The sequence below is a fragment of the Erpetoichthys calabaricus genome, chromosome 1 (assembly GCF_900747795.2).
Source record: "Erpetoichthys calabaricus chromosome 1, fErpCal1.3, whole genome shotgun sequence".
In the NCBI taxonomy this organism is placed as follows: Eukaryota; Metazoa; Chordata; class Cladistia; order Polypteriformes; family Polypteridae; genus Erpetoichthys; species Erpetoichthys calabaricus.
In genome coordinates this window covers 218,886,833-219,031,011 of record NC_041394.2, presented here as the reverse complement: position 1 = coordinate 219,031,011, position 144,179 = coordinate 218,886,833, and the positions used below count along the sequence as shown (strand labels likewise).

General features: G+C 37.9%; 1 protein-coding gene and 1 pseudogene across 5 annotated transcripts in view; both read left to right on the top strand.

Moving 5' to 3' along the window:
* The window catches only part of LOC114659417 (peroxisomal succinyl-coenzyme A thioesterase-like), a 190,792-nt gene extending 155,783 nt beyond the window's left edge, over positions 1 to 35,009 (top strand). For 2 of the 5 annotated variants that reach the window (XM_051923877.1, XM_051923866.1), the window contains exons 8-11: positions 10,550 to 10,643; positions 15,273 to 15,353; positions 24,461 to 24,602; positions 32,407 to 35,007. In XM_051923877.1, the coding sequence (XP_051779837.1) occupies positions 10,550 to 10,643; positions 15,273 to 15,353; positions 24,461 to 24,602; positions 32,407 to 32,531 (442 nt within the window). In that variant the 3' untranslated portion in view covers positions 32,532 to 35,007. Of the gene's footprint in view, positions 1 to 10,549; positions 10,644 to 15,272; positions 15,354 to 24,460; positions 24,603 to 32,406 lie in introns of all 5 variants that reach the window. The other 3 variants (XM_051923888.1, XM_051923860.1, XM_028811914.2) reach the window with 3 other exon arrangements.
* A 17,633-nt stretch (positions 35,010 to 52,642) lies between these two features.
* Positions 52,643 to 99,087, top strand: LOC114659404 (bile acid-CoA:amino acid N-acyltransferase-like; annotated as a pseudogene).
* The last annotated feature ends 45,092 nt before the right edge of the window (positions 99,088 to 144,179 follow it).

Sequence of the window (144,179 nt, the reverse complement as noted above, 5' to 3'; positions counted from 1 at the left end):
TTCGTACGGTCTGGAACGGATTAACTGTATTTACATACAATCCTATGGGGCAAATTGGTTCGGTTCACGACCAACTCGGTTTATGACCAGAGTTTTGGAACGAATTATGGTGGTGAACCGAGGTTCCACTGTATAAGGAAACTTAAAGATCATTTTAAACTCAATTTTTGCAGCTTGGTGGAAAGCATTAAGCAAGCTCTGAACTCAATCTCCTCTCTATGGGGCAGAATTAATATTGTTAAAATTAATATTCTTCCTAAAAACTGACTTTATTGTAAACTATTTTACATGGAAAGAAATAGGGACACATATTGAATGGACAGCACTGCATGGGTAACATTGAACTCATTGACTTCCAACTTTACTATTGATTTGCGAATATTCATAATTTGAGAGACAATGCTAGGAAGTAGAAGGAACTCTGAATGCATCTGCTTGGTTGGTTCTGGAAAGATAATCCATATGAACTCTTTCTTTATATGTCTTGCTCTGTGCTCATGGTCATCAATATTTACTGTCTGTTTACCAGCAATCAGATTGTGCTACACTTAGTCTAAGCATGGACCCAGTGTAGAAAACAATTTATGGCAGAAGCTCTATTCTATGCTGGTCCATCAAAGGTTAATTTTGTATTTCAGCCCTGTCTTAATTGTACTGTTGCAGAGGTGTAAGATAATTAAGCCCAAACGTGTGACCTCACTGAAACCTTAGCTGCAGTTCGTTACTGAATTTGCAATCAACACTGGTTGACCGGTAAAAACTGTTAATGATGATTTATACAAATATATACACCCAAGCCACTCAAAAAGTTGACAGAATTAACAGTTACATGTATAGATACATTTGACTATGTATGTGTGGTTTCTGTAAGCAAATTGCAAAGTATTCACATTTAGCAATCACTATAATTATAATAATAACAATGATAATGTAGTAATATCAAGTATCACAGTACAGTATAATGTACTCCAGCAGATATAATAATAAGTATGATAAGGCAAATCAGTAAAGATGTTACATCACAAGGAGGTTACTGTCACTTTTAAACAGATATTAAAAAAACAATAACAAAATCTACTTACAAAACATTGGAATGCATATAATATTATTTGAGTGTCACCACTATTTGAGGAACAATATTAATCTCCAAAAATGAAGTAACAATGGTCAAATGTGACAAAGTTATTAGTGCGCTAAACATAACAGTATATGAAGTCAATTAACATTTTAATCATATGTAAAGTGGTTACTACCTAAAATAATAAACACATGCAATGATATTATTATAAAAAATATCATTCCAAAAAATGACAGTATTATATTAAAATAAATGCCATTTCCAACTGCTCATAGACACAAAATAATTTGAGTTTTGATTTGAAAGCGTAGGGTCCTGGAGACTAGGAAAGTTGAAAGAAGAAAATCCAGGAACACTTTAGAAACAAAGTAAGAGTAAATCCAGCCAAAGAGAAGTCAAATTAAACAAGAAAGGTTTATAAGCCAGCCAGCAAGGTACTGCAAAAGATTCACTAACTCTCTGGAAAAAGTATTGAACAGAATTTGTCAGGGTCATATTTCTAAAAGGGGAGGAGCTAATTATAAATAGGTTGTGGCCTGTGGTGGACTCTAACAGTGATAGAACAAGATACGATCAGTAGACAAGTTGTAGACCTTCTGAACATATGCAGCATTTCATTTATGGAAGTCATTAGACAAAGCGTATTGAGCATGGGAAAAGTATTATATAAATAAAATGTTGTTACATATTATCTCAGCCTTCAGAGATCTTTAGATTGAAAACATGTTTGCACATTTTCATCACTTCTGTTATAACAACGGAATTACATCTCGATTTTTACAGTATTTTTCTATTTTCAGGTCACAATGTTTGTTTAAACAAATCTGTGTAATTTCATTAATTCTCCATCAATATTTACACCAGAAAATATTTTAGTTGTTAATGTGAATATCAGTGGAATTTGTAGACTTTATCAATTATTATAGCAATGCTCTTGGTTGATGCCTGTAAAAGACAACTCTTTTAACATGTCAGGCAGGAAGTGGAATTTGATAATTAATAACTCTGAAGATATTGGCATATCTATTACATAGTGCTGAATTCGCATTCATCCCAAATCCTGGTGTTTGGAGTAATATCGAGTATAATCAGACTAACTTGCATCAGACTCAGTCTGATACACCCTGAATTGTAAAAAAAAAAAAAAAGTAGATAAATATTAAAATAAATGCCCAAAAAAAGCAAAGGCAAACAGCTAAGAACACTTAAAAGAAAAAATACCACTTGTTTTACATTCTATGCAATGAAAAAAAAACAGTAAATTTCCCCCAATCAATTGTTCACCCTTTTTCTCCTAAAGAGTAAAAATATTAACTTTAGCTTCTAATGTAACACTGACAAGATGGCAAGATGTCTCCCATAAGATAAGAATAAATATTGTAATTAAAAAAATCTTTTTAAAATGTAAGGCCACAACCAAATTGAACAGTTGCTGTACATCACTACCTGTATCTGTCATTACACACAACATCTAATACAGACTAAATCATAAAATGCATTTTTAGTACTCCTTTTACAAAACAAAGTTGGAGCCCCATCTAAGACTTGATGATCTCTGATGTATTTCCACCTGCTTCCTCACTGCCCAATTTGCACATAGATCAGCAGGACCTCATCTGTTTTGGAGCTACATTACACTAAGCTTGGACTCCTTATACTGTTTGCTGGATTTCAGATTTTGCTGGCTTTGAATTTTAACTGTATTTTCCTACACTGATTGTATTTTTCTTTTAAATTCTGGCTTGCTTTATTATACACAGGCACTTATTTGTAAGAGATGCTTACTTATGTACTACAGAGTTTTGATCTGACTGCCCCAGGAGAAAAAGTTTGTCTTGTAAACCTTGAGATTACCCAATGACAGTGATCTGATGTTTTCTTGTTTATAGTAGCGACTCCAGTTTGCCATTTCTTTTTCCAGATAGTATTTTTTTCTGAAATTAATATGGTTAAAATTTTGTAATTCAGGCCTAAGACAATTAGAACTTGTAATTTCTGGTTAAATATTTTTTTTCTGCTAGTAGCCGGAAAGAGCAAAGGCTAAGTTTAATTTTTGTGGAATATCAAAAGCTCCAATGATAATGGAGATAAATTCTTTCAGCAGATAAAAGGATCTTCATTTAATGGTAAGATGTTCTACCTCCAGAGAGCAATGTTTTCAAAGTACAGTAGCTTGTAATCTAAGCACTATATATGGTTAACCTCTACTTGTAAGTATAAGTGAATAAGTAGCTGATCAGCTTGATGAAGTGAGAAATCTGCACTGCTGTACTCAAGCCATGTTTCATTTAGCAGAGACCTGTCAGTGTAATCTACCCTTGATTGTAATAGCAAAGTAGTTCATCTACCTTATTTGGTTTAAAAAAAAAAAAAAAGGCTATTCAAGGGAAAATAATTGTCAGTGGTTAGTACTGCCATCTTCTGTTTGCCATGTGAGACTGCTATCTATGCTAGCTTATATCCTCCTCCACAAGGAGTGATTACTACACAGAGTTACATATCTTACTCACATCAATAAAGTCAGTTTATTGTATTTTTTACTCATGTATCTTTATTTGCTAGTTAACCCAACATTTAATAGACTATGCACATGGTTTCCTAATGACTGGTGTAAGGGTCCATATTTAATTTATATTTAAACCTACAATTGTATGCCAATTCAGATCTTCCTCATAGTGTCAGACTCTTGCTGATATTGTCACCTGAGGATGTCAGATATCATGACTAGAAATCACAGGGCATGACAAATTACATGACAACTTTTTAGCACAGATTCACATTTCTAAAATATCTCAAGTTTGTTCCTTTTTCTGACAGCCAATGCCTGACAGAGCTGTCACTGTATAAATACTTTACAAGAGTAAGAGAGTTCAGCCCTTTTTTCTTCCAATGTGTCATGGTGTGTAAAATACAAGACATTAGACAAAAGAGCCTCTCTTCTGTTTGTGAGGTGCAATATACCCGCATTCCTTATCGCTTGTACCTGCAACCCCAAATCAGAAAAAAATTCATTTCCGCTGTCCCAAATTGTTTTGGAATGTGTTGCAGGCCTGATGTGCAGGAATTGATGTATTTTAACAAATGAAATGAAGTTGACCAGAGATAACGGGAAACATCTTGGGTTGTAAATATTATGCTTTTGGGTGAGCACTAATTGCTTGTCAGCTCTCACATACACACAAGCTTGCCACCACAACTTAAGACAAAAGCATATATATTATGTTAAACCTTTGTTGCTACTTCCACTTATCTATTAATACACTTAGAGACCTTTAGGGATATACAGTTCATAATTGCAATGGACTATAACTGTAGTCTTAGACCATAAGACTTTACCAAGGTATGACTGTCACTGTAGCATATTTCTTACACCCTTGATTGACCTACCTGAGAAAAGAACTTTTTTTCCTGGCAGTGCAAATAGAACAATGCTTAAAAGTTGGAAAGCAGGCTTAATAATAAATTTTTAATTATAAATATTATAGTTAGTGCCATAAACCAAAAGCAAACTACAGATGTCGCTTCATACCATATCAAGTTGGATCTTGTGTAATTCTGGTAGATGATGAAAATCAGAAACATTCAATATGCATATATTAATTCCATGTGGCCTATAATCTAAGGCTACATCCACACTGCTATGTTTTTGTTTAAAAATGGCTTTTTTAAATGAAAGCAATCTCCATACTAGAGTTTTTACATAATTTATCAACATATTCCCACACTAAAACAGATTTAAATGGATTTGGAATGTATATATCGGGTGGAAAAATCCTTAAAGGAATTGTGTATTGAAAAATTCAGAGCCATGTGAAAATCAGATTACCTTGCGCTTTATGTGATTTTAAGACTGTCAACCTGTGCAAGACTCTGACAAGTGTTTTCACAGCTTAGAAAAAAGACAGAAATTCTTAAAGGAGCCACAGCAAATTGCCCTTGTGTCATGTTAATTTGCTGATTACATTTGAAAGCAACAGTCTTCAGAAATGGCGGTGGTTGTCTTATTGAATAAAAACACCACAAATGTTCAAGTGACACTAAAATCATCAGCTGTCTTCATTTATGAGACGATCAGTTATAAACAGTCCACAGCAATTGATGAACATCTTGTACCAAACATCATTTGTAAAACTAGCACATTAGAGGAAAAAATATATGTGTGGGTGTGTGCGCATATGTCTATATCTTCACTTTACTGAATTATATATGCTTTCATGTCTTTCTATGACATGTATTCTTGTTAGCCTAGCTACATTCTATACCCATGCACATCTTTAAGCTCCTTGTTATTAATTTTGTTATGGAAAGTGTCCCTCATTGCTGAATGGATCAAGTTTAACACTAGAATTACCAGAGCCTACGAAAAAACTCGTATATCCGGCCCACCTTAAATCGCTTCTTAAATCCGTTCACACCTCTCCACCAGCATCCTTTGTCCTCTAAATGTGCTGATAAAAGATAAAAGACAAGCTGCCAGCAACCGGCTATTCCATCCCCCCACCGACTTAGAACGTGAGCGAACTTTTCCCAGCTCACGCCTTGATTGTTTACCTGGGAGTGAAGTGCAGTTTTTCATACAACTTTTTCATATTTTAGTAATAAATGTTACAAAATGTAGTAGGCATAAACTATAGAATATGTAAAGCCCGAGTTCCAAAGATCAAATAAACACTTTCACAAAAGCTTCAAGAGTGATTCAACAGCTTCTGTGGCGTAGCGCGCTAAGGTTTGCCTCTTAGCGCAGAGCAGCTTTTCCTTGCCTCACAGACCTGAGTTCGATTCCCCGCTGGGGATGAAGTGTTGCTTTTTTTTCTTTTCTTTTAAACCTCAAACGGACATAAAATTTATACATTGGTATGCACTGTCAGTTACTGAGATCGTTATATTTTCATAAGATCGGGGGAGGGGTGAGGTTAGAGCGCCTGAGCTTATTCAGTGCAGCAGGGACAACGCACATGTTGATCTTTGTTGATCTTTTTTTCTTTCAGTACACGTGGCTTCCCCGATCTTATTGGGGAGGGGTGATGTTAGAGGCCTGAGCTTATTCAGTGCAGCAGGGACAACGTACATGTTGATCTTTTTTTCTTTCAGTACACGTGGCTTCCCTGTTTATTTATATATCTAGTGACTTCTCTGCCTGTCTGTCTCTCTATTACGCAGTGCTCTGTCTGTCTGTATGTTATGGATCTTAAAAATAAGTTATAAGGACAGTTGTTCCTGTTAATTGCAGTCTCAATTGTTAAAAAATATTTTAAAAGGAGCATCCCACATGAAAATATAACGATCTCAGTAACTGACAGGGCATACCAATGTATAAATTTTATGTCCGTTTGAGGTTTAAAAGAAAAGAAAAAAAAGCAACACTTCATCCCCAGCGGGGAATTGAACTCTGGTCTTTGAGGCAAGGAAAAGCTGCTCTGCGCTAAGAGGCAAACCTTAGCGCGCTACGCCACAGAAGCTGTTGAATCATTCTTGAAGCTTTTGTGAAAGTGTTTATTTGATCTTTGGAACTCGGGCTTTACATATTCTATAGTTTATGCCTACTACATTTTGTAACATTTATTACTAAAATATGAAAAAGTTTCTGTTTTAACAATGTGTTTACACAGATTACTTTAGAAACGGAACATGCATTTCATGCGTGTCTTCCAAATAACGATCTATCATTTCCACTGTAAAACTGCACTTCACTCCCAGGTAAACAATCAAGGCGTGAGCTGGGAAAAGTTCGCTCACGTTCTAAGTCGGTGGGGGGATGGAATAGCCGGCTGCTGGCAGCTTGTCTTTTATCAGCACATTTAGAGGACAAAGGATGCTGGCGGAGAGGTGTGAACGGATTTAAGAAGCGATTTAAGGTGGGCCGGATATACGAGTTTTTTCGTAGGCTCTGGTAATTCTAGTGTTAAATAATAAATGTCAATAAATAATATCAACTGTCTACTGATTTATTTATAATCTTATTTTCATGGGCTTTGAGTTTTTCACCACAAGGGTAACGTCACTGACCATGGGATTTATCGCAAAACTGTAGCAACTAGTACAATACATAAAATAGATACATATGGGTAAGCGGCACAACAAATGCCCCAGAAAGCAACTGTTCCAGTTCTATGTCTGCTATGTTAGAATATGTTTTTCTTCCATGAGGAGTGACCATTCAGGGAATGAGTCATTTTAATAAGCTGGATCCAATCAGAGAGGAGGCCTGAAATAAGCATGAAACAACTAGAGCATGATTAGAGTATTGTTTTCAGAAATCTGTATTTTCCCTCGTCCACATTACACAGCTAATGGTGCATTTTCAGAGGTATCTGCTTTGAAGGGCATTTTCAAAAGTCTTTGTTTTTATGTATTTTCATTTCCGAGTGTGGACAAAAAGTGAAAACATTGACTAATATTTGCATTTTTTAATAAAAATCTAGTAGTGCGGACAGGGCTTTAATAGTTTCATATCTGTTCATCTCTTTCTGCTTACTGCTTTCTGTAAGCAGATTCTTATCTGTTTTCTAGTGAACTTTTTGTGTGAGTCTCTCATTGTGTTTCTCTCCCCTGCCTACTTTTCAGCTGAAGTTTTAGTGTTATCACTGAGGCTCATAGAACCTTACTTTTAATTCCCCATACTTTCTTCCTGAATGAGAAAGTTGTACTCATTTTACCCCACATCCAGAGGCTCATAAAATCTAAAGTGACTCATCTCCAATATTTTGGGTTCATAATACTAAATCTATGTTGTAGGACAAAGTGGGTATTTCCAATTCTGCTAGGCTTTTAGTTGTACACAAGGCCTATTAAAATGGCAGATTTAACAGGGTTGAATAAAATCCAGCGGATCAGTCCTGTACTTCGTCTGATAACAAAGATGTAAATCAGAATTGAACTGACATTTCTGCATACTCCTTAAGACCAGAAGGTGCCAAATGGACACACACATTCAAACAAAGATTTGTAATTCAATGAGTAGCAACTGTCATGGACAAAATAAAAGTCCTATAAGCAGTGTGGTCGAAATTTAACATCATATTAAAGAAAGAAATGTCCTCTAACAGGACAATTCAGTAATCAGGCAGGAGAAAAGCTGTTCATTGTATTTTTTAATTACTCCTCAGCAAAATGCCTCAGAGGGAGCATTCTTCAAAAGCACTCCTTTACAGCATGGTCAGAGAAATAAAGGATAGAGATTCATTTTATAAACTGTTGAATTTACGTACAGTGTCAATCAATGCATACATTTTACTCTGGTTGGTTCATTGGTTTACACCCAAATGATTTATATAAAATTAAAATCTAGAAATCTAAAACTACGAGTTATTATTCTGTACTTACTGTGTAATACAAAGTAACGCTATAGTTAATTACTCAGTTATCATTGTTATTCCACAGTTTATATAATTACAATGTAACAATTTATCACTGATCCAAAAACAAGTGTACTAACAATATTTTCAAAATTTAATAAAACATCAGGGTATATAACTACAACTATGTAACAGATATTCCATGGTTTTGGGCAATTGTAATGGAGAATTGCATGTGATAACTGCATAGGTTTTCGATGATATTTCAAGATCTGTTTTAAATGGTGAAAACACCTTTGCAAAATGGTTAACGCTTTTACCTCACAGATCCATTATCCTGAGATGGAATTATGTCTGAAGATATGTGTGTAAAATTTGTACGTTCTACCCATCTCTCCCTATGTCTTCTTCATGGGTTTTTCTGCCACATCCCAGGGACATGTAGGTTGGGTTACGTGGCCATATGTATGAGAGCGTGACTGCTGGTATGTTTGTCAGTGGGCCTTGCAATGGGATGGCTCCCCATCCTGGGCTGCTTCCTGCCTTGTGCCCAGTGATGCTTGGAATGGCTCTGCGGCTCTCTGTACCTTGATTGAATGATGCAAGTTTGGCAGTATTATGTTAGGGTTGGGTATAATAATAGCCCAAAAATTCAACAATAAATAGTGTAACACAACTACAAGAATGTGACAAGTGCTTGTTTAAGCAAAACATGTCAAGGAGGTGCCCCTCTAGGTTTTCAGAAAAAGCGTTAACCATTTTGCAAAGGTGTTTTCACCATTTAATAAAGATCTTGAAATATCATTGAAAACCTATTTAGTTATCGCTGCAATTCTCCATTACAATTGCCCAGACCATGGAACATCTGTTATATAGTTGTAGTTACATACCCCAATTTTTTAATTACATTTTGAAAGTACAGATACAATGTAACCATGTAAGTACACTTGTTTTTGGATCAGTGATAAATTGTTACATTGTAATTGTATTAACTGTAGAATAACAATGACAACTGAGTAATTAACTATAACGTTACTTTGAATTACACAGTAAGTACAGAGTAATAACTCGTAGTTACACTGTACTCATACAGGTAATTACATAGTAGTTACTGTGTAATTATGGACACAATGTAAAGTGTTACCAAAGTCTATTATATTCTGGTTCTTCTTATACCTTTTGAGATGAGCCGCTACCCTTGAAATTTCTGTGCATATAACAACTGTCCATTCTAGTTTATAGGACATCTGCTGATTTCTTAGTCATCCTTCAGTACATTTTGTATATTACATCAACCTTTCTTCTGGTACATTCTTTATTTACTGACCATCTCAGTATTTTTCCTAAACCAATTCTTATATTTCAGTGTACATTTTGTTGTTCATGTGACCTTTATTTGGTTTCCCACATTTATTAACCCTTTATGATATTTCTTTAAGATGAATGCTATGTTACCCTAAAATTATTCTTCCACAGCAGACACTGGTTTTGTAACTTTAAGTGACTTGAATACAATTACCAAAGGTTACATCTTCCTTTTCAAACAAGTTGCATTCATCTCTTGTCTCTCTTGCTCACTCTGAAATCTCTTCTCTCTGAAACCAAAATGCTGATAGGCCTCTCTCTGTCTTTGGGGAGCTGAAAGCTGACAATCTATTCTCTTTGTGGACTTGAAAGCTGAAATCCACTCAGCCAGTGTAAGTGACATGACCGAGTGTTATTATTTGTACTCGGCAGTGTACAGAGTGAAGAGTAAAGGAGACAGGACTTTCCTTCTGGTGCTCCACTGTTGCTCACATCTGTATAAGAAACACTGTCCTTGAGTCTCACAAACTGCAGTCTGTCCGACAGATTGTCCATTATCCACAACAACACAGGCATATCTTTGAGTGTACCCAAACAAAATGAGTGTAATTTGTACAGTCCTTAAAATATTTAATTTCTCCTTTGTATGTTTTAATTTCTGATCATTTTTAATCTTGTTTACATTCAATAATTTTCAATGTCTATATTTGTTTTAAATGTAGTAAAAAAAAACAAAGGATATTTTTATTTTATTTTTACAGTTTTTAAATTTATTATTTTTAGCTACTTGTTTGTACAGCTGAAGTCTTAAAAACTGAGTATTTTATTTTTAGTATATGTGAAATTATAAATGATCCTATTATATTTGCAGAGAAGGTGGAAAAATAATGGTTGATGAAAATAATCACTTCATTTGGAAAGAACTTATTCTTCCAAGACTAGCTGATCCAAGTAAGAAAGTTAAAGTAAGTTATATTGTTTTTGTGGTTTCTTTTTTGTGACTGAAATGAGAAGGCAACCATTTCTATCAACAAATTATCATACTTTTCTTAAATCCCCATGAAAACCACATTATTCAGTGTTCCATAAAATATAGCAATAAAGAACAAAATCTGTTTGCTATATATCTAACCTTTGGCATGAAAAATTAAATGCTTAACTTAATTAAAATAATTTAATGCTTAGCATCAAAACTGATATTTTTTGTAAACCATAATTGTGTCAATATTACCATTATACTTTAAAAACAGAATGTTTAAAATGAAATATCTTGCCACTGATCTCTTTAAAAGTACTATATCTCAATTGCAACATATGTATGAGTTTAACAGAGCTGTAAGAGGTAGAGACAGAGAGGAGAGTAGAACTGGAGAAACAAAAAGAGCAAAACATGCAATTGGAAGGTGCAGGGATACAGTGAACAAGTGGCTATTAGTGGTGCACATGTTGAAAATGGCAAGTATTGGCCACTGACGGAGAGTTTTCTTACATCAAGAAAAATAACTCCCAAGAATTTGAGATAAAAGCTAAGCAAACAAGTCCCAAAACAGATATTCAAAGAATGCTCAAAACAGAGCAATATGGTCAAAAATCCAAAGACTCACAAAAGCTCAGAACTATACAAGGAAACACTCACCAAACTCCCAAGCACATTTAACTTGAACCAAAAGGACCTGTGAGAGACTAACTTTATAGACTGGCAGGTACATCCTAGTGGTGAATAGCAGGTGGCCCTGCCCCATGGAGGATCACCCGCAAAACACACGGTTCATAGCACAGACATAGAGAGCAAAGAACAAAAAGAAACATTGACATTAAACAGGAATTTAAAAAAATACATAAAATAAGGATATGAATTCCAGCTAAGGGAAGGAACTCTGGCTGAAATATAATGCTGACAGCAATAAGTAAGTAAAAACAATTACATGAGTAAGAAAGCTAAGTTCACACAACCACACCATGGATGTGTGCAAAATTGTGCTGTATGAATGACTGGCATTTTGCCTAGGTTTGTTTTATGCATTGTAGATGTTTAATGATGCGAAGGCTCTTAAATTATGTACAGTAACATGGTGCTAGATAAGACAGATACAGAAAATGAATGGATGGACGTTAAAAGCATCATATCACACTTTGTTATATGTTGGGTAATTTTAGGTTTCAACATATTGCTTGTTACATTAGCCGTCATTTTGTTTTAGCTGTTTTAAACAGACATTTAAGAAAATAAGGGAAAATGCAAGTATAGCAAAACCTCGATTATCTGTCTCTCAATTAACCGTCAGTCTCTGTTAAACATCAGGGCAAAAAAAAAAAAAAAAGCATTGCGCATGCCAGCATCTAACTATTACTACTGCCGCACGACACAACTCTCCCTTGTGCTAGCACGTAGTGTTCTTTGCCAGCACCACGTGTCATACCGCATTTTGAAAGTGTCGGTTATGTACCTTCAGTTTTAATAGTGTTTTGTAGCTTTTCTCTTTTTCTTATAAATAAACTACTATACATTCTTATGGTCGATAAACTTAGGCGTGTGGTGTTGGAATTGTCACAAAAAATTGAATTTAGTAAACTCGTACGAAATGGCAAAAGTGCTTCAAGTATTACTTCAATTTATGGAATAGGAAGAACAAGAGTGAATGATACAATGCGGGATGCCCACAAAATTGAAAAAATGTGTTGAAAATGGAAACCTCCGACGGCAATGTTCTTCTGCATTGTAATTTTGTTTTTAAATTTTGTTATGTTTTATTAATATATTGTGACGTGCATTGTGTGGGATCAGAAAGGGTGATGTAAGTGATGGGACTGGGTGAAGTCTTCTATTCTGTGAGAGGCGGACACACCTCTTAGGAGATGAGTGACAGGAGAAGTTAGGGGAGAAAGAAAGGTGCAGCGGAAGGAAGTTTTGAGTAGGGAGACAAGAGACAATTGGCAGGAGTGTTTGTGGTATAGAAAAAGACAGAACGTGAGTGGCTGGAGATAAATTGATTGGTAGGGAAAGCTTTCTTTTATTGTTTTGGATATGTACTCTGTAACCCAGATAACAGAATATAAGATTTGTTACGGTAGAAAGACTCCGAAGAATAAAGGAGAAAACTCCAGTACCTCTGAGTTGTATTTGCTTATTACGCTGGTCGTTACAATATTATATGTTAATTAATTTTGTTAATACTATATTATATTTTGTTAATATATATTTTTTGTAAATAAATACAACTATTCACTACACTAATCTACTGTATATCGTTTTTAAAGTAGCTGTTCTGTTGTCCGTCTTTTCTCTTATCTATCACAGCCTCAGTTCCAACCCCTGGCAGTATAATAAAATTATTATACTAAAAAGCATCTTTCTTTAGTAGGAAGAATTAACACTATGAAGATGAATATCCTCCCTAAGCTTCTGTTTCTATTTCAAAACATCCCCATATACATTAACAAATAATTTTTTAAGAAATTAGATTCAGTCATAACTTTATTTATTTGGAATTCGAAATATCCACGCATACAAAGGGTGACCCTACAATGACCTAAATCAGAAGGTGGCATGGCTGTGCCTAATTTTCAGTTTTATGACTGGGCAGCAAACATATCTATAAAAACCTGGACACTGACACAAATAGATGAATACATACTAGCTTGGGATGCAATAGAAATGTAAGCCTGCAGCACATCTTTTTAATCCTTGCTTTGTACACCAGTAAATACAAGGCATCGTCAATATCCTAACAATCCAGTTGTCCTCCATTCACTCAGAATATGGAACCGATATAGGAAACACTTCAAGTTAGAGAATTTTTTCTGTGGCACCTCTACATGATAACCACCTTTGTCTACCATCTCAAACTTGCACAGTTTTTAATGTTTGGAAAACGTATGGGATTAAATCATTTAGAGGTTTGTATATAAATAATGTCTTTGCATCCTATGAACAATTACACTCTAAATTTAGTTTTCCATCAACACAATTTTTCCACTATCTCCAAATCAGAAACTTTGCTAAACAAAATCTGCCCAATTTTTCTCACCTCTCATCTGTTTCTATTCCAGAAGAGATATTGATCAGTCTTGAAGAATCAGACAGCATTTCTATAATATATAAAACCATTTTAAAGTCTCTTCCTTTTTAACATGAGAATCCCTGAAGCCTACTAAAAAACACATAATCCTGGCCTACCTTAATTTCTTTCGCCCCTCTCCATTAGCGTGTTTTGTTTTGTAAATGTGTCAGTCAGCGCAAGCAGCCTGCTGCCCCACCCCCACTCCCCTTTTTAAAAGCTCAACTCAGCAAAATTTTCTCCTAGGTCAAGCCAAGGCTCCTTATGTGTGTGTGATGTGCCTGGTGTTGTATACGATAAATAATAAAGTATATCGCTATTTCAAATGCATGCATTTCATGTGTGTTCCATGTCCACAAAGATCTGGGTAAGTGTAGGATGAAAGGAAATGTGAAGCAAGAAATGCTAAATACATACGTAAAGCTGAAAATTTTTCCATGTTATACTAATAATGACGTGAAGTGGATAATGTGTGAAGACTTTAGTCCAAATATCAAATAAATGTGTGCTTTTATTCAAGAATTTAACCAAAGTAAAAAAAAAATCTAATTTCGTAGGCTTCAGGGATTCCAGTGTTAAAGATCTCAGAGTAAAATGGGAAAAGGATCTCTTACTCAACATTTCAGAAAAGGAGTGGAAGGTGCACAGAATTCATTCCAGCTCCATATCCACAAAGCATTCAATTATTCAACTTAACATTTTTTATCGAGCTAATCTATCTTGTTTAAAATTGTACAAAATGTTTCCAGGGCATGATCCAACCCGCAAACATTGCAATCAGGCTCAGCTTCACTAGGCCACATGTTTTGGGCGTATACCAAATTAACATCATTCTGGACGAAAATTTGTAAATGCCCATCAGACAGCCTTGGTGTCACAATCACTCCCAATCTGTTAATAGCTGTGTTTGGTGTAGTCCCAGATGGGCTTAAAGTGGAGAAATACAAAAAAATTGTAATTGCCTTTACTTCACTATTAGCATGTAGACTTATCTTGCTCAACTGGAAGAATCCTAACCCACCTCTGTTGAGTCAGTGGGTGACTGATGTTATATACTGTATTATTTGAAATTGAAAAAAATCAAATTCTCTCTTAGAGGATCTGTTCAAAACTTTTTTAAAGCCTGGCAGGATCTAATCAATAATATTTTAGAATAAGCACTACTCTCAGGAGTTTCACTCTTTCTCATTGGTGGGGGTTGAATTGAATTTAGTTTTGCTAAGTTTGACTTGATTGTATGGAATGTTATATGCTTTAAATAAATTCAATAAAAGTTTAAAAACAAAAAAAATCTGTTTACAAATAATTTTTACAATGCAAAATATTAATAAACAACATTTTATTGTAAATTATTTTTAATGTGTTTGTACTGCATTGGTATTTGTGTTGAATTTATACTTTGTGTTTGTAATGTGTTATACAATTATATATTTTGATCTAAAAGTAAAGAGCTAAAAAACAACACTGAACAGAACAGATGTATCATGCTTAACCCTGCTGGTACACAATTAATACATTTATTCTTTCTTTTTTAAGGTGGGAAACATAAAGTGTCCTCTTTTGTTGATTGCTGGCAATGATGATCAGAATTGGCCTACTGTTGATTCTGCTAGAGATGTAAGGATATATATATTTTTTTAACATATGTATGAATGTTGTGCTCATGTATTTGTTTTTCAGTGAAAATAGTATATAATTTACCAGTGAGTAATAGTTGTAACAATCCAGCCTTGATTATCTGAAATGCTGATTTTAGAAGAATTGTCCTACATTTCACAATAACAAACAAAGTTTGTTTAGTGACTTTGATACCATAAGTCACTTTACAAAAACAAATCTATAATACAATTGTTTTTCTGTTTTGTTTTTAATTGAAGCCTGGCAAGAAACTAACTTGTGCAGTGTCATAAATGAGCTAGTATTGGGGACTGAACTAATGACTTTGAAGTAAAAAAGTCCAGATCCTTAGGTAGGCTGCAGTGCCTGTCAGTGATACTCTGATTCAAGTGTTGAAATATATCCCTTGTAAACATGAGCTGTAATATAAAGATGTATGTGTTGTGATGAGTGGCCGGGTCCCATGCCCGGCTGGGATGCCCCTGCTGCTTATATTCCGGGGAAGCAACCATGGGCAGCTCAATACCTCCCCCGGGACGCTTGGTGGCAGCCTCCCCAGCGGTCGGTGATTCCCCAACCTCCCGCCGGGCTCCATGGGAGATGGAGCCATCCACAGCCTGGTTGGGACCCAGGGTGGCCGCTAGGGGGGGCTGTCTGGATTCAACAGCCGGGCTGGACGAGTCTTCAGCCCCACCCGGAAGTGCAATTGGGACCAGGTGGTCAGACACCTGGAACACTTCTGGGTGGGCTATAAAAGGGGCCAGCCACCAACACTCGAGAGCCAGAGTCGGGAGGAGGAGGACTAAGCTTTAGGAGGAGTGGTGGTAAAAGAGAGAAAACTGTGTTGTGGGCCTTTTGTGGTGTTTGGGACTATGTATTGCCTGTGGGTCACGGGAAAGACGTGCACCCACGGGTGAAGAAAAATAAAAGACTTTATTTGTTTTATACGTGCCTCTGTGTCCATCTGTGTCGGGTCAGGCGCCTATATAGCGCCTGTGTTACAGTGTGAATGCTTTACAATGCATTTTTAACTCTGACATAGAGCTTCTTTAACTTACCATTTTTGCCGTTGGAGGAGAATGCTAGTGGAAACTTAGAAACACAAATTGTTTTACCCTTATTGTCATAACTGAACATTAGAATAGTCTGTTTGAAGAACACAATAAGACATACCAAGCAAATAATGAGGATATGGACGTTTTCCTAATTAATTTGTTTGCCGTTTATTTTTTGTAGCTAACTTTCTTTTCATGTTTTATAGTTTTATGACCACAGTACAGTTAAAGTAAGTCTTCCTTTTCCAATTTTATCAGTTGTATACGTATAATAACAGAGTTAAGGGACACCAAAATTATTATTATATTTTTTTTATGAAGTTAATCATCATCAAAATCTGTCTCCTTGTTATAGCAACAAGAGTCTGTAATCTGTTCAGGCTTAATATAGATAATTTACCTTATAAATTTTAGCACCAAAGCCTCGATTTATCAAGCATCCTTAGCTCTCCTTGCCATAAATTGCCACTCATAATGATGTATTGTAGTTTTCTGGTACTAACGCTAAAGCTTCAAGACAAAGAATATTCATAGCAGTAGGATAATATTCAAATTAGGAGTAGAAGAAGTAGAAGGAAAGCATAATAAGGTAGGATACTACGTTAATCTGCACGTTCTAAGTTTGGTGCAAAATTCAATAAATAATTGGTTGTGACATACACAAATTATTGCTATTACAAATCTGCATATTCCCTATGGCCAAAATGTCACCAACACTTTCATTCTGAGTGACAGTGCATGGCTTCTTCTTGTAGATGGATCAATCATGTAACGACTCATAGCATTTTGAAAACATCCTTTAGTGGGATGTACGTGCCAGTCTCTGCTTGAAGACAATCTTCTTGAAGCTCCAAGTGAGTTAGAACAACTCACGAGCTGTCCTAAATTCTGGTCAAGTTAGAAGTTTCCTAAATTAGGAAAATTAATAAAATGTTTAAACACCTACTTCTAAAAGTTGGACTAAATTTTCTGAAAATTTTGAGCCAGTTAGAACCATTTTTCTACTCTGAGGTGCTTAATAAATTTGGGTCCAGATCTAAAGTTTTAGCCTTAGAATGAACAATTCATAGCAGAATGAATGAAAACTGCAGATAGAAGTTTCAGAAATGTGCTTACAATTATAAAATCAATTTTTGTTACTGTGTTTTAACTTACAATATTTTTTGGTAGTTCCTAATGTATCTTGGGGGGTTGTAACACCACTCCTATTATGTTAAAAAAAAAGATTTAGAACACTGCAAATTCTTTTTTTATTTTACAGTTAATATAATCTTAACCAACAAAAGAAGTAACGCTGTTGACACTTTTACAGCTCTTATGTGAGACGCCTCTATACCATTGTCCAAGTGACACTCGAGACTAATGCTAAGGAGGTTAAGGAACTATTAATTGCTGTTTTTTTTTTTTAACATTGATGCACTCACTTTTATGGATTATTTATTGAAGAAACTTTGTGACTGTATTGCACTTTGCTGGACACTTGATTGTTTAAATAAAACTGGACAATGCACTTCTTTCCAACAACCTTGTTTGTTATGTTTCCTTATTGTCCTATTTATCCTGATCATGATTATCGATGTCTGGGATCAAGAAGGGCCAAACGTGCGTCAAAGTGCAGTGCAAGATTTTACTCAATAAATAAATAATCTGATAAAATCCGTGACAGTCCATGAGTTAAAACCAAATAGATAATCCCAGGATAAAGCCAGAATAAAACCTAGTAATGGGGTCCTTGATGTTTCTCTACTAATCCTTGCAGAGCCCAGCACAACTCCCTCTCTGTCTCCCTGGCTCACCCATAGCTCACTCAGCCAGTGGATGCTTAGCCAAGCACCCCAATCAATCCAGGAGTAGCATGTGTTCGATCATGCCTGCACCCATTTAGAGCATGCATGCTCTGGGTTGTAATTACTTAAAACTGCATTTTGCCTCTTTCTTTCTTTCTTTCTTTCTTTCTTTCTTTCTTTCTTTCTTTCTTTCTTTCTTTCTTTCTTTCTTTCTTTCTTTCTTCTGGTCGGAGCCTTGCATGAGTGCTAGCATAGCTGCAGGTTTCAATTTCTCCTTTCCTTTTCTATCTTGAGTGTCCTGAGGGTGGCCAGCATGGCCTCCTCGGCAACTGCCAGTTCCCGCAGGGAAGATTTGAGTCACTTACTTGCTGACATGGTGTTAAGATTGCCCCTGACTTTTCATGCTTCCTAGAGGAATGTGTATTGGCGGTGGGTAAGGTAGTGGGCTGTGAACATATCCGATCTGCTTCATGGATGAGCAGCGCGATTGTCATGTTTTTAGACTCCACTGAGTTGGTAAACATGCTTGTGGAGCAGGGCATAGATAGATACTTTGCTATCCGTGATTCCCTTGTATCAGTTTTGCCACTGTCTACCCCAGCTAAAAGGATCACCTTATCAAATGTTTCTCCTTTTCCTTCTAATGTGTGTCTGGAAAAAGAACTAGGCAGGTATGGTCAAGTGGTGTCAAAAATTAGACAAATTCCATTGGGCTATAAAGATCCGTGTTTAAAGCATGTTTTTTCTTTTTGAAAACAAGTGCTGATGATACCTAGAGAGTTTAATAAAGAGCTTAATGTGGTAATAAGGTTTAGAGTGGACAGCTTTGAATATATCATTTTTGTTTTGTCAGAGCCCATGAAATGTTTTAAGTTTGGTAACCCCAGGCATGTTGCAAAAAGCTGTCCAGGGAGCAATGAAGAAGGTAATGGAGAGAGAAACGAAAGGTCAGAGGATGGCCCGGCACTATCTGCTACAGATGAAAAGGCCACAATGGAGGCAGCTGCACCTTCAGCCGGCATACCTGAGAAAGGTGGAGGGAGCACACAGGCTAAGGATCGGAAGGAAAGCCAGGGGGAAACTGATAAAAGTGAAAGCGTGGAAAAGCAAGAAAATGCTACCGGAGAAGTTTTGGTAACTAGTAATGAAATTGAAATAAGAAGTTCGGATGTGGAAGCTGGCTTGTCGGCAGTAGAGAACGTGTGGGATGAGATGGACATGGCGTCCACTGAGCAAGATGAGAGGTTTAAAGTTCCTACTGCATTAAAGAGAGTCAGACAAGAAGAGTCAGAGACTGATAGTGCTGGAGTCGGAAGACCTCTTAGCTCCAGAGAGCGGTGATGATGAAGGGGCTTTCACTAACTTGTCCCTTCAATTAGAGGTAAGTTAAGAAATGGGAGATGGGGAAGGGTACAGCTTCTCATGGATACGGTCTTTTTTAGCAGAAACAGGGCTGTTGTATTTCAAGATTTTTTTTCCTGATGTTGACCTCTTCATCAGTTCAGTAAAATCATTTTTGAAAAGGCGCACGGGAACCAATAAGTTTACACAGCAAGAGGGCTATCATCTAAAAGGTTTGGTTACAAAATTGGGGGATTCTTTAGCTAATAAGTACGCATGATGGAGCTGGCAGTCACTTCTCTTTCTCTCCAATTGTTTGTTGTCTGTTGTCTTCTGAGTGTTTCATTCTCTCCAACTAAAATGCATAGGCTTAGGACTGGGACGTTCAGTGTTAATGAGTGCAGGGATGAGGCAAAGAGGTGTGCGTTCCTGAGGGAGAAGCACCTGGCAGTGGCTTTTCTACAGGAGACACACAGTAATGACAGTTTCGAGTGTGAGTGGGTGATGACCTGGGGCAGCGATGTGTATTTTAGCCGTGGCACAAATTGGTGCGGTGGGCTGGCAATTCTCCTGGCTAAACAATTGAGTCCTGACTCTGTGTCAGTAACTGAGGTGGCAAAGGGCCATCTGCTAATAGTTAAAATGAAACTTGAAAATTGTTGGCTAGTTTTTATTAATGCATGTGCACCAACTGATGGAAAAGAGAGACTGAAATGCTTTGCCCTGTTGAACAACACATTATCACAATTAACTAGTGACGATCGTGTGATTCTAAGGGGCGAGCTTTAACTGTACATTAAATGATGAATTAGACAGGAACCATTTGGAGCCTCACCCATCGTCTACTCGGGCACTGCGCCTTCTGTGTGAACAGTACGAGCTGCAGGATGTGTGGAGGGTGATGAATGGGGGCACCAGACAGTATACGTGTGAGCAGGTGAGGGGTGGTTTTCTCTCTCTCTCTCTCTCTCTCTCTCTCTGAGCAGACTGGACAGGCTGTATACTTTTAAACATCATTTTAGTCTTCTTACTTCCTGTTTTTTAACCCCCCACAGCCATTTCTGATCACAGTTTAGTCATTTTGTGATTTTTGTATTGCCTAATTTACAGCATAAAAGCTGCCATTGGCATTTTAACACTCAACTTTTATATGACCTGCATTTTAAAAACAGTTTTATCTTTTTCTGGGCACATTGGAGGAGGCAAGTAGGAAATTTTACATCTGTGAGGCAATGGTGGGACATAGGAAAAGTGCAATTTTGTCAACTTTTCATAAATACATCAATGGTTCTTTCAGAGCAAGAGATTGCAGAGATCCAGTTTCTGCCTTTTCTGAAAATGGACTGGAACAGTTAAGGAGGAAGAAGGTGACTTTGCCTGATCTGTTGGATTATAAAGTCAAAGGAGCATTGGTCCGTTCCCGCTTTCACGCAGAAACAGAGTTGGATGCACCCACTAAATACTTTTTTGGACTGGAAACAGGGTCAGAGCCGAAAGATCCACTGTTTAAGATGACAAGAAGGCCAAGAACTGAGAGAAACAGGTCAAATTTGTTCAAGGGCAGTGAACTTTTATTCTGAGCTCTTCTCTAAAGAGTTGCCTAGGAAGTCTACAGTAAGTTCTCCTTTTTTTTATAGATTTGCCAAAAGTTCTTGGAGGAACTTCCATCTGAATTAAACAAAGATGTATCACTTCAGGAGATGACGGTTGCCATGGAGAGTTTAAATAAAGAGAAGGTTCCAGGAATTGATGGAATTCCAGTCACATTTTTTCAATCATTCTTGGATGTTTTGGGCCCTGACCTCTTGGCTGTGTTCCTGGAGAGTGCAGCCATGGGACTGATGGCCACGTGTTGTCGCAGAGCAGTGGTTACTCTCTTGCCCGTATATGGAGACTTGAGTGACATTTAGAACTGGAGGCCCGTGGCACTGCTCTGCACAGACTATAAAATCGTCTGTAAACCTCTAGCAATTAGACTGAGAGAAGTAATGGCCTCTCTGATTCATCCTGATCAGACCTATTGTGTACCCAATCGATCCATACATGACAATATCTTTTTAATCAGAGATATTTTACATATGTAGGCTTCTTGATCTGAAGGTTGGGCTCTTTCCTCTTGATCAGGAGAAAGCATTTGATAGGGTGGATCATGACTGTCTGTGGCAGGTTCTTGAGGCCTTTGGGTTTAAATCTGGGTTTGTTTCAATGGTAAAGATGCTCTACAATGACATTCAAACTGTTCTGAAGATCAATGGTGGTCTTAGTGCTCCATTTAGAGTAGGTTGGGGGATTAGACAGGGTAGTTCTTTTTCGGGTATGTTGTATTGAAGAGTAGTGGGAGGTTTGTCTGTTCCTGGGTGCCCCTTGCCATTTCGGACAGTGACATATGTAGATGACATCATGGTGCTCATTGATAGCCAAACAGATGTTGATGGCATGATGTCTGTTTTAGAGAACTTTCAGAGGGTGTTATCGGCAAGGATAAATTGGAAAAAGAGCATAGTAGTATTGATGAGGAAATGGAGTGAGATGCCACCTAAATTGCCTTTGGGACTCCAGTGGACAAAAAGAGGCCTGAAATATCTTGGTGTTTACTTTGGGGATGAGGCTTTTGAGAAAATGAACTGGGAAGGAGTGCTGAACAACTTGAAAAGTCGCTTGAGGGGTTGGAAATGGCTTTTTCTGCAGCTCTCATATAGAGGAAGGACTTTGATTATTAATAACTTAGCAGCCTCAACCATGAGGCATAAATTAATGTGTCTTGAACCCTCTCCTGAACTTTTATATAGTATTCAGAGAGAACTCCTGATTTTTTTCTGGAATGGAAGACATTGGCTAAAACAGTGTGTGCTCTATTTACCTGTTTCTGAAGGAGGACAAGGATTTGTTGATATTTGAAGCTGAAGAAATGCTTTCCAGCTGCAAACTTTGCAAAAACTGTTATATTATCCAACAGACTTGTCCTGGAGGCCACTTGTCTGTGTCTTGTTACAACAAGTAGAAAATCTAAATATTGACAAGGCACTTTTTTAATGGACAATAGACATTGAACAAAAGATCTGGTGATATGCAATGGCGTATGCTGCATGGCATCATCGCTGTTAATTCCCTTTGTCTCACTGCTTGATCCTTCAGTCATGGACAAATGTCCTTTCTGTGCAGAGAGAGAGAGAGACCGCTTTTCACTGTTTTCTTGTCTTAGACTTCAGCCTCTTTTAAATGTTCCTACCTCTGTTTTTAGTGTTCTTAACTTGCCTTTTAATGACTGTGTATTTATAGTATTAATGGAAATAAGTATAATCAAGATAAATGTGATTGGTAATTTCCTCATTGGACAGGCCAAGCTGGCCATTTATAAGTCCCGAAAGGAGAAAGTGAAGTTGAATAAACAATGTCATATGATCAAAACATTTCATGGACTGGTAAAAGTCAAGGTGTTTTTAGAATATAAATTCTACAGAATAACTGAAAATGTGAATTCTTTTGAGGAAAAATGGTGTGTTCATGTGGCAGTTTGTAAACTTGAAGATAATTAATTGTTTTTTCTTATTTCTCTATTATAATAAAAAAATCTTGGGAAGAGAGATGAGACGTGACTTTCTCGGAGAGACACTTTCATGTGCTGCGAGACGAGAATTTGTGCCAAGAGATTTAACCATGCCCAGAACTGGAAATAAAAGACAAAGTGTAGAAGACAAAGCAAAACGTCGTAAAGAATTCAAAAATGTTTGTGCGATACACGTGCAGAGCAGTTTAGAGATAATGGAAGTATGAAAATTCGAAAGTCTCAAAAAAATTATAGTAAAGATCGCATTGGCAAAAACAAACGGAAATTATTACTCAGTGAAATAACGGAACCGTGAATAGAGATCAAATATATTATTCGGATTTAAACTTTAAGTCGGGGACTTGTAGATCATCTAATTCGTATTGACTTCAGAGAAAAGTAGTGTTTCTTTCCATTGAAGAGGCGTATCCACAGTGGTGGGTCTGAGGCTAGGGATATGCCCTGGTAATCGGAAGGTTGCCGGTTCGAACACAGAGTTCAATCATTTCTCATTTGTGTGAATGCTATTGTCAGACAAATTTCATGTAGAGACAAAAAAATGATATTCACTCATGGGCAGTCATACATTCCGTGTTTGGAATTACATCGTCACAACACAATCAAAATTCAATGCGATATTGACAAAAAGGTAAAAGTGAAAAGAGATCGAACATATGGACATAGGTGATGTGACAGAAGTATGCAGAGGATGTCTCGGGTAGAAGAGAGACAAGGCAGTGAGACAAAAGGACAGCTGCTGTACAGGCTTTTAAATATTCGAAGCGCAGATCACGTGGCACAGCAGCAGCAGATCGAGCAAATAGGAGGTAAAAAAAGAAAAAAACTATTTGTTTCCCATTGTATCACCGTTTAAGAAGGGGATTCAGAGGAGCGACTGCGTCTCCTTGGGGTGCGTTCAGCCCCCCTCTTCACAAGGTGAGCGGCAGAGACATGAAGTGGCCAACACGTAGCATGGGGGGGGGGGGTTGATAAGCAAAGTGAGCAGGGGGGCGAAGTACCCTACTTTAACATATGAATTAAGTGTTGTTTTTTTGGGGTGAGTTGGGATTTTCTTTGTTTACTTTACTTTTATTATTGTTAATGACTTCTTGAATACTAATTAATAAAATTCTTTTTCTTTCTGTTTCTATACAACTCTGTATGTTTTGATAATAATTAAAGCTAATAAAAAATTTTAAATGATACTTGAAAAATATTTTTTCTTTATTTTCAGAATTATTTGGTGTTGAAAAAGAATACTTAACAGCAAAACCTGCAGACAATATGTTTGTCATTGGATCCCTTTGCTATGTTCAGCAGTGAAATACTAAACCTTTAAGGCACGGTTTTTCCCATAAGCATTTTTTTTACTTTCAGATGGAGAATATGATGAAGGCAGCTGGAAATGAACATCTGTTGACCACACTAATTTATCCTAAAACTGGGCATCTTATAGAACCTCCCTACAGTCCCCATACTCGTTTCAGCAATTTTATTTCTGCATTTAACCAAGAGAAAGGTAATGGTAAATATCATGCTAAAACTAGTTTATTAAATTGAAGTAAACTCTATGTAGTACTTCTGTTTCCACAGTATTCACATAGTACATCTTCTATTAATTTTTTTTTTATTACAATTAATATGTTTTTTGCAATGCTGCATTCAAACTTAGCAGTAGTAGAGTAGGTTTCTGCACCAAAGAAAGCTACTTTAGCTTAGTGGGCTTAGTAGCTAATTTTTGCAATTTGCTGAATAAAAAATAAACAAATTCTCCGTTTGTGTCTTTAGGGGTGGATAGGATGCCAGATCCCAAAACCCTAACCCCAAAAAATGCACTAGTTTTCTGAAATCTCAAAGGGTAAATTTTCCACAATTTTTTAAGGCTACAGTTAATGAAAATATATTAACAATAAATGAATTATGCAGTGATACAGTTATAGTGCTGCTGCCTCATACGAAGGAGACTGGAGGTTGCTCCTCAGTTGCTCTCTGCAATGACCTGGCATGTGGAGCAACATGGGTTTGCTCAAGTTTCCTCCCTCAAGTCCAAAGACTTTCAGGTTAGGTGAATTGGCAATGCTAAATTTTCCCCTGATTTTGTGCGTGTGTGAGTTCACCATGTAATGGGTTGGCTCCTGTATAGGGGTTGTTCCTGCTGTGCCTGTTGCTTGCTGGGATAGACTTCAGCTGTCTCCTGCCCTGGATAAGCGGGTTTAGCTGATGAATGAGTAAATAAAAACTATAATCCTAAAGCCACTCTCTCTTGCATGTTGCCTATCTTTAAAACAAATAAAGAAATATTCTGTACAATTTAATTTACAGATTGATTCCAATTTAGCCTGAGAGAGGTTATTTCAGCTTTTAAAAGAAGAAAATAATGTTCACGAAATATACATTTCTAATAGACAGCCATCTCCTGTCACAAAACAGATTCTCAGCGGTCAGCACAAGCGATATAAAGGGTAGTTCATGGTATTTAGGTACTTTTTATTTGTAATTACAAAGTTTTAAATGTGTTCATGCAAGTGAAACCCATTTCATATTGTAAATTTTTATTACAAGCAACTGACAATTTTTGACATGAGATGTGATGTAAATGTGTAGCAGTGCAGCTGAGACTAAAAAATGCATTTTGTATGGTTCATCTGCCCCCACCAGCTTAAAGTCAAACTCCACCCAATCGTAGCACAAACATATTGCTTTGATTTTAATGACAGTGTGCGTTTTGTTGTAGACATCATAAATACTGAACTCAAAATAGATACATATAGTATTTTAATGTATCAAATTAGAAAATTAATAATAATATTTCAGAGTTTTATATCAACTGGATAACATATTAAGACCGTTTTGATTTATCTTATCTTTGTATGAGGGTTGAGATAAAGTAGCTCCCTCTCTACTCACTTTGCACAGAAAAGCTGTAGGAAAAAAACATGGCGCATCACAGGTATAAAAGAATAACATCAGTTATCAAACCTGCTTCTGCAAAATTTTCTTTCAAATGATGTATTATCGTAGTCTTAAAAAAGTTATTTTTTAAGCATCTCCCAGTATTTCAGAACAACCTGAACTCTTACTCACAAATTCAAAACTTTATCTTTATATATAACTAGCAAAATATCCGCGCTTCACAGCGGAGAAGTAGTGTGTTAAAGAGGTTATGAAAAAAAAAAAGGAAACATTTTAAAAATAACGTAACATGATTGTCAATGTAATTGTGTTGTCATTGTTATGAGTGTTGCTGTCTTTTATATATATAATATACACACACACACACATAAACATATATATACATATACACATATATATATACATATCTACATATACACATATACACATCCACATAAACATATATATACATATACAAATTTACATATCTACATATATATATATATATAGACATACATATATACATACATACATTAACACATATATAAATATATATATATATATATATACTGTATATATATATATATATATATATATATATATATATACATACTGTATATATATATATATATATACATACTGTATATATATATATATATATATATACTGTATATATACATATGTACTTATTGGCTCCTGTATTTAGGATATAGCAGGTTGGATAATGGACGGATGGACATCTGTATGCATAGCCGTATTTGCCCGTTTTCGGTTTTTTTCTTTGTTCAGTAATATTTCAGTAAACCCGGAGCTTGTCAGTTCAAATCCTGGTACTGACACCACTGTGTGACCCTGAGGAAGTCACTTCACCTGCCTGTGCTGTAAAATCAAAAGTAATGTAACAAATTGTACCTCAGATGTTGTAAGTTGGTGGAATAAAGGCATAAGTAAAATAGATAAATATGTATTATACACATAGGAACTATTCATTTATTTTCAGTTAAGTCATCTGCAGCAAACTTTTATAAATGAGGGTTTCTGATTTTTAGATAGTGCAAACTGTTTCTTCTTCATTGACGTTTTCTCTTGGAGAGCTTTTTTCATTTCATTGAAAATGAAAGCAGCAGCTGCCAAAATATGTAGCTTTCTTATTAATTTTTCAACATTGTGTAAAATAAATGTATAAAGTAACATAAAAGGTTTAAATACTGGTTATTCTTTTACACTAAAATATTACTAAAGAGATACAAAAAAAGTAAAATGGATATGTTCTTTTTCTTTAAGGAGATTAAATATTACTGAAGAAAGAAAAAAAAAATTAAACAGCCAAATGGGGCTATGCATACGAACTTAAAAGGTTTAAATAAAACAGAAATATATATTTTATTTTTACTTGCTTAACTTGTGGAGGGTGTATCCTGTAGCAAAGCCCTAACTTTTTTCGTGAAAGCCCGTTTCAGTCAATAAGTGTTAAAAACAGGTGTAAAGATATTGAGAATAAGCTACGCAAACCCAGGAAGACATGGAATCGTTTAAATCAAGTATCATTACATCTTCCTTTCTTAAAGAGAAGTAAGGCAGTACTTATAAGCTTACATATTTATATATAGACATACATATATATATATATATATATATATATATATATATATATATATATATATATATATATCTGAAGCCGTGCAAGCACACTCTTGAGAATGCAACGTATAGTTGTACAGAAGAAAAGCAATCTTGCCTCAAATGAATGGCAACCTTTTGTAGGTCTATGAACTTAATTTAAACTTTAGGTTTACACGGTGCTTTCTTTCCGAAGTATCTGCACTCATGAATATGTCTGTATGTGTCAGCCAGTCAAATCCACGCGCTTCGCACCGGCGAAGTACCGCTTTTAAATTTTTATTAAGAAGAAAATAAAACGTTTTTAAATTGAGGGAAAATATACTAATAACAGTTTGCTAAGGATCTGTTTTTTTGTGAAGCTGCCTTTACTCGAGTGATCACTTCGACCTGACTTGGTGGCCAAGTATAAGCGTTACCTGGTAGGTAACCACCCATACAATCAGATTGTGAATCAGACTACGAATGCCGTGAATGTAATTACACACTCACTGCACTTGCTTACGGTAATCGAACCTCGGACGTCAGCGCTAGAGGGGCTTAGCAGCGGTGAAGTATTGCTTTTGAATTTTAATTAAGAACAAAAGAAAACCTCAGAGGTTCGATTCCCGTAAGGGAGTGAAGTGAGTGTCCGGTTACCTACCAGGTAACGCTTATGGTTGGACAGCAAGTGACGTAACATCAGCCACGGTGCCTTCAGTTGTGAGAAGCAGATCATAGAATGATTGAAAATAGTTTTGCATGTACCTTTTTAGTAAAAGGCGAGCTTTTAAGCCTGAGAAATCACCCCGTAAATGCACACATTTAATTGCACATGTGTTAATATGTATGGTTACACAGTATTAAAAGACAGTGAAGAACGTGATTCACCTTTGTTCCCGCGTTTGATAAAAGGCGAGCTTTTAAGCCTGAGAAATCACCCCGTAAATGCACACGTTTAATTGCACGTGTTAATATGTATGCTTACACAGTATTAAAAGACACTCAAAAATTAACATCATTTACCATCAGCCACGGTGCCTTCAGTTGTGAGAAGCAGATCATAGAATGATTGAAAATAGTTTTGCATTTACATTTTAGTAAAAGGCGAGCTTTTAAGCCTGAGAAATCACCCCGTAAATGCACACGCTTAATTGCACATGTGTTAATATGTATGGTTACACAGTATTAAAAGACAGTGAACAACGTCAGTTACCTTTGTTCCCGCGTTTGATAAAAGGCGAGCTTTTAAGCCTGAGAAATCACCCAGTAAATGCACACTTTTAATTGCACATGTGTTAATATGTATGCTTACACAGTATTAAAAGACAGTCAAAAATTAACGTCATTTACCTTCGTTCCCACGTTTGACTCGTGCTGTAAATCTCTTCCTTGTTTTTAGTTCACGTGATTACGTAGGAGGCGTGATGACGCGATACGTGACTCCGCCTCCTCCATTAGAGTATATGGACAAAAAATATGTTCCAGTTATGACCATTACGCGTAGAATTTCGAAATGAAACGTACCTAACTTTTGTAAGTAAGCTGTAAGGAATGAGCCTGCCAAATTTCAGCCTTCCACATACACGGGAAGTTCGAGAATTAGTGATGAGTGAGTCAGTCAGTCAGTCAGTCAGTGAGGGCTTTGCCTTTTATTAATATGTATAGATACGCTACCTTGGCTGTCTGTTTGTCTGTCCAGGATTTTCAATCACCTGTAGCTCGCAAACCGTTTGACCTGTTGACCTGAAATTTGATACACATATACTACGTGATGCCTACTATCCACTTTCGGGGTGATGATTGACTTCCAAGGTTATTCCTCTTTTTATTTTTAATTTTATTTTATTGTAGAATCAACTCTCGGCAGCAGCTAGAAGGGCGACCATGCGGTGTATGCATACAGGCGCCGTTCTCATCCCTACCACCTTCGCCGTCACTTCCCCTGCTTCTTCAAATCTTAAATCATTCTTGAGGCAGATTGCAGACTTAAGTGCCAGCTTAAGTAAAAAATTAAGGAAAAACGTACTAAGTACAGTGGAACCTCGGGTCACGACCGTAATTCGTTCCAAAACTGTGGTCGTAACCCGATTTGGTCGTGACCCAAAGTAATTTTCCCCCATAGGATTGTATGTAAATACAATTAAGCCGTTCTAGACCGTACAAACTGTATGTAAATATATATTTTTTAAAGATTTTTAAGCGCAAATATAGTTAACTAGCCATGTGCGCCCAACTACGTTGCGCGTGTTAAAGTTGTCTGTGAAGGGCTCCCTGTTTAAACGCGGCTGCCAGTAGTGAACTGGGCCCTTCGTCGCACAGCATTATGATTTTTTATAAGGGAAACAAAATTACAAAAGAAAACCCTTGGACATTGATTCGATAGGAACGGCCTACTCGGAATCACTATCCGAATAGTAATTATGTGGTGGTGTAGGAGCATTTGTGCTTCTCTCCGTTCACAGTCCATCTCGTTTTCACGACGCTGTCGTTTCCTCTCACGATCTCTTCTCAACCTTTCTCCAATCTTGCAGGTTGCTTTGTGGCAATCCAGAGTAAGGCAATATACACGGAGCAATGGTTATAAAAGGGGGACACATAGGTATCCAGGCTCTTTAAAGCATAAATAGGGATCACTTCACTGACATGTGAGCAAGCCACGGTACAACTGTGAGACGCTCAGCACTCGCCGGCTACAACGTAACAATAATAATTTCCAAAACGTGCTGTTACGTTGTCATTCATTTTACCCACTGTGTTTCTTTCATTCATATGTTACGTAGGCACATACCTTTTATCTTCGGCAATCTCATTCACTAACCATGCCTCAGAAGCTAACCAGCGTAACACTGTCCACCACCCCTTTCGTTATTCCGGCACATTGTTGACATCCGTGAGTAACAACAACGTACTAAACTGGAAGGTGGTCTACGCATGCGTGGAATTCGCGGACAAACAAAGATCAGGATCTAAATGAAGATTATATATAAAGATTAGTTAATTTAAAGCACAACAATTTGTTTAGTTTGAATGTCTGTGTTTTGAGGTGTGATTGGAGTACTACAGTCTTCAGTAGTATAAGCCTGGAGGAGATTTTTAATGCAATGCCTATGTTTTAGCTGTCTCTCTACTGCCATCTAGTGCTTCTTCTTCTAATTCATTCGCGGACAAACAAAGATCAAGATCCAAATGAAGATTATACTGTATATAGAGATTATACCATAGAATGCACAGCGTAATAGTAAACTAAATGTAAAAACATTGAATAACACTGAGAAAACCTTGAACAACAAAGAAAACTAACATTGCAAGAGTTTGCGCTATAGCGCTACGAACCGCTCGCTAAAAACCTTTTTTAATGAGTTAAGCACAGGGAAAAAATGAACAAATGAAAACCGTAATTTAATAAACAACCAAGAAAAGTAACATTGCAACAATGCACACTACGAACCGATCGCTGAAAACAAAAGTGAAGTGGAGGTTAAAATCCAATAGAAAAAACTCGTCATTAAATACGAGGTTAAAACAATGCTCGAATCAGTCTCTTTAAAAACAAGCCCGGTGCATTCTTTAACTGCCTTCTCGGCCTTATGTGGCCAGCTCTCTCTCACGCGCGTGTGCGTATCTCTCTCTCGCATCAGTCACAGCGCTGATCTTGTGAAAAGAATGGAGATAAATGACATCAACTCAAAGAGGGAAAGGCAAGTTCGTTGTATCACATGAAAGTCACTGAGCGAATAAAACTGAATTATGAAAAAAACAAGCGCTATCTTTTACAAGTAACCAAAATTTACACCAGGTGTTGTTACAGACTCAAATCAAATCTATGTTTTTATTATATTGTAGAAATAATAATAGCAGCTCACTACTCAAAACACAGAGCGTCCAGTCTCGAACCTGGGACCTTTGGGTTATAATGCAGCAGTTCTTACCTCTACACCATTCAAGAATATGTGTAAACTCCCTGTCAATTGACAGTTTTTAACTCATTGACAGCCACATGTAAATCAAATGCTTTTTTTTCTTTTGGTTATATTTTTGAATAAAAGCACAAGTGTTTATTTGATATTTGGACAAAAGTCTTCACACATTATACACTTTTCCTCATTATTAATATATCGTTATTTGGAATACATGCATTATCTACCCAATACAACTTCCGGCACCACACACGCAAATAAAATTAGCCTTGGCTTGAGCTGGGAGACCTTTTTGCCCACGAGCTGAGCTCCGTCAAGGTGGGCGATGGGACTGCTTGCTGCTTGTGCTGATCAACGCATTTACAAAACAAAAGACGCTGATGGTAGTGGTGTGAAGGGACTTAAGGTGGGCCGGGATTATGAGTTTTTTTGTAGGCTTCAGGAATTCTAGTGTTGCTGAACAGAATAAACATGGTTTATTCTCCAGAGCTCAGGATCCCGACCTTAGCTTAAAAAATGATGTTATAAACAGAATGATTTATAATGAATTAAGGATGACAGAGATGACTGGGATCACTTTGCTAAGATTTGGATTACCTTTGTCTGAATTTAGAGGCCTTAAATAACTGATATATTGAGTTTATCATTGATAAATAAGTGACCAAAGTATTTTAAATGTATAATATTTTTAACACAATCCTGTTTTTTTTTTTGTTTTTTTTTTTTTAAAAAAAGTAGAGATACAACCACCACCCCTGATTCAAACCCCACCCCCACTTTCCATTGTCTTTGCAAGTCTATGGAGATTTACCAATAATAATAGCTGATATATACTGTAGCTGTTAGGCTCTTGTAGTAATAAGAACAATGCTACATATTGTATAACCTGTTTGCTTTTCTTATTTCCTGTAGTTGTGGTGTTATGGGGAGGCCAACCAAAGGAGCATTCATTTGCACAGGAAGACTCTTGGGAGAAGATTTTACATTTTTTATACCATCATCTGTATAGTTCTAGTATTGGTTTATCTAAATTATGATCATTTTCAGAAGTAGTAACAAAGTCAAGCTAAAAACAAACATACATGTACCTATGCAGTTTCTACATAGCACTGAGCGAGATCTCAGTTTTTTTTTTTAATTGATTTTATTGAAATCACACATTTTTCCATACAAATAGATCAATTTTACAAAAATAGGATTGAAAACAAATCAACTCCCACCCCCTGAAACTTTTCTCTTTTTGCTTCTAGAAAAAGTTTTGTTGATTATGATAAACAGCTTTAAAATACATATATACTATCAGATTCACTGCATCATGTAGGAATTTGGAGAAACATACAATTACCTTTAATTGAATTTAGTGTACTTAAACTCTTAATGATGATGACATGTTGCCTTACTTCAATTGAGATAAAAATGTTTTGCTGCTGGTTTTTGTTTGTACTTGGAATCTGATGCTTCTACTTTCAGTATCCAAAAATAGTTGGGTAGCGGTAATGTGTTCCACTCACCCTCATACTGCATTTTCATCTTTGCAGTGTCCTGGTGAAATCTTCCGCCATGTTCATTACTGGCAAGTAATCCGAGAGTGAATACAGGAAAAGAATCTTTAGTGACAAGTTGCACTTCATTGTTTTGTATGCTTCAAGCATATTGTCAACCACTTGGGCATAATTTGGTGCTCTATAGTCGGGAAGAAAATTCTCAACATCATACTTGAATGTCTTGCTTTAGTTTTCTCTAGCCCCACTAGCATCTCTTCAACGTATTTGTCATTGATGACCTGTTTGATTTGTGGACCAACAAAAATTCCAGTTCATGTAAAAGATCTGTTTTGCTGTCAACCTACATAAAGAAATTTGTCAAATTCTTTTGGTGATCTAAATGACAGAAATTTTCATACCTGACAACAACAAACTCCAACCTTGTGGTTTTGAACCAAGTAGTTCTAGTTTTGTTTTTGACAAACTCAAGCCCTTGCCAGGTCATTTAATTCTGACTGTGTTATTAGTTGAAACTCACTATACAAAGGCTGGATCCCTGTCATTTTCCACATGCATTGTAACATCTTTGTGTATTGCATCTACTGTATGTAACATGTCTGTGGTGGCTTTGGTACTGACAAACTGCCATCATGCAGCAGTGGTCTTATGGCTGAAGGCAGATTGGGGTATTAATAGATTTCTAGCCAGAAATGTAATAGAATGCATAGCAGCTGTTGCAGCATTGCTGAGATATTTCTGCTGTAACACATTATTCTCTCAACAATAAATGCTAAGTATGCAGTGTGTGCTATGCCTGTAGAACATGTGCATGTGCATGCATGTAAACTGATATAAATGTAATGCAAAACATCTGTGCATGGGAGCTGCTTTTATAGCCTATCCTGACTAAGTACAGTATACACGGGTAGGCCTAAACCTAAGCATATCCATTGCATGTTTGGTGCAACTTGCACTGAGTGGATGTCCGGGAATGCCTGGGCTAAACAAAATAGTTTGCTTTGTGGGCAACATAATAGTAGATTTAAAATATGAGAGAAAATCACAAAAATGGGTGATTGTAATAATACAGTATGTGATAGGACAATTTAAAAGTGATTTTTGTGATCAGTAGGCCATAATCCATAAGATATATAAAAAACTGTTCAGGAAGCAGCATCTTCATTATCTAGTGTAGTTATAATTGAATCATAATTGTCTGCTTTGTTACTTTTTAATTGGAAATTGTCTCTGTAATAATTATACAATTTTTATGTGTCATAATCTGTGAACATAAATATTTTGAACAAAATATAACCCAGCTTTTTTCTTCTTTTTGTTTCTGAATAAGTACATTTTTCCTGAAGAGTCTTATACTGTTGATTAAATGCTTGCACTGTTACATTTTTAAACCTTTCAAGAGTATGTGTTAATTTTCATTTGGCTCTAATGTGATTCAGCTATGACCTACAACATGCTGCTGATCTGTGTAGCCTTTTGTTAAAGCCTGGAATGCTACAAGGGAGTGCATTTTTATTTAATGTGAAACAAGTGATTTTGTGAAGTAGTATACCATTTACAAATAACTGTTGATTCTTAAAATTAAAATAAAGTGAGAGATTACTATTTTGAAGATTTGCCAACCTTACCACCTACTGCAAATGTAATAAGTCATTCAGTTATGAGGGTCATTAAAGTACTAACTGCAGAAAGACAAAATCGCCATTCTCCGTTGAAATTATCTAAACATCCATCTGGCAATCCTGCACGTGTAGTACCCACAGGTTAAATAAAGTTTACATGTTTTACTATTTTATGCAATGTGTTACAAATGCAGTTTTAAATTGGTTCCCTAAGGCCTCCCTCAAATATACACTTATCTTAATGTTGTGTTCTAAAAGCTGTTTGAAAAGTTTGCGAAAAAGGATAATCCAATTAAATTTCAAATCTTATTTTAGATAAAAATGTCAAACTAAATGAGAAAATTCTGTTCAGCTCTTGCATGATTTATAGTTTTGTGGCCACCATGCTGGATCCTGTCATTGAAAATTGGTATTTATCCTCAAAGGAAGGCAGAGGATGTCTTTTAGGAGCTTTCTGCTGTGCATCATATCGAATGACAGAAATGGTGGTTTCTGTTACTGAGATTCCCTTTGTTGATTTTGTTGTAACATCTTATTGCAGATATTCTTACAACTGAGTCTTGCTTTTTAATCTTTTTGGATCATATGTATTACTTTCTTGAGATCCAAATCTGAACCTTCAAAGCTGTCTTACCAGAAAGAAAGAACCTGAAAGGCTGAAATACTCCAGTTAAGAGACATTTCCTTTATGAATAGTGAATACTGCTGTGTAGCAATAAGTAATACTGGATACTTGTGCTGTGTCTTTTTGGAATTGTTCAGTTATAGAATATTGTTGGGAAGATAAAATCATTTATTTTTTGTGATATAAATTTTCTAGCAAACTGAGGAAATCGTTAAAGTAAATTTGGCCAAATTACACCAGCAACACATACATTTTCTATTGTCTAAATCTGGTAATTAGGTTTGTGAGCTTGAGTATTGAAATAATGATTCAAGTAGAATATGAATTAGTTGATATGTATGTAAGCAAGTTAGATGTGAATAAATCAACAAGATAAATTGAGGGGCTCATTAAATCAAAGTTTTAAGGAGTGACAGTTTGCTGAATGTACATGGGAATTTTTAAAGAGAAAAATTAGATATGTGATATGGTCATGTAAATGAAATTAGTACAATCTTACTGATAAATGGCATATAAATTAAAGATTTTTTGAAAATAAACTAATAATTTACAGTACAACCAACCTCTAGAAAGACAAATTTCAACACATTAGGTTTTTTTGTAAGAGAAAAAAGTTTATGAATGAAATTAATATGGAGTACAAAAGTAATGGCCTCAATAATATGTTTTACATTAGACATAGCAGTCTTTCTTAAATATTGTAAGGCAGGTTGTCCCCTTGCACCAAATAGTTTAAATAAATTATGATGTTCTGAGTAGGTGATGCACCTCATTAAATACTTTTTTTTTTGTATTATTGGATACAATTTACTAAAGTTGTTTGCATTTATTTTGAACATCTAGGCCATTTATGTACAGTGGAACCTTGGTTCACGAACGTCTCAGTACATGTACAAATCGGTTTACGACCAAAAAGTTCGCCAAACTTTTGCCTCGGTTCACGACCACACACTCGGTATACGAACAAGCCAGTTTCCCTTTCGGTTTGTGCGCGGTGATGATTTCCGCACGTGTTGCATTGTTCTCGGTCAGACGTGCGTGCTTTCGCTGTGAACTCTTTGTGCTCTATTTAATTTCCCTTCCGGTTCATACACGCTGATTACTGTATTTAAGCACGTGTTCAGCCTCTCCCTGTTCATTGTTCTCAGTCAGACGTGTGTGCTTTACCTGTGAACTCTTTGTGCTCTACAGTATTTCGTGTGCTTTTGCAGTTAACCATGGCTTCTAAGCAAGTGAAGAGTGGTGAGAAGAAAGTTTTGCAGAAGATTGAAATCGAAGTAAAGAAAGAAATTATTGAAAAGTATGAGCGTGGTGTTCGTTACTGATCTTGCCGCCAATTACAAGAAGTCAAAATCTATGATTTCGACTATTCTTAAAGCAGCTGATGTTGCAAAAGGAGTTACAGTGTTAACCAGGCAGAGGCCTCAAGTGCTGGAAGAGGTGGAAAAACTGTTGCTAGTGTGGCTGAACAAGAAGCAAGTTGCAGGGGATAGCGTAAGCGAGGCGATCTGTGAACTGTTGCTGTCTCTGCCTACTACAAGTAGTAGAGATAAGTGAAGTCAAAGGTTTACATTTGGTTAATCTATTGCTTTATTGTTTCTAATAATAAAAAATACATCAGAGGTCAGTTGCAGTGCACCTGAGATAGTATCATACTAGCTGTGAATCAAGACCGGACTACAGAATACAGTACTAAGAGGAGGCAACCCTCTGCTCTATATGCTGTTGCAGTGAATGACAGAACAAAGTTTAACAAATACCAGCTGGTCTTGTAGTTATTGTGTGTTTCTCCTCAGTTTGCTCAGTTGCCCGTAAGGTGCTTTCGCCAGCTAATAGATTGCTGTGCACCACAACACAACTCTGCTTGGCACCATAAGCAAAATGGGACTTCCACCTGCAGCTAAAGTCACTTCAGTACACAAGCAATTCGCCACGCTAATGTTTAGATCTGGCCACGGGTTCCACCAGGGTTGAGCTCCCATGCTCATAGCCCATGGTCCCCCAAGAAACCAAGGGTTCTGACCTCTATTGGCCTGGAGGAGAAACTGTCCTGATAATATTCTTTCTCCCAATCCTTCCACACCTTGGGCGTCCTGGCCTGGTAAGGATTCCGGCCACTCGCCACAGTAGAATAATATTTACCTGGGTCAGAGATTTTCTAGATAAAACTAAGATAAAGGTCAGGGTGGGATCATTTTCAAAAGGTTATGATATAGAGAATGGGACTCCACAAGGGAATAGATATTGCATCCAGTTTAATATTATGATGATGGTGTATTATGGAAAAGAGGTAAAAACAACATATGGTGAAGAAAATACAAGCTGCCATTAATCATCATGGGGTCATCAGTGGGAGTTTCGATTTTCAATAGAAAAACTCGGGTAATTTGTTTTTCAAAAAGATACTGTGACGGGCAGCTTCAGCCATTACCCGGCTGGGATACCAACTGGATGGAAGGACTGGGGGAGAGAGCATCTCCAAGGCACTACCTCCCCTGGGACGCTAGAGGGCAACTCTCCTGGGCGGCTGTGACACCCCAGATTCCTGCAGGGCATGCTGAGACTTGGAGTTTGGTACAGTCCTGTTGGGTTCCATGAGGTATGCCAGGGGATGCTGCAGAGCCCTACAGTGGACTTCCACCTCACCTAGGAGTGATTCCAGGTAATACTGATGAGCCACCAGGAACAGAATTAAAGGAGCCGTCTGCCTTCATTCGAGAAGCCACAGTTGTGGATGAAACTAGAGAGAGAGAGGAAGGAAGGAAAAGACTGTGCTTTGTCTTGTGGATATGGTGTTCTTGAGGGGAACGAAGAAATTACTTCCCCACCTATAAATAAAGGTTAGCTGTGTGGCAATTTGTTTACTATCTGTGTTGGGGTCAGGGCAGCTGTACGCTCCCCAGTGGTCCACAATACATTATTCCTTTAGTAGATTTGAGGATGTATGGTGTATCGCTTAAACAAGAGTCAATGGTAAAATTCTTAGGAATGAGAACATAGACAAAAAATTAACATGGAAGGTAAGACATCCCTTTAATGTTCTCAGGTGTTTAATTGGGTGTGATTAGAGTGCAAATAGGAAGTGTCTTAAGCAGCTGTATATTGCAACTATTAGAACTATAATTGATTCTGAATGCATTTTATATGGGTTGGCATCACAGTAAGTATTAAAATGCCTTGGTAAAATTCAAACCCAGGTTTTGAGAATATGTGCCATAAAATCCTTTTCAATATCAGCAATATTAGTAGAAATGGATGAGATTCCTTTGTATTTACACAGAATACAATTGTCATTGGTCTATTAAATTAATATGAGGAGATGCAATGGCAGACATCTAGTATCAGCAACATTAAAAGACTTGGGAACACCACAGTAGTAAAATAGTCAGTTTTGGACAATTTGGAAGTGAATGGGGAAAAAATATTGGGGTTTTAAATATGAGCTTGGTTCCAAATGTACCTATTTTGGCTGTTTCACTGTGGTTTTTTGCTTTGTGCTGTGCTGGATTTAAGTATCCAGGAGAAAAGTTCAGCGACTGGTCATACAGGGGCTTCAGTGTATGTTCCCATGTTTCAAATTATCATTAGGAAAAAACTGACCAACAACTTGTTAGTATTTACCTCAGAGATGGTGGCAATAATTATTGCTTTGGGATGGGGAGAAGTGGTCTACACAGAGCATGTAATGATTTGTTCTTATTCAGTATTAGCACTATCAAGTTAAGTCAGTAAATTCCAAATGTAGGCCAAATATATTAATAAACATACAGCAACAGCTGTGGAAGCTAAAGATTCTGGGCATAACAGTTTATTTCCTATGGCTTACTGCTCATATAGGTATTCTGGGAAATGAGGTTGCTAATAACTTGGCTAAGCAGTCAGTCAGAATTTAAAATATAAAAGTAACAGTGTCCCTGCATTAAAGGAGAAGCAAAAGCCTTAATAAAAACATCCATTAAATCAATTTGGCAACAGAGCTGAGATAAAGATAAGAAATCTATGGGACAGGAATTTATTACAATAGAAAGTACTGTATATTAGGACAGTGTTGGCAATATAGTGTCTCAGAATGATTATTTGAATTTTTAGAGTGTTGCACTTTTTGATAGTATTTGATTTTTTTTTCCTCCATGGGAATGCACTCTAGCATATGGAAGAAAAAATTAATGCAGAGTGTTGTACCAAATTCACACTACCATCTGCAAAAGCATTCCCCTTTTGGAAGTTGTCTTGCTGTTGCCTCGTTAGTGCACTTGTCACTTTCATTTGCACCAAAGGAGGTGAAGTTGATTCACAATCACTAATGCTTGCTAATTGGGCAGATTGACATCCATCCATCCATCCATTATCCAACCCGCTATATCCTAACTACAGGGTTATGTGGGTCTGCTGGAGCCAATCCCACCCACCGCAGAGTGCACACACACACTAGGGACAATTTATGGTCGCCAATGCACCTAACCTTGGACTGTGGGAGGAAACCGGAGCACCCGGAGGAACCCCACGCATACATGGGGAGAACATGCAAACTCCACACAGGGAGCATTCGGGAAGCGAACCCGGGTCTCCTAACTGCGAGGCAGCAGCGCTACCCACTGCACCCCCGTGCTGCCCCTCAGATTGATATCCCTGAAACTTAATGAACTTGGCCTTTGACTGTGATGATTAAGTGTTTCCTTCCTTCCTGAATTTTCCTTCATTTATTTTTTGAGCAATGTACAGTATATGGATGTCACTCCCTGGAGGCTATAGAGGTCTTAATCTGGTAATGGTATACTTCAGTGTCTCAGCTACGTAGATCATCCAGAATTGTTAATACTTGTAATTCATTATGCACCCAACTTTTCTAGGTGTGGCAACGTGCCAAATTAATCCAACAGTCACCGTAAGCATATAAAATACCTAGTGAGAGGCTAGACAGCACTCATGAAGAATAAGAGCATTCCAGCACAGGATCGTCCACAGCTTAGATCACACTGAAAATGGCAAAATATATCTTACAGTATAAACTAGTCGAAGAGTTTCTTTGTTCCTCTGTTGCTCTGTTTTGGCTTGATAATGGTGGAGGTGGTGGAAAGGTATTTACAAGATCAGCTTGATGTAGTAATGGTTGGAGTGGTGGAGAGGTTTTCAAAAGTTCAAATCACTGAGTTAAAAATGAGAACCTTTTTATCAAACATAATCTTTATATTTTTATTTTATTAATTTTCATTGTAATCATTCCATACAAACAGATCAATTTATAACCCAACAAAATTGAAGACAAATCAAACCCCACCCCTGAGAAGGAGAGCTTAGCTAAAGGAAAATTGCTTAAGACTTTTTAATAAGGCAACATTAAATAAAGGAAAGGGAGAAGTAAATATATATGTAAATAAGAGATGGAGAAGGGAGTTAAATGCGGTAATAGTTATTTCTCTTATTCTAAAATAACATTGATTAAATCCTGCCAGGTTTTGAAAAAATCTTGTACACATCCTCTAACTGAGAATTAGATTTTTTCCAATTTCAAATAATATAAAACATTGGTTTCCCACTGACTTATAAGAGGAGAATTAGGATTCTTCCAATTTAACAAAATAAGTCTGCATGCCAAAAGTGTAGTGAATGCAATCACCGTTTGCTTGTCCTTCTCCAATTCAAGTCCATCTGGAAGAACACCGAACACAGCTGTTAATGGGTTAGGAGGGATTGTGATACCAAGGCTGTCTGAAAGGCACTTCAAAATTTTGTCCAAAATGATGTTAGTTTGGTGCAGCCCCAGAACATGTGACCCAGTGAGGCAGGAGCTTGGTTGCAGCGTTCACAGGTTGGATCTTGCCCTGGAAACATTTTGGACAGTTTTAAGCGAGACAGATGAGCTCGATATATAATTTTTAGTTGAATAATTCTATGCTTTGCGCATATAGAACTCGAGTGAATTCTCTGCTTTGCTAACTTCCACTCCTTTTCTGATATATTGATTAAGAGATCTTCTTCCCAATGTCCTCTTGGATCTTTGAAAGGTAGGGACTCTAATAAGATTTTATATATTGCGGAAACAGTGTTTAATTCCTCGAAATTGAGCAGTATTTTTTCCAACATTGTGGAGGGTGCAAGGTGGGGGAAATCGGGCAATTTCTGTTTAACAAAATTTCTAATTTGAAGATAGTAAAAGAAATGTGTAGCTGGGAGGTTGAATTTTGAACGTAATTGTTCAAAAGATGTAAATATGTTGTCTATATAAAGATCTCTGAGCATTTTAATCCCAAAACTTTTCCAGGTATTAAAAACTGGATATGTTTGCGAGGGTTGAAAGAGGTGGTTCTCTTGCAGAGGTGCCACTGATAAAAGATTTTCCATCTTAAAATGCTTTCTAATTTGGTTCCATATTCTGAGTGAGTAAAGCACAATTGGGTTATTAGTATATTTGCGATAACTTGCATTTATTGGAGAGCAGAGCAGGGAGTATAAAGAAGTACTACAGGATTTTACTTGTATTGCGGACCAAGCCTGTGTATGTTCATTTATTTGTGTCCAGGTTTTTATGGCTTGTATGTTTGCTGCCCAGTAATAAAACTGAAAATTAGGTAAAGCCATGCCACCTTCTGCCTGAGGTCTTTGTAGGGTCGCTCTTTGGATACGTGGGTGTTTTGAGTTCCAAATGAATGAGGTTATTGTTGAATCTAACTGTTTAAAAAATGATTTATTGATATATATTGGAATGTTTTGAAATATAAAGAGAAGTTTAGGAAGGATATTCATCTTAACAATGTTAATTCTTCCGGCTAGAGTGAGATGAAGGGTTGACCATCTATGCAAGTCTTGCTTAATTTTTTCCATACAGACGGCAAAATTTTGTTGATAAAGAGCTTTATGTTTACTTGTGATATTTACCCCTAGGTATTTAAACTGATCTGCTATGGTAAAAGGTAGGGTGTCTAATCTAATATTATATGCTTGTGAGTTCACTGGAGAGAGTATACTTTTATTCAGATTAATTCTAAGACCAGATATCTTTTGAAATTCTGTTAGTGCTGTTAAAACAGCAGGGACAGTGTTTTCTGGGTCTGATATATATAAGACCATATCATCTGCATATAGAGAAATTTTCTGTTCCAGTCCTTCTCTGACAATCCCCTTTATCTGATGAGAATTTCAGCAGTGAACCACCAGTGGTTCAATAGCGATTGCAAACAACAGTGGCGACAAGGGACATCCTTGTCTGGTACCACGTTCTAGTTTAAAGTAGTCTGTGCAAATGTTATTAATACAAACTGAAGCTTCTGGATTGGTATACAGTAGTTTGATCCATGCACAAATATTCGGGCCAAACCCAAATTTCTCCAATGCAGTGAAAAGGTAATTCCATTTAATCATATCAAATGCTTTTTCTGCATCTAATGATAGTAATATCTCTGGGGTGTTTGATTTTGCTGGTGATTATATAACATTAAACAAGCATCAGAGATTTGAAGATAGGTGTCGGCCTTTAATAAATCCAGTTTGATCCTGTGATATTACTGAGGGCAGCACTTTCTCCATTCTTCTAGCTATGATTTTTGAGAGTATCTTAACATCATTATTCAGGAGTGAAATTGGTCTGTATGATGCACATTGTAACAAGTCCTTATTTTGTTTAGGAAAGACGGTGATTAATGCTTGTCGAAATGTGTGAGGTAGTATTTGGTTGTCTCTAGCTTCTGTAAATGTTGCCAATAAGAGGGGAGCTAGCTGAGTGGAGAATTTCTTATAAAATTCTACGGGGTAACCATCAGGGCCTGATGATTTCCCGCTTTGTAGTGACTTTATAGCGTCTAGTAATTCTGTTAGCGTTAGAGGTTTATCCAGTTCCTCAGCGCTTAAAGCATCTATTTGTGGTATCTGTGATGTATCCAGAAATGCATTAGATTGTGTGTTGTCTTCTTTGGACTCAGTAGAATATAAAGACTTATAATAATCTCAAAATGTGTGCATTATATTTTTATGGTCAATAATTTCTTCTCCATTCTTGTTGGTGATTACTGGTATTGCATTGTGAACTTCTTGTTTGTGAATTTGTTGAGCTAAAAGCTTATTAGCTTTTTCTCCGTGTTCATAGTAATGCTGTCTAGACTTATAAATAAGTTGTTCAGTTTCTTTAGTTGTTAAGATGTTAAGTTCTGTATGCAGGGCCTGCCTTTTCCTGTGGAGAACTTCATTTGGACGCCTGGCTTGTTCTTCATCTATTCTAGTAATTTCACTTCTTAGCTCTGACACTTTCTTGGTTTCTAATTTATTTCTGTGGGAAAGATATGAAATAATCTATCCTCTTAAGAAGGCCTTTAGAGTTTCCCAGAGTGTTCCTGCAGAAACCTCTGTGGACGTGTTTGTCTCTAGGAAGAAGCTGATTTGTTTGGATATAAATTCTGTGCAGTTCTCGTCTGCCAATAAAAGAGGGTTAAGACGCCATCTACGAGGTGAGTGTGAGGGGCTTAATGATTTTAGCTCCAAGACTAGAGGGGCATGGTCAGAGATAACAATGGTGTCATATTTGCATGATTTAATTGTACGCAGGAAATTATTATCTATAAAAAAATAATCAATTCTTGAGTAGCTATAATGCACTGGTGAGTAGAAGGAATATGTTCTTGAGTTTGGGTTAAGAAACATCCAGGGGTCTGATAAGTTGTGATCATTTAAAAACTGTGTAATTATCTTTGCAGTATTAGATGTCGTCCCCCCTGTCACAGGAGTCCTATCTAAGAGTGGATTTAAAACACAATTAAAGTCCCCAGCCATTATAATTTTATGAGTGTTCACATTGGGAATGGATGCAAATAGATTTTGCATGAATTCCTTATCATCAACATTGGGTGCATAAACATTTATCAAAATCATTTTACTGTTATATAAGTTGCCCATGACCATCACATATCTCCCTTCAGGGTCCGATACTACATCTGATGCTACAAATGGAACTGTTCTATGTATGAGAATTCCCACCCCTCTAGTTTTCTTTATAAAGCTAGAATGGAACATTTGGCCAGTCCAGTCATTTTGTAGTCTGAACTGATCCTTGGTTAGTAAGTGGGTCTCCTGTAAAAATACTATTTTAGCGTTTAAGCCTGTTAGGTGAGAGCATACTTTCTTTCTCTTTAATTTGTGATTCAGGCCTTTAACATTCCAGCTCACAAAGTTAACTGTCCCATCATGGAGACATTGATTCTGAGTTTTTAATGTCATTTTATAGTTTTAATTGGTAATGTGGCAGTTTTAATCTTAGTTTCAAGATTCCCCATGAGTTATTGCATTTTAGCCTATTGCTGCATTGATATTTATAATTATAAGGATTACAAGAATAGATTAGATATAACCTGCTCTCCTTCTCTCTCCCCTTTATCCCCCCCCCCCCCCATTTTGCCTCCCCACATGAGGCTAGATCCCACTTCACGATGTCCCAGTCCTCTGACATACGAAGAGACAGAGCACGTCCAAAACAAAACAAACCCCACCCTGCAGCAGCGTTAGAGAATTAAAACAGAGATATCTTTTGCAGCTAAATTCTTAATACTATCTGCCGAAAATATTATCATTAACAGTATTTAAGCTTGAAATAATCTTCAGCGCTTTTAAGTTAAGATATTAAGATAAAAAAAATTTAAAAAAAAGAAGAATCAACTCTGGGAATGATTTTAAAAACTAGTCTAGGATAAACCTGGTAATTCCTACTGTAATAGTATAATGGTAATAGTATAAATAGTAGAAAAAGCAATAAACCAAGGGTATGATGTTAAACAGTCTACTTTAAGGTATAGTAGAATATAAAAAAAAAAAAAAAACAATCCTACTTTAATTACTTCCACATTTTCACACTCACGTCTATAACTCTAATTAAAACATAAACATATAAAGTCCAGATAAAGAAAAGGATGTATAATTATATTACCAGTCTCTTTAAACATGGATCCAGAGAGCAGATCATAGGTCCTTCCCGTGCCTTGATAGAATACGGCTCCTTATTAACTTTCAAAAAAGTGTCGGAAACAGCTTCTTTAGTTCCTTTTCAGCTTCTTCTTTGCTTAGGAAAATATAATATTGATCTTGAACTTCCACTTTCAGTTTGGCGGGAAACAAGAGGCTGTATTTGATATCGGCTTTCCGTAGCAACTTTTTAATGTCAATGTAAGCTGTGCGTTTTGCAGCTGTTGATGGTGAGAAGTCGGGAAAAATACAAATAAGATTATTTTCAAATATTATCTCTTGCTTGTGTCTGAGAAGTGCCATCACATCAAGCTTACATCGTAGTCGCTCGAAACGGACAATAAAAGACCTAGGTTTAAAGGTGCTTGGTCTGTTTGTGCGATAAGCCGTGGCTATCTCAATGTCGAGTTTAAAGTCATCTCCAATTATTTTAGACAGTAATTCTACTGCAAATTTCACTGGGCTTGAGCTTGAGCTTTCTCGTTTCTCAGGTATACCCTCAATTCTTATATTATTTCTTCTGCACACATCCTCCAGGACTGCAAGTCTGTCTCCAAGTTTTTTGCATTCGGAATTCGCAGCTGTGGCTTTTTCATCGGCGTTAGACGCCAGTTGTTCCGCTGTTTCAACTCGAGCCGTGAGTCCCTGCTTAACGTCTTCCAGCTGATCTGTAACATCATTAATCTGGTTGGCAAGCATTTTCAGTTTGGATTTAGTTTCTTCAATGTGTTCCACTAATTTCTCCAACATGCCTTTAAAGTTCACGTCAAAACGTTTAAATAGACGCGTTTCCTTATCTTTGTTATCCTTCTTAAGCTCGTTCTTGAGCTCAATGGTCGCCTTCTTAAGATCATTCTTGTTATCTTTCTTAAGCTCATTTATGGCCGTAACCATGGCAGTGGCCAGTGTAGCGATCATCTCTTTCAGTTCGGACAGTTCGCTTTGGCTTTCGTGCTCCGCGAGTGGAAATGCAGATCCTGTTACAGCTGATGCTGCGGGCTCGCGATGAGTAGATGAGAGCACATCCTGCAGGGCCTTTTCTAGTCTCGAATGATCCTCAGAAATCGGCGATCCATCGCGACCTGTATCACTTACACCTTCCCTCCCATTTTCTCTCTCGACTGGAGACGATACAATGGAGCGGGGTCCCAGGAAATCTGCGCATTCGTCTGCCTGTTCCAGGTCAGTCTCCGTGATGTATATACAGGAAATACAGGATACCTCTAAATAATATGAAATACGTGGGAAAATAAAGCCGCTGCTAGCGGAGCTCTGCTTCAGACGTCCATCTCCTATAAACGAACGAGACCAAAAACCTATCAAACATAATCTAACCATTAAACTTATTAAATCTCTGAAAGGTTAAAGAGAATGGAGTACCTGAACAGAATAAACACTGACACGAAGAGAATGCACAGAGTCTGCAGTGACTGAGCCATGAATTGAATCCAGCTGCACTATTCCATAAGTGTAGGGGTGTGCCAGTGTCCTGTAATAAAATGGCAGACTCCCCTTAGCTGAGTAATTCATCAGCAGGGCTGAGAAAAAAGATGTTATTATGAATGTATGGCATTCACTAATGGCTTTTGTTTTCTTCTACTTGGTCTATGCCTAGAGCAGTAAATGATGGCACACATACTAAACCTATCTCTCGGTGTTATACTTTAGAAGTATTAGATGATTCAAGGTGTTTAACTCAGTTCAACTGAAGATACAGGTTCACTTAAAATATTTATATAGGAAAGTTTAAAGACAAAGGTGCAATGTTTATGATGTGTACTACAAAGCTGACTGTGACTCAAAAATAGGTTACATTTTCAACAGAGTACAAGTGATATGATATTCAGACCTGAGGAACTCCATGGTATCTCTTTCCCGAACGGCAAACTCCGTCTGTTCTGTCCATTTCTAAAATAAATGTTCTCTCACAATCAGACGGCACCCATATTCGCCTGAACAGTTCATTGCATGAGCTGTGTTTTTACTCAGTAATAAATAATACACTGAAAAAAATCATTTTTTGGTCTAGCTTATTTAACTCACATAAGTGAGTTTATTTTACATAAAGTTTGTATAATTTTGAATTTATTTATATTTAATAGTTTATCCAACGAAATACGCAGACTTTCATCTTTACATTAATTATTACATTGCCTCTACTAAGTTTATTGTTTAAATCCAATTATACATGGTGGGGGGGGCGGGGGTTCTTTTGCGCATGTTTACTGAGCAGTTTCTGATTCGTGCACAGAGACCATTCTACATGTATGCTCACTGAACAGCTTCTGATTTGTGCACATTGATCATCTGATTTATATTTATGGAACTGGCGGGTCTTTAGGAACAGAAGCCATTTTTCTTTGTAAAACATTTCTCGAGTTTGGTAAGATATTAATAACTTACATTTCATGTGTGTTTTTGTAATGTGCGCAGTTTTGTTAACACGTTAATAACTTACATTCCATATAAGTTACGATAATGTGAACAGCTTGTTAAAATGTTTATGTACTGCGGGTTAATCGCAGGCTTTTAGCAGGTAAGAATTTGTGTTGTTAATGTGTCCATAACGTTCTAAAGAACTGAGTTAAAGCGTGAATGTGTATGATTATGGTATTTATTACAAGTAACTTTTCATTATTCTTCTCGTAACCAAAACCTGCCGAATATCTTTTTTTCCCCTTCAAGCCATGTACTTGTAATTGAACAATGGGAACTTATAGATGTATGTCCATTAGCTGATTATACAGTTGGAGGACAACGTTTAGTTACGTTGAAACGGCACATTACTTTTTCTTCCTAGAGAGATGTTTCGGAAGCTTGATGTTCGAACTTTTAAACAGATTTAAAGATGCTTAATGATTTACTTTTCAATGATGTAGAATACATTAATGTTTAATAACAGTTTAAGTGTAAATATCTTATATGAAGCCCTTCAAGTATACTACAGATGTAAGACAAACTAATGTTTCTTTCTTTGTTATAGTTTTGATTTGTTAGGGTGCCATGTCTCTTTCTGCAAAATTAAGAGTCATACTACCGGATGACAACATCCGGAAAATGGTTTTGAGTTCTGGCATACCAGGCACCATTTTAGAATTAAAATCCATGGTACAAGAAGCTTTTGACCTTCAGGAAGATTTCAACCTGCAGTACCAAGACAGTGAGTTTGACAATCAGTTCTTTACTTTAATGTCAACAGATGAGATTAGTGACAAAGATACTATAAAAGTGGTATGCTCTTCAACACTTTCCCACGAAACTGCCTCTTGTTCATCAAATCAGATAGAAGGTAATCAAGAGCCATCTGATGACAGTTGTTCTTTTTCATCTTCAAATACTGATGTGTTCCCTACCCCAAAAAGTGACTTGCAGCGGTCACAGCCTTGGCCTGAAAATTTTACAATTCCATCCTTTAAATATGATACAGAGCTAGCTCTTGAACATGGTAATGAAGCCTACAGAAAAGAAGGTACTCTTTTAAACAGTCCATCTATCAAGACTGATATTCTAGAAAAATTAGCAGAATCCATTTTCCAGTATGTAGCATACCCCTCAAATGTCCAGATTTGTGCAGTAGCAGAAGCTTTGATTGCAAAGCACCCATGTTTGAAGGAGCCAGGCTCTCACTCTGGTTATTATGGCTGGCAGACCAGCTTAAAATACAAAATGGCCAATTACAGGACAAAATTAAGGTCCCTTGGATGCCCTGAGCTGATGGTGAATTCAGTAAAGAAGAAGCAGTTGCAGGAAAAGTCTTCATCAAGAAATATTAAAAAACCTAAGAAGGCAGAAGTGAATTATCTTCCACCTTATCCATTAGGGGAAACAAAGCAAAGCCTTGAAAAAGAAAGAGAGGAGCTTTTGACCGAGGTGAAAAAGAAAGACAATCACAGTGTTATCAGCCAAAAAATGGCCAAAACATTTTCTCTTCGAAGGCAGGAAATTCTGAATGAGTTTCCAAGGATTGAAGATTTCAAATCAAGATGGCCAGCGCACTTCAATGCCACTCAGGTACTGAAAAAATATTAAAGTAAATTAACTTCTAAATTATTTTGAATTGTTATAGTTTCTTTTTTATGTGTAATATGGTGTAGTTTTACAGCTTGTAAAAAGCACCTGTTTGTGATCATTTCAAAACTGTTCTTAAATTAGTTCCACTTTATGGTTTGTGTTCTGCCTTTGCAGATCAGCGAAGAATTCTTGAGAATTACAACAATCCATCTGGTTGAAAAGTTTATGTCTTCTCTGGATAAATTTACACCAAGGCTGATAAGTATTTTCCGGAAAAAGGGAGGTGCTGTCCGAAAAGAAATCCAGATGATGTTAGATGTCTTACTTGGGGTAAGAAAAATAAATTAATTCTTGCAGCAATATATGTTAAATGATGTGGTTTGGTTGCTTTTTCACAATGCCTCTTAATACTGTTTTAAACAGGAAAGTACTATCCACAAGCGAAGAGAGATTGTTCTCCGCTGTTTGATGAAGTACCTTGGTGAAAATGTGGAGGATCTTCTCAAAGAGTATGTGGTAAGTGGATCCATTTTAATTTTTTTTTTTCCTCTTCTGTTTGCTTAGATAAAGCCTGTTTCTCAATATTTCATTGACTGAGCGGAGTTAAAAATAATAAGAAAAAAAAAGTTCTAATCTATATCACAGCTCTGACAAACTAATAAATAAAATACATATAATATTTTTATATCACCATTGCATACTACTTTAATATGTTAGTAACACTATATTCTTTCACTCAGTAGTTTATATTACTTTATTTTTTCTTTGCTTTGATAGTATATTGTCCTGTTGCTTGTCAAAAATAACACATATGGATGCTGTTGCATAAAACAATGAAAACCCAAATAATGGCCAAGTCAAATCTAGAATGGGTTTGAAAGTTGATCTCATTTGTTCGGAGATGCCCTCTACACTGGATGTCATCCATCTTGATTATACAACATTATTAATCTGAGATTTTTTCACAAACATTTTGATATTGTTTGGTGTTATTCAGAATCAGTTTCTATTGCATTTTATTGAATCATGATTTGTTTTGCTTTAAAACTTGAGATTAAAATTCTTCTTAGCCAGCTCTACCAGTGTAGGACAAGGAACAGTTAAAGTGTTTGTTTATTTGTGGAGTATTCCTTTGAAATGTAGATGTATTTGTTATTGATATTAATTATGGCTTTTTATTTTTTTAGGATGTTGAAGCTGATAGTATTCAGTCTGACTGGAGTCAGTATGCTCTGAAAGTATTTATCATAAAGCATGAAGGAGCTCCTGATGCAGAACCAGCAGATATTGGTGTGGTTGTTGAGGGAATTGAAGCTGTTAATAACCTTGGAAACTTTGCAAAAGCGTGTGCCATATTACTAGGTGTTATATATTCACTTAATCTAAGTTACCCTAAAGAGCTAAGATATACTTTTGAAGTATTCCAAAAATTGTTTTTGGAATTGGATGGTCTGAAACTTAGTTCAAAGGTTTTTTCTGTAAAAAACAGGTTAATGTGCTAATGTTAATGCTTTATTTTTTGCACCCACTTTATTTACTGCAATAGTAGAAGAGCATATTGTTTTATATGTATGTATATATGACCATATATCAGACAAAAAAGTATTGTTTGCTGGATTTTTTTTCCACTTAGAGGCCCTACTGTACACAAGATTTTGTTGAGGTTATTAAGTTTACAGCTTCACAGTTAACCTTATTTTGTAAAAGTTACATACTGTGACTAGCAAACATTCAGAAGGAAATGAACAATTTGGATTGTAAAGTAAATTTCAGTGTTAATGAGCCCATAAGATGGCTGTAGGATTTTGCGAAGAGAAAATAAAGGTAAAATAAAATCTACATTGTAATTACTGTTATTTGTAAAGAAAAATATTGTAATAATGTTTTATACATTAAATTACAAAAACTATACTCTTGTGCTTTTTGTGCTTTTTTCCACTTTTATGACTTCTGTTTGAAAAGGTAAGAATATTGAGTTACGCTTACTCAAAAAAATTATGGCAATCGATTGCGTAAACCTTTTTAAGTTTATTCCAATTTAAATCTTGTGTTACTTATACATAAACCATTTGAGTAGGGTTAAATTATGAACACTAGTTGTTTCAACTTAAAAAAGTAATAATTTTGTAATAGAAAATGTTAGTTAATCCAAAAAGTTCGTATCACATTTTTATTTTCACTCAACTCAAAAAGCAATGTTAAATTTACATTAATACCTTTGTAGGATTTACTTAAGTAGTGTTAGTTGAAAGAACTTAAAAAGGTGAATGCAATTGATTGCCATAATTTTTTTAAGTTTATCCAACAAGTTATTTTTTTCAGTGTAGTTCAATGTATAAGGCAACCCTCACCATCTTTCACTAAACTGCGGGACAATTTAATTGATCCGTATCCAAATATACAGTATATACATCGCATATAGTTTTCTATGATGCTGACTTTATGGTTCGATTCATTGCCACGATGTACTTCAGCCCAGATCAGGACGGACTTTATATATTTATGTTGTGTACCTGTTTGTAGTGGTTCCGATTTGTGTATTTGCATGCACTTTTTCGTGTCCGTAGTAATTGGTATGATATGTGTATATGTTCTATGACATTAAGCACTGCAGTAATTTGGTTAGACATGTGTAGGGTGGTTTAAGTTTGTATGCAACTTGATCTCTCTTCGCAGACTTGGGACGCACCACGATCGGGTGTGCTACAGCAAATGAAGTGGTCGCGATGTAACTAACCCATTCAGATTACTTGTAGATATTACAATGATAGAAACTACACTTCCATAGTGAGAAGATCGCACCTTAATTGTGTACTGCCTTTATTATTCATTCAAAAGCAGTACGAGTGGAGTACAAAAAAAGTCTGTTAACGAGGTGTGGGGGCGGATGCGGACAGGGGAAATCTCTGATTTTGGGTTTTGCTTTCGCTCTTGATGGGTGATGTATTTTGGTTGAACAGTACCTTTTGGGCAGAAGAGATGCTGTAAGCCTGCATCTGAAGGTCATGTTTTCGTCTGTGGTGTTGGTGAAATAAAGTAGGATTGTCCAACAGAGTGTAACTGCACTGTATTCCTGATTCCGCACTGAACAAGCGGCTTCACTACATCAATTGAAGAAAGGATACATAAAAAACCTAAAATAACTGCTTTGTCTATTTGTGATTACAGTTGGACAGGGGTTACGTCCATCAGACTTGATTTACCTGCCTATATACCGTATATTAATTGTTAAGCAGTATTATGCATTATATACACGAGTTTTGTATTAATAACGCTGTAATTTCAGCGCGTATGCAGCGACAAACCTAAAATGCTCGCATCTAACTCTGGACGCCGGGTTTTAAGTATTTTCCTTCCGTTAGACGCCACCTCCGTAAATCATAGCACTCCCCCGAATGGCAAAACATTCCTAGTTGTAACTGCGTCAGTCCAGTCCCAGATCCATGTACTGTAACTCAAGTTAACTGAATGTTAACTTTGGAGGCTGCTGCGGTTGGCCTTATTTAGTTACATGACCTGCAGCGCTTCAGTCCGGACACTTCTTGGTGCTTTTCGGAGTCTTCAGTTGCCTGCAGACCTGTGAGTACTGAAAGAGAGTGGAGGTAAACTTTACATATTTATATATTGTATGGCGAGTTCTTAAGCATACAGGTAGATGTCGTTGTATTAGAATGCAAATAATTCCGCTTTTCTAATTAGACTAACTGTCTGTTGGTAATTACGAACTGCTTAAGACTTGCTTAAACAAATCGTGAATCCCATGCCACTGCACAGTACTTCACCGCCTACAGCGAAGCTACTTACTGTACAAAGGCACTGGTCGATGTTCTAGTGCTCTCACCTTCTCTGTGTATTAGTGAGACGCCAAATTGAACTTTTACTAGGCACAACATTGGTATAACAAAGATAACCGTTAGTCGCGCCGTCATGGTCCGTGTAGCACGTAGAGGATTTCGGTATTAGAAGGTAAGGTTGCACGATTAAACCATGATGGGACACTCTTGACATACTAACAGATAATGCTGTAAGTGTTTAATCACAGATGTGAAGATAATAGTAGTCAAAGTAATTGGCAAACTTGGCACTCCTCCATGTCTTCATCGCAGTAGGTGACTAACTGTAATATCTAACTGAACTTTGAGGATTAAATCACTTTGGATCAGAATTGTATTCCCAAGTGCTCTGCAATGCAGGACCTCAGCATAACAAACTGTAGTGTTAACAAATATAGAAGTATCAATGGTAAGTTGGTTTTAAACCTCAAAAACCAATGAGATAAAACAACAGGTAGAATAGAGTGAGTTCTGGCAAGTTTCACAAATGTCATACATTCAGTTGAAAAATAACAATTGCAATAATCCAAGGACCACCGTAGATAACAGGTTTTATTTTTGCATACTTTTTTTTTTTTAATAAAATGTGATTTTTATTAAATTATAACACTGGAAAGTTGTACTCTTTTTAATGACATTTTACACTTACACAGTTAAAAGAATTTCATGTGCTGGACATCTAAAACAATGGGACAAACTGAACTAGAGGTTTAACTATTGAGGATGTCAATAAAAACAAATATTTAGAATAATAAGGCCAAAGGACAACCAGAGAAAATAACAGGCTATATTTTACAAAATGTATACAGTATAACACTGATGGCACTTTTGCACTGAAACCTCATTTAAAAAATTTTTTAAGTACCATTCTTTTCTGAACTTAATGTATTTTCAGAACATGCTTCAAATAACAAATATCAAATTAAATTCTTGCAACCATATGAAATTGGGATAGCACATCCAAACTACTGTGATCTTCTCACTGGTTTTATGCAGTCAGTGCCCCATTGCCTCTTTATGGTAGCAATTATTTCAAAATTAACAATTACGAAAAGCACACTTTGCACATTTTCTTTTCTGCACAGCATCTACAAATACACATTTTTAGTACAGTATTTGAAAACATGCATTTTTGTGATGGATAATCCTTTGTATTCCATTTTAAACCAGTGAGAAGCATCTGTGAAGCTGTTATTTTAGATCTTTATATGAATTACTGCACAGATACAAAGATTTTTAAGAAGTTGTAGGCTGAAAATCATCAAACCTTTATGAAGCTATCCTTAAATGTTAATAAAGAACCAACTGCACAAATTGTTTAACAAGACCAAATCAAATGTTAGCTTGAGTAAGTCAGTAAACACAATTTTAATGTTTTTGGAGAGAGGAACAGCAGGACTTATCTTTCTTGTTCTCTATGGCCTATTTCCATTTATACACCAACATACATCCTTAATTGAAGTGACAGTCAAGGTGCAGGAAGGAAATTGAGGGAGGTTTGGTTTTATAGTCATATAAAGTGTAGGCTGTGCAATTTCTCATCTGGCCTTTGTGCTGTGCAGAGTGCTTCTCCCAGGTTTTTGGTAGGTCTGACAGGCAGTGGAGGGAGGACCACCCCTCCGGCTGTGAACCTGACCACAGTCACTATTTTCACATGGCAGATGAATTAACAATAATGATTCTATCACTTATATTTGAAATAAAACAATACTCATTTTTTTTTCCACTGGCAATTTCCAAAATAATATACTAATGCAAAAAATCAAGTGAATGTGTAATCCATTTAAAAAAAGTAAAAGGTTGTTGGATGGATGGTGGTGTTCTGATAAATATCAAGAGAGTATAACTTAGGGCACAGTATTTATATGTTCTACATTAATGCTATAATACATGTTTAAATAAAGCATTATAAATAGACAAATCATCCCTGCAGAACAAACAAGTCTTAAATATTACCCAAATTAGGGATGTGTGTCTGCATGTGTTTATAGAAATGTATTAATGAAGATGTAAAGTTGAATATTATGCACAAACATATTACACAGTATGTTTATCGTCAATACTACAAAACAATTCTAGCATATGAAAAAAGGATGCGACGAGTTCATTATCAGTAACACCTGCCAAATCGGCACAAAACCTTGTGTTGGTAATTGATGACCAGCTGTTCTTTACTGACCATGTTGCTAGGGTCTCTTGGTCTTGCAGATTCACTCTAGACATGTGCAAGATCAGACTTTATCTGACAGAGTATGCAGCACAACCCCTGACCCAAGCTTTGGTCTTGTAACTTGTAGGCACTCTGTCCAGAGTTGTTTCCTAATTTGCACTTGATGCTGCGGAGATCTTCTCTGATTTTAAACATTTCTGAAATGGTTTAAGTGGGTTTAGAAAATGTATGGGTGGGTGATCTAATTCACAATTTAATTGTCTCCTCAATTCAATAATAGCCAGTCCAGCCTGTTATTTCTGTATTAATATGATATCCGATACAAAATACAGAGGTGAGAAAAGTTTAGATGAGGTAGTACTTGAAATGGAAATTGCAGTAAAATTTTGAATAGCTGTGCATAGTTGAGAGTGATTGATGGAGGGATGTACTCTTAATGTTATGCAACCATAACTTATGTCAGCACAGTGTGTTAGCAGTTTTGAAACAGCGACTCAGCATAGTACTGCAGCTGACTGTACAGGTGTCACTTATTCTACAAACATAAACAATATGATTGAGCGGTAATACATTCCTGTGTAGGGTTGTCACAATATCATTATTTTTGTAGCTGATACCAATACCATTGAAATTTCACTATATTCAATACAAGTTTAATATCAATTTGATACCATGGCTAAATCAGAAATCCCTTTCAGCCTACTCTCATTTATTAAAAAAATGATTGGCACAAACAAATAAAAATTCAAATGATTACATGCAACCTTCAAGTAAATAAACAATTGTTTTTCATTAAAGTTACCTTCATTATTCAAATGACAAATATTGTGCAACAATGGCTTTAAAATGGGGGTATAGCCTTCAAGTAGGTACCCAATTATTATTTAAGTAAACTATGTGGACGAAAAAGGCACACTGACAGCAGGCAGATAATATTTTGTTAGTTCTCTTTATTTCATCCTCGGAGTCACAGTAAGTAGAGATTCAAAGAGCATAACTTATTGCCGTAAAGCTCATTTGAACCCTGATAAAAAGTTAGGAGGAGTTTTTTATAATTCAGCATCTCGTGATTAATAAGACAGAAAAACATCCTTATCATCTAAGTAGAGTTAAACAATATGTCTGTTGAGCTAAGCATTACCTGTGTTCTCAAAACTGAGCACAGGAGAGACGCCTTGCATGAACTACATGTACTCCCTGCAGCCTTGTGACCTTGTCCCTGAGACATTCACTTTGAGAAAGGAAAAAACAAGAAACAGCTTAGATTGTATTCATGTGGACACTATTTCTCCTGAACCCTGGAATAACATATTTTTGTTAGTTCATAAGCCAAGCTTTTCTCACTGGCAAGTTACAAAATAGTTGTTATAAAATCCTAATTTACTAAACACACAAGATACATGGTGCTGAGGAGAACATTCTTCTTCTACAACTAGTATGGATATTCATAAATATTCAAATATAACAAACTTCCAATTGCATAGCTTTTTACACAGAATCCTAGAAGTAAACCAAATAACTGATTGTTATAAATTGCCACAGTAACCATCATGATCATGTTGTGTACTTACAGTACTTGTTTAGTAATGCGAATGCATCAGAATGGAACACAAAGTAAAAATCAGTTTAAAAGTTTCTGATTTCAGGGGCTATCCGAGGAGCACTGGATACAGGCAGTATCCAATGCTACACAGGACCTGCAGCATCCACCCCACTCCACCTTCAGTTTTTAATTGTTTGTTAACTTACACATGCATGCACAGTACACATTTTCATAACGTTTTACATTTATTTTCTTGGCAGACACTTTTATACAAGGTGACATAACACTGTTCCCTGGCACACCTGAGTGGGCAAGAAGGAGCATAGCACCTCACCAGTGTCTCCTGACCACAGACTACTCTGTAGGCAAGCATCAGGAATTTCAACTTAATGCATGCTGTTACAGGGAGCCAATGTAATGACCTGAAGAGAATAGTGACATGTACCCATCTTGGCTGGTTAAATACAAGATGGACCGCTTTATTCTGAGTCATTTGCAGTAGCTTGATAGCACATATGGGTACTCCTGTTAGAAGTGAGTTGCAGTAGTCCAGACACGACCAGACCAGAGCCTGGTCCGGAGGTTGTGCTGCATACTCTGTCAGATAAGGTCTGAAATTGTGGATGTTGTACAGAGTGAACCTTTACGAATGAGAAACAGTACAAATGTGGTCAGAAAAAGAGAGCTGCTCATCAGTCACTTCCCCGAGGTTGCATACAGACTTACAGATACAGTGTTAGTGACAGTAAGCCAAGCTCTACAGAGATGATAGTTGAACAGACTGGCTGGGAAGGATGAAAAGAAGCTTGGTTTTTGCTTGGTTGAGCAATGAAAAATGTCGGGTGATTTTGTTGAAGGAGTTGTTTCTGTCCTTTAATAAAAGTATGCATGTGGTTCAGTTAGAAATCTGTGTTAGAATCCTCTTCAAGTGCAACTGTAGAGCAATATTAATGAGAAATAATCTACTTTACTAAAGAAGAAGGCTTTGAGGTTGCATGGGGTTTTAGCAAACCATTTTGTTTTGTGGGTTTGGTTTACTGTCTCATATTACTATGTATTTTTTCTCCATGTGGTGAACTGGGATGCTAAATATTTATAAACATAAAACATGGATGTCTCCCTGTCATATTAGCAGACATTGCAGATGCCCTGTGTTGTCTAAGTGAACTTCAAGTGTGTGGCAATATCCTTAGGAATACACTGGAAATTAAGCCTTCCAGTTTTGAGCTTCTATAATTTGACGCTGCAACATCCGCCCAGCATCCCGTGTCTCACTCGTTCACTTTAAGCGGTTAGCTCACAGTGGAAGCATCAGTGTTGTGCTCGCATTTGTGCTTGCAGTTATTTTGCAGAACTTCATTTTTCCAACGATGGGTCCGAAGAAAGTGAGTGCGAAGGACACTGCTGAGAAGAAGAAGCAGATGATGTGCATTGAATTAAAGAAAGAAATTATCGAAAAACATGACCAAGGTGTGCGTGTAGTCGACTTGGTGAAGCAGTACGAGTGTAGCATTTCTACAATCTGCACCATACTGAAGCAGAAGGAGTCAATAAAGGCTATAACGCCATCCAAGGGTGTTAAAATAATTTCTAAACAGCGGACATCTATCCATGAAAATATGGAGAAGCTGCTGATGGTGTGGTTGACGGAGAAGCAGCTCGCAGGAGATACCGTGACGGAGGCTATAATCTGCGAGAAGGCACAAGCAATTTACACTGATTTGCTGCAGCAGACCCCAAGGCACTTTGATGGACAAGGAATCGGTCGACAGGCCACAAACCCATGAAGGATAGACTAAACCTTGCACTGAGTGCCAATGCGAGCAGCGACTACAAGATTAAACTGCTGCTCGTTTATCATTCGGAAAACCCCAGAGCCTTTAAGTCACTAAAGATTCTGAAAGAAGAACTGCAGGTTATGTGGAGGGCAAACCCGAGGGTGTGGGTCACCAGACAGTTCTTTGTAGAGTGAGTGAATTTGATCTTTGGTCCTGACGTTAAGAAATATCTCCAGGAAAATAACCTACCCCTTTAAGCCCTTCTTGTCCTGGACAATGCGCCTGCTCACCCACCTAACCTCGAAGATGACATCCTCGAAGAGTTCAACTTTATAAAGGTTCTCTACCTTCCACCCAACACCACCCCTATCCTGCAGTCCATGGACCAGCAGGTGATTTCTAATTTTAAGAAGCTCTTTACCAAGCACCTGTTCCGCCGCTGCTTTGAGGTAACGGAGAGCACAAACCTCACCCTTCAAGAGTTCTGGAAGGACTGCTATAACATCGTGATATGCCTTAGAATTACCAATATGGCCTAGCAGGGTGTTACAAAGAGGACCTTGACCTCTGTGTGGAATTAAGCTGTGGCCTGAGGTTGTGTCTGAAACGGACTTTGAAAGACTCGAACCCGAAGTGGCAATGGTGGAGGAGAGTGTATCCCTCGGCAAGTCCATGGGCCTGGACATGGATGAAGGTGACATCAATGAGTTCATCGAGGAGCACTCCGAAGAACTGACAACGGAGGAGCTAAAAGAGCTACAGACGCAGCAGCACAAGGAGGTTTTGCAGGAAATAGGTGACACGGAGGAGGTTATCTCTACAAGTGAGATAAAGGAAATGTTGGGAATGTGGGAGAAACTTTCATACTTTATTCAAAAGAAACACCCAGAAAAAGTTTCAACTGGGCACGCAACGGCAATATTTAATGACACTTGCCTAACTCATTTTAGAAACATTCTGAAAGGGAGGATGAAACAGACCTAATTTGACAGGTTTTTATCGAAAACCCCAGAAAATGAAAGTGAGGAAGGTGTGGCAAAAAGGGCAACAATCAGCGAGTAAGATTCAGTTCAGCCTTTCTCTTCTACCTCCATCAGCATCTTCAAGTCGTCTGATCTCGAAGGTAAATGCTGTACATTATACTTAATAAAACCAGTTTATTGCACTTCATTCTATTGTATGTTGTTTTTATACAATAGTTGTTATTTATAAGTACATTTTTCTTATTTAAAAACATGTAACAAAAAAATTGCGATGTTTTTTGGGGGTCCTGGAGGGATTAATGGCATTTCAATTTATTTCAATGGGGAAAGTTGATTTGACATATGAGTAATTTGAGTTACGAGCTCCGTCACGGAACAAATTAAACTCGTAAGTCAAGGCACCACTGTATTGGGAATGCTAAGAATAGGTGCTGCAAGAACATCCATTACACTTTTTATTAGTTTTGTTGCCACTGGATCTAGGGAACAAGTAGTAGATTTCATTTTAGAAATTAAAGTTAAGACTTGCTGCTCAGTTACAGGATTGAAATTTCTAAAGTGTTGAATGCAAGGTGAGACAGGGTCTGCCAAGCTAGCATTTGGTTTGCACTGTGATACTGTGATCTGGGATCCTATATTTTAAATTTTCTCATTAAAGAAGTTCATAAAGTCTGTACTGCTAATATCTGTTGGTATTTTGCAGTGTAGATCTGAATTCCCATTTGTTAATCTAGCCCATGTTCTAAACAGTACCCAATGATTTTTATTATTGCCATCTATTATTGTAGAGCAGTATTCTGAGCGAGCTTTAAAGAGAGCTTTCTTATATTTTTTAACACTGGTCTGACCAGAGGTTTGAGTTTAACCAAAATCAACCTCCCTAGCTCTTTTTAATGTGTGATGTCTGAGCGACCAGTTGCTAGTCAATTAAGACCTCTGATTGCCCTGTCTAGGGAACTAGGACAAGCCAGGCTGTTTTCTACACCAATGGAACCTTTTTCAGTTCAAGTTCATGTTAAAAATTCATATGCTGCATAACTCCAAATACTTGTTAGGCACACACATTCAGCATTTTTGGTTTGATCCATGAGCCCCTATAGCTTTGTTCAAGTGTAGTATCTTTATTCCTCCCATCACCCTGGTTTATATTGAAAGCCATTCCAGAGTAGTGTAGTAGCAGTGCAAGGAGGAAATGTAGGAAAAGTCAAGAGAGGAAACACAAAAGTGATGGAAGCAGAATAGTTTAATATACAGAGTGGAAGAAGGTTTTAAACTACGTGGAAGGATCAGGATTCTGGATAGGTAAACGCAAAGAGAAAATAAGCAGGAGTTTTCTTCTTTGGCTCCATCATTTATTGCCCGACACAATTCAGCAAGTTGACTGACTGCTTATAGTGGGCATTGTTCTTCAGACATTTCCACACCTTTCCAAAGGTACTGTGTCAGCATGCCCGTGTCGATCAAACACAGGAAGTTCTGCAGTCTACTTGTGACTTTAAGCTGTAGGAAGATAATTAAATAAATATAGGTAAATAACATTCAATATGGCTTTATATAAGTAACATATACATGTTTTTCATATAAAGACCATCAAAAACATAATCACAAACAACTTTGCACGATACCTTGGAGAGCTCTGGAGGCCCTGCAGTTTCGTTGAAGGACATGTGTGTGGCAGATTCACTGGCAGGAAGACGCCCAACCTCTTGCTTCATCCCAACGGCGCCATCTTTCACCTTTATGCCTGGTGCAGCTGCGTTGTTATGTGTGACTAGACATTTCTTGTGGAGAGGGCTTCTGTTCTCTTTCTCTGATGTAGAACCCCCATCCTCATCTGAGTTCACCTCTGTTATACCACATATTTATTTGAAAACTAACAGTATCAGATTTGGAGGAGCGTGAACATGAGAGAGAATAAAATGCTAACCTTTACAAGTACCATAGATTTACACCGGCTGTTACAGACTGAAATCAAACATTTGTTTTTATTTTATAATAGTAACAATAAGAGCAGCTCACTACTCAAAACGGTAAATGCAGGAATGACCCGGAATCGAACCCACAACCTCTTCATTATGAGACAGCAGTTCTTAACTCTGCACCAGCCAAGTGGATGTGTCAGCCTTGTCTTTTTCTTCAGTTATACTCTTGAATAAAAGTGCAGTTGTTTTGTTATACTTGTACCTTTTGTGAAAGTGTTTATTTGATATTTGGACTTCAGTCTTCACACATTATATACTTAATGTCAAAATTTTGTCATTAGTGCTAACACGCAGAAACTTTCTGTTTTAGTTATGTGTTCAACATTTCTTGCCTCGCATTTCCTGTCATCCAACATTTACCCAGATCATTGTAGACACGGAACACAAATGAAATGCGTGTATTCTAAATTACAATATATTATTTACCCTATTCAACTCCAGGCACCTCATTAGTTTCCATATTGTCTACTTGCTTTCATAATAAAATCCGATTTTCACACATATACCCTAATGTAAGCAGCACGTCACAGCTTAATTAGTCTGCTTTTATCAAATATCCCATCTCCGTCAAGCCATACACAGTGAAAGGCTCATTACTGTTGGATAGCTGAGGTTCAGAGCATTCTTATATGATATGCAATTGTCTATGATTGGTTATTTGTATTATATGTCACAGCTATGCATAAACAGCAACAAATTTAATGCCTATGTCATATCACATTAGTAGGCACGAACCCGGATTCAGATTTTATGCAGATTTTTAACTTTATTGAGATCAACATGCTTAATGAAGGACTCAAGGCTATGCTTGATTTGTAAGTGCTGCTTTGTGGCATGCAGTTTTACAGTTCAAGCATCATGGGTTCAATTAATATGCTGGGAATCTGTCTGCAGCATGTTTTCCCTTGTACCAGAAGCCCGGATCACAGACAGACACCATGACTTTGCCACACAACACACCTTTTATTTGCAGTTGGAGAGCATTTCACCCTGCTCCCCACAGCACTTTACATAAGCACCAGCACACAATACTCAGTCCCTTCTTCCTTTTTCTTAGCTGCCTTCAATCCTCTCCCAGCAGCTCAGTCTTTCTTCCTCCCAACTCTGGCCACCTGAGTTGTGGCAGCTGTTTCCTTTTATAGAGCACCTGGAAGTACTCCAGCTGTTCCATGGTCACCTTCCGGCTGCACTTCCGGGTGTGACGGCGGCCCTGCACAGGAGGTAATTGGTTCCCAAACTCAGTCCTGGGGACCTCCTGGTACTGCAGGTTTTTGTTCCAGCCAGCTTCTGTTTTTATTTGAACTCCTAGTCTTATTATGTGAGCTGTTATTTTCCAGTTTCTGTGTGTTGGGTTCAATAAGGAAATAACAAAAGTATGTTAATGCATTTTAATAAAAATTAAGTAGTTATATGTTGTAATTTTTTTAACCTGTTCATCCTGATTTCCATTCAGCCTTTCCATTATTGACTAATTAGTGAGTCTGACACTGAAGTAGTTGCAGCCTTTCATCATTTCGTGTTGTTTGCCCAGGTGTCTGCTTTTTGTTTTTAATTGTCACTATTAGATAGATAGATAGATAGATAGATAGATAGATAGATAGATAGATAGATAGATAGATAGATAGATAGATAGATAGATAGAATAAGTACAAAAAATTGGAAAACAATTTTTAAAGCTATAACAAAAAACAGAGAAATATTTCTAAATGTCTTAAAATGTAAAAATTATACTGCTGTGCTTTACTGAATTCAGAATAAGAGAAGAGAAAAAAAAGACCAGCTAGCTAAATGAGATTAATTAATTGTTATCACCTATTGTGAATCTGGTTTTAACAAAAACCTGCAGCTACAGTTACGACTGAGTTTGGGAACAACTTAATTAGGTAATATGAAACAATAATGAAATAAATGTGTTTATTTGCACGATGTGCCTGGTGTCCGCACATGTCAACATCCATTAAAAATTGGTTCTTGTATTTGTTTAATTTTTGTTTGAATAAAAAAAACAAAACATGAGAATACCTGTATTTCCAGAGTAAAGGATGCCAGCCAAATGAGAGTCTATGTAAGTCCTTGATCTTTTGGCAAACATGTGACCTGAGGCTGTCCTTTAATTGGTTGCTGTCAGATTTTTCTGAGGATGCATCTCTGTGTGCACCAGACACTCCCACATGTATTGGAAGAAAATTAGTATTGTTTTAGGTTTTTTCAATGTAATTGGACAATCGTTGACATACTATGTAATGTTGGTTCACACCTGCTTTTAACGTTATGTAACAAAAATGAGTGAGAGTTACTTTAGAGATGGAAACTTAAAGCGGAACCACAGAAATCAAAGAAAATTTGGTTATTTCTTTACTGAAACACCGTTTCATAAATCGAGCATACACGCAGACTTTTTCCAGCTATTGTTATGACAAACAGAGTTGGCTAACTGGGTGTGGTGTAAGTATTGCCTTTTTTTTGCTTTCCCTGTGTTCTGTTTCAAAGTGTTGTTACTGAAGTGTTGTGGACAATGACGGGAGTACAAGATCTAAAATATCTTTCTGAAAAAGGCAAGCAGCTTGAAGGTAGCCACAGTCATCCAGACAATAGCATGAGACTAATTTTTTTGGCAGGCTTAGTATTGCTGAACAGCAAGATGAAGGCTACAAGATTAGTATTAGAAGGAACAACGAAGTGTTCACCAAATATGAACACATCCTGCCCAGAATAACAGACAGTGTGAAATTTTGTGGAGCATGTGAATTGCCTCTGCGTGGCCATGATGACAGCAATAGCTCCTATAAGCCTGAAGTGATCACTTCACTAAACCATGCATTAAAATGTTTGAGAATGCTGTGGTGCCTACACCTGTAATGTAACAACTGTTGCCTTGATAACAAAGGGCTTTCTTTTTACTAGGCATTCTGGTGCAACTATAAGAATTCAAAATATTCTTGACATGAGGCAATTCAGTGCTGTGCTAAGTAATGTTATTTGTTTCATAAAATAGAAAATAAATATTAGTAAATGCAAACAAGCAAAGTTATCTGCATGCAATCTGACCATAGACTTGGGATATTACGATACACATCGTATGTTTTATTCCCATCTTGTGCTTTAGCAATAGGCCAACTGTTTGCTAAGATCATGCAGATTAAGAAGGTTGAATTGAGCACACACTCAGAGGGAGAAGAACATTCACTTGACAGTGTTGTTCACTTTAGGCTGTTATTGGTTATTGGTGTCTATAGTTTGGGTGCTATCATGACAGTTATATACTGTTTTTTTTTTTGTTTATTTGTTTTTTGCATCATCATAAGGCCATACTTTTAGTTTACTTTTTATAATAGCTAAGAAGGATATATTTAAATTTTTAACAGCTGGGTCTTTGTATTTGTGTGCATGCATCTTCCAACGTTGTGTACATTAATGAGCAAAGTTTTCGAGGATCACCCTCGTTTAGGCTGCTGATGGTCAAGTTCTATAAACTGTCTTAAATGGGTGAAATTTTATATGTCCACCCACCAACAAATTTCTGGCTACACTACTACTACTACTACAATTAATAATAATAATTCTTTACATTTATATAGCACTTTTCTCACTACTCAAAGCGCTGTCTGAGTAGGCAACATTACAGTTTGTGTACGTATTTTTTTCTTTTCTTCTGAGCTCTGAAGTGCTGAAAATGGATCAAAAGATCATTACAGTAGTTTTTTCTAGGTCTGCAGGAAATGGTATGCAAAGGTTACATATATAAAACATTCAACAACAGTCAAAAATTCATTAGTAAAACAATAATCATTATTAATATGCATATTAAAATCACCCAGCAAACTCATATCTGGGCATACAATTATGGCAAGTGTAAGCAGGGGGGCAATAAATTAACAGATTAGACAGTAGAATAGAGGATGTAACAGTTAAAGCCATTTATTCAAAGTATGTTACATCAAGGAAGGCAACTTTCTTTGCTTTTAAATTACATGAAATACTGAAGCGAGCCTACTGCCTTTTCTCTTCAAACAGGGTTTGAATGAAAAGATTACCTTGATGATGCAGTCTGCTGGTTGCTGCCACATCTCACAAATCAAGAATAAATCAAGATTTTTTTTTTGTATAACTTATTCATAAAGTAATATCACACTACTGTATATTTCATCCATGTAACAAAGTGAAACTAGCATGACTTGGAGGTGCAGTGTGCTCAAAAGTATTAATTCTTCAAAATGGATGAAGTAGATTGTGGTCAGTTCCATGAGTTTTAGCAGATTATATAAGCACAGCGTTTGATTTAAGTTTGAAAAAACCCGGCCTGTTAGACCTGATCAAAATAATATTAGTGGGTGAAGTACTATGCACATAAAAATAAAATCTGGCCAAGCAATGAACATATCTTGAACATCACACAATTCCCAGAGCTTTACAGCAATAAAAAGTCACAGAATCAAGCCAATGAAGAACATCCATTCTTCTCAATTGAGGTGATGAATATCTGAGTGCCAAAACAAATATGCATCAAGTGGGAATTCCTGCAGTAAAATATCTACACCAAAAACAGTTCAAGAACAACTGCATCAACAGCCAAAATCATCTGACTGTATAGCACATGTTGCTTTAGCCAAGACCAACAAGCCCTACACCACAGTTAGTTGATAGGGAGGATAAACCAAACAAACAAAAGATCATCAAACACAACCTGCTGAAAAAGATGAACACTCACACACCAGCCATGTCAAGAGCTATAGGGAACTGCGATAGAGGGCTTGCAGCATCACAATGAAGGCCTCCTCAGACGATCTTAATGCAGAATTTCCAGAACTCCAGTAAGTAAACAAAGTTCTGAGCAAGCAGATGGATATGAACAATAGCAAAGTTTGAGTCCAGAGAAGTACTGTATATCCAAAAAAGGAATGTTGTGCATGAAAGTGACTTTCAGTAGATAGTTCTTAAACAGGAAAAGAAAAAATGGTGACTTTCTGCTATCAATGAGAAGTAGCACCCAGAAGCGCACAGCACATTGATAATTTAATCTGTTGAAATTACAGAATGAAGAAGACTAATGGAAAATACAAATTAAGTTAAAAGATATTGCTATGCTTCCAAACATCAAAATAATATAAAATAAATTTGCACTTTAGTATACATACAAACAGAAAGAACCTTTAACTTTGTGAATATCTTACATTTTTTAGAGCATTGTTTTTTTCTCTATGATAATAGATAATTTTATAGTAATAAATAATTAGTTTTTGGTATCACTTTTGTAATGTTCAAAATTATTAGAAAGATACAAGATACAAACATCAAGATACAGACCAGACTCGCACTTATAATGCTACAATGCTTACCATCTGCGCTATTCTGTAACCTCAGTATACAAGCGCTAAGATCACCCTTTCAGACTACCAAATGCAAAATATCATTGTTGTTTTCTCCATTGTTTATTTTATTTTTCTTTACAATTAGGTTAACTTCTTAGTGAGGTTGAATGATTTTGTGTCTCAGGGCTGTGATATTGACCTATTAGTGATAACTGTATTTTCCTTAGATTGTATGCAGATAGCCGGGATGACAGTCAGTTAGTTAACTGGGAACATGTAACTTTATATACTGTTGTAAAAGCCAACCCTGACACAGAAAGGTGTAGGACACAGTTGTAAAAGCACACTTGATTTATTTTTATTTTTCCCTTGTGGGAAATGCCTTCCCAGTTCCCCACCAGTCTAACACACAATCCCAAAGCACAATGCATTTTTTTCTTTCTCCTTTCTTTTTCTTTTCTTTCTTCTTCATTCTCCCCTGGCAAGCATCATCCTTCTCCTCCTACCGACTCTGGCTCCCAGAGTAGTGGCTGCTGGCTCCTTTTATAACACATCCAGAAGCACTTCCAGCAACACTTCCGGGTGTGGCAGAAGAGCTGCTCTGTAGGGCTCAGCAGCAGCTACAGCACCCCCCTGGCACTGCCCACGGATCCCAACACGGCTGCACCAAACTCCAACTCCCATGAAGCCCTGCGGGAGTCCTATGCACTGCTACAACCTGGGGGGCTGCCATCTAGCGCTCTGGCTGGCTCCCCCGGTTCTCCCAACATGGAGGCATTCCGGCCAGGCAAGGGCCCCAGCCATCCGCCACACTGTATATATAAATATGTAAAAATATACCATGTTTATTCAGTCAGGGAAGGTAGAGTTGTGGTTCAGTACTTAACACTGCAGCCTCACCAATTCATTTTAATCTAGGCGCATCTGAACCATGTGCAGTTTGGCTTGATTTGTGACTCCAAATTGACTCAGTATGCCAGTAACTCTTAAGTTCAGTCCTGGAAGTCCACTGTGGCTGCAGGTTTTCATCCCACCTGTTTTAATTGGATTCCTACCTTAAGTAAGCAAGCTGATATTTCCCATTTTGTAAAACATACTGCAAAAGCAAACCAAGTGCTTTTCAAGGCAACTGACCTCAACGCAATTGGAAATTTATTTCACTTGCTGAAGACAAAACTGATGGCAGAAAGTCCAGTGAACAAGCAGTAACATAACACAGCTGCAGTAATGTAGAATGTATAAAAATGGCTGTCATTCTAAATCAGCTCATACAATATTATTGATAAACCCCTTATATTAAAACTGAAAGTCTCTGCTTCAATCACATAATGATAGCTTGATTTCTTTTCCATTCTGGTGGCGTACAGAGACAAAATAATGAAAATTGTGTCACTGTCCACATACTTATGGATTTAACTGTAGGTGGAATGGACAGCTGTACCTATGAGAATCACTGTTAATATTAATTTACAGCATATATGCTGTATTAGTATATTTCATCTTGTGTGTGTATTTGTGAGTTTTTTTCATCTTTTTAGGTCATAGGTCCATCTGCAAAAATGGAAGCTAAATGCATATTGCCAAAAATTGCAGTACAACCAACAAGAGGACTTGTTGATGAAATGTTCTACATAGCTGTTTCAAACCTATCTCCTCATCAAGAAGTCACCATACGCTCTTTCCTTCAATCTGATGATAAAGACTTCTGGCATGCCTATGCATATTATGTCAGTGATAATAGTGGAGTAGTAAATGGTAAAATACAATTCTTTATTTTTTCTTTATCAAAAATTAACATAGATTAAAGTAGCAGATTTAGTTGATTTTCATTGATTTGTTTTGCTCATAGTATTATTTTCACAGTGATTTGTTTTCTGATAAATATTATTTTGTCAAAGATGCCATAGTGTTTATACTATCCGCCACATACTTCTAAATTCAGATCCTATCAGGCCACTATCTGCGTGGTTTGTGAATAATCTATTGATGTTTAATTGAATTTGAATTAAAATGATATACTTTGTTAATCTCAGAGGGGAAATTGTCTTTTCGCCTTAACTTTGGGGGTCAGAGCACAGGGTCAGACATTGTAAAGTACCCCTCGAGGACCCAGCAAAGTAGGATCCTTTCTAGCAGTAACGAGTCTTGAACCACCGACCTTCCAGATACCAGCACAAATTCTTAGTCTCAGAGCTATCACTCCACCCTTGGGCATTCTTTTACACCACAAAAATGTCTAGGTGTTCACTGGATGAGGTAGGGTGAATGTACCCACAGTCACATTGACATTTAATAATATGATGAATGTCTTCAGGGTGTTGGAAGGAAACTGAAATATTGTGATGTTCAATAATAGAAATGTTTACAGAGAACTCAGTCATTTAAGTTTATTTTGATTAAACAAATTTACTACATGTTAAATGTAAGCTATGCATAAGTTTCAGATAATACACTATACAAAGCAGTTAGTGTGACAAATACTTATTATCCTCAGTATACATAAAAAGTACATAAAAATGAACTAGACAGTATATGTTGAAGACCAACCTCTTCACCAGTAGTTCAGGGCCTGTTTAAACTTTCTAGCCTTCTTCTCTGCTCTGGATATCTAAAGTTTGTTCTGGCTCTATGACATGTGAAATAACTGTGCTTTTGTTATTTTTCAGTTAGTTAGAGGACTAACTTCATGACTGTGCTTTTTGCACTACACCTTAGTATGATTTTTTTTGTTGCCCATTAACATTGAACGTCTGTGCAAACCACTGAAATATAGCATGTATATTAACTTACCATGGGTAAAGATATCTGCTAAATAAAGAATAATAATTTTCTTAGCTGCTGAAGATAATAGCTTGGGAGGCTCATATACTGGCAGAGAACCAACCGGTCTCATTTGGAGTTTAAAACCAGTACCTGGTGGAAGAACTGCCCTGAGGTATACATTTATTAATTTCATATAACTAATTTAAATGTACTATGTCTTGAACAGCAAAACATTTAGCACAAGACACATTGTTTGATAAACAATTTTCACCTTTAATATGAAGTTTTAATTTATGTTGGTAGAATGTAATTTGTAGTCAATATGAAAAATAAGGTTTATCTGAAGACTCTGTAGTTGGCAACACTGAACAGTGGAAATAATGAGCACCAGGCACCCTCTATAACAACAAAAACATTTATTTATATAGCACATTTTCATACAAACAATGTAGCTCAAAGTGCTTTACAAAATTAAATAAAAGAAAATTAATATAAAACATAAAGAAGATTAGGCAGTAATATTATACAGTATATAACAAAGAAAAAGGTAAGGTCATGTGGACATCTGGCACACCCGCCATTCAATACATAGACACAGTGGACTGTATGGTACCTTGATCAGGTGGTAGCGGCACACATCACCACCACAGAAGAACCTGAAAAAAGGGCAGAGAATAGTACAGATTAGTAGGGAATTGCAGAACCCAGAGGAAAATGATAGTTAAATGCCCATATAGTGTAATAGGGATACAACTAAAATATAGCTACGGAAAAGCCATTTTAAAATACAGTGGAACCTCGGTTCACGACCATAATTCATTCCCAAACTCTCGTCGTAAACCGATTTGGTCGTGAATCGAAGCAATTTCCCCCATAGGATTGTATGTAAATACAATTAATCCGTTCCAGACCATACGAACTGTATATAAATATATATTTTTTTAAGTTTTTAAGCACAAATATAGTTAATTAAACCATAGAATGCACAGCGTAATAGTAAACTAAATGTAAAAACATTGAGTAACACTGAGAAAACCTTGAACAACAGAGAAAATTAACATTGCAAGAGTTCGTGCTATACTGTAGCCTTATGACCCGATCGCTGTAAAGTATTTTTTTTAGTTTTAAGCACAGGGAAAAAAAGGAACATTTGAACAAATCCTAACTTTATTTAAAAGCCAACCATAAGCAACCAAGAAAGCAACATTGCAGGAGTTCACGCTAATAGCATTACACCCCAATCGCTGTAAACACTCTTTTTAAATGAGTTTTAAGCACAGGGGAAAAAAAGGAACATTTGAACAAATCCGAACTTTATTTAAAAGCCAACCATAAGCAACCAAGAAAGCAACATTGCAGGAGTTCACGCTAATAGCATTACAACCCAATCGCTGTAAACACTCTTTTTAAATGAGTTTTAAGCACAGGGAAAAAATGAACATTTGAAAAAAGAGAAAAGTAACTTTTCACTCTACGAACCGAAAAATGAACATTTGAAAAATCCGTAATACAAAAACTAACCATAAACCACCAAGAAAACTAACCTTGCATGAGTCGAGTTCTGGCATGAAGTGAGGAGGAACTGGGTGGAGAACAATCCAGTCTCGTCGCAGTTGAAGACTTGTTGCAGGATGTAGCCTTCGTTCTCCACTAATTTTGTGAAATTTTTCATGAATTCTTTTTCAGCTTCAACATCGGAACTAGCAGCCTCTCCATGCCTTACCACACTATGAATGCCACTTCTCTTGTGAAACTTTTCAAACCATCCTCTACTGGCTTTAAATTCCTCACTTTCGCCACTCGTAGAAGGATAGTTTTGCAGCAAATCGCCATGAATCTTCCTGGCTTTCTCACATAACATCGCCTCGCTTACGCTATCCCCTGCAAGCTGCTTCTCGTCACACTAGCAACAGTTTTTCCACCTCTTCCAGCACTTGAGGCCTCTGCCTGGTTAACGCTGTAACTCCTTTTGCAACATCAGCTGCTTTAATAGATTCTTTCTGCTTTAGAATTTTGACTTCTTGTACTCGGCGGCAAGATCAGTAACACGAACGCCATGCTCATACTTTTCAATAATTTCTTTCTTTACTTCGATTTCAATTTTCTGCAAAACTTTTTTCTCACCACTCTTCACTTGCTTAGAAGCCATGGTTAACTGCAAAAGCTCACGAAATACTGTAGAGCACAAAGAGTTCACAGGTAAAGCACGCACATCTGACTGAGAACAATGAACAGTGAGAGGCTGAACACGTGCTTAAATAGAGTAATCGGCACGTACGAACCAGAAGGGAAATGAAATAGAGCACAAAGAGTTCAAAGCGAAAGCACGCACTCACGTGCAAGCACGCACGTCTGACCGAGAACAATGCAACACGTGCGGAAATCATCGGCGCGCACAAACCGAAAGGGAAACTGGCTTGTTCGTATACCGAGTGTGTGGTCGTGAACCAAGGCAAGAGTTTGGCGAACTTTTTGGTCGTAAACAAATTTGTACGTGTACCGAGACGTTCGTGAACCGAGGTTCCACTGTAATCCGTTTTTAGCAGTTTTTTTAAATTGTTCTGCAGTAAGAGCCTGGTGAATTTCTATTGGTAAAGCATTCCATATTTTAGGTACATAACAGCATAAAGCCGCCTCACCACTTCTTTTCAGGTTGTCTATTGGAATTATAAGCAGACCTTCATTTAAAGATTTGAAGTTACGGCTTGGAGTGTAAGGGGGCAAACATTCCAAAATATAGGGCGGGGTGAGATTATTTAAGGCTTTGTAAACCATAAGTAGTATTTTAAAGTCAATTCTAAGTGACACAGGTAACCAATGTAACAACACTAAAACTGGTGAAATGTGCTCAGATTTTCTGTTTCTAGTTAAGATTCTTGCTGCTGCATTCTGCACTAAATGTAACCGACTTATGTCTTTCTCTAGTTAATTGAAAAGTATATTTGCTAATTACCATTTTGTTACTTTCGTACTCCCTATAATAATTTCTTCCTTCTGTCTGCCTTTTCTGGATCAGAGTGATATAAATCCATTTGAGTTTACACAAAAAATGTATTTGGCTTTCGATAAACTTCAGTTTAGGTCTTGTCATATCTGAAATGTAAAAATTCTGCAATCAGAATTTTATACCTGCAAAGGGTTATAGAAATGCAATTAAGATACTGGCTGTTTTTACATTACAAAATTAAATCCTGATCATATGGATAACATTTAACCTAGAAAGCACTATAGTTAAAACATAATCTGCATAAAAAGTTCTCACTTGTGTGGTTGTACATATTATCATCATTTTAATGAGGTGTCACTTGATCTGCCTTAGTTGGCAGTGTAAATGTTCAACCAGTAAATACTACAGCTTGGTCTACAAAATTCCAGAGATTTTCTGTTTATTGTCCTGATTGATAATATATGCTGTGTATTCACTTTAATTTAAACTATTCACTTTAGCACACTTCCACTTATGAACCCAGTGAGTAATAATTATATGGAATATAAAAATAAAATGCAACATAATCACAAAATATTTTTTAACAACATATGCAAAGAAACATCATGTAATATCCAGAAAGATAAGTCATTCTGTGTTGCAGGAAAAGTACTCAGGCTTCCCCTTTATGAATGAAGGTCAATTTATAGTGTAAAATCTTCTTTCAGTACTAGTAATTTTTCTGTACTCTTTATCATTTAGTCTGTGCATTGTGCCTGTAGTTAACAGAGGTAAAGCACTGAGCTTGATAAGATATAGATGGATGACTTAACAGTTTCAGATATGATTGAAGGCTTTCACATATGGTTACAATCTAACACAGAAAACAAAAAATCATTTTCAAACAGTTCTTGAGTATTACAACTTAAGTGTTTATTAATAACCAAGATTTTACCAGATGGTCCCTTTTACTTTCTGAATATTTTAGTGTAAATATTTTATTCTTTTTGCTGCATAGAAATATATTGTTTGTATAAGTTTTTGTTTACTTTTGATAAACAGAATAATAGAAACTACAGTTTGTACTCAAACTACTTTGGTTTAGTTTAATTCTGGTTTATATTTTGATATGCTGCAGTGATTATGATACAGTTTGTTATTTTAAATTATTAGTATTTACACCATTTGTCATAAATATATCTGTATACAAAGGGCATATCAAAGGTGATTTTAAAGAAGAGACTGCATTAGCATGTGCTGTAATGGAGCGTTGGTATGTTACACCCGGAGTGTCAAGGACAGAAGTTAGAGAGAATGGAATTTATGGAACTCTTTTCCTTCCACCAGGTAAAAAGAGAACAAGTCTATTTTAATTTTCTTTTACATTAAACTGTTTTCAGTAGAAAATGTAAAAATTCACCTTCTTTCTAGGTCCTGGGCCATTTCCTGGACTTTTAGACTTGTGGGGCGGAGGAGGAGGACTAGTAGAATATCGCTCTGCTCTCCTAGCTTCTCATGGCTATGCTACTCTTGCACTGGAGTACCTGTCCAGCAAGACAGATTTTTCAAAAATCGGAGAAAAATATTTTGAGGTAAAAATAAATGCCTGAAATATCTACTTTTATTTGTGTGCTTTTAGGCAACAAAACTTAGATTTAAACGTTTATATGAATCTGCATAATGCAATCCAGTTCTGTTGAGAGGAAGCCTATCGGAGCAGCAATAGGTGGATGGTAAGAACTAACCCTAGACAGGGCACAAAAGAGAATATTTATTTACTTATTTGTTATAGGTATAAAATAAATGTATGGGCAGCACCAAGTGGTACAATGTTTAGTGCTGTTTCTTCTGAGAGTAAGCATCTTGTAGTTGAATTATGGTCTGAGTGGAGTTTATACGTTCTACCTTTGACTCTGTGTGTGTTTTTTTGTGTTTTTCTTTCTGGATTTTCTGGCCTCCTCACACATCCTGGGAGACGTGTGTTTTGGTTGAAACTGGCTGTTTGTCAGAATGTGTGAGAGCCCTTCCCCGTAAAGGATTAGAAACAATGTCTGTGGTGGTTCCTTCATGCACCTGATATTGCCAGTATAGTGAGCAGTCTGCACTAATCTCTGGTTGTATTAAGCAAAATATGTTAAAATGGGAAAATCCAATATACTCTAGTTTTAAAGAATTATATTCAACATAAAAGCTGGCAAGCACATTTGATTAGGGGGCCATTCACATAAGGGTCACGTAAGATCAAAGTTTGTTAAAATAAAAATTATTTAAATTAAAATCAAAAGTACTTTGACTGTATACACACAAAATTTGCACTTAAATTAAAAGAGTGTTTATAATTTAATCTCAATAATTATATAATTCCTTAAAAAATTGTTAAGTGATGAGGGAAAAACTTTGATTAATAAAATAAAAGGCAGAGGTGAATTACTGTACTTAGAAATCATCAAGCAAATGGACCAAAAATGTATAATGTTAAAATAGTGTTAAAGAACACAATGTATCAAAATGCTCACAAATGGCTATCAAAATCTAAATAAGTTCTCTATCCATCTGTGATGACTCTATCATGCTATGACACAGTTTACACTCATGGCTGTATAATTAAAATGTTTAATTCATTGGATTGGGAACCAAATTCCTCAAATGCTTACTGTAATCTGCAGTACATTGCATGACAGAGGACTGCAATGCATTCCAAACGTGATGAAGTATTTGTTTTGTCAGTATTCAATATTTGTCCTTATTATTGACGTGGTATTTTCTGGCTGGTGCCATTGTGATTCATGTTGCATTGATGTCAGTATTTGGTCATTTATGCCATACATTTGTTTTTTTTGGTCATTTTAGTTTTTTGTAGTAGTATAATTGTTTTGTCTTTCTAAAATAGGCAGCTTTTGGCTATCTTGAGAGTCATCCTCAGGTCTCAAGAGAACATGTAGGTATTTTTGGCCTCTGCTTTGGAGCTTCTGTGACTCTTTCTGTTGCAGCAAATGAAAACAAGATCAATGTGAGTTTATTTTTAATTTTAATTTATTAATTTAATAATTGTATTTTTTGTTAAGCAACAGAAAAGTTTGAATTAATTTAGTTTATAAGTTGATTGATTGCAATTTAGCAAAACTGATCACATTTCTTACAGATTTCCAAATGGTCTGAATACCTCTGTTAAAATAGAATAGGGGCCCATTTTGTTTGCTGGCTGTATAAGTGATTTTAATTAAACTTTTTTTCACTTAGGGCAGCAAGGCAGTGATAGCATTTCTTCACACAAACATGTAGTCTGTGATTCGTGTCCCGAATGCTCTCTGGAGTTTGGAAATTCTCCCATGCACACTTGGGTTTCCTCCAGGTTCTCCACTTTCCTCTGAAAGTCCAATGACATGCAATTTTGGTGAACTGCCATTGCTAAAAACTGTGTTTATTCAGGAATTGTTACTGCCTTGTGCTCAGTGCTTGCTGAAATTGTCTCCAGCTTCCCCATGACCCTGCTCTAGATAAGCAGGTATAGAAAATGGATGAAGGGATGGTTTCCTTTCTTTTGTACATATGTATCTTGAATATTGGCAGTGCATTTATTTTAAATTTTTAAACAAAGTATTTATTTGGAGATATTCTGAAAGTGTGTTTGTTAAACTAGTGCTAATAGGGAATTTCAATCAATTTTGCCATTTTATTATGAGTACTGCTACCTGTTAAATGCATAAAATTTAAATTAATACCATACTGTGATAATCATGTGTTAATGGTGTCTTTACTATTGCCTTGTCATGTGGAAACTATCCCCTGTATTCAAGTTTTACAAACAAATACATTTCTGGTATGAAATATCAATGCCTCAATGACAGCCCGATATTACAAGCGCCACAAAAAACAGGTGATGTGCTTTCTCAAACTATTTTATGCTATGTGTGTTGATAAAATGTATGCAAATGCTTTATGTATGTTATTTAAAATTTATTACTATTTTTTTAGCCTAAATGTTTGGTTTGTGTCAGTGGAACCCATGTTATAAGAATTGGGGAATCCATCGATAAAGCCTTTGCAGATCTGAAACTGTAAGTCAAATTAAAAAGTTTAATGTGTATTAAGCATGCAGAAACAGAGTTGAAAAAATATATCAAATATATTAAGCTGTGTAAATTTTTTTAAAAATGTTCATATAAATATCTATGTAATTCACACTGCCACTGAGGACTTGGCTGGAGTTAAACTCAGTACATACTAAAGCTTTCTAGAAATTGGCATGACAATTTTTATTTTATGTTTTAAAGTGTAATGTAGGGTTGTCATTTTAACTGGATTTAAATGGGTGCATGTTCAAATTCAAAATATTTAAAGTGACAGGATTGAGAAATATAGCACTAAATACTATTTAATGTTTCATTGCTTCATTTTTAAATCAGTTATCTATAAACCTTGAACCAGCACGTAAATTGTACCTCTATATATAAAACTCAAGAACCACAGGGCCATGCAGCTTGGTTTTGGTCTCAATCGAGAGCTTATATCATGACACAGATAGCACATCTTACGAAATGGTCTCATGGGATACCTGGGCCTTGATTTTGGCTATTAGTTTAATTGCAGGCAAAGGTGCTATGGTCCACCATAGCTGACAGAAAACCAATAGACACAGCAAGCAGTTGTGCAAGCATACTCCCTAGCTGACAAGAGGACAACAACTTTGAATGCACACTGCACTGACAATGAAGTACATTACACAGAATAGCTAATCTTTCCAGGACCACAGCCACTGAGCGTGCATGTAGTACTAACAGTCAAGCACATTGCACAGGCCAGCTGATAACCAAAAATTATACATTCGCAAAACATACAGCACATACCAAAGTGAGAGGTGAACCACCTGACATGAGCATCGTAAAAGTAAGTAATAAAGAGTCGCGGTGAAATCGGCACTCAGTGAAGAACATTCCTGCAACCTCAGTGGATTTACCTGGGTTACCTCTTTTTCTTGAGAGGTGCTATTTCAAAGACTATAGATCCAAATGTTTCTAATTGTAGTAATTGTATGTACAGTGCTATCAGAAAGTATTCAGACCCCTATACTTTTTCACAATTTGTTATGTTGTAGCCTTGTGATAAAATCATTTAAATTATTTTTCCCCACATCAAGTAACACTCAATACCCTCAACACTACAGAAAATATCTACAGCTTTGAAGTTTCCCAAGAGCCTAGCAGTCTCCATAATTCTTAAGTGGAAGAAGTTTGGAACAACAAAAACTCTTCATAGGCTGGCCAAACAGCTAAAACAGGCATTTGATGGAGAACAGTTTCAGGAAGAGGTAACCAAGAACTCAATGGTTACTCTGAGTGAACTCTAGAGAACCTGTGTGGAGATGGAAAAAATTCCAGAAGGATAACCATTACAGCAGCAATCCACTGATCAGGGCTTTGTGGCAGTCAGTGCACAGACAATTCAAAGTCATAATGGAGTTTGCAAAAATGCATCTAATTGACTTTTCACACTTTGAGAAATAAAATTCTCTGGTCTGATGAAACCAACCTTGAACTGTTTGCATACTAAATGTCATGTCTATGCACTCCTCATCACCTGCACAATACCATTCCAACGATGAAGCATGGTGGCACATCATGTTGTGGGGTTGTCTTCCAGCAGCAGGGACTGGGAAACTAGTATTACAAATAAATCAGTCATTTGAACGTTAATTGTAGACTGTGCTCATCATATCTGAACTTTTTGAAAACTTTGTTAATTAGTTCACTGTTCACTCATTATGTACAGCCCAGATAAAGGTGCATCTGGCATATTTGACCTCAGCCAATTTGTATGCTTTTCATTGTGCTAAAAGACCTTTCACTGTGCATGTGTTAGAGATAATGTTAGAGCAATAAAATGGCTTGTCAAATACCAGATTAAAGAGCAGTGTACTAAACTGAGTTCACAAGTCCATTCTTAAGAACATTTTGATTGCTCTCATGTGAATATCTCAGCATTTAAGTTATCAATTTTTTACAATTCGCTAATCTGCATAATATGGTTTTTGAATTCTTGACTTGTCATGTTAGTTATCTGCTTTAGGCAAAGGGAGAAGAGACTAAGAGTTTACTTTGTTTCTTCGTTCATCCTGTTTTCTGCATCCAACTCAGTTCATAGATTGTTCGGAGAAAACTATTACTCTACAGTGGTGCAGGAGGTAACAACATATGATTGCAATTGTTGCCAGCCACACTATCCACACTAGTTCAAAGCCTATCATTTTTAGCGGATTTTCCAGCTTTCAAAGCAATGACTCTGGAAAAGTCCTCAATTTTTTTCTTTTTGACCATGGAGAAAAGTTAATAAGGTTCTTGTTCATGATCATATTCTGCAAGAATGTTTAGCTGCTTATTGAATTTGAATCATAGGTTCAAGACTTCCTAAGCAGATTGAATTATCATAAGCCAAACAAAAGAACACTTCCTGTTGTACCATATAGCAACTGAAATGCATTCTGACACATTTTTACTGGTGCTATAGTTTCCAGAAGAAATATAGTGCTAAAATTAGCCAAGAAAACTCTTGTGCATTTTTCACAGAGTAGTGGAATGTCTGAAACAGCATTGCTACTATTTTGAATGTCACAGAAAAATTAGATGCTGTCTTTCTTTAGCTTGCATGTCTTAAATTGGATACAGTATTCAAATTATTTACAGCAAGGTTAAGCTTATGTACATCCCAGTGGACAAAGGCAAACAAAAATGGCTTTTGTCGAAAGCAGGAGATTTAAAAAAACTGGTTGAAAAACTAGAACTAAGGTATACCATGACAAACTTACTACACTTTGACAAAACTGTTATTCACTGTCTGTATAAGGATGTGAAGGTGAAATTTGTTGGCATACTCCATAGACATCACTTTACATGAAAATGAGCTTATACTGCAGGTTCAGTGTTTTCACACACACTAAATTGAGTACCTCAATTCAATATTGTTTCATAAATGCGCCACTGCATCCAGAGGCTTATTTTCAAATTAAATTCTACTGAGACTGGCAAAGCACAAATTTATCCTCGTATTTGATCTCACAATATACTCTCCGGTGCTGCTAGGAACAGCAAACTGCAATTACTGTTGCTGACCTAGGCAGCAGATGTGAAAATGAGTGCTTGAGAAACAGAGGTAGATTCTGTGGACAAAAACTTCAGACAAGACAGCAGGTGTGGTCATATAGCAGCTTTATTTACTCATCATCACAGTGAGCAGAGTTTCAAAAAAGCAGGCAATCAATATTACTTGACAGCGGCAGGGCTCTTCTGAACCCCGTCTATTGGGTGGGGCAAAGTTTTTATACACCTAGAATACGTGATTTAATATCATTATGAAATATAACAGTCGACACTTTATTATACATAATCCTTGAGCCCCTCCAAACGCCCCTTTTGCAACTTGATTTCTTGGCCCCTTTGTTATGGCGTTCAGATGTAAACTAAGGGAAAATGTGATAAGGCAGTCTCAGTGTGGAATGCTTAGACCTTGAGTCCTTTGGCCAAATGCTTTGCTGAGCAAACAGAAAAATATGTTTTTAAAGCTTACTTCTGCTTAACTTTTTAGACAAGGATTAGTACAAGGGAACGAAGAGAACATTCATCTTTCACAATTCCAGCAAGGAGGAAATGCATAACAGTGAATCTTGTGTTGCTTTCAACAGCATCACTCTAACGTGGTGCAAAGAGAAAGCAGTCAAATTCCCAATGCTTGCCTTTGCTTTGTTTTGCTACGACCAGTGAGTGAGTGTTTCAGCTGCAGGACATAATGTCACAGTAAAGATGTCACACCTTCATGAAGTGTTCATATTCTCATTTTTTAAAAGGAAATATAATACAGTAATCCCTCCTCTATCGCAGGGGTTGCGTTCCAGAGCCACCCGCGAAATAAGAAAATCCATGAAGTAGAAACCATATGTTTATATGGTTATTTTTATATATTTTAAGCCCTTATAAACTCTCCCACACTATTATAAACATTTCACGCACAATTATACAGCATAAACCCTTTGTATTCTCTTAGATATTAGGTAAGATTCGTTGAAATTATGTATGTAAACACTGTTTACATACAGTAAAACCTAAATATTATTTTAAAGATATCGAGCGTCTCCGATATCACATGTTACCACCATTACGACAGACAGGCCACCAGCAATAAATACGTACAATGCAAGAAAAATTGTATACAGTAAAATGTGTGTACAGTCACACTAAACTATGTACATGTAATAAGTACTCTACGTAAATAATTAATTATGGTTACTCACCAACAATGACACGACGACTTGTCTGATAACGATGAGTTTAATTTTACTGCACAACAAAGGATAGCGTTACAGCTCTTCTAAAGGAGACTCTTCAGGCGACTGTTTAGCACCGCCGTTGTTCTTCTTCCATCACACTTCAATCCAGATCCCTAAAGCAGATTCCATCCAGACTACTGCCTTATCACATCCACTTGCAACTCGTTTTGCGCCCTGGTTAAAGGACACTGCGGCCGTAGATCTTATATGCTTTTCCTACTTTTTAAATAAAAAGAATCGTGGACTCATTTATGCTGTAATGGTGTCCTGCAGCGGTGTAGCTGTTCCCTTCCTTCAACATATCCAAAACTTTTACCTTTTCTGCAATCATTTGCATCTTCTGTTGGCGCTTGGGCATGTTAATGCTGAATGAGTGAGATTAGACTTCCTGGTTAATGCAGCACTCCGTCGCTGAGCCAATCAGCAGCACACAGGAACTTAACCGCGTGCTCTGATTGGGTAGCTTCTCAGCCATCCGCCAATAGCGTCCCTTGTTTGAATTCAAATGCATCCCTTGTTTGAATTCAAATGGGCAAATCAACTGAGGAAGCACACGTACTGTAGACCGCAGACATCCGCAAAGCAGTGAAAAATCCGCGATATATATTCACATATGCTTACATTTAAAATCCGTGATGGAGTGAAGCCGCGAAAGACGAAGCGCGATATAGCGAGGGATCACTGTATTGCAACTAAGGGGTTAGTAAAGCATTCAAGCAAGTAATTAAAGGACAATAATTGTTGAAGCAGTGTTTGATGAAAACTCAGAAAACAAGACATATACATTAGAATTGGAATGGTTTTGCACGGCAGTAGCTTTTTATTATAGGCACATAATTTTCATATGCATAGGGTACAGTGAAAATCTTAATTGCATGTGTTATTAACATACAACACATCTTATGTTACTGCACTACCGATATGTTGTGTTAATATTTAAGATTATTTTGATAAAAAAGATAAGGCTTACAAAAGCATACTTTAAAACTTTTGCTTGTGTATTTGCACACTGGTTCAACATTTATTTTGAAGTGTTTTGATATCTGAATGTCTAGTAATAAGTAACACTAAACAAAGAGTACATTTCTGTTATGAACATTTGATATTGTGGGAATATAGTATATTTAGTAGCCTGAATAACAATATGAATTGTTATTAAATATTGGGATGAGTGTATTGTCTCATACCCAGCAGCCATTAAATGCATGGCCAGGTTGCTTTTCTGTTTTGAATCTGCCTTTTATACAATCATCAATAATTGTGTTGGCAGTAGCTGTATCATCTAAGTCTTGCATGGACTAATTCCAGAAATTCTTCACTATGTTTTCAATGCCACTAGCTCCTGAAAGTGTACACCAAATTGACAGCTACTCATGTCCAAAAATATCAGCACTTTCATCAACAATGACAGTAAATTCATTTGAGCTGCTCACCATCAAAAATATTTCTTTTGTTGTTGTCTCAATACTGTGCATTATTAGCTTATTTTCTGCACAGGCATACGTGTAACAGCCATTGACTAGTGAAGTTTCCTAGTGTTGCCTCAGTATTTCATATTTAATCCATAGCTTCCATGTAAAATACACATAGGCTTTCTACATTTGAACTTGAGTTGTCCTTTCATGACTTGACAGAGATGCCAAAGATTAATTAATTTCTTTTTGGTGTTTGTACATTTTGGTTTTAATAAAACCTTTATAATCCTTGTCTTCCCATGGAATGACACTTCCAGCAAATGGTTAGCTACAGTTTAATAGCTTATAGCATTAGCTTTATTAATAATGGGTATTTTCCACTTTCTTATTATAAGAGACTAGGGGGCTTCGCCCCTTGCTCGCTTTGCTCGCCATCCCCCGTGTTTGGTTTTCCGGATACACACTTTTAAGATTTTTTTTCTTTGAATTGTTGCTATTTCATTAGTTTCACTTTTATTTCAGAACTTCTGTAAAAACAATATTTGTAATTTTGTGAGTCCCAATATGCTGAATCTTTTTAATGAGGTCAGGATAGGTTTCTCTGTTTGGAATTTCAGCACAGACAAAACGATCTACATCATTAGCAGTTAATAATTTTTTTTTACAAAGTAAAAAAGTAAGAAGAGTTATGCATTGGACTCCTGTTTGTAAAGTCGTGCTATTTTCCTCTCACAGTTCCAAAAGTACACGGGGTTACCAAGGTGATACCCCAGCTTTTGTCTGAGTTTTTGTACAAGGGCTAGACAGAACGTTTTTGACTCCTGGGGTAAATTTAGGTTTTTAAATAAGCAGACAGATAAATATATATACATTAACAAAGCAACCAATAAATGCATGTGCGGTAAACTCCGTTTTTGAAATTCTCAAGATTCTTTATTTGTCACATGCATAGTTATACAGGACAACACGCAGTGAAATGCATCCTGATCCGCTTATCAAAAACTGTGCAAAGTTAGAAGAATATCAGATTAACAAAAAGTCATAGATTGAAAGATAACAGTATAGTAGAGCATAATAATAAGTAAAATTTTGTGAATAAAGTAGAATTAAGTGTTAAGGTGCAATAGTATAGTAATTATTGTGCAAAACCAAAGTTAGACTGGTGCATAGTTAAATGAGGCAGTTTGTTTCTTTGTGCTACTGCGATCTTTACTTTTTTATATTTTCTAATTTTCCTACTTTCATATCCTTTAACTATCTCCACATGTGTATAGCGACAACGTGTTTTTTTTTTTTTTTTGAGCCTTTCTAATTTCCCTGGTTTCATAGTCTCTAACCTGCTCTGCATGTGTTTAGCGCCAACGTTTGTAAACATCTTTATGAAGTTCTACTTTGTCTTTTACTCATTGTCATTTAATTCTGAGCTGGATTGGACGTGCTTTTTTTTCAATTCCACTTGTTCCGGGCTGATAATTACTTTCCTTATGTTCTGAATTTACACCTCGATTATTCTTTTTTGTTCTTTTTTCCGTCCAACGCATTTGAGTCTCTTTTCTCCGCGCTGCTTTCTTCTTCGCTTATATGTCGACATTTAATTTATAACGTATTGTCCTTATACGCTTTATATGCGCTGAGAGCCCTGGATCTGTGTGTGCTTAAATCCTTCACAAGACTGAATGTTTTGCTGCCTATTGTCCTATTTGATAGATTGCAAGTAGGGCGTGTCTTTGGTCTCGCGGGTCTTTAAAATGTCTCCCGAGAAGATCACGTATCATAGACTTGCTTTTTGCTTTCCAGGACAGGATTTCTTTTTATAATAGATATCTACACTAAAAGTGTTTTTTCCCCAATTAAAACAATGCCCTTTTTAATAGCACTTAAAAGTAAAATAATAGACACCAGAAGAGATAGTACTTTTGTTACCTTTTTCAGAAATATTTAATCCTACATTCTTAGTCTTTTAAAATATGTGCTAATAACAGTAAGAAGTATATTCATTACAACAGATAAGAAACTGTCTGTGGTATTATGTTGTTTTTCTTTTTTTTCAGAAATGAGGAAAAAACAAGGTTTGATGAAAATAATCATGTAATATGGCGAGAACTTGTCCTTCCAATACCAACAGATTCAAATAAGAAAGTTAATGTAAGTTAAGTGTTTTTTTTGTGCATATATTGTAAAAGAAACACACAAGAAATGATGGTTTGGGGTTTTCCGTCCCCGTATACTGTTACTCAGTACTTCAAAGCAACGGTCAGTTTGCACATACGACAATATACATGAATCAAATAACAGTCAGACAGTTTATGGGGTGGGAACGGAAGTGGACATGGAATGCTGGGAAGGAGCCACAGTGGTAGATGGATGGTAGTGACGTCATCAGATGGGGACCAGGGGGAAATGAAGGGAACCCGGAAGTGTCTTGTGGTTTAGCGAGTCTGGGTGTATTCATGGCGGTGCTGCTTCATTCTTCATGAGGGAACAAAGAAAGAGAGATTAGTACCCTGTCGTTGTCCCAGGCACGAGGTTTCACGGTACGTGTTGGGTCCCTAAGCTGCTCCCCATGTGCTCGTGTGTGACAATATACAGTATATTACTTATTTATTCAAATATGGTTTTACATCAAATGTTTTTTCAGAACCTCTCTATTACTGCTTTGGATATTGCTTAGAAGACTTATAAAGCCACATTTTTAATCCAGCACATGTGTTTATAGTGCCTTTTTTGTCTGTTGTCAGATGAATGTCCTATAGTACATGCAGTGACTTGTGGTGAGGTTCATGGGAGGTGAGGCACTGACTCCTTCAGAGTCAGATTTATAAATATATGAACCCAAAAGATTAGCTTATTCACTATTCAATTGGCAGCATGCACATTGATTACTGTTTATGTTTCCTATCTCATCAGCATTCTTTACACACACATAGGTTAGGTACATATTTGGCTAAGAAAGAACATTACCTTTTTAGCGGCGAGAAAGAGCGCATTTGCTCTGCACCCTCCATGTGTTCTAAATTTGCCATTGCAATTGAACAATTCATACTCATTCAATACAAATGAAAGCATTGAGTGGTGTACAAAAAAACAATTAAATTTTGACCTTAATTGAAATATTTAGTTGTTTTTAAAAGCTTTTAATTCTGATGCTTTAATCAATTTTAATACAGACTGTTCAACAAAAGGATATCAAGAAAAACAAAAGAATATTTTATTTATGGTCAAAATTTATTTTGTAAGTATTGGATTGCTTTTTGTGATCCCATTTTTTATGAAACTGAAAACCATTTATGGTCTAACTTTATTTGTAAATGAAGTCAATGTGCCCATCCTTCTCCACGAAAATCTCAGTCACTTCCTTGTAAAAGTCCTTCTTACTGTATTTTCTTTTAGTTATAAAAATCGTAATCTTCCATTTTTGCAGTCAGTCCAAAAAAAATAAAAATAAATGGATCGCTGCAGTGCACTTGACTTTCTGATATCGCTAACTTATTGGCGCTTAGAGCCTCTGCGTAGAAGAACAACAGCAACAAGTACCTGGTTGGCTGACATCTGCCCCCTTCATTGCGTCACGGTACTGTCTGCCTCACCTTGTGCCTTTTCACTGTGGTTTTATTTCTGATCAGCAATACTAAATATGTCACACACATTCATTAAAGATATTAGCCAGACTGTGGAAAGTCAGGATGTATAATAAACATCTCTGCGAACATTATATTGGCAGCATACAGAGAGACAGAATCAGGCACGCGCCAATTGCATGCATCAACCCAGTGTGTGAGGGATAGCATAGTCTAAGGTGAGGCTTGGCTCATTGCTGCCACACCTCAGGTTTCTCCCCTGTATTTGAACAGGAAATGCACCAATTCAGCAATTTTGACTATAAAAATGTTCAAAATTATTGGAATCATACAGAAAACAAATTTAAACCACAGACCAGTTGACACATTTATTTTATGTTATCATTATTAGTTTTTTTATTTTTCATGAGAGCCTCACCTGCCTCCCTGACCGCACATCCCTGCTATTGTTTTACCTATAAAAAGTAAAGCTAAACACTTTCTGCAAGACAAGTTTCATCTGTTTTTCTAAGGCAATTAATTTGCAATGTGATATAGAATGTAAGGTTGATTATTAATGGCTTATTATTAATTAAAATGTGATTAGCAAAACTCACAAAATGAGTTAAATCAAAATCTTTCTTTTGATTTAACAGACCCATTGTCTTTGTGCAGAAATTCTGATACACATGTGCCTTTGGTTATAAATGAGTTCCACTCCTGCAGAAAGACATTTATAACCTAATTTTGTATGAAAGCCAAAACTTACCATGAAAATGTCTGTGAATGGAAAAATTGTCACAAATATATATAGTGGTTTATTACTTATACAGAAAAATGTCTCAAACAATTGTATTAATACAATCACTGCTAAGCAGAATTGCTGGACTTGAAATTAGGCCTGCATAATTAATCATATATTTTGCAATTATGAATACGGATGCTGTGATATACTAATTGCAAAAAGTGGTGATTACTGCATTCCTATTAGTGCTCCTGCTCTGTCAGAGGTTGAGCTTCTTTGGTTACAAACTACTTTAAACAGAAAATGAGTGTTTTCCCTAATCACTGATACATTCAGTTAGTGTGAGTGCATTGGTGATCCAATGAGGCACTCTCATTTTTTAAGTAATTACAGGTGCATTTTTAGGAGTGTGATCCATAACAACATATTAAAAACATATATTTTTTTTGTCTTGTGTTTGCAGCTGCCTCTAAAAAGTCTAAGAAGTAGTAGTCATTTAAAATTTGTTCACATAACCCTTTATTAAGAGTGCATAAAACCTCTACACAAAGTACCAAGTCCATGTAACATTAGGTCTGTAACGCAGCTAACCATCAAGTACCCGTTTATGCTATAACACATTCTCATATCTAGCTGGCTACTGAAAGCAAATAACAGAACTCATTCAATATTATTTATTGAAAGCCAAAACACTGATTAAAACTATGCACAATGAAAATTTAAAAAAATTATAAACATCCAGAGTATGAGAAGCAGTATCCTGTCCAGCAACAATTTTTTGAAGTTGTGTTGCCTTTAGTTTTTTTTTTTAATTTATTTATAAAGCACATTTAAAAACAAAATTAATGAGTGGATGAGTATTTTTCTGCCTGTGATTGTTGCTTGCATGCCTCTGTGACTGTTATGAATACAACTTATTGCAAGTGCTTTCCTTCTGAACATTGGCATCATACTTATGATCTATAACGACACAATTTTTTTTTCCAATTGATATCCAATTGACAGATTTATAAAGACAGTAAGACATTTTTTTATTCATTCATTATTGAAATAACGGTTCTCACTATGGGCGGCACGGTGGCGCAGTGGGTAGCGCTGCTGCCTCGCAGTTGGGAGACCTGGGGACCTGGGTTCGATTCCCGGGTCCTCCCTGCGTGGAGTTTGCATGTTCTCCCCGTGTCTGCGTGGGTTTCCTCCGGGCGCTCCGGTTTCCTCCCACAATCCAAAGACATGCAGGTTAGGTGGATTGGCGATTCTAAATTTGCCCTAGTGTGTGCTTGGTGTGTGGGTGTGTTTGTGTGTGTCCTGCGGTGGGTTGGCACCCTGCCCGGGATTGGTTCCCTGCCTTGTGCCCTGTGTTGGCTGGGATTGGCTCCAGCAGACCCCCGTGACCCTGTTTGGATTCAGTGGGTTGGAAAATGGATGGATGGATGGTTCTCACTATGATTTTTCTTCTTAAGACATTTTGAGAGACATTTCCAAATTATTTTAATAGGTAACTTGCAGTAGGGATTTTGAAGTTACTTTCTGGCTAATCAGTAAAAGATATGTTGAGCATGCACAACCAATGTGAACGTCCATGAAAAAAAAAATATATTTTTTTTAATGAATAAGCCTCGTTATTTGTAATTATAAGAACACCAAAATAAATTTGATGCAATATATGCCAGATGATCCCTTATCTTACATACATATAAATTTAACAGGTCTGCAACTAGCTAAACATGTGTTTGATTTAAATAAGTAGCTTATTGGATAAGAGGGTCTAAATGAGCAAGGGAATGTGTCTGTGCCAAAGAACGTGAAACATATGTGTGTTTGGTTTTCAGGGGAGGGGGTCTTTGATACGGTGGGATCTGTCCCAAAGAGAAGTTGCTGCATGAGATTATGAACCCACCTTTAAAGTATAGTATATGTGGTGTGCCTGAGTGATTTGTCAGCATTACTAATTTGTCCTTTTTCCTCTCTAGGTTGGAAATTTAAAGTGTCCTCTTGTTGATTGCTGGTGATGATGATCAGAATTGGCCGACTCCTGAATCAGCTGAAGATGTGAGAGTGTTTTATTATATTTGCATACTTTTTAACTATTTGCCCTTTTAATTATTTATGTTACAAAAATGTATTTATGTTTGATGTATTAGAACAAATTAAAATCTATAACATTACATTTCAAAATTCCAAAACTTGTTAATGCTCTTTTCACAAAACCTGTGTGTTGTAAAATAGAAGATAACATTATGCTAACCTAGCCCTAACTTAACACTAGAATTCCTGAAGCCTAAGAAAAAACTCATAATCCCGGCCGACTTTAAATCCCTTCACACCTCTACCATCAGCGTCTTTTGTTTTGTAAATGCGTCGATCAGCACAAGCAGCAAGCAGCCTGCTGTCCCATGCCCTGCCTTGGTGGAGCTCAGTTCACCGACAAAAAGTTCTCCCAGCTCAAGCCAAGGCTCCTTATCTGCGTGTGATGTGCCTGGAGTTGTATAGGGTAAATAATACAGTATATCATTATTTGGAATACATGCATTTCATGTGTGTTCCATGTCTACAAAGATCTGGGAAAGTGTAGGATCTAAAGCAGAAACTCTTTACTAATAATGATGAGAAGCATATAATGTGTGGAGACTTTAGTCCAAATATCAAATAAACACGTGTGCATTCGATTTACACGTGGCTGTCAATGTGTTAAAAACTCAGGCTCTAATATTAATCGACAGGGAGTTTACACATTTTCTTGAATGGTACATAGATAAGAACTGCTGCCTTATAATCCGGAGGTCCTGGGTTCGAGACCGGACGTTACATGTTTTGAGTAGTGAGCTGCTATTATTATTATTATTTCTACAATATAATAAAAACATATATTTGATTTGAGTCTATAACACCCAGTGTAAATTTTGGCTACTTGTAAAAGTTAGCATTTGTTTTTTTATTATTCAGTTTTATTTTCTCAGTGATGTGTATGTGGTACATCGAAGTTGCCGCTCCCTCTTTAAGTTGATGGCATATATCTCCATTCTTTTACAAGAGCAGCGCTGTCGCTGATGCCTGTTCAGAACTATTTTTGTTGTACCGGCAATCAATTGTACAATGTCCCATGACCGCTATCAGACTAGACAAAGGCCGGACCATAGTAACAGACAGCTTCTTCACAGTGGTTTCGCCGGCTAATAGACTGCTGTAATGCAACGCAACTCTGCTTGGCACCATAAGTAAAATGGAACTTCCACTTGCAGCTTGTCCACTTGTCTTTACACTTCAGTATGCGAGCAATTTGCCACGCTAGTGTTTAGATCTGGCAATGCCGTTCTGACGGTGTATGCTCCCAAAAAGAAGAAGCCTTTGATTTCAGTCTGTAACAGCCAGTGTAAAGATTTCTTACCTGTAAAAGATAAGGGGTAGAACCAGACACACAAACGCAGGTGAATCATATCTTCTTGGTATCTTGTTGTCATTTGAATTTTTTGTTACTCAGTTTTATTCTTGAATAAAATGTACCCTAACCCGATTTCTTTATCTTTGGTTATATTCTTGCATAAAAGCACACTTGTTTTGTCATACGTGTACCTTTTGTGAAAGTGTTTATATGATATTTGGACTTCATTCTTCACACATTATACACTTCATGTCAAAATGTTGTTGTTAGTACTATAACACGAAAAAAGTTTATATTTTAGGTATGTGTTCACCATTTCTTGCATTTCTCGCATTTCCTGTCATTCTACATTTACATAGATCGTTGTAGACACAGAACACACATGAAATGTATGTGTTCCAAATAACGATATATTATTTAATCTATACAGCTCCAGGCACCTCACACCCAGAAAAACAAGACTTGAGCTGGGAGAAATGTTTGCCCAAGTTGAGCTGCAGCATTGTGGGGGATGGAATAGCAGGCTGCTGGGTGCTTGTGCTGATCGACACATTTACAAAACAAAAGACGCTAATGGAGAGGTGCAAAGTAATTTAAGGTGGCCCGGGATTACAAGTTTTTTCGTAGGCTTCAGGGATTCTAGTGTTAATACAGTGACTCCATATTCATTTAACATTCATTTTGCCTATGTGTAACATTTTAACCTTTTCTGCAGTAAACTAGTTTTTTCCAAATGTTCATCCATTTTTGAAGACTGTCCAAGTATTATAGAATTGTTTTTGGTACCTCCTCAGTATCTGCTAAGTCATCAATTTTAATATCATTTGTACATTTCAATAAGTTTACAGTATCTTTGTGACAGATCCCTTAGCTGATGAGCTAACCCCATACAGAGGATTCCTCCTTTATATTTATTTATTTTGTCTCTTCAGGAGAGAAAATCTGATACGTCTTGACTCCTGTGACTTCTGTTTTCCCTTTTTGAGTCATCTTCAGATTGTTTCTACTGAATTTGAACTGTTATAATTCACTAACAAAGACAGCTGTTTTTCAAAACTGTTTTCTCACTTTTCCTTATTTTCTCTTCTGAACAAAAAATTATACATAGAGGTTCAACATACTGGGCTCATCAAGAGAGTTATGATAACCAAGATAATCTGTTAATAGACATCATAAGTTACACATATAATACACAGTCTACATTTTCTGCTTTTTCATGAAATTAATAAATTTTTCCTTTCAGATTGAAAAAAATGATGAAGGAAGCAGGAAATGGACATCTTTTGACAAAAATTTTCTATCCTAAGACTGGACATCTTATAGAGCCGCCTTATAGCCCCCACATTCGATTCAGCAATTTTGTTGACTTACATACTCGTAAAAAAGGTAAGGCAAAATGGTACCCTATTAATATAAATATCTAGTTAGTAAACATATTATTTAATATAGTATAATATAATATATATATATATATATATATATATATATATATATATAAATATATAATATTAATACAGTAATCCCTCCTCCATCGCGGGGGTTGCATTCCAGAGCCACCCGCGAAATAAGAAAATCCGCGAAGTAGAAACCATATGTTTATATGGTTATTTTTATATTGTCATGCTTGGGTCACAGATTTGCGCAGAAACACAGGAGGTTGTAGAGAGACAGGAACGTTGTTCAAACACTGCAAACAAACATTTGTCTCTTTTTCAAAAGTTTAAACTGTGCTCCATGACAAGACAGAGATGACAGTTCCGTCTCACAATTAAAAGAATGCAAACATATCTTCCTCTTCAAAGGAGCAAACAAATCAATAGGGCTGTTTGGATTTTTAAGTATGCGAAGCACCGCGGCACAAAGCTGTTGAAGGTGGCAGCTCACACCCCCTCCGTCAGGAGCAGACAGAGAGAGAGAGAGAGAGAGAGAGAGACAGATAAAAAAATCAATACGTGCCCTTCGTGCTTTTAAGTATGCAAAGCACCGGGCAGCATGTCGCTTCACGAAGCAGCTGCACAAAAGGTAGCCAACGTGAAGATAATCTTTCAGCATTTTTAGACGAGCTTCCGTATCGTCTAGGTGTGCGAACAGCCCCCCTGCTCAATCCCCCTACGTCAGGATCAGAAAAAGTCAGCGCAAGAGAGAGAGAGAGAGAGAGAGAGAGAAAAGTAAGCTGGGTAGCTTCTCAGCCATCTGCCAATAGCATCCCTTGTATGAAATCAACTGGGCAAACCAACTGAGGAAGCATGTACCAGAAATTAAAAGACCCATTGTCCGCAGAAACCCGCGAAGCAGCGAGAAATCCGCGATATATATTTAAATATGCTTACATGTATAATCCGCGATGGAGTGAAGCCGCGAAAGGCGAAGCGCGATATAGAGAGGGATCACTGTATTAGCATATTAGCATACATAATAACCATGTCAATGACCATATCAAATGCACTTCAGAACAGGTAATCTGCCTGAAGCTAAGTGTGATCAGGCCCAGCCAGTACTGAAGGGAGACCAACAAGGAAATGCTCTGGTCACTTCTGGAAAAGTGTGGTATAGCGGATCCGTGGCTCTGAAATAATGGCCGACTTTTTGTTAAATAATAAGTAGAGGGGCGTGGTAACGTGGCTAGACCTGTTCCCATGCACAACACAGGCAGTCCCAAACTTAAGTACACAGGTGCGGAATTGCCCGTGGCCACAATTGTAGCTGGGAGCTGCTAATTGTCACACCTGTGTGACGTCCCCTTTTGAAATGGGACAAACACGAGTACCAAGGGGAAAAGAAAGAAAGATACAAGAGAACAGAGGTCAAAGGAAGAAGTGAGTGACCAAACAGATGGGAGCAGGCTTGCGAGAGAGAAAGCAGGCATCTGGGAGGAGAGTCTCTGAGAAGAAGTGTGTGGCCGACACTCGGTGGGAGGGGCAGTTGGAAGAGGTTGCTCCAGCTGAGCAGTTCAGAGGAGCAGGAACGAGCTGGATGGTGAACTACTCGCCATGTAAGGCTGGGAAGGCAGCAGGGGTCGAGGAGGCTTGAGGGAAAAAGCCCCAGCATGAGTGCCCAGGCCATTGGGGACCCGAGTCATGGTCCGGTGAGGAAGCCTGTACGTAGACTGGGATGGAAGGCAACCGGACCAGTGGAAGGTCAACTGCACCTGCTGATGGGGCAACTCCTCTACTGCAAGGCCCGTGAGGGATAAGCAGAGGAGCCACCAGATAAAGGGAAAGGTAGAACGTTTTAAAAAAAAGGACTGTTTCTGCATGTATTTTAAACTCATTTCTAATGGAATTATTTATTGGATATTTAACCTCCACGTTCACCCATTTTAATGGATTATGTGACAGTTGAAGCACCACTCTTTCTTTTTGGACACTGTTTAGTATTAATTTGTTGTTAATAAAAGCACTGATCACTTTTGTACCTTACCCTTGGTTCATGTGGTGTCCTCATTTGTCCAGCTCATCCTGGTTATGACTATTGATGGTGTCGGGTTCAAGAGGCTCTCAAAACTGGAAGAGGGAGCATGAAGCAGGACCCACACTGTCACAAAAAGGTGTTATTGAAGCCAGCAGGAGGCATTTACTCCGTAGTCTGAATGTGGAACCCAGTGCCCCTATTCAGCGATGGGAACATTGTCCTATAAAAATGGCACCGAAATATAAAATCAATGTCTTGACTCTTTGTGGTCATTAAAGATACCTGGGCATTCTTTGTAAAGAGTAGGGTGTATCGTGATGTTCTGCCTAAACTCCACACATTGCTTGGTCATTCTAGTCTCCTGATCATCCCCTGTCTCTGGCTAATTATCTCTCACCCCTTCACCACCCAACAACCAATATGTGATAAGCATAATGGCGGAAAATGGCTGCCGTCACATCATCCACATTAGTGGTGGTGGAAGTGCCTCACCATTCACTGTGAGTAGTGAGAAAAGTGCCATATAAATGTAAGAATTAATTTAATTAATTTAGCTAGTGGAGTGAAACAGTTTTTATTATGTAATATTATTTAATGTTTTCAAAATAAACACAGACAAATTTTTCACAAAAAAAGATAATTCCTAATACTCTTCACAAATATCAGCCATGTCAACTTTAATGTAATTATATATCTTAGTAACCAAATTTTAAAATTTGGTAGTATTTCTCTACTGTTCCTCTAGAGACCTATTTTTGTGTGGGGTTTACATGTTCTCCACAAGTTTTTTTTTTGTGCAGTTCTTGATCTGCATGTATAAAGTGGCAGCTCTGGCCTTCATTTGTGTAATCTTAGAGAATTGGAGGCAATTGGTGGCACACTTCTGTAAAATCAGTCATACACAGTGAGTCACTTCAACTAGTCTGTGACTCACTCCAATAAAATCAAAGAGGTTTGACTTTGTCTGTAGTGTAGGGGCTTAAACTATAACAATGGCAAGTAAGAAATATACGTTTTTTGAACCTTGTAAACTGAACAAAGGCTTGTCTCTCTGATGTCTAATGTTTTACGTACTAAAGCAAAATGGAAAAAAGAAAAAAATGGTTGAGACTGCAGCTGAACTCACAGTACCTGTTAAACTATTAACTCTGTTGGGAAGCATGTTATTAGTTATCACAAACGAGGCAAGCACGACTGGGCTGGAAGGCTGGAACTTTGTCAGTAAATGTGATGTAGGCAGTGATTTTCAGTCCTTTAAATTGAAATGGTCTGGCTATGAGATTAGTGACTGCAGCTGGCAAATCTGTCATTCCTGACATTGTGTGTGCTTTGTGTATATCTGACTTTTGTTTGAATCCATCCATCCATCCATTATGCAACCCGCTATATCCTAACTACAGGGTCTCAGGGGTCTGCTGGAGCCAATCCCAGCCAACACAGGGCACAAGGCAGGAAACAAACCCCGGGCAGGGCGCCAGCCCACCACAGGGCATGCACACACACACACACCCACATGCCAAGCACACACTAGGGACAATGTAGAATCACCAATCCACCTAACCTGCATGTCTTTGGACTGTGGGAGGAAACCCACGCAGACACAGGGAGAACATGCAAACTCCACGCAGGGAGGAAGCAAACCCGGGTCTCCTAACTGCGAGGCAGCAGCGCTACCCACCGCGGCACCGTGTTGCCCTTTGTTTGAATAAAATCAGATTTTTTTCCCAGTTACAAGATACTGCACAATTGTGTGCATTTTTAAGAACATTTAGTCTCTGTGCACTAATACTAATAGAGCTAAACATTTTACTAAAAAGGCAGGACACAGTACTAATCGGCCATAAACTAGTTCTCTTCCTTGCCATTGCTTACCAATATATGGATTATAATTAGATTTTTTGCTTATGCTTAACACTAGAATTCCTGAAGCCTATGAAAAAAGTCATAATGCTTGGCCACCTTTGTACCGCTTCATCAGCCTCTTTGCTTTGGAAATGTGTCAATCACTGCAAGCAGCCTGCTATCCCAACCCCCACCGATGCAGCTGAAGTTCTCCCAGCTCAAGTCTGTTAATCTGGGTGTGATGTGCCTCGAATTGCATTGAATAAATAATATATCATTATTTGGAATACATGCATTTCATGTGTGTTCCATGTCTACATTGATCTGGGTAAATATTGGATGACAGGAAATGCAAGACAAGAAATGTTAAATACATAACTAAAACAGAAACTGTGTAATATCCATCCATCCATCCATCCATCCTCTTCCGCTTATCCAAGGTCGGGTTGCAGGGGCAGCAGCTTGAGCAGAGATGCCCAGACTTCCCTCTCCCCGGCCACTTCTTCTAGCTCTTCCGGGAGAATCCCAAGGCATTCCCAGGCCAGCCGAGAGACATAGTCCCTCCAGCGTGTCCTGTGTTTTCCCCGGGGCCTCCTCCCGGTTAGACGTGCCCGGAACACTTCACCAGGGAGGCGTCCAGGAGGCATCCTGATCAGATGTCCAACCCACCTCCTCTGACTCCTATCGATGCGGAGGAGCAGCGGCTCTACTCTGAGCCCCTCCCGGATGACTGAGCTTCTCACCTTATCTTTAAGGGAGAGCCCAGACACCCTGCGGAGGAAACTCATTTCAGCCGCTTGTATTCACGATCTCGTTCTTTCGGTCACTACCCATAGCTCATGACCATAGGTGAGGGTAGGAACATAGATCGACTGGTAAATTGAGAGCTTCGCCTTGCGGCTCAGCTCCTTTTTCACCACGACAGACCGATGCAGAGCCCGCATTACTGCGGATGCTGCACCGATCCGCCTGTCGATCTCACGCTCCATTCTTCCCTCACTCGTGAACAAGACCCCGAGATACGTGAACTCCTCCACTTGGGGCAGGATCTCGCTCCCAACCCTGAGAGGGCACTCCACCCTTTCCGGCTGAGGACCATGGTCTCGGATTTGGAGGTGCTGATTCCCATCCCAGCCGCTTCACACTCGGCTGCGAACCGATCCAGAGAGAGCTGAAGATCACGGCCTGATGAAGCAAACAGGACAACATCATCTGCAAAAAGCAGTGACCCAATCCTGAGTCCACCAAACCGGACCCCCTCAACGCCCTGGCTGCACCTACAAATTCTGTCCATAAAAGATATGAACAGAATCGGTGACAAAGGGTAGCCCTGGTGGAGTCCAACTCTCACTGGAAATGGGTTCGACTTACTGCCGGCAATGCGGACCAAGCTCTGGCACCGATCGTACAGGGACCAAACAGCCCTTATCAGGGGGTCCGGTACCCCATACTCTCGGAGTACCCCCCACAGGATTCCCCGAGGGACACGGTCGAATGCCTTTTCCAAGTCCACAAAACACATGTAGACTGGTTGGGCAAACTCCATTGCACCCTCCAGGACCCTGCTAAGGGTGTAGAGCTGGTCCACTGTTCCGCGACCAGGACAAAAGCCACACTGTTCCTCCTGAATCCGAGGTTCGACTATCCGACGGACCCTCCTCTCCAGGACCCCCGAATAGACTTTTCCAGGGAGGCTGAGGAGTGTGATCTCTCTATAATTAGAACACACCCTCCGGTCCCCTTTCTTAAAGAGGGAGACCACCACCCCGGTCTGCCAATCCAGAGGTACTGTCCCTGATGTCCATGCGATGTTGCAGAGGCGTGTCAACCAAGACAGTCCTACAACATCCAGAGCCTTGAGGAACTCCGGGCATATCTCATCCACCCCTGGGGCCCTGCCACCAAGGAGTTTTTTTGACCACCTCGGTGACCTCAGTCCCAGAGATGGGGGAGCCCACCTCTGAGTCCCCAGGCTCTGCTTCCACATTGGAAGGCATGTCAGTGGGATTGAGGAGGTCTTCGAAGTACTTCCCACAATGTCTCGAGTCCTTTAACCGCCACCTTATCGTGGTGGAGGGGTTTGCGTGTCCCAATGATCCTAGGAGCTCTGTTGTCCGGGGCTTTATGCCCCTGGTAGGGTCACCCAAGACAAACTGGTCCTAGGTGAGGGATGAGACAAAGAGCAGTTCAAACCTCCTATGATGAATGTGTAATAAAGCTAATTCACTCAATTCAGTATGAAGTCTGCACTTAATTTAGTTGCAAAACAGTCATATTAGCAAAATGACAGGGCTGTACAAAGTCACAAGAGGATATATTTTCATTAACATTTATACAGAAGTACACGTTTTGTTTTAAATATGAAGGGAGTGAAATACTACATAGCTTGGATATTGTCTGTCTACCCCTGCTCTAGCAGCATTGGGTACTATAACCCTCAATATGTGCTATGAATAGTGATTTCACAGTTCCAGATTTTGAAAGAAAAAAGAACAAATCTTAATAAATTAGGCAGTCTGTTCGCATGCTGAGATCGTCTGAGCATGCTGAGAAAAGGAATGGAAAATGATCCTGCATTTCTGAAAATTATTTCTTGCTAGTGAAAATTTTAGATTCTCATCACTTTCTGAAAAAATGTGTAATTTACAAAAAGGATGAGCAAGAGGTGTAAATAAGGAACTAATTCAGAAGTGGATATTCGTGCATAACAACACAGACTCACAAACATTTATTGTTACTCATATAAGACAAATATAATGATGCCAGACCACCTAACTATATTTGGTTAAACTGTTAAATGAAACCTGTGGTGGGTTGGCACCCTGCCCGGGATTGGTTCCTGCCTTGTGCCCTGTGTTGGCTGGGATTGGCTCCAGCAGACCCCCGTGACCCTGTGTTCGGATTCAGCGGGTTGGAAAATGGATGGATGGATGTTAAATGAAACACCTAGAAGAAATCAAAGAAAATTAAATGAAACAATTGAATTAACAGATTTTAGTGAGGTTAATATTTAAATGTAACATTTGTTCTTTACAAATGTTGATTTTTAATAAATTGCTTTGAACATTGTGTGCTCTATTAGTCTTTAACTCCATGCAGCTTTGATCTTTCAATTTTAGTGTTGCTACATAAACATTATTAGTGGTGGACTGTATTTAATTTTTAAACTGTTTGAACTTGCCTTGTTTTCAACTCCAGTAGAATGATGTGAATGATTTAAGTGCTTCTTCTAATATTGCAATATTATGTAAATGGTGAAGTGGATTCTTCAGATGTAGGCAATAAATATTATAGTCAAACAAGTCCAAGATATGAAATCTGAATGTGTTCATTCTGGTGCAGTGATTGGATATACAGGGATTAGATACGTTTTTTTAAGGAGTGAAATGATTGACCATTATTCAGTTCATATGGCTCAGTGGAATTACCTTGTTACATTATCTACTGCAATGGTTCTCTTCCGCATTGCATGTTCTTCCCTTCCATGATTCTGTGCATTGGATGGTCATATTTAACCATATAAATATTATTTATGGAATATCTACAATTCTGTAGACTAAATTTCTTGTTGGCTTACCTTTTTCACATTTAAATTAATATTATTGATTTGTAACACTCTTCTCTTTTCCAATGTAGTTATTGCATTATGGGGAGGTGAAGCAAAAGAGCATGCTTTTGCACAAGAAGACTCTTGGAAAAAAATCTTGGATTTTTTGGATCTCCATCTATATAGTTCTAACACAGTTTTAAGTTAAATTTTGACATTTAATGGTAAATCCTTATGGCACAGGGTGTCCAACTCTGAACCTGTAGAATCACAGTGCCTGCAGGTTTTTATTCTAAACATTTTCTTAGTAACCAGTTTTTGCTGCTAATTAACTTATTTTTCCTTAATTTTAATTGGCTTACTGTTTAAAATTTAAACCTCTTAATTGTTTTTTTTCTTAATTAGAACCCAAACAATAATGAGAGACAAAATGAGCAAACACATGAACAACTAACCTGTGCCCATCATAGAATGTCTGAAAATAAAGAAAGGTGAAGGTCTAAGTGATGGTAATCTGCTCAGGTTTGCAAGATTTAGACCAGGGGTGGGCAAACTACAGCCCGTGGGCCACATCCGGCCCGTTGGTCTTTTTAATCCGGCCCGCCGAATATTGGTACAAAATTGCCCAAATCAAATCATATCATAATTATGACTGCATTCATTTGACCTTATCCTGTAATACCTGGTGTTCCACCAGGTGGCGGATTAGGCGCAGTGATACATTGACTTGATTTTGCGAAGCCCGGGTTACTCTCTGTTATTACTCTGCTCCTACTCTGAACCCATCTACAACAATGAGTGGGCTCAATAAAAGAAAAGTCGACAGTGAGTGCAGAGTGTTTAATAAGGAATGGACAACTAAATACTTTTTCACTTAAGTCCGGTCAAAGGCTGTATGTCTTATTTGCCAAGAAACCATTGTGGTTTTAAAGGAATACAACATCAGCCGTCACTTTTCCACCAAGCATGCTAATTACGCTAACAACCAGTCAATGCAAGAACGGATGGCTACCGCTCAGAGGTTGGCAGCTAGTTTGCAGGCTCAGCAAAACACCTTTACCCGACAAACTGCCATCCAAGAATCAAGCACGAAAGCAAGTTATGTGCTGGCATTCAAATTAGCAAAGACCAGCAAGCCTTTATCCGAAGGGGAGTTTCTCAAAGAGTGCATAGTAGAGACAGCAGGCATCTTGTGTCCTGAGAGCAAGAACAAATTTGAAAAAATTAGCTTATCACGCAGGACAGTGACTTGCCGTGTTGAGCTAATTGACGAAGACTTAGCTAGCAAGTTAAACAAAAAAGTGGAGTCATTTACATTATATTCCTTGGCATTGGATGAAATTAATGACATAAAGGACACCGCTCAGCTTTCAATTTTTATCAGAGGGATTAATGACAATTTTGAGATAACGGAGGAGTTTTTGACCATGGAATCCCTAAAGGGGAAAACGCGGGGAGAGGACTTGTATGACAGTGTGTCACGGGTCATAAATAGGCACAAGCTACCTTGGAGTACGCTCGCCAACGTTACTACAAATGGATCGAAAAATCTAACTGGAAAAAACGTTGGGTTGCTCAAAAGAATCCAGAAGAGCGTGAAGGAGGACAACACTGAGCAGGAGGTAATTTTCTTACACTGCCTAATCTACCAGGAAGCACTGTGTAAATCCGTATTGCAGCTTGACTACGTAGTGAAGCCAGTTGTAAAACTCGTTAACTTTATTCGAGCGAGGGGACTTCAGCGTCATCAGTTTATTGCGTTTCTTGAAGAAATTGACGCTGATCACCAGGACTTCCTTTACCACTCCAATGTCCGCTGGTTAAGTTTGGGGAAAGTATGTGATTTAGCTTTTGCTGTGGACATACTGACACACATGAATGAGCTGAACGTGAAGCTACAAGGGAAAGACCAGTTTGTACATGAAATGTACACAAATGTCAGAGCCTTCAAAACCAAGCTAGCTTTATTCTCAAAGCAAATGTCAAACAACTCATTCGCTCATTTCCCCACACTGGTTACACTGAAAGAGGCCCCTCGACTTGTGAAAAAATACAGGAAATCACTGGACAACCTGCATGGAGAATTCTGCCATCGGTTCTCTGATTTTGGAAAAATTTACAAGTCACTTCAGCTGGTGTCATGTCCCGTCACAAAGGACCCTGAAACGGCGCCACAGGAGTTGCAGTTGGAACTGATTGATCTCCAATGTGACACCGTCTTAAAGTAGAAGTTCAACTCTCTTAAACTGGATGAGTTTTGTGCTTTATTAAGCGCAGCCACATTTCCAAACATCCAGAAGATGGCACAGAGGATGCTGGTGTTGTTTGGCTCTACGTATGTGTGTGAACAGACTTTTAGTGTTATGAACACCAACAAAGCACCCCACAGATCCCAGCTGAGCAATGGACACCTCAGATCTGTTCTGAGAATTGCCACAACAAAACTAACAGCAGTCTTCGATGCACTGGCAAAAAAGGGTGATCAACAACACTGTTCCCACTAAAAGTGAATGTAAATATTAACACTGTAATGCCTTTTTTATGTTTATGTTTGATATGTGTGCATCTAGTGCTGGCCCGGCCCGGCCCGTCTGTCAAATTTTAAAAGTCAATGTGGCCCCTGAGCCAAAAGGTTTGCCCACCCTTGATTTAGACAATACTCTTAGGAAAAAACAACAGTTTTGGAAATGTCTTCTGCAACAGAATAGGAGCAGTGACAGGCCATAGAATTACTTAATAGCTTTAATTAACAACAATAATTGGCTTCTAATTAACAAACTGGTTGGAATGAAATTGGTAGGAGGTTAAGGCCCTCACTTAGCTGGTCATCAGTTGGCTCACTTTATATCTAATTTCTTGGCTGTCATTTAAGGAAACAAATGCAATTCAGTGGACTGTTTTAAAAAACAAGGCAATTAAAATGATTGAAAAAGAAGTCAATTAACAACAGAAATTAGTCACAGATTAAGAAAGTGTCAGGAAGGAAAACCTTCACCCACTTCAGCCATCCAGGATCAGAGTTGGACACCCCTGTTATAGAATGATGTTTCTTTGTTAATGTTATTGTTTTGTGTTTGTATTTAATGTCTTTCAGCATTACTGTATTTGTAATTGTTGTATAGCAAGTAAGACTTTAAGTACAAGCCTGTTTGAATAAATCAATTGAAATTTAACAATATTTCCAGGAAGTGAAAGTAAATTCTTTTAAAATAATGCTTAAATGGTACTTTTAAAAGTGTAATATATCAAGGTAACAGTAGTTTTAAATAAATATGTAAAATTAAAATTTTCATTGAACAGTTTTTAATCTATTCTTGCAACCTCTGACCTTCTTTTGTTTTCAAAATAACATTTTACCTATTCTTTTAGAAATGAGAAATTTCAAAGCTTTTCTTTAACAATGATTTAAGGAATTTTAGATAATTTCTGCAAAATACGAATATATTTCTGTATTAATTCTAATAGCCTTAAATTGAATAATAAGCTAAACCTAAAATGTTGACTGGTCAAAGTTTCATAATTGCTGGGTAAACACCATAGAATGACTGTTGTTTAAATAATTGTACAGAATGGTATTATGTACTTTGTTTGTACATAAATGTAACTATGGTACTTATTTTCATGTATTTGTTACAGACGGGTTCCTCACGCTGCCAAAATGATGTTCTCAAGGTCACATAGTGAGTCAATAGGTTTGAAATGAACTGTCACCCATGTGGTTTAAAGTCAAGTTGATCTTCAGAAGTTACAATAAGAAATTTAACAAACGAGAGGTGACCATTCAGTACATCAAGCATTTTTGTTTAGCTAGCAGATAAGCTGTTGCAATATCTCATCCAAAATCTTCTTAAAGGTTGTCAATGTTTCTGCTTCAACTGCGTGTCTTGGTAGTTTTTTCCAGATTTCCATAGCTGTTTGCTTAATGAAGTACTTCCTGGATTCAGTCCTACGTATGTGATTCATTGTTAAGTTGAATAAATTCAGTTCAATCTATTTCATCAATGTCTTTGAGAATTTTGAAGAATTCTGAATTAGGCCCCTACACAGTCTCATCTGCTTGTGACTTAACAGGCTTAACTCCCAGTGTCTATCACAGTATGACATTACCTTAAGTCCAGAGATGTACTTTTTATGCTCTTCTTTGCACAGCTTCAAGTGCTGCTATGTATTTCTTGTAGCATGACCAGAACTGCACACAGTACAGATACAGTCTCACTAGTGCATTATATAATCTAAGCATAATATCCTTCATTCTATGTTCAACAGTTTTTAACATATAACCTAACATTTTATTGGCCTTTTTGATTGCTTCTGTGTATTTCTTAGAAGAAGAATTTCTGTTTACTTTAGAGTGGAAAAGAACTTCCCAGAAGACTTCTGACTTTATTTCTGGTTTGTACTTCTCCAACTCTGCCCTTCCTTTTCCTCTATTACATAAAGTTAAGAAGACTTTATTGTCATTGAATAACATGCAATGGAATTTCAGTATGCATATCCCTTAAAATTGTACCTATGTAAATAATAAAAATAGACAAGTGGAAATATGTTAAAACAGTAAAAACACATAATATTATAGTGAAATAAAAGAAATAAATTCTATTGCAACTTGTAAGGAAATCAAAATTGTATTTCAAATATAAGTTGCACAATGTGATTCCTAGCATGTCTTACAATCACACATGGTTGTGTAGCAATTGATTCAATCGCACTACTGCACCGTGATAAAAACTGTTCTTGAGGTGCACTGTGTGGGGGTTTCCATTGTTCTGTAGTACCCCCCACAGTGAAACAGAATAAACAAATGGTAACCAGGGTGAGAAGGATCCTTTAAAATATTTAATGCCATGTCCAAACAGAAAATGTGGTACAGTACACCCCCAAAATTCACGGGGGTTACATTCCTAGAGCATCTGCGAATAGTGAAAAACTGAGAATTTTGGATGTGGTTAAAAAAAATGCCTATTTTTATAGTTTAAACCCTAAATATGCCCCCAAAACACTTTAATTTCAAACTCAGCTTAATACATTACCTAAAAAAAAGAATGTAAAGGTAAACCTGTATACTGTACTGCTATATCTCCCGCAGTGCTAGAATGTAAAATACCGATGTTACCACTATATGTACTGTAGTTCATGCAAGCGCGTTTTCATTGCCTGAAGCCTTAGAAGGTGCAGGGCGTTTTGACAGCATCTTGGGGCTTTAACCCTTAAACTGCCACACACTTGGGGGTTAATACATCCCTGGACACCAAATACTTTTTTTCTGCATTTTAAGTAAATGTCACAATTCACAAAGAAAAAGTGAAATTTTAATAGAACATATTTTTTTTCCATGCAAAGAACATCACAATTACTGCAATACTGATGATTTTACACACTGCTAATGAACTGCAAAAAGTATTTAAAAAAACTACTGGAACAATATGTACAAAGTACAACTGATGCCATGGAAGAAATTAACTAAATCACAGAGCCAACTGCGCTTGAACTGGCAGCACGCAAACACACATAGATAAACGCTGACGCTGTCTCAATCCCAGAGACAGTGAGGCTGCAGTGTGTCACGCTTGGGTCACAGAATTGCACAGAAACACAGGAGATTGTAGAGACAGGAACTTTATTCAAACACTTCAAACAAACAAACATGTCTCTTTCAGAGGTAAAATGAGCTCAGTATGCAGTTAGTTATCAATTAAAGAATAGACAAACATCATAGGGGAGCACAACCCCCAACAGGAGTAGAGGATGTCTGGGGGAGGAGAGAGAAACAAAGCAATCAGCCAAAAAGGACAGGTACTGTTCAGGCTTTTAAGTCAGCTCCTGCGTGCTCGCAAATGGCACTGGGAAACGAGTATAGCTGGTTGTGGCAGTTTAAGGGTTAAGAGGAACAAAACGGAAAACACAAGAACACTCACCTGGAGATGCATCACAGTCAAACAGCATCAAGGAGAAATGAATAACGCTGTAGCGGTCCGGTGCCGCTAAGATTCACACCATCGAGAAGATGCCGATTTATTTATTTTTATGGTGGAGATTCCAGGGACGAACCCAGCCTTGACCCGACCCGCACGCACTCACAAACAGAAACAAAAACAAAGCAAGATTGTGGGTTCGCTTCCCGGTTCCTCCCTGTGTGGATAGCACTTTGAGTATTGAGAAAAGCGCTATGTAAATGTGATGAATTATTATTTATTATTAATCCAGTAATCAAACAGCAAATAACACCCTTGTTCCCCTTACAGCGATTACACATTAAATACAACTAAGCATCAACAAAACACACACGGTAAATCATAAAAAACAGCAACGGATGAAATGTAATGATGAAAGTAGATAGTCCAGAGATCCGCATGTTGAATGGGAATGTAAAGATAGTCCTACCGCTAGTTCCCAAAATGGTGAAAACGGGTTCAGGAGTGCTTCTTTCTTTGCAGGATGGCCATGAATCCACTTACAGTCCTTATGTACACAGGCAGACAATGCAGACACCAAACATGAAACGATCCAGGACAAAACAAATAAGTACAGGTAACCCAACAGAAGGCAGGCAGAGAGACAGGAACTTGAAATACAAATTGCAAAAACTTTTTTTTTTGCTTTTGGTCACCGGCCCCCTTTGTAAAAGCCACACTGACATCCTTTGACCCCAATAGCCCCAGCACTCTCAGTAGAAGACCAATCAGAGCCACTGCTTGGACTCGCAGTTTCAAATTCTATTGGCTACTTTCACCATCCCAAGCTGTGTTTCCGCTACAGTTGCTTCCTGTTCTCTCTACATTACAGTATTGCCATGAAAAAAGCCATAAAAATTGCGGAGGATATTTGCGGTTTCCGCTTAGATAGGTTCTAAGGAAAAATCTGTGAATGACTGAGGCCGCAAACTCTGAACCGCGACTTCGCGGGGGTCTACTGTATATGTTTTCCAAAATGGAGAGCTGGGTATTCATTTACACTATCTATTCCTCAGTGGTAGAATGATACCAATAATGTCTTTAATATGTGTTTCCTTTTTGATAGATAGATAGATAGATAGATAGATAGATAGATAGATAGATAGATAGATAGATAGATAGATAGATAGATAGATAGATAGATAGATAGATAGATAGATAGATAGATAGATACTTTATTAATCCTCAAGGGGAAATTCACATACTCCAGCAGCAGCATACTGATAAAAAACAATATTAAATTAAAGAGTGATAAAAATGCAGGTATAACAGACAGTAACTTTAAATAATGTTAACATTTACTCCCCTTGGTGGAATTAAAGAGTCGCATAGTGTGGGGGAGGAATGATCTCCTCAGTCTGTCAGTGGAGCAGAACAGTGACAGCAGTCTGTTGCTGAAGCTGCTCCTTTTTCTGGAGATGATATTGTTCAGTGGATGCAGTGGATTCTCCATGATTGACAGGAGCCTGCTCAGCACCTGTCGCTCTGCCACGGATGTCAAACTGTCCAGCTCCGTGCCTACAATAGAGCCTGCCTTCTTCACCAGTTTGTCCAGGCTTGAGGTGTCCCTCTTCTTTATGCTGCCTCCCCACCACACCACCGCATAGAAGAGGGTGCTCACCACACCCGTCTGATAGAACATCTGCAGCATCTTATTGCAGATGTTGAAGGACGCCAGCCTTCTAAGGAAGTATAGTCGGCTCTGTCCTCTCTTGCACAGAGCATCAGTATTGGCAGTCCAGTCCAATTTATCATCCAGCTGCACTCCCAGGTATTTATAGGTCTACACCCTCTGCCCACAGTCACCTCTGATGATCACGGGGTCCATGAGGGGCCTGGATCTCCTAAAATCCACCACCAGCTCCTTGGTTTTGCTGGTGTTCAGTTGTAGGTGGTTTGAGTCGTACCATTTAACAAAGTCCTTGATTAGGTTCCTATACTCCTCCTCCTGCCCACTCCTGATGCAGCCCACGATAGCAGTGTTGTCAGCGAACTTTTGCACGTAGCAGGACTCCAAGTTGTATTGGAAGTCCAATGTATATAGGCTGAATATATAATATAATATAATATGCTTAAGAAATACAGTAGAATTGTTTCTTTGCCTTGTTTAGCTACTGATACGGTGTATGTCTTCTATCACAGTGGATTCAAAGATATATTTAAAGGAGGACACTCTCTTCACAGGTTCTCCATTAATTGAAGGAGGTGCAATTAGCTATTGTCTGTTTAACCTAAGGTCCACTACAAGCTCTTTTGTTTTCTTTATATTAAGTTCCAGAGTGTTTGAGGCAGACCCCTGAGCAACATTCTTGACCTTCTCTCTGTAGCCTGCCTCATCAGTGTTTTTGAAGAGAACAAATAACCGCTGTATCATCTGCAAATTTTATGATGGTAGTGGGAAGGCAGGCAGCCAATGTTGTACATAATATACTGTATAGTAAATGACTAAGGACACAGGCCTGTGGAGCCCCTGTACTGATTGAGTTTAAGATGAAATGGCACCAAATCTCACTGATTTGTGTCTGTTAAACACAAAGTCCTGGATCCACTTACAGGTGAGTGCTGTAAGCCGACATCCCGTAGCTTGGAAACCACTCTCTTTGAGAGAATGGTGCTAAAAGTGGAACTATAATCTATGAAGAGAACACTGGTGGAAGTGTGTGGATTGTCTAGATGAGTCAAATTTGTATGGAAATTTATGGCAATGGTATTCTCAATAGATCAACTAGAGTGATATGCATATTAATGCTGGTTCAATCAATGACAAGAGGCAAGACTTGATGTGCTTTAAGGTAAGCTTTTCAAAGCACTTCATCACAATGTGTGTGAGTGCTACTGGGTGTAGTCATTGAGGTTGCTCTGATTTTTATTTTTTGGAACAGGAACAATTGTAGCCTCTTTAAACCTTATTGGAACAGTGGACTGAGACATGGGGAAGGTAAAAATATGGGTGAACACCCCAGCCAGTTGGTGAGCACAGCACTTGAGCACTCAGCTGATTATTCTGTCTGGGCCTGTATTATGGGGGCATAGGGGGCAGTATGTTTTTATTAATGTTTAAATTGCATGAGCTTCACCAAGTCAAATTTCTGATAACTGACTGTGTTATGGTAGTGAAGTTTCTGCTTACTATATGGCACATTCTTCAAATTTGTACCTTAGGGTCAACAATAAGACATATTGGGTAGTGCACTATCTCAACATTCTGGTAATATTTGATTAATGATTTACTCATGGCCTGAGTGGAGTTTGCACCTTCCTTCAAACAGCCGTCCACAAATATGATTCAACTGTGTCAGATTTATTAAGATGTGAAAAATGAGTCAAGTTCTAGCATCACTGCAGCACAGGCCTAGGTTTGATTTGCCACTTAGCCATTGTCAGAGGGAAGTCTAACTTCATGTAAATAAACAATTCTTTGGCCATTAGTTTTATATTGCACAGCTCAAAACAGTTTTCATGGATTATTTTCAATTAACTGTAAATAAAATATGCACGGTTGTTGGGTGTGATAATGGACTTAATAGATTTTACTTTTTATGTCAAGAAATGAACAAATCAAATGCAATCCTTCTTATTTGCAAATTGACTACATACCTATGCAAGACTAAACCTAAACCCTTGGTGAATCCCTATTTATTTCATAGCATCACACTCGTCCTCCGCCCCTGGTCCTCATAATGTCTCGGTTTTATTTCTCTGCCTCTCTTACAATACGGAATGCTTTGAACCACAGAAATGCAGCACATTTGTCCACAGTGCAGATTTCCATGACATAACCAACCGCAGTAGTAACCGTGGCTGGACAATCTGTCGCTCTCCTGTCACCTGACTGGGCTCAGCTAACAACAAGCAAATAGTAGATCTGCAATTATTATGCTAAATGGCCTTTGAGTGTGTTATAACACTTTTTTTTCCTGTTATTTTACTTTCATATACTTGCCAAAAGTGAGGAACTATCCTTGCTATTCAAGTATAAGGCATAAATCAAACAATTGATCCAAAGATATTGAATCAAATTGGCAAACTTAGCCACTTTTGAGTAAACTAGAGTAACTGTTGTGCTGCACTAATTGTTTCAAAGTGTATGTCATTTTTATTTATTATGTTTTTTACATACTGAATTTTCATTTAATAGAATGGTGTTTTGAAATATATTTAATATATATATCATTCATATGTACAATATTATGGGACTCAGCTGGCTGTTATAATGTTGTTAGTAAGGCAGAGCAATTTTGAAATTTAATCTGTGCTTTTTTGATATACTTTATTCTTTAACAGAGGTGGACACCTTATGCTGCATTTTAAAAATAGCAGTAAAGAACAAAGCTGTCACTGGCTAAGGGTTCAACAACTCAGAAGTGAAAAATGAGTTTGCAACGTAGATCTTCAAATTACAGTATGTACTTAAAGAAGTGGTTTAGGAAATTCAGGTTTTGTTAGCTTGTTTTAAAATATTAAATATAGTCTGTTGATTTCTATAAACGTTTCAGGTATAACACGGATACATACAGACCTGTTAACCTGTTTGCATCATGTTAATCACAAGTTAGAAATTAGCTTTCCAGACTGTTTTTATTGTCACAATTGATGGCAAAGGGCTGCTATCACGCACCACATTGCTCCTGTTGCAACCAGTCCTGAATCTTTATTTATTCTGAGCCGTTATCATTTCCACAGGATTCATTGACTTGCAAATCTGCTGTACTTCTAAAAGAAAGCATTACTTTTCTTTTATTAATCCACAGGTCTTCTGATGTAAATACTATTCCTTGATTTCAGCACTCCATGCAAATTTGAACTGATGTTAAAAATGACCTTTCAGTGATCAACTGGTGTAATGGTTGGGATCATATCAACAAAATGCCCAAAAATGCTCCTATAATGGCATGGCACCCCTACACTGTCTAGCTGCAAAGCCTTTACATATCTATCTATCTATCTATCTATCTATCTATCTATCTATCTATCTATCTATCTATCTATCTATCTATCTATCTATCTATCTATCTATCTATCTATCTATCTATCTATCTATCTATCTATCTATCTAGTAGGGAACACTTCTGTTTGGTTTGTATTTTAGGTAGGTTATATAAAAGTCACTCATTAACCTATCCAGTAAACTAACCGAAAGTCCAAGGTTAGGTAAATAAAGAGAGGATTTTATATAAACAGTAACTTTACACTAAATTATTTCTAGGGAATGCCGGAGAAACAACAGCATTTATTTAAATAGCACATTTTCATACAAAAGATGTAGCTGAAAGTGCTTTACAAGATAAAGATATAGAATAAGACAAAATATAAAAGTAAAATTAGGCAATACTAATTAACTTAGAATAAAAGTAAGGTCCGATGGCCAGGAAGGACAGAAAAAACAAAAAAACTCCAGAAAGGTGAACAACCTCCCATGCACTGACATTTGTCCTATAAAGCATTCACCCTTCTTATCTCAGCTCCTAATACCTTTAACAGAGAATTGCGACAACACCAGTGTCATCTCTTGGACTCAGGCTAATAATTTTCTCATTTGTTTTTTATCTCAAGCCAGTGTGAAATGGTTCTCAAAAAGATTGAATTATGTTGTAATCAGTATATTTACAGTAATATGGAGCAACTTCATTTACAAGCCCAAAATGTTGTAGAATTTTACAAATATGGAATATTTAAAATGCATGGCACAGGATACAACTTAAGAACACAAAAGTTAAATACATAAACAGCAGGCTTTAGTTAAAGGCAATGCTATTTGATGTATAGTCCTGCGATAAAGTAATGGGCCTTAGGAATTCCTTCCACCTTCAGATGATATTTCCAGCTGAGGACAATGTTTTCCAAAGCTGTCTGAGAGCAAACTCAGTTGTGTCTAGCCAGTCTTTTCTTAGGTATGGAATGCTTTGCCAGAGTGTATTGGACACCCCACACACAAATCATTCTTCATGGCCTTACAATCTTCCTTCTACACAGGTGCTTTTATTTTGGCCACTGTTAATGCCCTTTGCAACACTGTAATGAGCTTACACATTAAAGACTTTTACAATATTGTTACAAACACTATTTATTGCTGCTGAAATAGGTTCCAGCTCCATGTAACCTGAACTGTGATAACCAGCGATAATACCCTGCTAAACTCGAGAAGGCTTGAACCTACCATTTGGTTTTTGAATGGGGCCATTTCATGATGGTATGGACTTTGGCACATTGTGGTCGTACCCCACCCCTGCTCACCGAGTTGCCTAAATATTTGGTCTCTTAAACACAAAGAAACATTTTTTGGGCTGATCCAAAGACCAGCTTTGCTTACTGTTTTCCTCCCAGGTGACAAAATAATTGATGATGTGATCCAGGTAGGTGGTACTAGAGGTATTGTGGGTATGCAGCACTCTACCCATTAAATGCTGGAAGGTCACCAGTGCCCCGGGCAATCCAAATGGGAGAACACAATACTGCCAATGGCTCCTAGAGGTGCTAAACACGGTCTTCCTCTTTGCAGATGCTGTTAAAAGAATTTACCAATAGCCTTTTGTCAGATATTAAGCTTTATCAAGTTGCTCAGGAGCTCCTCCACTTGCAGCATCAGGTAAGCATCGAATTAGGACACTAGATTAAGTAGGTGGAAATTGTTGCAGAAGCACCAACTGCCATCTGGCTTTGGGACCAGGGCAATGGAGCCAGACTAGGGAATGAAACATTCTGCTATTACACCAAGATCTAGCATTCTCCTTATCTCAAGATCCACTTCAGCTCAATTTGCTTCCAGGAGGTGGTACAGGCTTTCTTGGATGACAGCCCCTAGCTCTGTGACAATGTCATACACAATCAGAGCTGTTCTTCTGGGTCATTCATTCACCACTTCTGGGACAAACAAGATGGCTGTTTCAAGCTCTTGTTATTTGGCTGTTAAATCCATGCATGAGGCTATCTGGAGTAGGGACTGGCGTCCCTGCCCTGCCATGGTTTCAGAAAATTCTCATGGTATTCTTGTTCCACTGGTTGGTGATTCAATTGTTTCACTAAATAACGAACCAGTCCTTTTTTCTGCTTAATTTCTTAGGGGCCTTGCCTTACCAGTGACAATAATTAAGAATGTGAAGTGGGAACGAGGACTGACTTGATTGCCTACTTAAGTACACAAACCTGGACCCATCTTTTCCTAATAACTTTCATTCAATATATAATCTACCTTTCTTAGCTAAAATTATGGAGAAAGTTGCTTTCTCTCAGTTAAATCACTTTCTGGTTCAGGCTGGTTCTTTAGTTGATTTTCAGTCTGTTTTGATCATTTTATAGCACTGAATCAGCTCTTCTGAGAGTTACACATGATTTGATGTCTGCAGTTTATTCAGGAAAATGTGTTATTCTGATTCTTTTGGATCTTTGTGCAGCTTTTGATACAGTAGGAAGTGGGAATTAAGGATTCTTAGGTGTAAAACTAGATTGCTCCGGTTGCTGGTAGGTGAGCAAGTGATCATGGATCCTATTGAGGACGACCCTAGCAAGGACCATACCCGGCACCAAGAGCATTGTTATCCTCATGTAGTTGCCGCAATCCAGGCAATCACCTTTCCCTTTCCAGATAGGGACAACAAGTCCGGTTTTCCAGTCAGTTGGGATGACACCAGTCTCCCAAATGAAAGCAAAGATTGCTTGCAATGCCGTGAGGACAGCCTTACCACCTGCCTGGAGAAGTTCACTCCGGATACCACATATCCTTGTACCCTTGTCTCCCCTCAGCTGGTTCACCACCTGTGTAATCTCAGTGAGATTGGGTGGTTCACAGCTGATTGGAAGATCAACCTCAAGAACCGTGGACCCAGATATATCCAACGTCCTAGCCGGAGGATCAGCTTTGAACAGCTGCTCAAAATAACCAGCCCAGTGGATCACAACTGTTGTGTCATCCGTAAAGACCATTCCATAAGCTGCCCTGACTGTGACTCTTCAAGGAACAGATTCGGATGTGCATAATGCTTCAATTCCTCTGTAAGCAGGACATGGGTTGCTAGTCCATAGATGGTGTGTCACTTGCTTACAGATTCCTCTAACAAACGCCTCTTTATCTGCCCTCAGAGCCCTCACAGCCATCCTTCTGAGTTCCCGGTACAGACCAGAGTTGTCATCGAGCCGTGCGCTACGACTCCTCTCGATGGTATCCAGGGTGCCCTGCAAGATGAAACACCTCCTTCTAGGAACACCGGTAACACCAACACAACCCCCAGCAACCTTCAGGGTCTTGTCACAGAAGGCCTCCAACATCACATTAGGATTGGCATTCGTGCCCAAATCCGCAAGTTCCTCACACAAACTGCGTGCAAACTCATTAGAAACAGGATGGTGTTGGAGTCTGGCCAAGTCCAGGCTCATTTTCCTAGTAGGTGGTAACCTATTGGACCTAAGCTGGATCTTCAGAGTAGCAACAACAAGTCTGTGGTCAAAATTCACAAACTGGGCACTTCTGTAGACCCTGCAGTTTTGTAAGAGCCTCCAGCGTCTGCTCTTGAGGATGTGATCGATCTCCTTCACCGTGCCACCAGTATTGGAGTACCAAGTCCAACAATGTGGTTCAGGGCGCTGGAACCAGGATCCAGCAATTCACAGCCCCTGACCTTTTGCAAAGTCAAGGAACATGGAGCTACTTTCACCATGGTCACCAGACCCATGGGTACTGAGACAATCCTCGTAGCCAGCCCTGTCAGTGCCAGTGGTTGCATTGAAGTGACCTCGGGGGCACCCATCAACCACTGAGCAAAGTTACAAATAAAATGTCTCCCTCACCGAGACATCACTCACCGCAGTCAGGGCATACACCGAGACAGCAGACAAGGCACCCAGGGAGTGCCATAATCTGAGTCTCATAATACACTCGTTGAAAGGAGTGACATCAGAGAGATAAGACGTTCCATGCGCCTACCTGGATGGGCCACCTCAAATTGGGACCCGAGTGCTGCCGTGCAATGGGCAACACCTCAGCACCACACTAGTTCTGATCCCCAACAGACCTGACCCCATTGGCTCTCTGACGGTTTCTCCAGGGTTTCACAAGGATCCATTTTGGCACCTGTTCTTTTTTTCCTTGTACATGTTGCTACTTGGTACAATCCTAAAAAAATAGGCTCAATCAATAACAATTATCATTGCTATGCTGATGACACCCAAATCTTCCTTTAAAATCCCTTTTTCAATGTCTTGAATATATTAAATGCTGGATGGCATCAAATTTTCTCCAACTTAACAAATCCAACATGGATCTTATTCCTTTTGGTCCTTCCAAATCTACCAGTATAATTGCAGATAATCTGGGACCACTGACTTCATATATTAGGTCTTGTGTAAGAAATCTAGGTGTGATTACTTACTTTGAACTTAAATTTAACAAACAGATAAATGCTGTTGTAAAGAGCTGCTTTTTTCAACATAGGGGTATTACTAAAGTCAAGCTTTTTTTGTTACTTAATGTCTTGCAAAAGCTTATTCATGCTTCTGTCTCATCACATCCTCTTTATGCTGGTGTCTCTCAATTGTATAGATAGATAGATAGATAGATAGATAGATAGATAGATAGATAGATAGATAGATAGATAGATAGATAGATAGATAGATAGATAGATAGATAGATAGATAGATAGATAGATAGATAGATAGAGTGCATCTGGAAAGTATTCACAGCGCATCACTTTTTCCACATTTTGTTATGTTACAGCCTTATTCTAAAATGGATTAAATTCCTTTTTTTTCCTAAGAATTCTACACACAACATCCCATAATGACAACGTGAAAAAAGTTTACTTGAGGTTTTTGCAAATTTATTAAAAATAGGAAAAACTGAGAAATCACATGTTACATAAGTATTCACAGCCTTTGCTCAATACTTTGTCGATGCACCTTTGGCAGCAATTACAGCCTCAAGTCTTTTTGAATATGATGCCACAAGCTTGGCACACCTATCCTTGGCCAGTTTCGCCCATTCTTCTTTGCAGCACCTCTCAAGCTCCATCAGATTGGATGGGAAGCTTTGGTGCAGAGCCATTTTAAGATCTCTCCAGAGATGTTCAATTGGATTCAAGTCTGGGCTCTGGCTGGGCCACTCAAGGACATTCACAGAGTTGTCCTGAAGCCACACCTTTGATATCTTGGCTGTGTGCTTAGGGTCGTTGTCCTGCTGAAAGATGAACCATCGCCCCAATCTGAGGTCAAGATTGCTCTGGAGCAGGTTTTCATCTAGGATGTCTCTGTACATTGCTGCAGTCATCTTTCCCTTTATCCTGACTAGTCTCCCAGTCCCTGCCGCTGAAAAACATCCCCACAGCATGATGCTGCCACCACCATGCTTCACTGTAGGGATGGTATTGGCCTGGTGATGAGTGGTGCCTGGTTTCCTCCAAACGTGACGCCTGGCATTCACACCAAAGAGTTCAATCTTTGTCTCATAATGGTCTGAGAGTCCTTCAGGTGCCTTTTGGCAAACTCCAGGCGGGCTGCCATGTGCCTTTTACTAAGGAGTGGCTTCTGTCTGGCCACTCTACCATACAGGCCTGATTGGTGGATTGCTGCAGAGATGGTTGTCCTTCTGGAAGGTTCTCCTCTCTCCACAGAGGACCTCTGGAGCTTTGACAGAGTGACCATCAGGTTCTTGGTCACCTCCCTGACTAAGGCCCTTCTCCCCCCGATCGCTCAGTTTAGATGGCCGGCCAGCTCTAGGAAGAGTCCTGGTGGTTTCGAACTTCTTCCACTTACGGATGATAGACTCCACTGTGCTCATTGGGACCTTCAAAGCAGCATAAAATTTTCTGTAACCTTCCCCAGATTTGTGCCTCGAGACAATCCTGTCTCGAAGGTCTACAGACAATTCTTTTGACTTCATGCTTGGTTTGTGCTCTGACATGAACTGTCAACTGTGGGACCTTATATAGACAGGTGTGTGCCTTTCCAAATCATGTCCAGTCAACTGAATTTACCACAGGTGGACTCCAATTAAGCTGCAGAAACATCTCAAGGATGATCAGGGGAAACAGGATGCACCTGAGCTCAATTTCGAGCTTCATGGCAAAGGTTGTGAATACTTATGTACATGTGCTTCCTCAGTTTTTTTATTTTTAATAAATTTGCAAAAACCTCAAGTAAACTTTTTTCACGCTTTCATTATGGGGTGATGTGTGTAGAATTCTGAGGAAAAAAAATGAATTTAATCCATTTTGGAATAAGGCTGTAACATAACAAAATGTGGAAAAAGTGATGCGCTGTGAATACTTTCCGGATGCATTGTAGATAGATAGATACTTTATTAATCCCAAGGGGAAATTCACAAACTCCAGCAGCAGCATACTGATACAAAAAAAAAAAAAAGCAATATTAAATTAAAGAGTAATAAAAATGCAGGTAAAAACAGACAATAACTTTGAATATAGTTAACATTTACCCCTCCAGGTGGAATTGAAGAGTCGCATAGTTTGGGGGAGGAACGATCTCCTCAATCTGTCAGTGGAGCAGGACAGTGACAGCAGTCTGTCGCTGAAGCTGCTCCTCTGTCTGGAGATGATACTGTTTAGTGGATGCAGTGGATTCTCCATAATAGATAGGAGCCTGCTGAGTGCCCGTCGCTCTTCCACAGATGTCAAGCTGTCCAGCTCCATGCCAACAATAGAGCCTGCCTTCCTCACCAGTTTGTCCAGGCGTGAGGCGTCCTTCTTCTTAATTCTGCCTCTCCAGCACACCACCGTGTAGAAGAAGATGCTCGCCACAACCGTCTGATAGAACATCTGCAGCGTCTTTGTCTCGCCTCAAGTTGGTTCTACAAGGGTGTTGACTGGCACCAAAAAAGAGAGCATATCTCACCTGCTTTGGCTTCCCTGCACTGGCTTCCAGTACAGTATAGGGTGAATGTTAAGATTTTATTTTTTTTGTATATAAGACACTGCATGGGTCTGCTCCTTCATATATTACTGAGCTTCTTACCCATACCTACCATCCAGGGCTCTCAGGTCCTCAGATCAGTTATTATTATGCATTTCACTGAAGCTAACAGGTGACGGTGCTTTTGCAACAGTGGCCCTGAGGCTTTGGAACACTCTGTTATGTGAAATTAGAGCTGCTCCCTCAATTTGTCATTTTCAATCAAATTAAAAACATAATTTCATTCACTGTCTTTTGGTTCAAAGTACAGCAAGGACTTATTCTTATAATGTTTTTAGACTTCTGTAGTCTGTACTAATGTTGTGTAAACTTTTATTTATTTATTTATTTATTTGTATTTATTTTGCTAATTTTTAGCTTCTGTGAACTATATTCTTACTGGATATTTTTTTATTGTAAAGCACTTTGGTCAACTTGTAGTTGTAATAAATGTGCTATGTAAACAAAGCTTACTTGTCTTGTCTTGACTTAACTTGACTTGATCTCCAGGATGGAACTCTACAGGCTAGACAACGGTACCTTGACTGCCATTAGGTATCGGGATGAAATCCTTGGACCCATTGTCAGACCCTATGCTGGTGCAGTGGGTCCTGGGTTCCTCCTGGTGCACGACAATGCCCGGCCTCGTGTGACGAGAGTATGCAGGCAGTTCCTGGAGGATGAAGGAATTGATACCATTGAGTGGCCCCCATGCTTGCCTGACCTAACTCTATTAGAACACCTCTGGGACATTATTCTATATATAAACAAATACTTGCAAGGCTTTTTTCAAACATGCAATCTGAAATGTCTACAATAGAACAAGCTCATAACAGCTGTGCAAACTTAGCAGCACAAATCACTAATAAAAATGCATACAGGGCTGTCAGTTCTCTTCACTTTTCATCCTATGATTTTGAAAAAAGTTATTCACTCCTTTGAGACCACCAGCCTGGCCCTCATGCACACACATGGGGTCACATTTAAAAAGAATCACGTTATAAATCTTGAATATGTGCCCTTTCATCTGCCTTGGGGTGGTGACAGTCTGCCTTGTTTCCTCAGATTAATGTTCTGTATTGGTTCGGTCTGGATTTACTATGACTGGATGTGGAAAACGTTAATTAGTGCTAGTTTTTGACACACCATAAAATTCCTCTTCCTTGTGACGGACCACCCACTTCTCAAAGCTGTCACTTTAAAATGAAGCAACATGTATTGAAGAATATTTTTGAAATAAAACAGTTCTTGGAGTCTCCAAATCTGGCATTTTCACCTCTGCTTCATTTTCCATATTTTCAACAGCTATGAGTACAACGCTGGTTTGAATTCACTTTCTTATTGCAAGTGGGGTTCAACTTTCAAACAAAGAAGCAATCTAAAAAAATTCAGAACAATAGTGGAAAGTGTCTAGGAATTACACAGTGAACAACACGGTGTGCATTTTGTTTTGTTATTTGTGCATGGCAATTGCTTGTTATCCTGTTTGCTTTACAAATGGAGGACATTAATAAAAAAAACTCCTTCCTTTTTTGTTGTGTGAAAATTGAACTAACAGACACATTATTTCTTCTGCAAAAGAAAAAAAAAGGTTCAAGGTTATTTCCATATTGAAAAGGAAAGAAGGTTAAAGACACAATGTTTTATAGCCTTCATCAGGAGTACCACTGCAAAGAAAAAGTAGGTGACAAACTGTGTACAGGATGGGAAGGAGGGAGCAAACCCAGTGCAGATGAAAGGAGAGAAGGTGAGAGTCGTAGGTGTGAAAAAGCTGCCATTTGAGAAGATGAAGGGAGAGATTGAAAAGTTAATCTTTTTCTTGAAACAGTATCATTGAAGCCCTGTGAAAGAGCACAAACAGAGTGACAAGTGTGGCTATGATCAAGGGATGTAAAATGTTCTACAGTAGACTTTGTAAGGTCTTTGTTTTTAGTGGCTTGAACGCGCTTCCTGAAAAATGTAGTAAATATAACTTTTTGTCCAATTTTTGATATTGAATTTACCAGAGGGACCAAACACAAGGATATTATTGTTGGTGAAATATTTCCAAATGATACAGCGACTCCTGTTACAACTGAAAGTGTCCAGTGAGAAATGTGGCTCTCCTCTGTGGACGAGATATTTACAAAGGTTAGGTGGTCAACAAAATGAAATCAAGGGATGGTTAGGAAAAATGTCTCCTATGAAAGGATCAGTCTGCAAAATAGTGACATATTATATGATACATTGGGAGAGAAATTAAGGGTTAGGGTGGAATGGGACTGAGGACCAGGAGGTGCAGGTTTCATTATTGGGGATCCTCTTAGAGGGTGGCAAGGTGGTGCAGTGGCAACATTGCTGCTTCACATAAAGGAGATCAGGGTTAATGTCCTGGTTATTCTCTGTATGGATTTTGCATGTTTTCCTCATTTCTGCATGGGTTTCCTTTGGGTGCTCTGGTTTCTTCTCACAGTCCAAAGTCATGCAGGTTAGATGGACTGGCAGCACTAACTTAGCACTAGTCTGTGTGTGCATGTGTGTGAATATGTTCTCCCTGTGATAGATTGGGACACTGTCAAGGGATCGTTCCTACCTATCATCCTATGCTTGCTGGAATTGGCTCCATCTACCACAAACCAAGCTTAGAATTAATGGATTTAGAAAATGGTACGGTATGGTATGGTTTCTCTTGCTGTGGCTGTTAAGAGGTCGACTCCAGGCTTTAACTGAGGGACCTGTCCAGAACATGACAAGAGTATCCTCTATCAAATGAAGGAACTCCTCATTCTGAGTGTTTTATTACAGAAGTCACCTTCATCATTGCAGAGGCTGCATAGTCTAAGGAACTATGAAAGAGGCAGAGAGATTTTAATATGCCAGGGATGAAAGGAGCTGTAGGGAAGGTAACTGTGGGTATCATTATTTCTTCTGTACAGCATTGCAACTCTGTGGAAGGGAAGTTTGCAGCCAGCAAAGCATTGCAAAGGACAGAGTCATGACCAGCTAGACTGAAGGATTGAGAGATGTCTGTGCTAGAATGGAAGATTCATGTTGGCATGCCAAGATACAAGGAAAATCACTCCTGTGAGTTGTATGCCCATTATTGTTGCTGGAAGGAGCTGCAGTACAGTGAATTTCGCTATACAAATTGCCCTGTACTTATTTAAGTCAAATGTTGGGGTTTATTTTGGTTTACAGAATGTTCGTACATATATAGTATAATGTAATAATGCAACAGATATAGATGAGAATAGATTTAATGTATGATAATGTACATATCTATCTATCTATTGCAATTCACTAATGTATAACTTTTGCCCCCCCCCCCAATTGTTTTGAATATAGATAAGGGATTGTTTCTGTTTTATTTCTTGGAGAGTAACTGGACACAGCAGCAGAATTCTAGTACTCTAATAATTAAATGTCACTGCTTCGTCCATTTTTTTTTTTTTTTGCATCACACCAGAAATTGCAAACTGGTAATGTTAAATTTTTAGACTAGATTAGATTAGAAAAACTTTATTAATCCTATGGGGAAACTCAGATGCATACAGCAGCAGAAACATGAAAAACAAAGATACAGACTCACAGAACAAATAACGCAGCCAATCAATCAATCAATAAATAAATAAATATAAATTATTTATTGCAGATTTTCAACAAGAACTAAAGTCCATTGGGAGTAAACACTGAATTACCTGATAGCAGTGGGCAGAAAACAAAACCCCGAGTCACTTCTTAGCACTCCCTGGTGGAATGAGCCTGCGGTTAAAAGTGTTCTAAGAGAGCACCTCCTGGAGGGGATGGAGGGGATTTTTCATGATGGCATCCAATTTTGTGACCATCCTTTTCTCCCCAACAGCTTCAAGTGTGTTCAGGGTTCACCCAGTTGTGGTGTAGGCTTTCTTGATAAGTTTATTCAGGCATTGTGCTTCTTTGGCACTCAAGTTGCTTCCCCAGGAGACCTCAGCGTAGAACTCCACACTGGTTATTATGGACTGATAGAATATTTCCAGGTGTTTTCTGCACACATCAAAAGTATCTTTAAGAAGTACACTTAAAAGTAACAGTTCTTTAATGGTAATTTATGGTTCTTTACTTGGTTGTGTGGTTCCCCATAGAATCATTGCTTGTCAAAGAGCCATTTCATTCTTGGTTCTTTGTGATTTCAAAAACTACCTAATATGTGAAAAACACAACCAAAATATTTAATGTATTGTAGGCTACCTAGTGGTACACTAACAGATTAAGAAAACTGGGACTTATTCTGTTTTATTGTATGCAGCAAGATTCCTTTTAAAGTCATGATTCTTTGGTATTCCACAAATCTGTTTTCATCTGTTTGTGCTTATTTACTGTATGTTGCCTGTTACAGATATAAATAAATAAAGGTTCCTTCTGGGACCTTCATATGAATGGGTTTTTTACAAACCAAAAATAGTTCCTTTATAGCATCACTCTGAGGAGCTACGCTGCCACATTTATTATTAATAGAGTGTGCAGTCTGCTCTGTCCTATCTCGTACAGTGACACTATGTTGTCAGACCAGTCCAGTCTGTTGTTTCTGTGAACCCCCAGGCACTTGCAGCTCTGCACCATTTCCATGTCCTCCCCCTGAATGGTGACTGGTCATAGAGGTTTTTTGGCACACCAGAAGTCCATCACCAGCTCTTTTGTCTTGCTGATGTTGAAGCTGAATGAAGCAGTGATTTAGATGCATAAAGATTTTACTTTTTAGTGTTTATTTCTTTTTTTTTGATTTTCCAGTTATTTATGCCATTACTAACTAATATGTATGTAAGTGGGTAACACAAAAATTGCAGTGGTTTACCCTTGTGCCTAACATGCTCATTATTAATTAATTGTATTTAGAAACAGTTAAGAGACAAACTCCATAGATAAAGTGAATTAAAAAGAGTTAAGCATCTAAAGATAGGGCAAAAAAAATCTTATTGCAAATCTAACACGAATGCACTTTTCTGAATGTAAAATAAGAAATCAAAGTGAAAAATAATTAAACAATGAGATCACTTAAAGATAAAAGTGACTTGCTGATTGTGAAACTAGTTTGGGGGAAAAAAACTTGCAGCTACAGGGGGTCCCGAGGACTGAACTGAAACCCACTGCTCTCGAGTCAGCAATTGCTGCATTTTACTGAGGTGCTCTCATTAATTTTACCACAAGGTGGCAATAAAACACTTCATATTGTCTGGCTAAGCAGCGTTGTATTGTAGTCAACCTTAAATACATTTTAGAAAGCAAAGTAGTGCTAGTAGGAGTTGTATTATCACGTATACAGAGTACTGGGAAATTCTCAATAGCATGTAGAGCCAACATGCAGCATGTTATCGCTCTCTGTAGTAAAATACACTCCTTTTTATTGAAAGGAAAATACAAATCATCTTATCTGATGTACACCTTACTCCTGTTCCCATAAGTGAACAGGTGATTAGATATTTGTGACATAATATAGCATTTTCATACCTTCTTAATCCTGTTGAGGGTTTAGGAGTACAGCTAATTAACTAGGAAGCATTGCATACAAGGCAAGAATCAACCCAGAATGGGGTGCCATTATTTGCTATTTACTGTATGTGCTATTCTCTAGAAGTTCATTTTCTCTTGGAGACATTGTTGCAATTCGAAACCTCAATGGGAATGCCAAAACATCCTCCCAAACTCACATTAGCTGCTTAAATGAATGTTAATTCATTGATGAAACTTCAAAGACAGCTACAGTAATCCCTCCTCCATCGCGGGGGTTGCGTTCCAGAGCCACCCGCGAAATAAGAAAATCCGCGAAGTAGAAACCATATGTTTATATGGTTATTTTTATATTGTCATGCTTGGGTCACAGATTTGCGCAGAAACACAGGAGGTTGTAGAGAGACAGGAACGTTATTCAAACACTGCAAACAAACATTTGTCTCTTTTTCAAAAGTTTAAACTGTGCTCCATGACAAGACAGAGATGACAGTTCCATCTCACAATTAAAAGAATGCAAGCATATCTTCCTCTTCAAAGGAGTGCGTGTCAGGAGCACAGGCTGTCACAGAGATAGAGAGAAAAGCAAACAAATCAATAGGGCTGCTTTTAAGTAGGCGAAGGACCGCGGCACAAAGCTGTTGAAGACGGCAGCTCACACCCCCTCCGTCAGGAGCAGGGAGGGGAGAGAGAGAGACAGTTTGTTTTTCAATCAAAAATCAATATGTGCCCTTCGAGCTTTTAAGTATGCGAAGCACCGTGCAGCATGTCCTTCAGGAAGCAGCTGCACAAAAGATAGCAACGTGAAGATAATCTTTCAGCATTTTTAGACGAGCGTCCGTATCGTCTAGGTGTGCAAACAGCCCCCCTGCTCAAACACCCTACGTCAGGATCAAAGAAAGTCAGCGCAAGAAGGAGAGAAAAGTAGGCTGGGTAGCTTCTCAGCCATCTGCCAATAGCATCCCTTATATGAAATCAACTGGGCAAACCAACTGAGGAAGCATGTACCAGAAATTAAAAGACCCATTGTCCGCAGAAATCCGCGAACCAGCAAAAAATCTGCGATATATATTTAAATATGCTTACATATAAAATCCGCGATGGAGTGAAGCCGCGAAAGGCGAAGCGCGATATAGCGAGGGATCACTGTACTCCTATGGCCACTGCTCCAACATCCCTGCTTCATATTAAGAGTAGTGGTGATCAGCAAATTTTGCTTAAGTATTATTTCACCCTTGTTCATTAAACTATTTACTGATAATTCGGCCAGTTTAGGAGAATATATATATATTTTTTTACCAGCACCCCATAATGCTTTGTGAGGTCAGCACGACATCCCCTGGAACTATAACAGCCAACACTGGATGGGACCACCCCTTGGGTATATAATGCTAATCATTTGCATTGCAGACTCTGTGGGATGAGTTATCTGTGCTTGTAGCCAAATGTGCAGGTTGATCTTCAAGTTCCATATCAATATAAGAGATGAGGTGCACACCAATGATTAGCCATGTGCATGGTGCCGCAAGAGTGAGAACAAACCTTGAAGGAGCCTGACACCCCCCATCCCCAAACACAGGAGACTTTATGAAGTAATAATAGTGAAAGATTTATTACTATTTACAAGACATTTCTATCTTTTTGATTGAATGAAAAGTGCAAAGCATTAATACAGACAGTTTGGAGAACCTTCAGCGTGACTTCAAAAAACAGAGTGATCCCCCCAGCTTCAAGCACTTTGAATTTTCTGTGTTTAAACTAAAAGACCTATGTTTTTTTTCTGACTTTTGACTACGATTTCACCATTTCTGCTTTGTTTTGACGAAATATATGAATGCATGTCTCTGACTGCGTTCTTTCGTTTTTGATCTCACAGAGGCATGGTGGTGCAGTGGTTGACACCACTGCCGCACAGCTCAGGTTACCATTTTGGCCACAATAATCTGTCCAATAGCGTTGGCAGATGTTTCCCTATCCCTCAGGGACACGTTGAAGATGATTGCACCATTATAGTTCTGTCAAATCCAGTCCAGTTAGTCCTTCCCCATTGACTTCAATGAATTTCACCAAGTTTGGCGATTGTCACACAAACACACAAACATTTCCGTGATTTCTCCAAGCTCAAGACGAAGGGAACACCATGGAGTTCACTCATCACTAATGAAGGATGCATTAGATCTCCTTTTATATACTCCAGTGTCAGGACATGACCACCAGAGCATCGGACACAAAAGAAGGACCTCTGTGCAAGTGAAGGAATGTGACTGTGTTGCGAAGGGTGGCCAGATGTCACAATGTATAATACTTGGCAATATGGTGGCCTGTAGCTACAGAAACTGACAATCTTTATTAACCAAAACAAGAGAAGCTTGCCTTTAATTTCAAATATGATAATGTTTCATGGGACTGGTTTTGAAGTTTTGCTGCATTCTACTAATTTCTAAAGTGTAACATTTGACACTATGCTGTGTTATATGTGATAAGAAAAGGAACAAAGTTAGGAATGTGTTGGCTTATTCAAGTAATTTGAACACCAGATTGGATAAAAAAGGAAGAGCAAGAGTGTTGATGATAATTAACACAATGTATTTATTATAAGATGAATTTATGAAATGCATGACTTGTTAAAATAAATTCACACATAATACAATGTCCAGTATGATAAATAGAAGCTGATTAGTAACTTGTCTTGACTTCATTTACACAGCTCTTTTATCATTAAATAAAAACTCCTTCCTTCCATTTTCCAACCACACTTAACCTTGAAGCTCTTTTAGCTGTTGGACAAGTAGACCTCTAAGTGGTGCTGTGGGCCACATTTTAAAGAGGCAATGCTCTGAATGAATTTCAAGCGTCCTATCCTCCTGTGACTTAAGTCAGTCAGTCATTTTCCAAGCCACTATATCCTAACACAGGGTCATGGGGGTCTGCTGGAGCCAATCCCCTTTACAAATGAGATAGGGTCACAAAGTGATCTGATAACAAAGGAGTTTATTTTTTTTAGAAACACTTGTATGTTGGGTAGAATGGCTGCTCCGTGATTTTTGCTGTTTCTTCACAGTTCCAGAGGCCCAGTTTCAGTTATCTGCCTGGTAATACGCTTGGAATTTGTTTTCATAATGTTAGTGTGTGTGTTTTATTTTCCACTGCTTACTCCAGTTTTATTCCAGATCCCAAAGATGAGGCTGCTTAATTTAATTGCCATCTACACTGGCAAAGTGTTACTATGAATTTATATACTTATGAGTGTACCTTAAGGGGGGATAGCACCACACCAAGGACTGGTCTCTTCCTTGTGCATGATCCTGCAGAATAAGCTTCAGTTTCCTGTGTGGTAGATAAAGAATCTCCAGAAAAGAGGCAGATATGAGCTTTGTTTATATATATAGTTTAGTATTATATATATATATATATATATATATATATATATATGGTTAAAAATAGTTTACTGTCAAATAAATACAAAGAGTACGCGACACATGTTTCGCCCTCATTGTGGGCTGATCAGGCGTACAAACTCCACTGCACACCCTCTCGGGAATCGAACCTCGGACGTGACAGTAAACTATTTTCAACCATTCTATGATCTGCTCCTCACAAACTGAGGGCACCGTGGCGGATGTTAGCAGATTGCTGGCCAACCACAAGCGTTACCTGGTAGGTAACCATCCATACAATCAGATTGTGACACAGACTACGAATGCCGTGAATGTAATTACCCCCCGATCTACATGCTGTCAAATAAACGAACCACACGCCGTGGCGCAACGTTAGGGGCATCGTCTCTGACGCTGACGTCCGAGGTTCGATTCCTGAGAGGGTGTGCAGTGGAGTTTGTACGCCTGATGAGCCCACAATGAGGGCGAAACACGTGTCGCGTACTCTTTGCATTTATTTGACAGTAAACTATTTTCAACCATTCTATGATCTGCTCCTCACAAACTGAGGGCACCGTGGCGGATGTTAGCAGATTGCTGGCCAACCACAAGCATTACCTGGTAGGTAACCACCCATACAATCAGATTGTGACACAGACTACGAATGCCGTGAATATATATATATATATATATATATATATATATATATATATATATATATATATATATATATATATTTATATATATATATATATAATATGGATTCAGCATCCTAGCTCTGAATCTCACAGTAGCTTACTGTCAGTGTGGAGTTTGGAGTTTTTTTGCCGATGACTGGATATCTCTTCAGCTACTGAGTTTTACCCACTCCATGTTTCAAAGATAATGCATGTTGGGTTATTTTCCTACTCTAAGTGGGCCATTTGTGGGTGTACCTGCAAAGGATTGGCACCATGTTTGTGGTTTATTTTGTCCTTCTACTGCTGTGATGGACCCCAGCTTCTGAAAGCCATGTAAAGAATAGAGCAGGTTGCAAAATGTGAAGGGTGGATCTTGCCTGCATTATATTTTCTTACAAACCTAATCAGCATTCATTTGTTCTTAAATATTAATTTATTTCAATATGCTACCAATTACAAATATGTTTAGCAATTAACATTTTTAAGATCAAATAACCTTTACATATTTAAAAAAAATGTTTTAGGCACCCTTTGCTGAACAACTTTAAAGAGCAAATTTTTATTTTAAAAATCATGTTTTAATTTTTTTTTCTTAAATATAGAGTGACTCAGACAACATTATGGCAAATAAGGCCTGGTTTGTAACTTTACTTAATATATTCCTTTCTTGTACCTTTTAAATAAAATGTCCACTTTTTATCTTTTATCCCATTCATGCATTGCCTGATCTCATTTTTTTTGTTTTCTTAACAAACCTGATTTATGAGTAACATGCCTCTCTTACAGGGTTGATCCAGCCCCACAAGGAACAGCTTTCAAACTTGACATATCGGCCCCGACTCCTGTTCAAAAGAACACAAAGTCTTCTTCATCAAGGGCATCCAGCAGGCCAGTAGTAGCCGCTGCAGCAGAGGGAGTCTGGGGGAAGAGTGACAGGAGAGTGAGACCTCAGGAAGACCATGGCTCGGTCTTTTAAATGTTCGTAGTCATGCGCGACATGCAAGCCGGGAAGCTGATCCCACAAAGAGGAGCTGTAAGAGTGAGGTTGTTTCCCATTGAAAAACTGTTTAAGAGAGGGTTTCTGAAGGGCCGCCACATGCCCCTGCAGCAGCGGTCACAATATACAGTAGTTCCTTTAATATATTACAACAGACACATTTCCAAACATATTATGTATAATGCATGCAATATGCTGTGAGCCCAGACACATGAAACATCATTCATGCCTGATTTTTATACCTAGAAAAAGCTAAGCCTCATATTCAAAATAATTCAATGTATTTTAAGCTTCCTGTAACTGATTAAACATACTGTAGTTTAAGCAGGTCTCTCTACCAGAATACATAGGCTTCAATCGACTTAACTATTAATTTGTGCTGTATCCTGGTGTCATTTCTCTCCATTATAATAAAAAAAATCTTGGGACGAGACGTGACTTTCTCAGAGACACACTTTCAAGTCCCGCAAGACAAGAATTTGTGCCAAGAGTTTTAACCACACCCAGGGCCAGAAATAAAAGACAAATAGTAGATAACAAAGTAAAAAGTCGTAATGAATTCAAAAATGTTGGCGTGGTACACATGCAGAGCAGGTTAGAGATAATGGAAGTACGAAAATTCGAACGTCTCAAAAAAATGATAGTAAAGATCGGATTAGCACAAATAGATAGAAATTATTACTCAGTGAAATAACAGTACAGCAAAAAGAGATTGAATATATTGTTCGGATTTAAACTTTAAGTCGGAGACTTATCATCATCTAATTCATGTTGCCATCAGGGAAAAGTATTGTTTCTTCCCAATGAAGAGGCGTATCTGCAAGAATTGAAAGATTTGTTGTTTGGTAAAAGTGAAAAGAGAAAATTTCAAGCCCCACGAGACAAGACTTTATGCAAAGAGATTTGGAAAAGTCCTGCCCACATCTAAAACATTTACAACCACGCACACAGTTGAATCATTTCTCATGAATGCTATTGTCAGACACAGTTCGTGTAGAGAGAAAGAAATGATAATCACTCATGGGCATTTATGTGTTGTGTTGTCACAATATACAGTGATCCCTCCTCCATTGCAGGGGTTGCGTTCCAGAACCCCCCGCGAAGGGAGAAAATCCATGGAGTAAAAACCATATGTTTATATGGTTATTTTTATATTGGCATGCTTGGGTCACAGATTTGCACAGAAACACAGGAGGTTGTAGAGAGACAGGAACTTTATTCAAACACTGCAAACAAACATTTGTCTCTTTTCAAAAGTTTAAACTGTGCTCCATAACAAGACACAGATGGCAGTTCCGTCTCACAATTTAAGAAATGCAACCATATCTTCCTCTTCAAAGGAGTGCACATCAGGAGCAGAGAATGTCAGAGAGAGAGAAAAGCAAACAATCAAAACTCAATAGGTGCTATTTGGGCTTTTAAGTATGCGAAGCACCGTGCAGGAAGCATATCGCGCAACAAAGTAACAAGTAAGCCCAGCAAGGAAGGGAGTAATGTGAAGGTAGTCTTTCAGCGTTTTTTTGAGGAGCGTCCGTATCATCTAGGGGTGCGAACAGCCATCCTGCTCACAATATATTTGAGGAGTTTTATTTAATACATAATACGTGCTCTGATTGGGTAGCTTCTCAGCCATCTGCAAATAGCGTCCCTTGTATGAAATTCAACTGGGCAAACCAACTGAGCAAGCATGTACCAGAAATTAAAAGACCCATTGTCCACTGAAACCCACGAACCAGCGAAAAAATCCGCGATATATATTTAAATATGCTTACATATAAAATCCGCGATAGAGTGAAGCCGCGAAAGTCAAAGCGCGATATAGTGAGGGATTACTGTAATTCCAAACACGGAATCAAAATTCAATGCGATATTGACAAAAAGGTAAAAGCGAAAAAAAGATCAAATATATGGACATAGGTGATATGACAGAAGTATGCAGATATTGTTTGGCTTTAAACTTTAAGTCGGAGTCATGTAGATCATCTAATTTGTGTTGCCATCAAGGAAAAGTAGTGTTTCTTCCCAATGAAGAGGCCTATCTGTGAGAATTAATAGTTTTATTGTTTGGTGAAAGTGAAACCCACATACGCAAGCGGCAGAGACACGAGTGTTTTGCAGGCAGGGGAGTTGGTGAGCAAAGCCCCCTAGTAGTTTATAAGAAAACTAGCCAACCCGCGGCGTACCATACGCCACATAATCAGGCCGCTTTTTTAATGATTTTTAAGCACAGGGAAAAAATTAACATTTGAAAAATCCGGAGGAGAGGGGAAGGACGCCCATTACGCCCCATCCGTCATGCTAGTCTGCTGATTTCTCGTTCAGTAACCTGTGAGTAGTGATGGGCGGAGTGAAGCCTCACGAAGCATCAACACGTTTGAAGCAATTGTGTCGAAAATCGTATCGAAGCTTCGAAGCATTTGACACTCACCTCTCTCGTGACACCTCCTGGACATTTTCATTAACGTTACAGAAACTTATAATACACTTCAATGACGTCTGTTAAAAGTCGTATTGCTTTTATTTTTTCATAGCTACAGACTGACAACGAAGAGAAGGGTTCGTCAGCAGCTTGTAGTGTGTGATGTCTAAAAAATATAAATATAACTAACGCCGACAGGCAGAATGCACTATACGATAGCAAGAGTTAAACAAAATAAGACGCCTCACCTCATGCATTCCCAGCTCTTTCAATTAGTATTTACTTTTGCACTGTATCATTATAATCGCTCCTGTTATTAGTATTATAATTAACCCTGATCTTTTCTTGAGATCACATTTAATAGCCTTAAATGTTTTCTTTGGTCTGTCTTAATTAAAACGGAGTAGACAGAAAATAAAGGTTTATCCCTGTACTTTGCCATGATATAGGTAAGCACATATGAGAAAGAAAATGTGAAATCCTTAAATCACAGATGTCATAATTCGATCAAGTATTAAAATCTGCAGTGCTTCGAAAACTTGACACAGTGTCGAAACCTGAGTATCGAGCGGCCCATCACTACCTGTGAGTCACGTAGAGTTTTCATTGTTGTTTGCGATTCTGGCCGCTTTTCGCGTACTGAGTTGTTCCGGAGTCACAGTTGAGAAACAGTTTTTTAATGTCTTTTAAGCACAGGGGAAAAAATGAACATGTGGCCCGGTGCATTCTTTAACTGCCTTGTGGCGCTGTAGTAGTACGGCTGCTTTGCAGTAAGGAGACAGTGGAAGATTGTGGGTTCGCTTCCCGGTTCCTCTCTGTGTGGATAGCAAATTATCCGTGACAAACAAACTGTTTTACACGCTGCAAACCAATCCGCACTGCTTTTTCAATGTTTTTTAAGCAGAGGGAAAAAAATGAACATTTGCAAAATCCGTAACGCTGCTTTCAGTAAGTACAATGCACACGCGTTTAATTTGTCAGACACTTTTTGCCAGCGGTCTTTTCTGGTTTGGGCCGCTTTTGCAGTGTTACCTCTTGTGTATATTATATCTTGAAATCCTTCGAGTTGCTAATTAACTAACTAACACCCACCCACTCAGCTTGTGTGAAAAAAATGCGCCCGTTCTTTCATCATTTTGTTGCAGCAATATACATTGTGTTTTCACTCAGCGCGGAGGCGCGCATTCATCTCGGATTATTACATCCTGCTAATCTGCTACACGACTGCGTTTGAAAAACCGACTTATCCCTGATGAGTTTCAATCATCGCACTCACAGTGTAGCGAGGGGCGTGGAAGTGTGGCTGAAACGGTTTCTGGGTAGACTCGTGCTTTGGGCATTTCTCCCCTGTACAGTGTGTGAGTGAGTGAGGAGAGAGAGAAAGACGGTACGTTAGAGTGAGCGAGAGCAGGCTCGAAGGCAATGTGTTCCTGTGGTATAGCGGGTCCATAGCTCCCCTTCAAAAGGCCATTTTTAATCAGGCGACTGACAGTAGTGGAGTCAGGCACAGAGAAGGTCAGCTGCAGAGAGAGCATCTCGACTGTTGCAGGGCCTGAAGCAGGTGAGACGCTAATGAAAAAGAGGCACAGGGCTTATTGGTTTTTAAAGACTGCTTCCTTCATTGTGTTTTAACTTCAGTTTTAAAGGATCTCTCTTGCGCTGCCTGTGTGTGCGTCTGTCTCTCTGTGGCGCTGCCTCTGTGTGTGTGCGTGGCTCTCTCTCGCGCGCTGCCTGTGTGTGCGCTTGTCTCTCTCTGGCGTTGCCTCTGTGTGTGTGCGCGGCTCTCTCTCTCGCGTTGCCTGTGTATGTCTCTGTCTCTCTGTGGCGCTGCCTCTGTGTGTGTGCGTGGCTCTCTCTCGCGCGCTGCCTGTGTGTGCGCTTGTCTCTCTCTGGCGTTGCCTCTGTGTGTGTGCGCGGCTCTCTCTCTTGCGCTGCCTGTGTGTGCCTCTGTCTCTCTCTGGCGTTACCTCTGTGTGTGTGCCTCTGTCTCTCTGGCGCTGCCTCTGTGTGTGCCTCTGTCTTTCTGGCGGTGCCTGGGTGTGTGCGCGGCTCTCTCTCTCGCGCTGCCTGTGTGTGCCTCTGTCTCTCTCTGGCGCTGCCTCTGTGTGAACCAAGGTTCCACTGAGGTTGACTAATGAAAAGTCAACGTGGCTCAGAGCTGCAAGTGGACTGTGGCACAGACAAACAGAAATGACGGTATGTTTTCCGAGGCGTCGCGTCTGAGTTGGTGGGCGTGGCTGTGATTTTTTCGTCGTATCCAATGGTCTAAGAGTTGGTGGGCGTGGCTCCTTCCTGCGTGCGCCATTGGCGTCTTACTTGTCGGCGGTTTAGTGAATCCACGCCCCTTCCGGCGTGCTTTCCATGGGTGGCTACTTGTCTCCCGGCTTAGTGAATTATATATATAGATACCTATGAATCATCTATTGGATGATAGTTTCAATGCTAGATAATATATTCTTAAATATACAGTACTACAATATTCAAAAATGACAGGTATTTTTAAATAGAAACTCCAATATATATTGTGGATTACATTATAACTAATTCACGGTTTATTTAACATGCAATAGTTTTCTTAAATATCTTCCAGTATACAATTACTAATATGATGGATTTGTGGGAATCTGCTATTGTGCTTCAAGTCATCGACTATATTGATGTAGCCTGGGGAAAGGTTTCACAGGCTACCTTGAACAACTGATGGGAAAAAGTGTGGCCTGCTTGCATCTAGAAATCTGAAGGCTTTAAAGGTGTTAATGAAGTAATGAGGCAGAATGTTGAAGATACCATGTGTCTTGCACAAATCATCAGAGGTGAAGGGTTCAAGGATATGACAGAAAAAGATGTCTCTGATGTCCTGCAGGAGCAATCCCAGGAACAGACGAATGAGAAGTTCTTCAGGACGGCAAAGACAATGATGACGCTGCCAAAATAGAACCACACACAATTTCCAAGCTTGATGGGCAGCTTGGCTTAATTATTTAGCTGGCTTGATACAACAAGGCTGACAATTCCATCACAGATCACAGCTTCAAGGTTAGCTCACCTCTGCAATGCTCACATACTCCTAGACCCTTAAGCATCTCAAGCGGTCAAATAGTGCATGAATTGATGGATTACTTGATGGATTATGGTGCATCCTTCATGATCTCAAAACACCATCTGCCAGTCACATCAGAGGTAATTTTAAGACCTCAAAATTCTTGATGTCTTCCAACAGCAATGACTACATTTTTTATAGAGATGGTAGCGCAAATGATTACAGAATTCTAGGGTGTTTTGCAATTTTCTTTTGTGTACTGCATTTTATGGGTTATTTCATGGTTACTATTTTATGAAAACTGTACATCAGGAATAAAATTTTGTTGTAAAGAATTCTGTGCAGAAAAGCCCAAACGCTTGCCTGCAGAAAAGTGTTTTGAGGAGTCTCTAGCAAAAGATTACAGCTTTTATTGGCTGTGGGAACCTAACCGCCTTATTTCCCATAGATTTAATGTATTAAAATTCACATCTTTAACTTTTGAGTTATTTTCAAGCAACGTTAACCCCAGCAAAAGTTGAGGATTGACTGTAGTTTGAAATGAATCCTAAAACGAACTGGAAGCCAATGTTGGGCTGCTAACACTGGAGTGTTACAACTTCTCTTCATAGTACCAGTTAGCTATCTAGTGGCAGCCTTTTGTATTAATTGCAAGCCTAACAAAAATGATTAACAAATGCCCATCTGCAAGCACAGAATTGTAATACTCCAAATGGGAAGATATGAATGCATTGCTCACTTTTCTAAATCATGAAATGATAAACATTACACCATTCTAAGCTGAAAAAGCTACACTTGATGACAGTTTTGTCAAATTGGAGGTTTGGATCAAAAATCACCCCCACGTTTGTAGCATTAGATTTCACTTGATTGGTCTAGACTTTCAGAGAATCACACAATATTTTAGGGGGACCAAATTAATTTATGTTCATTTTATTGCAGGCAATTGTTAGCCCAGCAGCTATTAGTCTCCCACAAACAACAAACAAAAGCCTCCATTGCTCTCTATCCATGTACCAATAATTTTATAGTCAGTGCTATTTCTAATATAAGTCTGAATGAAACATGGCTGCAAAAAAGGTTACATTTTCAATACTTTCCAGTTCATGTAATGTCTTTTGAATATACTACATCCATTTAAAAAATTACATTCATACTACACATAAAGTAAAAAAACTGGCTTATTCTTTGTTGACCCAAAAAGTATGCAATGTGTGCCTAATAGCACAAATACCGGGAGGGTAGCATGTGGAGGAAGCACAAGGGCAGAATGTACTGTAAAATAATACAGGGCTTAGTACACATTACAGACCCCTGTTTATGCAGGTGGGATGGCTTACCGATGTATTGGGCTTTAAATCTACTAAATATTTCTCTTTCTTATGTTTTACTTTCTATCTCTCTTTTGGAAAACTTTAATGGTCCTCCTTGCTATTGAGTCGTTATCCCAGCTCTCATCTTGACTCTGGATTTACTGACAGATTGTTTTCTGTCTTTTTGTATGTATCTCCACCCCTGCCTTCCCCACTGCTAGTTTTTTAAATGACCTCATTAACGTATCAGGCATTAAATCAGTTTTGCTTAGCAGACATGCAGTGAAATTCAATCTGGTGTAAAATAGCGCAAACCCAACTTTTATAAGCTATTACGTTTTAGGTGAAAAAAAAATACATATCTGTAGATTGCTTGAAGTCTTAAAATTGTCTCCCGCTATAGCCAAAGCTTGAGTGATATATAATAAAAAATAATCACAGTAATAAAACACCTCCGTTTCTGACCTACTAAGCTGTGCCCAAAGTTCAAGCAGCAGCTGGTTTGGGGTGTTCAACTGAAGCTGGTCAGTTTTTCAGCCTTCGTTTTTACTGCATTATTAGAAACTTTATCACTTGTAATCCAGACGTATAAAAACATTTAGAGCCTCCATCCATATGTCATCTAAAGCTAATTTGATTAGAGACTGACTGACTGTGTCTTATCTGCCTTGGACTGTATTGAATCTAAAAGATTTTCTAAGATGATATCATTTCACAGATGTTTCTGAGCAAGAAAGAGCTTTAGATAAATGTTCTCTTTATCTTTGAAATGTAATTCTTTGTTTTTATTAGAATTTGATACAAACAGGTAAAATGTTTAACATGCAAATGAACAGTGAGGCAATTTTCTTGCATTACGTTAGTTGCTTAAAACCTCAGACGGTATTGCAGAAATATTACATGTCATCACATTCTGTTTCATATTCTTAAGCAGGAACATATTTTAATAAAGCAGTGCTAAAATAAGAAATATGTAATTCATTGTCGTGTATTTGCCTATACCATTATGGGGACTTAAATAAACAAAGCAAAAGGAAGGGGTAGGTGAATAAAATTGGTTTCCTGCTTAGCTTGGAAGTTACTGAACTGGAATTTCAACCTGAATGCATCCACTAATGGATCTACAAAAGGATTTCCCACATCATTAAAAAATAACTTGATGAGTGGGTGGGGGGATTGGGGGGCGGTGAAAGAAGAGATAGGGTCTGCTGAATGGAAATGGAAGATTGCTCACATGCCATCAAGGCTGCTGGGATTCTGCTTACATGCATTACACAAAACTGTCAGCACTACATTAAATGGGGATTTTCACATATGAATTTACTTTTTGTGACTGCTTTACCAATATCCATACGGTGCTATGCCAGTAGCACTGGAAGTAACAGTGTCAGCCAAGGCACCAGTCAATTGGAGGTCATAAATGAGACAGAAGGCTCAAGGTTAACTTTATTTGGCATTCAAAAACACATACAAGAGAAGGCAATTGTGTCACTCAGCCCGACTATGTGGAAGAATAGACAACAAAAATAAACAATAATAATAAATGAAGCAAATATGTATAAACAAGAGAATCCCAAACATTCATATATTGCCCGCCATAATATTTGGGACAAAGACACATTTTTCCTTTATTTGTCCATCTGCTCCATCGTTTAAAATTATAAATCAAATCATTCAGACATTATTAAAGCACAATATCAATTGCGGGCTTTAATTTATGGGTATTTGCATAAATTTTGGTCACACCATGTGGAAATGACAATGATAATTATAATGTCTGGGACATAGTAATGGTAGGTATATTAAAGCAGTCATATGTAGTACTTTGTTGCATATCCCTAGCATGCAATGACTGCAGTTTGCTGGGGAGCCAATTTCGAACGCACAACCTCCGGATTATAAATCAGTGGATCTTATCACTACACCACAAAAGCTGTCGTATTGTACTTGCACCTTTTGTGAAAGTGTTTATTTGATATTTGGCTATCAGTCTTCACACATTATATATTTCATGTCTACATTTTGTTATTTATTACTAAAACATGAAAAACGTTTGTTTTAACGATGTTTTTACATAGGTTGTTGTAGACACAAAACACACATCAAATTATTTCTCCTTACAATTCTGGGTGTAGCTCACTCCCAGATAATTAATCAAGGCTTGAGCTGGGAGAACTTCTTGCCCGTTCTGAGGTGGTGGGGGGATGGTATAGCAGGCTGCTTGCTGCTTGGGCTTATTGACATATTTAGAAGACAAAAGACGCTGACGGAGAGGTGCGAAGGGATTTAAGGTGGGACGGAATTACGCGTATTTTCGTTGGCTCTAGTAATTCTAGTGTTAAGACAGCAATTCACAGACATCACCAAGTGCTGAGTATCTTCTCTGTTGATGCTCTGCCAAGCCTCTAATGTAGGCATGTTTGTCTCCTATTTGTTTCGGGTGTTTTTTCCTTGGGTTTTCTCTTCAGCATATGGAAGTCCTGCTCAATTTGATATAATTTGGTGACTGCCTAAGCCAAAAACTCCTGTGTTGCCTTAGCAGTATGTTTGAAATCATTATCTAGTAGCTGGATGAAGCACTGTCCAATGAGTTTGGGGGCCTTTACTGAAACTTGAGCAGATAAGATGTTTCAATACACCTCAGAATTCATTGTGCCCGTTACGTCAGCAGTTACATCATCAATGAAGATGTGTGCCAGTACCTGTGGCAGCCATACATGCCCAAGTTATAACACCCCAACCACCATGTTTAACAGATGAGATGGTGTGCTTTGGATCTTGGGCAGTTCCTTTTCATCTCCAAACTTTGCTCTTGCCATCACTCTGATACAGGTTCATCTTTGTCTTGTCTGTCCACAAGACCTTTTCCCATAATTCTGCAAGCTTATTTAAGTACTTTTTTGCAAACTGTAATCTGGCCACCCCGTTTTTGAACCTAACTAGCACTTTGCATCTTGCAGTGTGGCTCTGTATTTCTCAGCATTATGTCTTCTGCAGATAGTACATACACATCTGCCTCCTGAAGACTGTTTCTGATGTGTCAGACAGGCGTTTGGGCTTTTTCTTTAACATAGTGAGGATTCTTCTATCATCAGTAGTAGAGGTCTTCATTGGTCTACCAGTAATTTCTTTGCAAATACTGAGCTCAGCAGTGAGTTTGTTGTTCTTAATGACATTCCAGATAGTTGATTTAATTAATCCTAAGGTTTTACTTATGTCTCTAATGGTTTTATTCTTGTTTTTCAGCCTCGTAAGGGCTTCTTTGACTTTTCTATTGTCCTCATGTTGAATAATGGCTACTACAGACTCCAAAGGGTAGAAGCAAGCCGAGGTATCTTATACCTACACTAACAAAGCAATGAAACACACCTGAGTCATCACAAACACCTGTAACAGCCGCTGTCCCACACATTATGGTGCCCTGAAGTGGGGGTGAAAATATACAAAAAAGTGTTATCATTTCTACATGCTGTGACCGAAATGTATTCAAATATCCTTACATTGAAGTCTGCAATGTGTACTTTAATCACATCTGAATTGCTTGATTTGTAATTTTAAATTGTGGAGCAAAGGGGTAAATCAAAGAAAAATGTGTCCCAAACTTTACGGAGGGCATAATGGAGGAGGGTCCTGTTCTTGTACTACCATACATATCTCTCTATATATAAAATCCAACATCTGTCTGTCTGTATGTCTTTTCCACTTTCACGAGAGAACTACTTAATAGATTTAGATCGGGTTTTTTTCTATAATTTGCTTGAACATTCCAGTTGATTTTTTCTCTCATCACGCTAAGTATCATAGTTCGCTTGCAGGAGCAATATATTCGCGCTAATCAAAGACAGAGGTTGCGGACTGAGGGAAGCATGATGTCAGGAATGGGGGGCCAAGCAGGGCCCTCCTCACTGTCCTGTTTCACTACTACGTGGGCAGAGCCGCAGGGGACAGCTAGTACTTCATAATACAACACAATCCACCACATAAATTTAGCTTAACAAACAATAACAAAAATATTACACAATCGGTTTACTGAGTAGAGTGTATACAATTATATTGCACAGAATATTAAAATATTGCACCAAAAATACTGAGAAGAAATACTGTCAAAATTTTACATATATGTAGAATGACAATAGGACAAAACTTTTATGAAATCTGTCAGTTCTTCACAATATACTTTAGTACTAGTTGACAGGGGCAAAATTGCAAATAGTCCATTGTGAGGGTAAGTGTGGTTTCTGATAATATTGGTGTCCCAGTTTTGGCAACTTTTACTGCACAGATCTTCATCTGGGGGACAGTTGTCCCAATGACTTTATTAGCCTGTCTCGCCACTCCCTCCAGGGAAAACCAGGCTGAGGCAGTACACACCCCATTCCAGCTAGATATACTAGTGGTCAGTACATTCTCTCTGCTGCCTCCTTGGAAAATGATGATGGTGGGAGGGAGAAGGTTAGTTCTCCACATGTTCTGCAAGAACTGCAGTTGCTTCTCTCCTCTCTTGACTAGGGAGGAGGTGTTTCAAGTCCAGGAGAGATCATTTGTTACCCCCACTCCCAGAAACTTTATGCTACTGACTGACACTACAGTGGTGTGTATGGTCAGTGTGGTATGGTATGTATGGTCACACTACAGTGTGTGGCATGGTCCTTCCTGAAGTCGACAATGAGTTCCTTTATTGTATCAACATTCAGGGGTAGGTTGCTCCCAGAAGCTTTTATTAAAAGGTAGGCGAGTCTTATGACGATGATGTACTTTATTGTGTATCCAGGAGTGCAGAATTTTCAAAAGCAGTTATAACTGTTTAGATTAACTTTAAAAGCTCATTCAGGCCTATATTGCTTTGTAATCTCTATTCACTTCACTTCTTCAAAATGTCATTAAGATGGAATTTGAAGTTTCCTAAAGAACTTTTACCCACACACTGCTTGGTAACATACTCTGTGTATCTTTGGGAAGAAATATGTACTTTCTGTTATTAGCGCAAAAATTCTAACCAACTTTCATGTGTGCCTCTGTGTTTTTTTCAGTGATTCACTGTCATCTACACTACTAATTCCTTTCATAATTTAACTGAGTCACCTCTTCATCTGTTTACTTAAATTGAAAAGATTCAGCCCCTTCATCCTGTTCTTGTAGCATATACTGTGTAGAATTCAGGGATTCGGTGATACCTTTGGCCAACATAATGCACTGTGTTATCCCTACAACTTTTTTTGGCATTACTCGACCCCAGAAATGTTTTTCCTAAACATGGTGAATTGATAAGAGGATTTCTTGGCAGTAATATATTGAGGACCAGTTTCCTGAAGGGTGGAATGGGAGGTTGGGTGACTGATTGAACTATGCAATTTTGCTTTTGACAGATGGTTAGTTTGTTGTTTGTTACTAAGAGCTTAGGATCCAGGGCACAGAAGTTTTATTTATTTGTAACCAGCATTTTTGATAAAGGCAGAGCAGGAGAATAGCCAAATATACTGTATAAGCAGAACTTGATAAGGAAATGTAATTTTTTTTTCTTTCAACATGTTAATAGAATAAAACCAAAATCTTGACCAAAGTTAACACTCTGAAACAAGTCTAAAACTAGTATTTGTTTGAGCAACAAGTTTCTTGTTAAGGTCTCCTCTTTGAAGCTCAAATATGGACAATTTGTTGTTTGAGCAGCCGACTTTAATAGTGGAACCGGTTTAAAAGAAATCGACAACATTACGTTGGTTAGCAAAGTGACAAGTCCTACACCACAAAAGGAAAGTGTTCAAGAGGATGCAAAAAATCAAAAAAGAGATAAACATTAAAAATCCCCTTCTTGAACCGCCAACTTATCGTGGTGGAGGGGTTTGCGTGTCCCAATGATCCTAGGAGCTCTGTTGTCCGGGGCTTTATGCCCCGGGTAGGGCCACCCAAGGCAAACTAATCCTAGGTGAGGGATGAGACAAAGAGCAGTTCAACAAACCTTCTATGATGAATGAAAACTTTGAAAAATGCATCCAAACAAAACAAAAACGTCAACTGTACAATAAAAATGACCACATTATAATAAGAAATAAACAGAAAAATCAAGAAACCACACAACCCAGACAGCTAGAAACTAACTTCATGATATATTCACTGTCAAAAGAACAGACAAAACGTGACAAAAAGGTTTGGGGTAGCCGCCCCATATAATGTAGGTTGGATTCAAAAATGCAAACGATATGAGAAATCATGGTCACTGAGTTCAAAACAGAACTGATTTGCAAGAAACAAAATGGCAGTTTTATGGTCGGGCAGAGGAAGTGAGATAAGCAGAGTTGGAACTGGATATGAGGTCATTGATCCAGGAACTGGAAGTGTCGTCATCGGGGCCAGGTGGAATTTCCCATAACTGGTCTGCATAGGAAAGTGAGAAAGGGTTAGTGCACTCCGCCACCCCCTGGTCTGGTGTGGAATTACCCTCATTTGAGCCCTTTAGCTGCCTCCCATGTGCACATGTGTGACAGCAGGCACAGGGAAAATAAATGTAGTTGAAAAGTCTTCTAGCACTGTTATACCACGGAAGGCGCAAAGAGTGTCTGATCTAAAGAGAACATGATGGAGAGCTGAGCGTAAATGGAGAAAAGCTAAACTGATTATCCACTATGAGATATTGAAGGTTAAAATAACAGAACACAACAACATAGTCCGTCTTGAGAGGCGCTGTTATTTCTCTAGAATTATAAATAACAATGCTAGTAATTCCAGAGTCTTATTCTCTATAATTGATCGTCTGCTAAATCCAGGTTACTCAATGGAATGCCTCCAAAATACTTCCAGTGAAACTTGTGAGGCTTTTGCTGTATTTTTTAATCAAACAATTAATGATATTAGAAATAATATAGTACATCTCCCCAGTACTGATCCTCTTTAACCCCAGTACTCTGTTATAAACAAATTAAATTATTTCACCAGGATAGATTTACCTGATTTATATAAAATAATTTCTCAACTGAGACCCTCCACCTGTGTCCTTGACCCAATACCAACAAGTTTTTTCAAAGAAGTATCGGGCGTGCTAATTGACAGTATTCTTCACATAGTAAACTCATCATTAGATACGGGGGTCTTCCCAGACTGTCTTAAGACTGTTGTAGTTAAAACCCAGCTGAAGAAAAATAATCTCGACTCCGCTGCTTTTGGAAATTTTAGACCTATTTCTAACCTACCTTTCTTAAGTAAAATTCTAGAGAAGGCAGTCATTATCCAGCTTAATGACCACCTCAATAAACATGCCATTCTTGATAAGTTTCAGTTGGGTTTCAGAACAAATCACAGTACAGAAACTGCGCTCATTAAAGTAGTAAATGACTTGCGGGTAAATGCAGACAGAGGCTGTTTATCTGTTCTCATCCTCTTAGATCTGAGTGCTGCATTTGATACCATTGATCACAATATTCTTAGAAATCGCCTTAGTCAATGGGTGAGCCTCTCTGGCAGTGTCTTAAATTGGTTTGAAAATTCTTTGTTAGTTGTGGTAATTATACTTCAAAGACACATGATATTCTATATGGTGTTCCACAAGGCTCTATCCAGGGTCCGCTGCTCTTTTTGATTTACATGCTTCCGTTAGGTCAGATTATCTTTGGGCATAACGTGAGCTACCACAGCTATGCTGATGACACACAACTGTATTTATCAATAGCACCTGACGACCCGACACTCTTCATTCATTGACACAATGTCTTACATGTGTTTCTGAATGGATGAGTAGTACGTTTCTCAAACTAAATAAAGAGAAAACAGAAATTTTAGTGATTGGCAATAACAGATATAATGAGGTTATTAGAAATAAACTTGATGCATTAGGATTAAAAGTCAAGATGGAGGTAAAGAAGCTAGGGGTAACTATCGACTCTGACCTGAATTTTAAATCACATATTAATCAGATTACTAGGACAGCATTTTTCACTTAAGAAATATAGCAAAAGTTAGACCTCTTATAACATTGCAAGATGCTGAAAAATTCATTCACGCTTTTGTTTTCAGTCGACTAGATTACTGTAATGCTCTCCTCGCAGGACTACCCAAAAAAATACATAAATCAACTGCAACTAGGGCAGAATGCAGCTGCTAGAATCTTAACTAGGAAAAGAAAATCCGAGCACATCTCTCCAGTTTTGATGTCACTACACTGGTTACCTGTGTCATTTAGAATTGACTTTAAAATACTGCTTATTGCTTACAAATCCTTAAATAATCTCGCTACATCTTATCTTTCGGAATGTATTACACCTTACACTCCAAATCGTAACCTTAGATCTTCAAATGAGTGTCTGCTTAGAATTCCAAGAGCTAAACTTAAAAGAAGTGGTGAGGCGGCCTTCTGCTGTTATGCACCTAAAATCTGGAATAGTTTGCCAATAGGAATTTGCCAGGCTAATACAGTGGAGCACATTAAAACACTGCTGAAAACACATTACTTTAACATGGCTTTCTCATAGCTTCTTCTTAGTTAAATCCTGATGCTCTGTATATTCAGTTATTTATCATTATTATTCATGGTGGCTCCAAAATCCGTACTAACCCCTACTTTCTCTTCTGTTCTTTTTCTGGTTTGCTGTGGTGGCGACCTGCGCCACCACCACCTGATCAAAGCACCGTGATGTCCCTACATTGATGAATTAAAGGCCAGAAGTCCACATAATCATCATCATCAAATTCTTCCATGAGATCCCTGAATACAATGAGGACTGATTAAGGTCATTTATGTTAGGTAGAATGCCTAGAGGGGTCTTTTTTCTCTTTCTTCATCACGTAAAGCACTTTGAGCTACATTGTTTGTATGAAAATGTGCTATATAAATAAATGTTGTTGTTGTTTATTTTATTGTGTTTGATTTACTCCCTATATTCTTGCTTCCTTTATGTATTTGTGTTAATGAAATATGTACTTTTGTATTATCTATTATTTTTTGCACTTCTTTCATTTGCTGTTCTGGTTCAGAGCAGCACACACAATATGAATAAAGTCCAGTAGCTCCAGATAACTACTTATTTTTTTGGGACTTAAATATTTTAGTAACCAATAATACATTATTTCTTCCATATGAATTTAAATCATTTTTTTTTCACTTGTTGGAAATCTAATAATTCATTCGGTGACAGATAAGCAGAATAAGCATTTTTCATATGTTTTGATTCCTCTTTTTTACCTTTTAGAAACAAGAAGATTTAGTTACCAAGTAATTTTTAAACAGAAAACACAGTTGCTACTTGTCCTTTGAGAAAACATCACATTTTATATGATCAATACAATATATGAATCCATTATTATGTTTCTTGCATGTAACTGTATATTTAGTTCCCTAATGTGATCACTTCTATCAGGGAATAGCAGCTGTTGACTGACATCTCAAAAGAGCATAGCGTAGAGCAATCTTTCTGCATTAACCTCTCAAATATCAAAACCACACAGGACTGTCTTTAAACCTTGCCACTGATGCATTGCTCTTTCCATTGTAACATCTCATTTTGAGACATTTTATTTTTACATTGACCTATTTTCTAAGCCTTCTTGTCACTTATGGGATAGCAGACAGCCAGCCAATTCGAGTGGTGATAGGCACTAGTTGGAACAAAACCTTGATGGGATGCCAATGTATTGTGATACATACTCACTCATACACTCCAACTTGCTCAAATCTGACCTTTTAGAACTTCAGGCTTCTATCCTAAAATGTACTGTGGCAAACGACCAGGGCCTTTACCCGGCCAGGATGTCTATAGAGTAGAAGAACCAGGGGAGAGATTGCATTCAGGACATTACCCTTCCCTCCCAGAACTCTAGAGGAAATCCCCCATTTGTTGTAGTGGTGCCTTGGAATCCCACAGGGCACCAGGGGAGTTGGAATTTGGAGCAACCCTGCTGGGTTCCATGAGTGTCTCCAGGGGTCGTTACAGGAATGATTGAGCACTGTGTGGCAGCACTTCCACCACACCCGGAAATGCACCACTACTCCAGGAGCCAGAGTTGGTAGGAGGTGGACAAAGCTTGCTGGAGGAGGAGTAGAGGCAAAGAGAGGGAAAGGAGAAGGAAAGAGTTTTGTGCAGTGTTGTGCATTTCTCACGTGTAAAAATAAAAAAAAAAAATACAATCATGTGTGCTGAACTTGTGATCTGTGCCTGTCTGTGTTGGGTTTGGGCAGCAGGAGCGCCCTCTGCAGGTCATAGTACATGACCTTGCCAATGAGAAGAGTCTCATTTCTATCATCTCTCTGTCACACCATCCCTGGTTGACCATTTATCCATTTCTCTTTAATTTCTCCTTTATGAATATTTTTTGAGATTGCATCTTGAATGCTGCATGTTTCAGTGGCCATTTTTAATCTGAC